The 130,169-nt window shown below is 40.8% G+C and overlaps 6 protein-coding genes across 13 annotated transcripts; 3 read left to right on the top strand and 3 right to left on the bottom strand.

Annotated features, from left to right (window-relative positions):
* Positions 1–25,883: 25,883 nt before the first annotated feature.
* Positions 25,884–47,744, top strand: LOC140133073 (leukocyte elastase inhibitor-like). The gene is made up of 7 exons (XM_072152672.1): positions 25,884–26,038; positions 32,688–32,863; positions 35,040–35,177; positions 43,938–44,055; positions 44,873–45,015; positions 45,470–45,637; positions 47,206–47,744. Exons 2-7 carry the CDS (start codon positions 32,696–32,698, stop codon positions 47,605–47,607), a joined length of 1,137 nt encoding a protein of 378 aa, XP_072008773.1. The 5' UTR covers positions 25,884–26,038; positions 32,688–32,695; the 3' UTR covers positions 47,608–47,744.
* Positions 47,745–51,386: 3,642 nt separating this feature from the next.
* KDM1B (lysine demethylase 1B) lies at positions 51,387–90,663 on the bottom strand. Of its 3 annotated transcripts, none has more exons than XM_072152662.1 (21): positions 90,518–90,663; positions 89,743–89,856; positions 88,615–88,739; positions 86,995–87,084; positions 86,435–86,546; positions 85,255–85,371; positions 84,609–84,647; positions 83,474–83,669; positions 83,195–83,373; positions 82,059–82,235; positions 81,901–81,975; positions 81,158–81,295; positions 80,140–80,311; positions 79,217–79,344; positions 75,677–75,808; positions 74,726–74,800; positions 72,272–72,388; positions 70,510–70,635; positions 69,606–69,728; positions 67,948–68,100; positions 51,387–52,902 (listed from the first exon to the last, which is right to left on the bottom strand). In XM_072152662.1, the coding sequence occupies exons 2-21, from the start codon at positions 89,833–89,835 to the stop codon at positions 52,819–52,821; spliced, it is 2,451 nt and encodes an 816-aa protein (XP_072008763.1). In that variant the 5' UTR covers positions 89,836–89,856; positions 90,518–90,663; the 3' UTR covers positions 51,387–52,818. The 3 variants fall into 3 exon arrangements, with proteins under 3 accessions (XP_072008763.1, XP_072008765.1, XP_072008764.1); XM_072152664.1 differs by lacking the exon at positions 90,518–90,663 and adding an exon at positions 90,321–90,462; XM_072152663.1 differs by lacking the exon at positions 90,518–90,663 and adding an exon at positions 90,249–90,408.
* On the bottom strand, positions 54,562–56,716 carry LOC140133902 (uncharacterized). The gene is made up of 2 exons (XM_072154590.1): positions 54,745–56,716; positions 54,562–54,618 (listed from the first exon to the last, which is right to left on the bottom strand). The coding sequence occupies exons 1-2, from the start codon at positions 56,617–56,619 to the stop codon at positions 54,562–54,564; spliced, it is 1,932 nt and encodes a 643-aa protein (XP_072010691.1). The 5' UTR covers positions 56,620–56,716.
* LOC140133069 (uncharacterized) lies at positions 56,929–58,168 on the bottom strand. The gene is made up of 2 exons (XM_072152661.1): positions 58,073–58,168; positions 56,929–57,966 (listed from the first exon to the last, which is right to left on the bottom strand). The coding sequence occupies exons 1-2, from the start codon at positions 58,166–58,168 to the stop codon at positions 56,929–56,931; spliced, it is 1,134 nt and encodes a 377-aa protein (XP_072008762.1).
* On the top strand, positions 90,495–114,993 carry TPMT (thiopurine S-methyltransferase). Of its 6 annotated transcripts, XM_072152667.1 has the most exons (11): positions 90,519–90,640; positions 101,546–101,636; positions 101,737–101,845; positions 107,250–107,374; positions 107,669–107,761; positions 107,839–107,971; positions 109,238–109,290; positions 109,420–109,494; positions 112,094–112,179; positions 114,133–114,177; positions 114,642–114,993. In XM_072152667.1, exons 4-11 carry the CDS (start codon positions 107,259–107,261, stop codon positions 114,761–114,763), a joined length of 723 nt encoding a protein of 240 aa, XP_072008768.1. In that variant the 5' UTR covers positions 90,519–90,640; positions 101,546–101,636; positions 101,737–101,845; positions 107,250–107,258; the 3' UTR covers positions 114,764–114,993. The 6 variants fall into 6 exon arrangements, with proteins under 6 accessions (XP_072008770.1, XP_072008769.1, XP_072008766.1 ...); XM_072152668.1 differs by lacking the exon at positions 101,546–101,636 and having other exon boundaries at positions 90,497–90,640; positions 101,675–101,787; positions 107,248–107,374; XM_072152665.1 differs by lacking the exon at positions 101,546–101,636 and having other exon boundaries at positions 90,498–90,640; positions 101,675–101,845.
* A 7,520-nt stretch (positions 114,994–122,513) lies between these two features.
* NHLRC1 (NHL repeat containing E3 ubiquitin protein ligase 1) lies at positions 122,514–125,120 on the top strand. The gene has a single exon (XM_072152660.1). The coding sequence runs from the start codon at positions 123,712–123,714 to the stop codon at positions 124,909–124,911; it is 1,200 nt and encodes a 399-aa protein (XP_072008761.1). The 5' UTR covers positions 122,514–123,711; the 3' UTR covers positions 124,912–125,120.
* Positions 125,121–130,169: the final 5,049 nt, after the last annotated feature.

The raw sequence follows: 130,169 nt of genomic DNA, 5'->3' as shown, positions 1-130,169 counted from the left end.
TTATTTTCTATTGTTCTGCCTATGGAATGATGGCTTCACCGCGTCTCATCCTGCGCGCTGGCAAGAAGAGGAGAAGCAGGAAGGAAGGCAGGTTTTTTTCTTCGCTATGGGGGATTCAATTGCTGGGGAGCTAATGGGAATATTAACTTCTGGTGGGGTGGGGGGGGGGGGAGTATGGACGAGATCAATTGCTCGGAAGGAGGGGCTGGGGGCGAATGAATTGCTGGGGAGCTGATTAATTTCTGGAGGGGGCTGTGGGGGACATCAATTGCTACATTGTTTTTTTAAAATTTGTACTTATGCTTTTTACCATGTTTAATAACAATACAATAAAGAAAAACTTTATTAAAAAAAGCAGGAGTCATGGTTACATGTTATGCAGAGGTACCATAGTCAGCCCACACTGAACAATACAAAACCCACATAGACACAAGACAGGCAGGTACTTTCACATTCATATTTTCTGCAACACTTTCCATTGGGGAAAAACAGAAATCCTGTGCTATTATAAGACGGTATAGAAATTTGCACACCACCTTGACCAGATAATCTTGGGGGCATCTCCAGTTGGTGTACACCAATCTGTAGTGAATAATAACACTATTAATAAGCAGGATCCAATGTTTGAGGGGAGGTGGCTCTTGATCCTTCCAGAACATTATCACCACTTTTTGGACATTAATATAGGGAGAACCAAAAGAAAATTTGGTCATAACGGTCGTAAATCACTTCATTTATAACACCAAGGAGACAGACCTGATGGGAGAAATATAAGTTTCTATTAAGGAACACTAACCTCTGACCATAAAACACAAATTTTGGAACACGCTCATACGGAATGGAAAAAGGATCCACTAGCTGCCTGACAGGGAAAACCGGAATCATTGAGCATCACACCCATACAATGGTTTCACAGGGGAAAAATTAACATGGTGCACAAATTTGGACTGTATTAGTCCCTAGAACTCATGACAGATTCAAAAAGCTCATATGAAAGCCCTGTCAAAGAGTCTACAACCTTGCAATTGCAGAAGGAAGTAAAACTGGGTGAAAGACTTGGAGAGGTCTGGAGTGCCTAATTAGATTTCCAGTTTAGAGAATTTGACTCTCAGGCTGGTAGAGCCAAACTGAGCCCTAAAAGCATGACACATCTGGGATTAAAGGAAGGAGGCTATGGCAGGCAAAGTATACTGTTGCAGCATCCCACATTGTCCATTCAGAGAGCGAAAAGAAATTAGAAAGTCATGGGTTAAGCCATATGGGGGTCATAGGGGAGAGCTAGCATTACTAATAGTTGAGCCCTGTGCCAACATATGACAACTGTGTACAAAGGTAGTGGGACGACCGAAGGGGACTTGTAGAGGAGATTAGTGGGGAATCCCAGTATGGCTCCTGCAAGTGTTGCCTCTATCAACTTCCACCCACCATTGGGCATGAACCAACTGGAAAGCCAAGTAGCAGAGATATAAATCAGGAGCTGCCAGCCTACCCTGAGACTTAGGTGTAAAAAGCAGAGCTAGACTAAGGTCGGTGACACACTTGAGGTTTTTGGAGTTTTTTTTTTCATTGCATTTTTGCATCCTTGTAAAACGCATCAGTTTGCATATTGGCTTTTCAAATTGGTGTTTGTATAAAGTGTCTCAACTTGGCATTTTCTCCCCTGTGTTCTTTGTGTCTGCGTTTTTTGAGCTGCATTTTCATTGTGCTTTTCAAAGCGGTTGAGTTTTTGAATATACGTTTGTGGTCTGCATTTAAAAACTCACGCAATAACTAGCACAAACAGCAGGGAGAACAAGATCACTGCCTTTTTACAAATTCCAAGAGACAGCTGCATGCAGTTACCGCACATGAAGCATTGTGTTTTTAAAAAGGCAAACACAATCAAACATTTGAAAAACGCATGCGTTTTTAATGTATTCAAAATCGCAACAGAAACGCGATAAAAACACGTGTGTCACCAGGAGAGTAAAGTGGAAATGACTGTGCAGGAGACAAACACCAGAGAGGTGATGGACATCCATTGTTGATGATGCTGCAGAGGACATGAATTGCTTGGGGTATTTAGGTGGACATCAATTTAGGTGGTTCTTGAAGGTTGTAACGTGTTCAAATTTTATTCGATAATAATATCAAAAACATCCACAGTGTAGATTATATCCACCAACGCGTTTCCGACGGCTTAACCGTCCTTTTATAGACTGGTGGCTGTGGGGGCATCACTTACTACTACTTACTATTTGAAACTTAAGAGTTGCACACCACAAAAGGTCGCAAAAGTGAGACTAAACAGGCAACTCATCACATGTATCACAAAGGGGAAAAACTTAAGATACATTGCAGTGAATAAGTAGGCCAAATTCAGGAAACTTGAAAAAGTGGCAGCCGGAAAAATATGATACATGTGCCCCATAGAGCAGTGAATCAAAAATAGTAGTAGGGTCAGGGAAGCGGATAAGTTCACACCTCACAAACAGTATGCATAGGTTTTAACACTGGCAAGGATAAAGACACTCTCTCCCTCTGCTCCCCTCTGTGCTTCTGCCCATGAATAGCACATTTTATTGATGCAGACTTGCTGGCATCTTCCCATATGTGTGTGTCATGTTCCTTAAACTGGCTGCTTACGATTATGTCAAAACTATACTTCAAAGCCAATCATAATTTAGCTCCTTGTCATTGTAACGTCCGTGTCTAAATGTCCCTCTATCCACAGTTGACAGAATAGTAGGCGTTAATTTGGTTGTGTTTCTCTTGTGTTTGAACTGTGGCTTAGGTTTCTCCTGTGTTTTGATTTATTAAACCACACCCTGCTCTCTGCAGTGCAGCCCTGTCCTCCAAGGGTTACTTGCCTGATGGACAGCTGCTGCTGGAGGCGTGTCCTGGAACTGCCTTATATATCTGCCTACTCCCATCAGACCTTGTTGGTTATTCAGTCTCCAGTGTTCTCTAGTGTTTGCTATTCTGTGTATTTCACTATTGCTTTGCCTACCAACCATTCTATTTGCTATACGATTCTGTACCTTTGCTGCTGTCTTGGTTTTGGACCGATTTGTCAGACTCCGCTAGCCTGTCTGTATCTGTTGTTTGTCCCTCAGTGTTGTGTATCTCCATGTGTGACCCCGCTTTCCCTGTCTCAGACTTGTGTTGGTTTTCTGTGTATTAGTGTGAACACTGGTCTATATCTGAATTCCTGTTACCTGTCCGCCCCACCATCCAGCAGCGGCCAGACGAAGTGAGTCTTCCCTATCTCTCAGGGACTGTAGGGTCTCAAGGGTCTCTCAGGGACTGTTAGGTTCCTTATAGTGGTTTTGTCCTGGTCAGGGCAGGTTGTCTGCTGTAGGGACACTGCAGGGTGAGTTTGCCACCACTTACCCAGTCTGACAGCTAGCACTAAGCCTGCTTGTGTTTGTGCTGTTGCTTGACAGGTTCATTACAGTCATTTCAACTTCTTGTCAATGAATCTATGATCAGGGTCCTTAGATTCTTTTGGGGTATCTAGCGGCAAAGATTATGTAGTCAGGAAGCCACCAAAATAGGCATTAGACACTAAGCCCAACATTTCATAACTGTGTTTGGTATTGCTGGATTTGTAAACTGGGGAATGTATACTGGGGAATGTGCCGGGAATAACTTCTCCTTAGGAGAGCACTGAAAGAAGATATGGCATAACTAGGAAATATGCCAAACTCAGAGAAGGCTCAACAAATTTGGTCTATTAACAATAGGACCCACACCATGAACAATCCACATACTTTCAAAACAACAGGGTGGTGTGTAAAGAAATGGCCCATGTCATAAATGCATGTCAAAATAATCAAAAGTTTATTAACCCCTTAAGGACGCAGCCATTTTGCAGGTTAAGGCTCAGCCCGATTTTTTGGATTCTGACCTGCGTCGCTTTATATGGTTATAACTTTTGAACACTGTTACTTATCAAAACGATTCTGAGATTGTTTTTTCCCCACATGTTGTACTTCATTTTAGTGGTAAATTTTGGCTGATAAGTTTTGCGTTTATTTACAAAAAAAAAGAAAATATGATAAATTTTTTGAAAAATTTGCCATTTTCGAAATTCAAAATCATTGCGTTTCCAGGCAGATAGATTTACCACCTAAATAAGTTGCTGAATAACATTTCCCATTTGTCTACTTTACATTTTCATAATTTTTGATATGTCTGGATAATTTATTTTGATGTCACGCGGCTTACAAAAAGAATATCGCTTTTCCGGATTTTCAGAATTGACTATTTTGGGGATAAATACAGTTTGGAATGAAATTTTACATATTTAGCATCAAAACCCCCTATATAACCAACCCATTTTCAAATCTGCACCCCTCAAGCTATCAGAAACCGCTTTTACGAAGATTGTTAACCCCTTGAGATCTTCATAGTAATTGAATCAAAATGGAGGTGAAATTTAGAATGGTCAAATTGTTCCCTTATACGTTCATTTAGCACTAAAATTTACACATTTCCAAAATATAAAAAGAGAAAACCCACCATACAATTTGTTCTGCAATTTCTCCTGAGTACAAAGACCCCCCACATGTGGCCGTTACTTGTTTTATGGGCGCACAGCGAGACGCAGAAGGGAAGGAGCGCCCTGCAGCTGCCAGGATTTTAGTTTCCTCATTGGCCCCTTTTGAAGGCTATAAAATTTTCGCTTTTGCGTTATTTGGGCCATGTGATGCCATTTTTTTTGCGGGATGAGATGCTTTTTCCATTGTTACCATTTTGGGGTTGGTATCACCTATTGTTGAAAATTTAGGAACTTTTTTTGAGGGCAGGAGTAGAAAAGCATCAATTCTGTACTGGATTTTTTACTTTTTTTTTTTTTTTGGTGTTCACCGTATAGACTAACAATCATGTTATCTTTATTCTATGGGACGATACGATTACGGGGATACCAGACTTGAATATATTTTCTTACGTTTTACTAAATTTGTCAAACAAAACCCTAATGTGGGGAAAAATCTATCATTTATGTATTGCCGTCTTCCAAGTGGCATAACATTGTTACTTTTTTGGCTACGGAGCTGGTTGATGGCTTGTTTTTTGCGGGACATGTTGTACTTTGCACCAGTATCATGTCGGAGTACACATGGTTTTTTGATCGCATTTTATAGCATTTTTTGTGGGATTGAATAGCTAAAAATCATAATTTTTGGAAGGTTTAGAGCAGTTTTTTTTTACGGCGTTTATCGTGGGGGTTCAATAATGATTTACTTTTATTCTACGGGTTGTTACGGACGCGGTGATACTATATATGTGGGGTTTGTGTTATGATTTAGACTTTTTTTTTTAGTTATATGTCTCTTTATATGTTTTGGGGGTTTTGGGCATTTTTAGTGATTTATTACTTTATTTTTTTATTGAATAACATTTTTTTTTTTTACTTTTTCACTTTTATACCATGGGACATGAAGAAGCAATCTTCTGATTGCTTCTTCATGATAATATTCTGCAATACTCATGTATTGCAGAGTATTATCAGTGTCAGCCTATACACTTGCATAGGCTGGCACTGTGCCAGTAAGATGACGTCACAGACGCCATCTTACTGGCAATTCTTGCAGGTAACTCTGGGGTCCAGATCGGACCCCAGAGTTACTATAGCAACGATCGGCGCACCCCGAAAACGGTTCGGGGGGGCCGATCGTGGGGGAAAGACCCCCCAGATACATGTTAGATGCTGCGGTCGCGCTGACCGCGGCATTTAACGGGTTAAGCACCCGCGATCGGAGACAACTCCGATCGCGGGTGTTACACTGGGGTGCCGGCTATCAGTCACAGCCGGCACCCCGTCTTTCCCGATGCCGGTTCGGCTCAGATCTTGAGCCAAACCGGCATCAGCTCAGCGTCCGATATATCGGACGCTGAGCGCTAAGTCACTGAGCTCAGCGTCCGATATATCGGACGCTGAGCGGGAAGAGGTTAAGTAAACACCAATAAAAACATTTAAAAATTGCACGTGTCAGAATACGTGCCACAACAGGGAAATTGGTTATGATGCAACCAGCGATTTTCCCCTCCACACTATCCCCTATATAAATATGTGCAAGTGCATCATAGATACATACAATCTTAGAGGTACAAACTGGCTCAGAATCAGGATAACACAATCAACAATGCATAAGAGCTAAAATAGCCTCTATATATCCATATAACAGTTGCCAGAAATGTCCAATATTACCTAATTCAGACTTGCATAGGGGAGTAGTGTGGGCTAGTGCCCCACGCGTATCGCCACCTCCGTGGCTTCCTCAGGGGTAACCAGGTGTTAATAGATCAGTAGTATATATACAAGTTTTTTTAGCCCATTGACCAATGGGATGTCCCATGCAATGTCTGCACCTGTAATTGATGATGCCTCAGCCGCGAACCTCCCACAACGCCAGGCGCCGCCCGCGCATGCGCAGCCACCTCGGACCTCCACCTCCATACCGAGGGGCCGCGCACGCATCGCGAGAGTTGTGCCGCGGCTACTGCATAACAAGTTAAAGTGGTGCGGATACGTATCCAGGTGATGAAGAAGATGCTGGACTACTTGAATAAATGTGGGAGGAGATTTGAAACATTGAAATACGGTAAGTATCTATCTCAGTCTGTGAAGGAGGGGATTTATGATTAAACATTATACAACATACAGTACAATATAGTATAAGTTTGGCCCCACATAATGAGCCTGGTGCAGTACACAATTCAATTTACAATTTGATAATACAAAATATATCTTAGTTGGTGGTATGACTTGGCAAGCAAGAATGTGTCTGAAGTGACTAGTGCTAATAAATAATAAAGTGCATTAAAATTTCTTCTTTAGTTTCTTGTGTTGATAGTCGAACTGTGGATGTATAAAGTGCCATTGTGCAAGATCCCCACGAGTGTTTAAGATGCCTGTAAAATAAACCAAAATAGCAATACACATTAAGAGGCAAAGAAAAAAAGAAAAAGACATTGATACCCATTAAACAGGACTACCAATTGATGTGTGTCATTTTTAATAGTGCTGTCTGTGTGTTTTATAAGTATTCATACCATCATGCAGGTGCAGTACCCAACAGCCACATTGCATGGTAAGCATCATACTTACAAGTTGTATATGCAATTATTTTATTTACTTTTTATAAAATCCCGTAAAGAGGAACTCCTCATTAAGTCCTCTTGGTGTCATAGACTGGGTTTGGAATATCCATTTGGTTTCCTTCTGTAGTAATTGAGAAGTTGTACTCCCCCCTCTGATGTTCAGTAGAACTTTCTCCAGTCCCACTATCTGGATCTCCCGGCACTTACCTCCATGGTAGTGATGAAAGTGTGAGGCCACGGACGTGAGGCTTTTGTCCCTGTTGAAATCTCGTCTTGCCGTGGAGATTGTTGACAGATGCTTCTGAATTCTCTTCCTTAGTTCCTGTGATGTTTGACCTATATAGATCTTGGGACAAGAACATGTAATTGCATATATCACGTCTTTTGAACGACAGTTTATATAGTTCTTGAGTGGATATTCCTTACCATCAACCGGATCTTTGAAATGATCAGTTGGAGTCATGAATTGGCAAATGTTGCAGTTTCCACAGGCGTATGAGCCCTTTAGTCTATTTCCTCCCGTCGTGCTCACCGATCGTTTAAAATGGCTCTTAACCAAGATGTCCTTCAAATTTCGTGCCCTTTTTGATGTGACTTTGGGACGAGGGTCAATGTATGTTTCCAATTTAGGTTCACTCAACAGGATATTCCAGTTTTTCCCCAAAATTTTGTATAAATCTTGCCATTGATTATTATATGTTGTGACAAATCTGACTTTGTCATCCATTGTCTTGGGCCTGGGTTTTAGAATATTCTCTCTGTTTGAATTTTTCGCTCTCATGTATGCTCTAGAGATTATTTTTTTAGGGTATCCCCTTGCTCGTAGCCTTGCGGTCAGTTCAAGGGAGTTCTTTCTGAATTCAGTATCGTCGCTGCAGTTCCGACGTATCCTCATGAATTGGCCTGTCGGGATGCCGTCTTTTTGGTGTTTGGGGTGAAAACTCGTATAATGTAGCAGGTTGTTGGTAGCTGTCTTTTTCCTAAAAAGTGTTGTCCTGATGTTGCCATCCTGGATTATTAACTTTAGATCCAGGAACTCAACCATGTGATCAGAATACTGTGGGACCAAGTAGATATTAAACAGGTTAGTATTAAGTTCTGCCACGAATTCGGAGCATTCCTGCTGTGTTCCCTGCCAGAAAAAGACTATGTCGTCTATAAAACGATACCAGTGCAATACCTTGGTCTGAAAGGCCTGCGATGGGCGCACCCTGGTCTCCTCCCACCAACCTAAAAATAGGTTGGCGTAGGAAGGAGCACAGCGCGCGCCCATCGCAGTCCCCGACACCTGGCGGTAGAATGCCCTGTCAAAGGTAAAATAGTTATGTTTGAGTACAAAGTCTAGTAATTCTAGCAGGAAGGAGTCATGTCCCCTGTCTGAGTTTGTCTGTTTATCGAGGAAGTAGGCTACTGCCCCCACACCAACATCATGAGCGATGTTGGTGTAGAGGGATTCCACGTCCATTGTAACAATTAATGTACCTGATGGTATCTGTATGGTGTTTAGGCGCTCAATGAGATGCATCGAGTCACGTAGATACGAGTCCAATGTCAGTACGAAGGGCTGCAAGAAATGATCCAGGTAAGTACAGGCTTTTTCACTCAGACTACCTATTCCCGCCACTATAGGTCTTCCGGGTGGGGTAACAAGGGACTTGTGTACCTTGGGGACAAGATAGAACGTTGGTGTTATTGGGTGATCCACCGTCAGGTACTTAGCTTCCTGTTTAGTGATTATGTTTTGCATACGTGTTTGTTCAATCAAGCGGTCCAATTTCCTTTTGAAGATGTCGGTCGGATCTGTAGGTAAAATAGAATAATAGCTTTGATTACCTAGTTGTCGCTTTGCTTCTGTTAGGTACATGTCCATAGGCCAAAGGACGATATTCCCCCCTTTGTCTGCCTCCTTCACTAGGAAGGTCTGATTTTCTTGTAATGAGCGAATCGCTCTTTGTTCTTGTTTATTTAGATTATTACCCTGACATCTGTCAATGGGCAATGTTTGGATGTCCTTGTAGGTGTTCTGAAAGAAAATATTAATGGCTGGACATAGACTAAAAGGAGGTGTGTACTGGGAGGGTGCACGAATGGGGAACCTATTCGTCTTACCCGTGTTGTCTTCATTTTCTTGTAGCAGGTCCAGTAGATCTCTGAAGACTCTGCGTTCATCTTCTGGGAAAGTATCCGCTAATGAAGGCTGATGAAAAATTGTTTTAAAAGTTAGTTTTCTGCAAAACAAATATAAATCCTTCACCAGTTCAAATTTGTCTAGTTTGTTTGTGGGTGTAAAGGTCAGCCCCCTCTGTAACACTGATATCTCAGTTTCAGATAGTGTATAGTTAGAGAGATTGATAACCTGCAATTGATGTTCGGTCTCAGTAGGTTTCCTAACTTCTTGTGCCTTTAGTGGCGTTTGTAGCTCCTTTTGTACTTCCGATTGATCGGGGAGTGCTCTCCTTGTTTGAAACCCCTTTTTCGTGTATTGGCCCTTTCTTGTCCAGTGTCCTGGTCGCTTGTGTCCGTGGACAAAAAATCACTGGTGGCTGATTCCGAGAAATTGGGGTTATTCTGATTTTGTCTCTGTTGCTGAATTTGTTTGTCCCCTCCATTGTATGGGAGTCGTTTATTGCCATGATGTGTCCATTTATAGGCTCTGTTTAGACGATAGTCTTCCCTGTCTCTTGCAAATTTTCGTTTCTTGCCATCGATAATTTCTTTTTCATACTTTTCAATCATGGTGTTGAGTTTGGCCTGGAATGTGTTAACCATACCTACTTCAAACTTGTTGAGTGAATCCTCCAGTGTTCTAATTCTGTTTTTTATTTCAGTCAAAATAGTGCGGTCCTGTTCCAACAACATGTTGGTCAGAATGACTGAACATTGCCCTAATCCCTTTTCCCATTTATTTTTCAAAGTTTCATCCAGCTCCCATGACGGGAATATTTTTACTCGTAGTCCACGTGGAAAGATTCCCAGTCGAAGATATTCTTCTAGGGATTTTATATTCCACCAGGTTCTTGTAAATGTTTTGTGGCCATCTATCAATTCGTCTGTGGTTCGTTTAAAGTCACTATTGCCACTTTCCCCAGCTGTATCAGAGAAAACAGTTGCTAACTGACTGCTCCATAGAGCCTCTTTTGCATTGATGTCCATCGCCATTGGGACAAGGGGCTAACAAAGTAAAAGAAAAATAAATATATTGAATATACCTGTCTCGCCTAGAAAAGGGACCTTACAGGTAAAGCCAAAGGCCCCCAAAATATAATAGAACATGCCAAACTCAGAGAAGGCTCAACAAATTTGGTCTATTAACAATAGGACCCACACCATGAACAATCCACATACTTTCAAAACAACAGGGTGGTGTGTAAAGAAATGGTCCATGTCATAAATGCATGTCAAAATAATCAAAAGTTTATTAAGTAAACACCAATAAAAACATTTAAAAATTGCACGTGTCAGAATACGTGCCACAACAGGGAAATTGGTTATGATGCAACCAGCGATTTTCCCCTCCACACTATCCCCTATATAAATATGTGCAAGTGCATCATAGATACATACAATCTTAGAGGTACAAACTGGCTCAGAATCAGGATAACACAATCAACAATGCATAAGAGCTAAAATAGCCTCTATATATCCATATAACAGTTGCCAGAAATGTCCAATATTACCTAATTCAGACTTGCATAGGGGAGTAGTGTGGGCTAGTGCCCCACGCGTATCACCACCTCCGTGGCTTCCTCAGGGGTAACCAGGTGTTAATAGATCAGTAGTATATATACAAGTTTTTTTAGCCCATTGACCAATGGGATGTCCCATGCAATGTCTGCACCTGTAATTGATGATGCCTCAGCCGCGAACCTCCCACAACGCCAGGCGCCGCCCGCACAATTTTTCATCAGCCTTCATTAGCGGATACTTTCCCAGAAGATGAACGCAGAGTCTTCAGAGATCTACTGGACCTGCTACAAGAAAATGAAGACAACACGGGTAAGACGAATAGGTTCCCCATTCGTGCACCCTCCCAGTACACACCTCCTTTTAGTCTATGTCCAGCCATTAATATTTTCTTTCAGAACACCTACAAGGACATCCAAACATTGCCCATTGACAGATGTCAGGGTAATAATCTAAATAAACAAGAACAAAGAGCGATTCGCTCATTACAAGAAAATCAGACCTTCCTAGTGAAGGAGGCAGACAAAGGGGGGAATATCGTCCTTTGGCCTATGGACATGTACCTAACAGAAGCAAAGCGACAACTAGGTAATCAAAGCTATTATTCTATTTTACCTACAGATCCGACCGACATCTTCAAAAGGAAATTGGACCGCTTGATTGAACAAACACGTATGCAAAACATAATCACTAAACAGGAAGCTAAGTACCTGACGGTGGATCACCCAATAACACCAACGTTCTATCTTGTCCCCAAGGTACACAAGTCCCTCGTTACCCCACCCGGAAGACCTATAGTGGCGGGAATAGGTAGTCTGAGTGAAAAAGCCTGTACTTACCTGGATCATTTCTTGCAGCCCTTCGTACTGACATTGGACTCGTATCTACGTGACTCGATGCATCTCATTGAGCGCCTAAACACCATACAGATACCATCAGGTACGTTAATTGTTACAATGGACGTGGAATCCCTCTACACCAACATCGCTCATGATGTTGGTGTGGGGGCAGTAGCCTACTTCCTCGATAAACAGACAAACTCAGACAGGGGACATGACTCCTTCCTGCTAGAATTACTAGACTTTGTACTCAAACATAACTATTTTACCTTTGACAGGGCATTCTACCGCCAGGTGTCGGGGACTGCGATGGGCGCGCGCTGTGCTCCTTCCTACGCCAACCTATTTTTAGGTTGGTGGGAGGAGACCAGGGTGCGCCCATCGCAGGCCTTTCAGACCAAGGTATTGCACTGGTATCGTTTTATAGACGACATAGTCTTTTTCTGGCAGGGAACACAGCAGGAATGCGCCGAATTCGTGGCAGAACTTAATACTAACCTGTTTAATATCTACTAGGTCCCACAGTATTCTGATCACATGGTTGAGTTCCTGGATCTAAAGTTAATAATCCAGGATGGCAACATCAGGACAACACTTTTTAGGAAAAAGACAGCTACCAACAACCTGCTACATTATACGAGTTTTCACCCCAAACACCAAAAAGACGGCATCCCGACAGGCCAATTCATGAGGATACGTCGGAACTGCAGCGACGATACTGAATTCAGAAAGAACTCCCTTGAACTGAACGCAAGGCTACGAGCAAGGGGATACCCTAAAAAAATAATCTCTAGAGCATACATGAGAGCGAAAAATTCAAACAGAGAGAATATTCTAAAACCCAGGCCCAAGACAATGGATGACAAAGTCAGATTTGTCACAACATATAATAATCAATGGCAAGATTTATACAAAATTTTGGGGAAAAACTGGAATATCCTGTTGAGTGAACCTAAATTGGAAACATACATTGACCCTCGTCCCAAAGTCACATCAAAAAGGGCACGAAATTTGAAGGACATCTTGGTTAAGAGCCATTTTAAACGATCGGTGAGCACGACGGGAGGAAATAGACTAAAGGGCTCATACGCCTGTGGAAACTGCAACATTTGCCAATTCATGACTCCAACTGATCATTTCAAAGATCCGGTTGATGGTAAGGAATATCCACTCAAGAACTATATAAACTGTCGTTCAAAAGACGTGATATATGCAATTACATGTTCTTGTCCCAAGATCTATATAGGTCAAACATCACAGGAACTAAGGAAGAGAATTCAGAAGCATCTGTCAACAATCTCCACGGCAAGACGAGATTTCAACAGGGACAAAAGCCTCACGTCCGTGGCCTCACACTTTCATCACTACCATGGAGGTAAGTGCCGGGAGATCCAGATAGTGGGACTGGAGAAAGTTCTACTGAACATCAGAGGGGGGAGTACAACTTCTCAATTACTACAGAAGGAAACCAAATGGATATTCCAAACCCAGTCTATGACACCAAGAGGACTTAATGAGGAGTTCCTCTTTACGGGATTTTATAAAAAGTAAATAAAATAATTGCATATACAACTTGTAAGTATGATGCTTACCATGCAATGTGGCTGTTGGGTACTGCACCTGCATGATGGTATGAATACTTATAAAACACACAGACAGCACTATTAAAAATGACACACATCAATTGGTAGTCCTGTTTAATGGGTATCAATGTCTTTTTCTTTTTTTCTTTGCCTCTTAATGTGTATTGCTATTTTGGTTTATTTTACAGGCATCTTAAACACTCGTGGGGATCTTGCACAATGGCACTTTATACATCCACAGTTCGACTATCAACACAAGAAACTAAAGAAGAAATTTTAATGCACTTTATTATTTATTAGCACTAGTCACTTCAGACACATTCTTGCTTGCCAAGTCATACCACCAACTAAGATATATTTTGTATTATCAAATTGTAAATTGAATTGTGTACTGCACCAGGCTCATTATGTGGGGCCAAACTTATACTATATTGTACTGTATGTTGTATAATGTTTAATCATAAATCCCCTCCTTCACAGACTGAGATAGATACTTACCGTATTTCAATGTTTCAAATCTCCTCCCACATTTATTCAAGTAGTCCAGCATCTTCTTCATCACCTGGATACGTATCCGCACCACTTTAACTTGTTATGCAGTAGCCGCGGCACAACTCTCGCGATGCCGGCGCGGCTCGCGTGTGCGCGGCCCCTCGGTATGGAGGTGGAGGTCCGAGGTGGCTGCGCATGCGCGGGCGGCGCCTGGCGTTGTGGGAGGTTCGCGGCTGAGGCATCATCAATTACAGGTGCAGACATTGCATGGGACATCCCATTGGTCAATGGGCTAAAAAAACTTGTATATATACTACTGATCTATTAACACCTGGTTACCCCTGAGGAAGCCACGGAGGTGGCGATACGCGTGGGGCACTAGCCCACACTACTCCCCTATGCAAGTCTGAATTAGGTAATATTGGACATTTCTGGCAACTGTTATATGGATATATAGAGGCTATTTTAGCTCTTATGCATTGTTGATTGTGTTATCCTGATTCTGAGCCAGTTTGTACCTCTAAGATTGTATGTATCTATGATGCACTTGCACATATTTATATAGGGGATAGTGTGGAGGGGAAAATCGCTGGTTGCATCATAACCAATTTCCCTGTTGTGGCACGTATTCTGACACGTGCAATTTTTAAATGTTTTTATTGGTGTTTACTTAATAAACTTTTGATTATTTTGACATGCATTTATGACATGGACCATTTCTTTACACACCACCCTGTTGTTTTGAAAGTATATAACTAGGAAATATGTCCCCAAGCCCACATCTTGCTACAGGTGTAGCCACGCCCTCTCACATGACAAAGGGGGCAGGTTTTGGTAGAGATTTCAAAAAGAACCTCAGCATTTTTGGAGGGCCCCTAGAGCGAGATTTGCAGAGTGCAAAGCAGAGCAAGAGCATGAGCTGCAGATGGCCTAGATACAGCTCCAAAAACAACAAACGACCTTCAACATCACCGCAGGGTGTGTCAATGGACAGTGTTTGCTTTAGGCTCAGTCTGAATCGTTTTCCTGTCCCAGAGAATGATAGAGACCTGTATGTCTTTCTACAAGGATTTAAAAGGGCAATTTCAACTGCCACCTGCAGAATGGGCCGGACTTAAACAAAGTTGTGTTTGTAGTCCACCCGCCTCTGTGGAGCATGATTATAAGGCTATTAAAAAGGCTCTGATACAGCATTTTAATCTCACCCCAGAATTATACAAGGTGCGTTTCCAGACTGTCAGGAAGGTGGGTACTGATAGTCATGCAGAATTTTCCAGGAAATTGCTGAACCTAGTGAAACAGTGGTCCAGAGGATGGGGTGTGACTACCCTAGAAGATATGTATTACCTGATTGCAATGGACAAATTCATTCACCTGTTCTGTGGCCGTGCAAAAGGAGAACAAAAGCCCAATGCCCTGGAAAAGGCTGCCCAGCTGGCAGATGTGTTTCTTGTAAGTAGAGTGCCCAAGGCATGGAAGCGTGCAGCTTTAGGATGGAGAGGGGGAATCCCCCTATCAATTCTTCTACTCTTCTCTTGTCCATAAAGTTTACAGGGTGACACCTGCCCCATCACCCCAGCATATCAGCCCTAAATGCCCAGAAAAGAAGAAGACCGCACCTTTGCCAACAGTATCTTCACCTTCTGTTTTGTTTGTGGGTGGGAATAAGAGTTTGGCTGGTAAAAACCCAAAGGAGGTTACTGTGGGTCACAATGTCACAATGGGTTTGAGGGATACAGTTGCAGAGATGACCCTTGTGCACTCATCACTTGTCATCACAGCCAGAAGATTTCATCCCAGGAAACAATCTGTAGCTAGAATTGGAGGCCTCACTGCAGCCTTGCCCATGGCACTTGTATGGAAGTAACAGATACAATTCCCACTAATGTGTTGCTAGGGACTGATCTGGGACACATATGTTCCCACGGATGCCAACAAAGACACTGGCACACTCATAGTTAAATGCTGTGGAACTTGATATTGAGACTTTGCCTGCAATGGACTGTTTTAGACCCTATATGTCTGATAATATAATAGAACTGTCTACTACTTTTGTCCCTAACTCTAACTTAAAGGTGTATTCTTATTTCAGCAAATTACTGTTATTTTCTGCATGATAAAAAGTTATGCAGTTTTCCAATATACTATCTGTATCAATTCCTCATGGTTTTCTGGATCTCTACTTGCTGCTGTTCTATAGAAAGCTTCTATGCTTATAGTGGACAGAAATCTGACCATGGTAACATAGGTGCACTGCTCGTTCTATCACAGAGAGTAATAAGAGCTGTGTGTTGTAATGAGCTGTGCACCTGTGTGATCATGATCAGATTTTTGTCAACTGGAAGTAAACAATGAAGCTTTCTAAAGAATGACAGCAAGCAGAGATCTTGAGGAATTGATACACAAAGTATATTGTAAAATTGTATAACTTTCCATTTTACAAACAATAGCATGTATTTGCTGAAATAGCAATACCCCTTTAAGTGTATTGCTACAGATGACTCGGCATAGATAATGTTTGTATGCCTAGAGGTAGTGTTGAAACTAGTGACTGTCTAGTGTGAGACAATGTTTTGAATATGCATGAAAATTGTGGTAGGCATATACGCAAGGCTCTGTCCCAACATGGAGAGCATGGAGTGTCAGTTTCCTGTGTAACCAGCAGCCAGACCTTCCCAGAAACTCACTTTGAGGCTGGGGCTTTCTGCTGTTTTGGTTACAGATAAAAAAGGGAGAAGAATGACAGCACCCGGTTGTGCATGTGGACATGATCAAGGCTCATCATAGCCCTGTCTAATTTAGTGGTGTCAGCAAAGGAAGGAGGTGCCACAGTGGATGCCATAGTTAGCGTTTAGCTGTCTGGATTCCAGAAATCCTAACTGACGGAGGTCCTGGACCCCCCTTGCCACTGCTATAGGGAGATCAGGAGGGACTCCACCAGTCAGGCCGATGCCCATGTCTGCTGAGGTCCGGTACAAATTAGTCATCACTCCCGTTGGAATCTACAAGTCCAAAGTCAAGCCCTGTGGGGTAGAGTAAACACCTGTCACATTCCCTTGCTGGATAAACAAACTGCTAAGCAAGTCTGATGGGTTTGCTGTTGCCTTCCCGGATGAGGACAAGCAGTGGTAGATATATCAATAACACATAACTTTTACTTAATACATTGAAATTGGACACCAATGAACAATGAGAGTTGCTGGGACCGGCTGCAGAGTAAAAGGAGGGGGGGCAGTTACCCCTGCCCTCATTATGTACTGCGCAGAACTTGGTATTCAAAGGAGCAGCCATAGTAAGAGACAACAAGAACAAGATACAGATATATAAGACACAGATAAAAATAAAGTATACACTGGAAATCTAGAGCACCAAAATTAAAGGGGCATTGTTAGATTATATTAGAACAGAAGTGGTATAGATGCAACTAAACATCAGAATGATATGTATTAGTCAATAAAGCAAGCAAAGCTCAGCATCTCATTAAAGCTTACCTTGATGACGGTGCCATGTTCAGTCAGACATAGGTGGGGCACTTGATACACCTGTGACAAGTGCATTCAAGAAGCCATTCTGTCAATAAAACTAGGAAAGTGTCAGAAAAGCATTACTGAGGTGCAATACCTGGGATACCCAGCAGGTAGGGGGGCACTGAAGCCAGAGATAGTGCACCTGAGTAGGAAGCTTGTACCAAAGGAGGTGGCCTATTCCACTATAGGAAAGCAATGTCTGGTCATTATGTGACCCATACATAAATTACAGCTGCTGAGATGGTGGGGCCCAACAGCATTAGGACTTCAACGTCCAGCGCAAGGTTGGAAGTAAACACAACAACAAGGATAGGTTGCCGTACTAGGAAGAAATGGCTGAAGATGGCTTGGGTTATTAATTAGCCATATCTAATCAGAGAGGTGTTTTAAAAGTATGAAATATGACCATGATTTATTGAGTGAAGCCCCATCTAGTCATAATTCATAGATTTCAACTCCTTGTCAATTAATATATGATCAGGATCTTTGGATATCTTTTGAGTGTTAAGTGCCAAGGATTTCAGAGTCAGGAAGCCAACAAAATATGTATTAGACAATTGGCCCAATATATCATAATGATGTCTGGTATTGTTGGATTTGTAAATTCATGCTGGGGAATGTGCTGGGAATATGTTCTCTTTAAGAGACCCCTGGAAGAAGATATGGCCATAACTAGGAAATATGTTCCCAAGCCTACACCTTCTTACAGGATAAGTTAGAGATTTCAAAAAGAGCATGCAAGTTGTCAGTCTTTTGGGGAATTCATTCATCACATGGATAGGCAGCAGCAGAAACAACACTCAAATAACTGGTGCTCTTCATTTTAATTCCCTTTTATTTTTATAACTGTTTGTTGTTTATATCATTTGTATCGTGTTTTATAAATTTTTATTATTTTTTGACGATTGTATATTTTTGTATATAATTGTATATGTTCGCACTGCACTTTATGTATAAAATTTTAACACTTAAGTACATTTTTAGTTACCATATAGATAATTGGTTTCTGTAGACAGGTGCTTATTTGCCTTTTCATTTATAATATTAATGGGGAAATAAGGCGGTGGTAGCAAGGAAAGTGGGGGATGGATTGAGTGCCAGGGAAGAGAGTAAAAACTTAGAGTAAAGTCTCATAGACTGTAAGATCTTGCGAGCAGGGCCCTTAGTTTTATTGTTCCATATGACTATGTTTGTGCTCTAAAATGTATTAATTTAATGTAAAGCATTATACAATATGATAGTGATGTATAAAAAATGGTTATTAATTTGTAAAGGGGCCATCTTGTGTGGGTGGGTGGGGCTTTTGTGCTAACTTTTGTACTTGTGTAGGTGTACCCTGTGATGTAACTCAAAGTGGAGCTTTGTGTATTTAATTACAGAATATTTTAGGTGAAGCTTTTTTAGTCTGAGGAACTTATCTTTAGATGTGCACTTAGACTTCCTTGTCCTCAAAGGTGTGTTTGTTGGGCACTATTAATGACCTAGTCCCAGGTTTTTACAGCAAAGCCTTTTGCCTTCATCATAAATGCCCATATAAATTTGAGAAGATCTGGTCTAGGTGGGTCAACACTGCATCGATTGCCCTTGAAGGTTATGTGTTCATCGATTAGGAACAGGCAGTTAGTTGTGTTGAGGACTGTTGGGTGGTATGTGTATGTGTGGCGACTCTATAACCCTAGATGTTGGGCTATTTCCTGTTATGAATGCTGATACTTTTGTACAGTTTGATTAAACATTGTACTAATACTTTTGTACAGTTTGATTGAACATTGTACTACTTGCCACTATTTGAAATTTTTTATAAAACCTTTTTTAAAAAAAAAAATACAGGAGAGAATAAGGGACAGCTTACACCAGTTGAGCTTTTGAGTTTTAAGATCAGGTTTAAATTGTCCGGTGTATGTGATGGGAACTAGGAGGGTTCCTATGGGGCAGATGGGGTTGTGGAGATTGTTCCCATGGGGAATCCTCCACCTCTCAGTTACCTCATGCCAGCACATCTCCACTGTATCTGTAAAAGGAGGAAGGAAAGGTGATGGCAAGGAGTGACTCACAGATGAGCATTTTCCAAAGGAAGGAGGGGGGATCAGATAAGCTTTATTGTCTGTGGGAATATGGAGGAGGCTCAAAAGGGTGCCTGATGACAGGTTTCCTTTGAGGTCCCCCTAATTTCTATAAACTGCTAATAACAGTAAAGCAGCAACAGACTGAGATTACTGGGGTGTGAGAGCCCACTCTTTTTGAGCATGTACACCTCAATAATACCAGACTGTAATTGTAATCGCCTTAGTACATGATGGTTGGGGACTGGGATATACCTGACTCTTCCTGGCAACCATGACTAAGGCCTACTTTTCACAAAGGAGTTTTAGGCGTGCAACTCGCTTGCAGGAATGCCCAGCCCGAGTGCTCTTAAACCGGAAATAAAGTCTTGTCAGTTTTAGCAGTGTTGCAAGTTGGTGCAAGTTGGACACAAACTTGCTTGTAGGTAATAAGCCTAAGGCTATATATGCACTCTGCTTATACTAATCTGCTGTCTGTATTTGTGATCTGCATGTTCCAATTTATTTAAACGTTTTTCATGCCTATGAACGTATTTGTGTCCATATGTCATCCATAAAAATACAAACAGGGAGGCCACTGCCAGAATATTTGAGGCCGTGCATCTATTCAATGTCATAACAAAAGGGAGAAAATTGATGCACACAAAGACCATGTCGACGGCTCAATATAAATCTTTATTAGATGACACAATACCATTAGAAACACACACCAAGAATAAAAACACTTAAAAGGATGCAAAATGATGCACATCCAGAAGGGGCAAGGAATGCCCCAGCAAAAAACCTCACTAATTCCTATAAATGTAAAGCTCATCTAAAATAACAGAGAGGTACCAATGAGCGTCCACCTGTCCTCTAGAAAACAAAAGTACTAAAGTGACAAGTGTGGCTAGAAGTATCATACAATATCGATATCAAGCTGAGGAGCCAAGATGGCAGGTGAACAGTGAGTGGAAGAACACAGGAGTGCGAGAGGATCCCACGTGTTTCATCACAAACTGTGACTTCCTCAGCAGTAAGTGACAGTCAGACTGAATGTGTATAGTTATATAGTATTACAGCCGCCCTCTGCAATTACATTCAAAGAATTACGTTTGACATGGGGGAATTGGCCTGTTGGTAGGCCCTTATGTAGATGTTAAAATGTAACAAGCTATTGGTAGCCGTTTCCTTCCTAAATAGTGTGGTGAAGACCTTTTCATCTTGAATACAAATCCTCAGGTCCATAAATTCCACAGAATCATGTGAAATATGGGAAGTAAGAAAAATGTTCAAAGGGTTATTGTTAAGTTGTTGAATGAATTTGTGGCATAGAGTAATAGGTCCAATTCTACAAAGCAATATATTGTTGATATATTGAAACCAACCAGCCACAAAGTGGTGAGGGCTAGACGCGCGTCTTTTCCCACCAACCTAAAAATAAGTTGGCGTAGCCAAAATTTTGGCCTCATTCAATTGGTGATTGGATAGGTTGGCTATCTGTAGATTGCCTACGTTGTTCAAACTTAATGTTTCCTGCCGCGTGAGGTATTCCTCTCGTATGGCTGGGACCAATCCCTGTGGCGAGAACCACATTTTTTGGTGATTCCTTTGTGGATCGATACCTCCCCCGTCTGATTTTTTCCTCCACATTGCTGAATTCGGTAGATAAAAAATCACCAGAGTTGGTCTCATTGTGGTTGGTGGCTCTAATGTGTACCCTAGTGTGTCTCCTATTTCCTTTATGTATCGAACTGTAGGTGTATAGTCTATTTTGTATAGTCTATTTTCTCTCAGTATTTTTTCTTTTTTACCATGCATACAATCTATCGATTGTATGGTTCAACCGCACCTGTAGGTTGAACTAGGGTAAATCATAGCTTAACAATTTAGTCTTGATTTGACCCTTAAGGCCAACAATAAAGGCCAAATACACGTAAGTGCTTTATGCAAATCTAAATGCTCATCCGTAACACAACAAAAGTCAGTATAATTCGAATGGGATCCAGTGATTCCCTCAAAGACTAAACTGGACTGGCTTAACCAGGCCGACTCCCGAGTCTGTAAATCCACGTTGCAAAAAATCACAGTAATTAAAGAGAAACACATATAAAAAAAGAAATAAGCATACATGCTGAAGAGAAAGAATACATTAAAGGCCTATAGCCGATGCAATGATTTTTCACAGAAAGGCGCCGTAAGTATTATAAAAAAACATACAATACCCATCATCTATTTTAACGCAATATGTGAGTGACATCAATTCATACAAAAAAAACAACAAATTGCAATTTCGAATAAGCAATGGTGCATTTTTCATCCCTATGAAAGTATCTGTGTCTATATGTCACCCATATGTATATATACCCATATATTTTTTGCAATCTGTATAAAATAAAGAAGGCTTGGACTGTAAATCAGAAATTTCAGGCCTGAGGTCATGTGATTGCATTTTCGTTTAGTTGTCAAGAAACAGACAGTATGGGGGTCATTTACTAAGGGTCCGTCGGACGCATTTTCGTCGGGTTTCCCCTGATTTTGCCGCACATGATCGGATTGTGGCGCACAGGTGCCGGCTTGCACGCAACAGAAATCGGGGGGCGTGGCTGTCGGACAACCCGACGGATTCGGACAACAGCGGGATTTAAAAAAGGATTAGTGTCACAAGATCAAGCACTCACATGCACCAGGAAGAAGCAGGTGAACTCCGACAGACCTTGGGGCAGAAGCGACAGATGCAGGAACTCGGGCGCACGAGCTACGTGAATCGCGCCAGACCCGAATCCTCGTCGGACAACGCACTGCGGGATCGCGACAGGACCGGGTAAGTAAATCTGCCCCAATATGTTGGAAATGCATTGCTATCTGTTTGCAATATGCATTTTTTACAGGCCCATAGTCTATGGAAAACAGAGCTGCAAAAAAACTCAGATACTGACAGGAAAAGGACATGCCTAAATAAAAAAAAAATGTTTCAGACATAAAACAGAGATATTGACCTGTGAGCACACAGCGAGAGTGACAACAATAAATAACAGTGAAACGTGAGACTGCTGTATAAAACACAGTTGGGAGGCCCGACCATCCTCTGCAGAAATAGTGTGAGAACGCCTTCTACCTCTGCACTCTTCATTGACCCGGATTCTATGCCACCCCGATTTTTTTCCAGGATGTCAGTACATTGGGGCACATTTACTAATTGTCCGCACGGCACAATTTCATCGGGTTTCCGAACTATTTCTGGGAAATTGGGAGGGGCTGCTGACGGACACCGGACTGTTTCGGACTAAGTGCAGGATTTACAATTCTAATTGTGTCGCAAGACATGCACTCACAAATACCGGGAAAAGAAGGTGAACTCCGGCGGACCTGAGCGGGGAAGCGACACATGCAGGAAAATGGACGCACGATCTTGAAGAATCGTGCTGGACTTCATCCTTGTCGGAGAACGCACCTTCGGGGATCGCGACAGGACCGGGCAAGTAAATCTGCCCCATTGTCTTCAAACAGTGGAGAGGAGCTGGAAAACTCAGAGCGGAACATCTCATTAGAGACTCTGCTTGGTCATCAGCTCAATTCCTTATTGAGCTTACAGACCCCTGCCCATTGGGCAAGTGGAAGGCTCAACAACTACCACATTACTTAACCTCCTTACCTTCTTGTTCTCAATTCTTTTGAAGTAAGACTTTAAGCCTTTAAGACTTGAATGCCTTTGCTCCAGTAAGGGGACCCTTCGCTACACATTCTCCTTTGCATATTTGTGCCCTATGTTCACCCCTGATGACCCTAGGCCCCAATACTTAACACAGTGGAAAACTGACTTGAACATTTCTCTAACAGATGAACAAAAGACTCAGATCTTTGAGTTAGGTCACAGTGCTGCACTTAGTTCTTGTTACCAGGAAGCGGGATATAAACCCATGGCTAGATGGTGTAGAAGCGTAACCGGGCAGCGTACCATCTTCCCAAAAGTCCCCACTAAATGTTGGAGATGAGGAGAGGATGAGTCGATCTACCTTCACATGTTCTGGTCCTTCCGAGTTCTCACCCCATTTTGGCAGGAGCTACAATGTCTAATCTCCTTTATTTGTAGAGACTCAATAAGGCTGGATCCTCCCTTGCTCATTCTCCACCACTGTGAAATATCAGCACCGACATACAAACGTATGCAAAAGTATATAAAATGTTCTAGAAAACCTGGCAACTGTTGCTTCTTTTTCAGCAGTCTGCTTAGTATAAGATATTGAGATATTGAAAGTGCCTTTCCAATGTTACACTGGGGATCTGTGATCCCCAAAAGCGTGAAGAAAGGGGTAAAATTGTAAAGCAAGTGATTAAAAGTATCTTTATCATGTTAGGGTTACTAGGGTATTAAGATTTGAGGACTTTCTTTCATGGGCAATTTAGTTTAATAATGGAACTAATTACTACTATTATACAATGGATATACACATATATGCACACTTTGCTGACTTATTGGGGCAGATTTATCAAGCTGTCTGAAAGTCAGACATAAAATATTCATGAGCACAGGTAAAATGAAATCTGAGCTGTGATTGGTTGTCATGGGAAACTAGGAATATTCTGACTTTCAGACAGCTTGATAAATCTGCCCCATATTGTTGTATAATGCTGTATACTGGATATTAATATATATTATATTTATTGTAGTATTATGTGCGGTATTATATACATGTGTGGCATTGGATTTGTGCAGTATTTATACTGTCATGTACCAGGGCTTATGTGCGTTGTGCCATGTACCAGGACCTATATGTGTTATGTCATGTACCAGGGCCTATATGTGTTATGTCATGTACCAGGGCCTATATGTGTTGTGTCATGTACCAGGGCCTATATGAGTTATGTCATGTACCAGGGCCTATATGTGTTGTGTCATGTACTAGGGCCTATATGTCTTGTGTCATGTAACAGGGCATATATGTGTTGTGTCATGTACCAGGGCCTATATGTGTTGTGTCATGTACCAGGGCCTATATGTGTTGTGTCATGTACCAGGGCCTATATGTGTTGTGTCATGTACCAGGTCCTATATGTGTTGTGTCATGTACCAGGGCCTATATGCGTTGTGCCATGTACCAGGGCCTATATGTGTTGTGTCATGTACCAGGGCCTATATGCGTTGTGCCATGTACCAGGGCCTATATGTGTTGTGTCATGTACCAGGGCCTATATGCGTTGTGTCGTGTACCAGGGCCTATATGTGTTGTGTCATGTACCAGGGCCTATATGCGTTTTGTCGTGTACCAGGGCATATATGCGTTGTGCCGTGTACCAGGGCCTATATGCGTTGTGCCGTGTACCAGGGCCTATATGCGTTGTGTCGTGTACCAGGGCCTATATGTGTTGTGTCATGTACCAGGGCCTGTATGTGTTGTGTCGTGTACCAGGGCCTATGTGTGTTGTGTCGTGTACCAGGGCCTATATGTGTTGTGTGGCCACTACCACAAGTGTCGTTTATTCCTGGTTTTAAGTCCAAGTGACAATCATTTTATGTGCATAGTGGATAAAATTTGGATGAATTGGTTAAGATTTACTTTTGTACAGTACTTATATTGGTATAATACTTACGGTATTTGAGTTAGTCTACCTGTAAGTTAATTTAATGTATAAAATGACCCAGATTCATACAAATTATGTACATACAAAAAAATAGTTTCATTTGAAAGAGAGAATTAATCGAACTATTCACCTGCATTTAACAGCAGATTTGCAGTTTAAGAAAAAAACAAGGTGGGGTCACAACGCAATATTTTATCAGGAGAAATCACCTGATGACCTTTTCATATTAGTTTATGACAAGGGTAAATCCTTTTTACAACACTTTGACTCATCACAGAAGCTTTTATCACCCAACAGACTTTAGCCTTTACTTATTGTTGTGCTGAAGTTTCATAACGTAGAACACTGTTTATTCTCCTAATTTCTTCCATTTCAAATGTCTAGTTACTTGAATTGTTTTACTTAAGAAAAGATTAAACGGTTTGCTTAGACTGGTCATAAATTCCTTCCCAGTTAATCATTTTCCAAAAATTGAAACCTGTCTCACAAATACATTGATTTGTCTTAACAATCTGTTTCATATATGAGGATTTTTAAAGTACCCATATGAGACCGGAATGCAAATATATCACAAACATCATTGCATTTCACAGCTATGAAAAAAGTGACTCAACCAAAAAAGTGTGTGCGAATATATATATATATATATGTGTGTTCATATGTGTTTTCATGGGATATGTGTTTTCATGGACTCTGAGCGCTAGGTGGAGGGAAGTGGCAAGATATTTTACCTTATATGATATGATACAGGGCTTGTCCCGTGAACTGATATATATCATATCATATAAGGTAAAATATCTTGCCACTTCCCTCCACCTAGCTCTCCACACCCTTGTAACCCATTCTGCCCTGCCCTCCTCTACCATGCAATTTGAGTTTGCCATATCCCTGTAGATGAGGTATATATAAAACGTTTGTTCCTCGTTGCTGTGTACATATCATATAACTGAAATGCATTTACTGATAGTAATGGACCCTTTTTATTACAGTCATTAATTTATTACATTGATCCTCACAGATAAAAGCTATTACATCAGATCCGTTTGGCTTTTACAACATCCCTCCCTTTTTTTTTCTTTTCCTGCGTCTTGTTCTGCTTTCACATACAGCAGGAAAAAGTCTGCAGTATCTGGCCAGCAGCCACCTCTGGGAAATATACAGCTGTCACTGTGCTACCACAGCCCCAGGAAACTACCAGGGTAAGGCTCATTACAGTTTACTTTGAGAAAAATGCTAAGTTAATGTAAGAAAATACTGTTCACAACTTGTTAGATCTGAGTAACTAAGCAGCTTCCTCTTAGTCTCATGTTTGTGTATAGCTCTGCCTTTGCAAAATTATATTTAGTCTGCCAGAGAAGCGTAAAATGCGAGGCAGAATACAAGATGTGTTTTATATATACTGTAGAACAAGTACTGTACACACCTGATTAAAACCTACAAGGTATAGTCCATTTTTGACAGCTTCTCCTACATTTGTGTCATATATTACCTTTTACCTAATACTCAAATCTATGAGTAACCTCTCTATAAATTGTGATCAAGATAATTAGAGATGGACGAATCGATTCGAATGAAGTGGAATTTCACTGAAAATTCCATTTGTCACGAATCCGAAGTTTACGCTGAGTGGTGGGAACGAAGTTTTTTTTCCCCCTTTTTTGTAGCTAAATAGGCGCAAGCACAATGTGTTACATGGGGCAGAGAACTCTGGGAAGGATAAAGGAACACCCCCGATGACATCTGCAGACCTGTAAGCCAATCGGCGACCGGCAAGTTTATGTGATGTCACACAGCCCTATAAAAACAGCCATTTGCATTCTTGGCATTTCACAATGCATGTGCTGTCTGTAGCGTGTAGCTGCTTTTACTGTACTGTACTGTAGTGATTTCTGCCAGGGTGTGCATTGAGGGGGATCTGTACACCCCAAATAGCAGTTCTTCTTTGTTACTGAAGCGAATAGGAAGAAATCTGTTTCATATCCACACAGCTGCTATAGTGATTTCTGGACCTCTCCCAGGGTGTGTGTTTAGGGGCATCTGTATACCCCAAATAGCAGTTCTTTTTTGTTACTGAAGCGAATAGGAAGAAATCTGTTTCATATCCACACAGCTGCTATAGTGATTTCTGTACCTCTACCAGGGTGTGCGTCTTGGAGGATCTGTATACCCCAATTAGCAGTTCTTTTTTGTTACTGAAGCTAATAGGAAGAAATCTGTGTCATATTCACACAGCTGCTGTAGTGATTTCTGCACCTCTCCCACGGTGTCCGTTTTAGGGGCATCTGTATTACACAAATTTCAATAGTTTTTTGTTGCTAAAGTTGAGAGCAAGAAATATGTGTCACATCCACGTAGTTTATACAGTGATTTTTGCTCCAATTACAGGGAGTCCATTTTGAGGTATCTGTATAACGCAAATTTCAATAGTTTTTGTTGCTAAAGTTGAGAGCAAGAAATATGTGTCACATCCACTTAGTTTATATAGTGATTTTTGCTCCAATTACAGGGAGTCCATTTTGAGCTATCTGTATAACGCAAATTTCAATAGTTTTTTGTTGCTAAAGTTGAGAGCAAGAAATATGTGTCACATCCACGTATTTTATACAGTGATTTTTGCTCCAATTACAGGGAGTCCATTTTGAGGTATCTGTATAACGCAAATTTCAATAGTTTTTTGTTGCTAAAGTTGAGAGCAAGAAATATGTGTCAAATCCACTTAGTTGATTGACCACTATGTCAGACAGAAAGGTGGGAGGTGGAGCAGGCAGAGGTTGCAGCACAGTAAGTAGGGGTGACTCTATGAGTGGCAGTGTGTTGATCAACAACCCAAAGGTTCTTGATTGGTTTACTAGGTCATCCAATACCTCAAATATACCATCTGACAACCCCAGCCAAGAGTCCGTGGGTTTGTCAGATACAACAATTAGTTGGCATGGCCCAGGAGCAGGTCAGCGGCCCTCACCTGATCTCAACCAGCCTCTGTCCTGTTCATTTCCCTCAGCCAGAGATCTACTAGGATCCACTATACAGCGAGAACAAAGACTTTGAGGACAGTCAGCAGCTGCTTGGCAGTGAAGAGGTGGGGCAGACATCTGCTGCTTTGTGCAGTAGGCAGGCTGTACATACTGACACCATTGAGAAGAATAGCAGTGACAGGGAGCTGGGTGTAGCAAGGGATTCATCACCGTCAGGCGAAGAGAGTGTCAGATTGCATGTCAGGCAGTGGGGCAGGCAGTAAGTCGCTACCGTGGCCGTGAGTCAGCAGAGTGGCAGCAATGCGAGGACGGGAGCAAAATGGCCACGGGGTACAAATCCCGATTCGCAGGTCCAAGTAAGCAGTGGCACAGGGGCTCAGCAAGGCAGCGGTGGTAGTAGTCATTCAGTGCAGAGTGTTGGTGGTAAAATCACCATCTCGGCGGTGTGGCATTTATTTGTTAAGACACCAGAGGAGCCGAGCATGTGTATACATGTAGAATCTGCAGGCAGAAAGTAAAGCGTGGCCAGGGAGCTAACGTTGGCACCACAGCCCTGAGTCAACACATGCAGCATCACCATCCAATGGCCTGGGAGAAACTGGTCTCATATGTGGTCCTGCCAGTGTAGCAACAGCAGCAGCACCTAGTGGCACACATGATGTTTCAGCCAGTTAAGGCTGTTTGTCTTTGACATCATTTCCTGGTCCAGATGCTCCTGCTACTCGCTACGCATGGCGCCAGTCATTGAGTAAGGCGATTACCAAGAGACAACCAGCTATCCTAAGGTGCAGAAGCTGGCTGTGCTCCTGTCCAAGTTGTTGGTACTGCAGTCCCTCCCTTTCCAAGTCGTGGACTCTGCACCCTTCAGAGAACTAATGGCTTGTGCCGAACCAAGGTTCCAACCCTAAATTTCTTTTCCAAAAAGGCAGTACTAGCCCTTCACAAATATGTAGAACAGAAGGTGGGCTAATCCTTGAGCTTATCGGTTTCTTCCAAGGTGCACGGCATTGCGGACGTGTGGAGCTGTAACTACAGTCAGGGCCAATACACATCCTTTACGGACACCTGGGTGAATGTGCTTAACGCCCAGCCACAACTTGAACATGAGACGCCACTTTCTCCTCCACGTTGTCAAACTGCTGCTCCTGAGCCAATGTCCACCTTCTCCTTCTCCACCACCACCTCAGCCTCCACAAGTCTCCTCAAGTGCTGCTCCATAATACCACTCGATTATCAACAGGTTCCTGAAGTCTTCTACCCATCTGCAAGACATTCTAAAAATGGCCAGGAAACTGTGCATGCACTTCAGCCATTCTTACAAAGCCAAGCACACCCTCCTCAAGTTGCAGCGGCAAAACAGCCTCCCCCAGCATAGGCTGATATGCGATGTTTTCACCCGTTGGAATTCCAGCCTCCCTATTTTAGACCGTATGTATGAACAGAGAAAAGCCATTAATGATTTTTTGATGATGCAAGCGGACCGTAGTGCTGTCCTGTGTAACCTTGATGTCAGCCACTGGCAGCTCATGCGTGACACCTGCTGTTTGCTCAGGCCCTTTGAAGAGTCCACATTATTTGTCAGTCGCCAGGACTGTGGGATGAATAACGTCATTCCACTGTTTCATGTCCTGGAACAGATGCTGCAAAATCTGTCTGGTCAGGGCACTGGAGAAGCGGCGACTACACCTCATGGCCACATGAGTCCGGTGGGGGCTGAACTGGAGGAGGAGGAGTAGGACATTGGAGCACAAGCAGAGTCTGGTGAAATGAGTGGTTTTTGTACTCAGGTGACAGGAGAGGAGGAGCAGGAGCATCCAGAGGAGGTAGAAGACTAGGCAGATGACCCAGAAGCACTGTGGCAGTATACAGTGGAGATGGAGGCCGGGAGTCCCTCGGAGTCACTTGCGCAAATGGTCCACTGCATGCTGCTTTGCCTAACTAGTGACAGCCGAATAGTCAACATCCGGCATAGGGATGACTTTTGGTTCTCCACCCTCTTGGACCCTCCCTACAAGTCAAAAATGGGTGCCTATTTTCCAGCTGCCGAGAGGGAGGAACAACTGGCATACTATAGAGATATGCTATGCAGACCTGGCCGCTGCTTATGTGTGCCATTGTCCATCCTCTGTCAGGTCTGACCAGGGGATTCCTGGCAGTCATCACTCACGTACTACTGCTACAGCTTAAGTCTGGAGTCCTTAATGAGCAGCTTCCTTTACCCATTTAGTGAGGAGGGTAGCCTCCACCAGCAGCAGGACATGGAGCCACCTAAAGAATTTGACATCGTTCCACTCTCTAACCTCATGCTGGTGCTGCCACTGCCACCTTTGAAGTTCTTTTTTGGCAAAGACATAATATTTTCAGGGAAATTGTAATGGATGATGGATGTGGCGTCTCTAATCTTCAAATTTAAATTAAAAATTTCAACTTCAAATTCATTTCAAACTTCAAATTTATTTCTCCTTGTTCTTTGACAACTTTCAATTGTTCAGCCTCCTAAAGACACCAACACAGTTGAAAGGAGGAGGGCAAAATCGCCTATCATTGTAGGAAGATTCTGTAGGAAGATTCTTTGAGTCCTGTCTGGTGAACTTCATGCTGGGGTGATGGCCTGGGTGCCCACAGAGAGGGCCTCCAGTGCCGCCTCTGGCACCAGTGCCATAGGTTCGCCACCACTGCCCTACAGGCTCTCTGCAGCCAGGAAATACCTGTTTTTTTAACATAATACGTCATGGTTCGATTTGGGTCGAATCGAATATTTTTGAAAAAAAAATTGCCCCCTGGCAATTTTGCGTATTGCCCCCAGGGATTTTGGTGCACGCGATCTGATTTTGGCGCATCGGCACCGGTTTGCAGGCAACAGAAATGGGGGGGCGTGGCCGCCAGACAACCCGACGGATTCAGACAATGCGCGGGATTTAACATTTAGAATTGTGTCGCAAGAAGAAGAAGAAGGTGAACTCTGCCGGACCTCAGCGCAGAAGTGACGGATGCAGGAACTCGGGCGCACGATCTTATTGAATCGTGGCAGACCAGAATCCTCGTCGGACAACGCACCGCGGGATCGCGACAGGACTGGGTAAGTAAATCTGCCGCAATATATTGTTTTGCATTCGGCTGCTTGTTAATTAGTGATCTGTTTCCCATGTAATAGCGAATAAAGTATTCCATGTGCACACATTATTATGCTCAAAACTTTGAAATAGACATTGTTAAAGGGAACCTGTCATCAAGAACCATTTTTCTGGCTACCCCTTGTCCCCATAGAGACTAGTATGCACATTGCCAAAGAGTTTTATGTCCCCCTAATCCCATGGGAGTGGCCAGTGAGGAGCAGTTTCCACCCCCCCCCCCCAAAACCGATCATGCGTCAATTTCAAATATTATAAAAAAACTCCCATGTCCCTCATGTCTCCTTCCCCATCAATTCCCCCCCTCAGGATGTCATACATGTCTGCCCACCCCTGGCTCCTGTTCTCGCTAACCGCGCCAGGCAATTCTCACGCCTGAACTGTCAACTCTCCGGGTATCTGCAGGTGGATATGCACAGATGAAGCAGAGCCATCCTCACTACGCTTGGTGTTGCTAAGCAGTGCGGCGACAGGAGGTATGCAAACTCCGTAGCGAGATGTGTACCTGCCTCACAGCCTAGCAACACCAAGCATAGTGAGGCACATGCGCAGATGGATGCAGAGACCAGGTGGCCTAGCCAGCGAGAAGAGGAGCCAAGGACCAGCAGAGATGTATGATGTCCTGAGGAGGGAAGCGATGAGGGGAGATATGGGGGACATGGGAGGTTTTTGTTTACTTGAAATTCGGGGTAGTGGGAAACCGATGTTTCGGCCTTTAGCAGCCTTTGTCATACACTGTGACACATGATTTAAAAGTATATATTGTATGAGAGCAAACACACATCTCCGTTTTGTAGATTAGATTTTTCAGCAAGGAAATCCCAGATCATGAGCCTCATGATGAGGCAAAACATATGGAGGTAAATAGTATATACATAGCTCTTCAAAGTGATAAATTACAGCAGTAATACTTGTTTGACGTTTCGGCCATAAGGGCCTTTTTCAAACACAAAGCTGTATACAATAGTATGTCTGGACGCTGGTGCTAGGTGTTGTGCTTTCTGCACGCAGGAGAATGTGCTCTCTCCTGCATGCAGCATGCACAATACCTAGGAATTTGGGGGTGCGGACCAAATATATTGTCTACAGTATATACATACCTGTATACATACTGAGGACTAAAACTCCAAGCAAGATTGGAGAATCAATTATATACATTTCAGTTTGTAAATATCGAATCAACAAGGAAATCACTGATCATGTACCGTGTGATGAGGCAAAACATATAAGTGTAAGTAGTATATACAGTACATACAGCCGTCCTACAACTGAACTGAATACCAAGTATAACTTACAAGAAACTTAAAGACATGATTAATTCGAACCAGTATATCTATTCCAGAAGGAACAGATTCCCAACTGTAGACATCAATGTTTCGGCATGGTTGGGTCACTTCAGTACATCTGAATTTATTCATTTTTAAAAAATATTATATGTTTATTTTTTATGTTATCTTATTATTTTAAGTACTTTCCATAGCCCATTTTGAGCAGAAATGACAACTGGTTAATTCAGCCTGCTAATTTGCCAATCAATTCATTGCCTATCCCATTTCTTATCTCATTCTGGTCAATGTTTCTGCAATTACAGGTAGAATTGCATAAAGTGACTCACTAGATGGTGCCACATAAGGGAAATATTTTCCATAAAGATAGAGGGGTGGGGGTTCTATTATCTCTGTCATATGATTCTAGTATTAAGACAGCACAGCACATTGAATTCTCTCTGAATTCTTTTTCAGGTCCTAAGATGGAAGCATTGAGTTCTGCGTGCACAAATTTTTCACTTGATTTATTTAAGACATTATGTAAAAAAAACCCAAATGAAAATATTTTCTACTCTCCACTAAGTATCTCAGCGGCATTGGCCATGGTTTTCTTAGGTGCTAAAGGTAAAACAGCTGAACAAGTATCTAGGGTAGGTAATGTATAGTCAACTTTATATTCTGAAAATCTCAAATATAATCACAAAGGGCACATTAAATGTAAGATCATTCTATGCAGTACACAGAATATTGTAAGGTTCTGAGCTAAGTACATGTATTGGACTGGATGCTTCTAAGCTGTTGCTCTGTTATGCAATATCATAGGTCATTGTCACATAAAACTGTAGCAATATCTTATCTAGTAATCATTGTCTCAGCATAATAACCTGTAGATAGAACAACACTCGCTGTACATATAATTAGATTGTAAATATGACTCATTGAACTGGTGAACTTTATTCAGGGGAGAAGAATCCTTTTTGTATGCTCACATAAAAAGACGAAACACATATATTAGACATGGAGAGGCCTGCTTTGTGTAGTCTAAATGGATCACCTTCATAAAACCAATCAATACACTAATATATGATTACAAAGGAAGCCACAATCCCTAGCAAGCGATAAGTAAAGAGAAACCCTCAAAAACTCCTATTGTTCTTTATGACTGTATGTACTCTGTAACATAGTGTTTTATTTGTATATGTCCCTTATGATTTGTAAATTGCTGCGCTATATAAATAAAGATGATGATTATTATTATTATTATTATTATTAAGCAATGTTAAATGTATAAGATAATGGAATAGGGAAAACAAATTGGGAGACAAAAAGCTCCCAATATAATATACCTTATGGTATATTATGACCCGGTTAAGAAGTAGGAGATAAGGAGAGTTGGAGCAAACAGCTTGCACAGTTTTTCTCACCGAAATATAAGCTGTTGGTTGCTGGATCTTTCCCTGTACTGGCAGTGAGATAATGACCAGGATAATTCACAGAGGGAGTAGTTCAGTAGTGAGTGATGGTGAGAGTTCAAAAGGCAGGGATGTGAAAGAACGTTAATAGACATAGGTCAGATATTAAACGCATAAATGTTTATCAGCAACATCTTCATTTCGGGTATTTAGAGCAATGTGCTGCTAATCCGGCATCAAAACGCATTGCCCCTAAGAAATAAATTGCTCCTAAATATTCACATATTTTGTGTCTGACCTTTCTCTGGTACCGCTCCTTGCACATCCCTGCCTTTTGAACTCCTACTCCCACAATGTTATGACTAAGAGGGACTAAGTAAATTACATAATGAAGTATAGCTTTAGATAGAGCTAAGTCAATAAAGTTCTGAGATACATAATTAACTGCAACTGTCTGAATGTGTTCACAGATAAAACTGTCTGTGTGGAGTGAATCAAAGTAGAGAGGCAGAAAGCATAGAGAACTCAGTGTTATGAGAAGTGGTGGGCAAAGAGGGAAGTTTGGAAGGTGCAGCATCAGCCACATGCTACAAATATTAGGAGTAAGAAGTGATGCCAGCAAAGAGGGCAAAATGTCCCCAACATGTAATTTATTAATTATGAACATTTCTATCTAGAAAGTTTTACATACAAAACAAAGACAAAAACAATTATGAAACATTCATACATACATGCTGCTGTATTCTAGTAATATTTTAGGCAAATTTTTAATCCAAACTGCAGTAAACAAATCCCAAAAACCTGAAGCAACTACTCTGTCACATATGTAAGAAAGACAACTGGACCGGGAAACAGGGAAAGTAAAGACATAAAAATATGAAAAGAGTAGACGGGATGAAAACCAACGAAGTAGAACCTCCATTTGCCAACAACAGAAAAGCCCCAGATTTTATTGAAGCATCCAAAAAAAATCCTTTAATAAAGTCCATTTAGGAAACAGAGAAGATTGTGCTGTTGGTAATCAGAAATCTACATCCCCTGTACTTTTAAGGCTAACAGGATTGATAGGGTCCATTTTAATTTAATGACCCAGTTTCAGCTAAGCTTTAGCTGTTGTATAGATGACGGTGGGTTGCAGCATGATTCCTATAGAAGCAATAAGGATGGGCTTAATTGTTTTTATTGTGGTCAAGCGTGTTAAAAATATTAATGACAGGATGTAATTTGTCTGTTCAGATTATGTTATATAAGCAAGTGAAAAAAATGTAAATGGAAAAACATTTACTAAAAATTTTAATAATTCTTAAAACTAAAGCAAAAATGAGCCTTTCAGGTTTTATTTCAGAAGTAAAATAATACAATGTTAAACATGTACTTATGGTTGTAAATGTACATGGTATGTATTTTTTTTTAGGTGCTGCATTTTGATAGTGTTAAAGATGTTCATTCAAATTTCCAAGCCCTGAATGCTCAGATTAATAAAAGATCAAACTTCTTTACCCTGAATCTGGCTAACCGCTTATATGGCGAGCAGACCTTCAACTTTCTTCCTGTAAGTCTATAAGTCCATTATTAATATGTTCATATTTTTTGTAATAACTAATATACTGTTTTATGACTTTGTTGGCCTTCAATTCATGACAAATATTTTCTTATTAATTGTCTTGATCTGCAGCATACATTAAATCTTGACAGATCTGAAGATAGATCATAAATAAGTCTTTCTGTAGCAAACCACCTGTTGTATACACTTGTCACCATGGCCTAGTCAGCTGATAGGTGGAGCAGATCATGGGTACTTGAGCTTCAGCTGTTGTGAACGAAAGCTACAACTGTTCCCTCAAAAATAACCCTTTACACGGCTCCATATCCAAATTAGTCATATTAGTAATATGGGATGTAAAAATGTATATATATATTTTTTATAAATTATTCAGTTTTAGTTCAACAAAAGCAAAAGTAGAAAAATTCTTTATCCTTGTGATAGTGCTGATCCAAAGCATTAAGGGGTATGTTATTTGGACAGCATAGTGAGAGCCATAAAAAAACATGTAAGAAAATGATGCAACTGTGTTTTTGTCACTTCCAGCAGAGTTTTTACTATGTTTCTTAGTATACTGCATGGAATATTAAATGGTGACACTAGGAAGTAAACTTTACACTCTGTTGATCGATTTTATTTTATTTGTTCCCCGTTTTGTCTGTCCTACATCAAACCTATTCTGGGACATGTCTTGTCCATTCATCTGTGATAGTTTTGGTTTATCCCTAGACTTTTTTTTATCTGCCTTGTCACCTGTTTTGTCTATCCTCGCTTTCAACTATATGTTAATCTTTATCTGTATAACCAACCCAGACCTTTGTCTGCTATCTTGCAATGTACTTTTATCATGTACTTAGTGCAAGGCATCATTGTTCCCTATCCCACTCAGGTTAGGTGATAGGTTAGTTTGAAAATACTGAGGAACTCCCAGAAACTCCCCACACTTTCCCCAAATAATGTTGTTAAACACTGAATCATGAGATGGATGACAGGTAACAAGATGGCGTCTGGAGAGAAATATGATATCCATTACATTTCCCCCCTTTTGAGTCTTGCATGACCTGTAACCTCCTCAAACGCCAGGTACTTCAGGTGGGCTAAACCCTCACCTGCTGGACTTTTGAAGGTTTCACCTGATTCCCAGGAGGCCAGTTACTCAAGGGTTACAGGTCTGCATACTCACATCACATAACTGATTTCCATAGTTCACTGGTTTACTATCTGGTAAGCTGGTTCTTCAACAAGGCAGTTGTTGAAGACAATCCTCCACTTCGGGAACCTCCATTTATGACGGAGCATAACAAAAATACACATACAGGTCATGACCTGCACTTAATCACAATTTATTCACAAACAAAAATGCTTTGCATAGAGCGTGGAAAGGTGAAAGGATACTGATTGCTATAGGTTTGTTTGAATATACTTTGAGCAACTTCCAGAAACTCCCCTTAGGCTACATTCCCAAAATAATGTTCTTGAACTCTGAGTATCATTTCTTTTAAAAAGCAATGTTCTCAAGGGGACAGGATGTTATCACTAAATGTACTGTGAAGACTCCCCACTAGTCAAAACAAGACCTTCAGGCAGGAGCTGCAGATTAAAGTAGAAAACAGCAGCAAGGACAAAACTATCTCTAGACAGATTACACAAAATGGTGTCTGAATCATGAGTTGAACGACAGGGAACAAGGTGGCGTCTGAAGAGAAATATGATATCCATCACAGGTTTCATAAGATTGTATTTGCAACTGCGTATATAGTACTCTGAACGCCAAAAAATAAATCATAAAGAACATGTGATCTTGAGATTAAAATCTAGAATTTTCACTTTCAATGATACCAGACTCAATATTTCAATATACAGGCAGTCCCCGATTACGTACAAGTTAAGTTCTTTAAGTTTGTACTTAAGTTGAAATTGTATGTCGGAACAGATATATTATATAATTTTAACTGCAGACAAATTTTCTTTGTCTCAGTTACATTTGGAGTTTCAACATTTTTTGCTTTCATGGGAACAAGGATTATCAATAAAACTTCATTACAGACACTTTACAGCTGATCATTGCAGCCTGGGGCTAAAGTAAATTGTCTAAAAGCACTTCACCAGAGGTCATAGTGGTCAGACAGGTCTGTCTGTAACTAGGGGTCAGGTAGGTCAGGTGTTCTTAAGATGGGGACTGTCTGTACTTGGGTCAGTATATCAGAAATCTGCTTTATCTGAAACATTGCATGAAGGCATCCATGGGTGGCATTTTCACATTAATAAAATATGTGGGAATGGGAAAAGTGTAAATATTCTGGCAAAGAAACTATGAAAGACTAACAATGGCTTATTTATTTAAGAACAGGAAATGGCTTGGAATACAAGTTCATGTGAGGCAACTCGCACACAAATAATTTCAATCGCATCAATGGATTAAGATCAGTTACTACTGCAAATAATGTGTAATCTACTAAGTGTTTGAATTGTGCAACTGGATGCATAATGTAATGTATGACTTGGAGATGGTTGGCTGTAAATCATTACTGCATCAAATTCATCAATTTCACAAATACTTTATTTAGTAATGCAACAAATACGATTGTGGGCTTTAAAGAGAACCCGTCATGCAAAATAACCCCCTAATCTAAATAGATTTTCATAAACTGCCATTAGAAAGCATTGCCTCTATACCTTTATTGTCCCTCTACATGCCTGTAAACCTAAGCAATGAGGTCCTAAAGCTGTATGCAAATGTACTGTGAGATGTCCAATGAGTCATTAGCATATTCAAGCTGTCCAGCTTATTCATGAGTGGGAGGTACAGCCACTTTCCCAGTGCTTGACTGACAGTCTGTATAATGGTGTGAGGCTGTATAATGATGTGCTTCCTGGTGCTGGTGCCTCCTGCAGCCAGTGTGTGTATAGGAGAGATACAACAGCTCCTGGATGCAGCCATGTTATAGCAGAACATGTCAGGTACTTGTGTAGCTGATGTCTGTGTCTCTGTGTATTAGGAGAATGCAGCATGTCAGCAGATGCACCAACTATGCTTTACTATATATTACACACAGACATGAGCAGGGGGAGGAGAGGGGAGGGGTGACATCACTGCCTCTACCATGTGACCAGCCTCATTTACATAATAATGAAAAGATGATTTTATAATGATTAATGTATGAAATAACTAGATAAATGCTGGGATGGGATCCTTGTGAGCTGCTCCAACAGGTAGAGGTGATAGAAATAGTGATACAGACCTGATGACAGGTGTCCTTTAATAGCAAGATCATGTGATGACTGGTTATAACTGGTGCAGGGCAAATTGTGGACACTTTTCTTGATTTCGGCACTGATTACTACAAAAATGTGGCCCGATTCTTATCTGAGTCAATCTAATTGACAAACACAAACATACTTGCCTTATCACACAAACATTTGTACAGGATTGTGTATTATTGAGCCCACAGGTGTGGACCCACTTTCTCACCAAACTAGTTATACTTTAAAGTGTAACCATCATTCTAAACAAAAAAAACTAAAATACATAATTCTGCTCCAGGTGTCCCTGGGAATCATTCCTCAAAGTATTTTGCCCCTCGGTCCTCATTTAGTACCTTTTTTGGCCCATAGCATCCAGGGTTTCCAGCTCTCAAAAAAAGCTACAAGCAAGATGGAGGGGCGGAACCTGCCTCCTGCACCTCATCACAAGCACCTGCTGCTGACCAGTGACACCAGAGCTATCTATGTAATATCTATCTAGTATTTATCTGTCTGTCTATCTATCTCCTATCTAAGTATCTATCTAATATCTCTCATCTATCTCTCATCTATCTCTCATATATCTATCTATATATCTAACACTCCAGTACAGCACATGAGGACACAGCATGAAGACTTGTAGAGTGTCTCCTGCCACTTCCTTGTGTGAGGTGAAGGGGGGGCTGCAGTTTCTGTCAGTGTGGATTATAAGCTTATACACAAGTGAAGGGGAAGCTGAGGGAGAGAGTTTAGGTTTAGGTGTTTGGTTACTACATTAGTGAGGGCTTCTTCCTGCACATGACTGCTGCAGCACTGAGCCATGAGGTAATCAGCTGTGGGCAGTGAGACATGAGGTAATCAGCTGTGTGCAGTGAGACATGAGGTAATCAGCTGTGAGCAGGGAGGACATGAGGTAATCGTCTGTGAGCAGGGAGAGAGATGGGGGCGTGTCTCCTGTTCCGTAGTCTCAAGCTTCTTTATGAAGACGGAATGTCCATAGTAACGGCCATATGAGAGATCACTGCCATCTAGGGGAAGTCTACATTCAGTTAATGGGAGGCAAAGAAGGATTTTCTCTGGCCCAGAAGCGTAATGATCGCCGGGTGCCAGATACTAGACTAGAGGGTCAATGAGCGACGCAGGTAAAGACACATATGCTTGGTCTCAGGGCCGAATTAAAGGAGGGGCTCCTGGGGCTCGAGCCCCGGGGCCCCCACCAATTTCCGACGACTGTCTCCCGGTGCAATGCACAGCGGTCCGGGGCCACCCGCGACGCACATAGGGGTCTAAGATGTTAGCTGCCTTCACTGGGGGAGATCGCTGAGATCAACATTTTCTACAGGGGACTGGCAGCTAAATTCTACAGGAGGCTGGTGGCTGTATACTACAGGGGTCTGGCAGGCTATATACTACAGGGGTCTGGCAGGCTACATACTACAGGGGGCTGGCAGGCTATATACCTCCAAAAACATTGTTGAAGGGGCCCCCCTAGTTTGCGCCCAGGGGCCCCCACCACCCTTAATCCGGCCCTGCTTGGTCTGCCTATGCACACTCCATGATGTCATCAGGCGGCACCTCTGCCACATGATACAATGTGTGTGGACAGTAGCACACGGACATATGTCTGCATGCGCTGCTGGAGCACGGAAGGTAAGTACTGTGTTTAATTTTTTTAGAACATGACAAGGGGGCCTGTGGGTATATTTCATTACTGAGGAGAGACCGCTGTTAGACATTTCATTACTGAAGGTAGGCCGCTGCTGGACATGTCATTACTGAGGGCAGGCTGCTCCTGGGTATGTCATTATTGAGGGAAGGCTGCTCATGGACATGGTATTACTGAGTGGAGGCTGCTGCTGAACATCTCATTATTGAGCAGAGGCTGCTGGTGGACATGTCATTACTGAGGGGAGGCTGCTGGTGGACATGTCATTACAGATGGGGAGGCTGCTCCTTGACACAAAGTAGATTTGCACAAAATATATGGAGAACTAGATGTGAAAGACAAAGCCAGCCCTGTTTCTCCAAAGACAAACAAAATTTATTGTTGATCATCAGGGCAGTTATTGGGAACAAGCAATATGTATATATGCATTTATTACAAGTTCTTCTTGGTCACACAAAAACTTGGAAGCACGACTGTTTATGTTGATGGGTGTATACAGATTGGCAATAATCTGATCGATATGTAGAGAAGAGGAGAAAATAATGGGGGAGGGCAACAGAGACAAAAAAGCGCTACCAAGAGCAAGGTTATCTTTGGTTGGTTTAGGGGTGCTTCCTGGTGAGAAATGTACTCACCCTTTCTGGTTGTGCTATACACAGGCACAACACTGGTTTAGGCATTTATGGTGAGCAACTGCTGCCGTATCTCCACCCTCTACCTGGGGTAGAAAGGCTGTGTGACGGATGGACAGAAGGGGAGATTGCTGGTTGTAACTCCCTATGTAGGAAAAAGAGACTTTGTTTTTGTTTGTTTTTAATTGTTTTTTTAAGTAATATTTTCAATTATTTATCAGCTACGTGTACACCCAACAGTAGAATAGTGTATGTATCCATAAACCTCATATCTTACTAAACCCCTGTCACCTTTCCTCTTCATGTATGTACCCCACTCCCCTTTGCACTGACACATTAATCCCCCTGGCACCTAGAGCGCATGTAGCAGCTCATAGGGACACAAGAATTTTTATACATATCATGTGGTATTATTCTAATGAAGTTTACTTTTTAGAATATTGATTTGTGTATTCATTTATTTTATTGTCATTTGTTCTGCATTTTATCTAATTTTTAAACTTATTACAAACATAATTGTGTATTGTATTAGACCTGATGAAGCACTTTGCATAGTGCGAAACCCGTTGTCTCCCAAAAATTCCCTTCCGAATTAAAGAAAACCTTTATCTTCGAGCATCAGTGCCATCCAGATGTCTCTTTTTCCTACATAGGGAGTTACAACCAGCAATCTCCCCTTCTATCCAATAATCTGATTGATATACAGACCAAAGGTTTGGACACACCGTCTCATTCAAAGAGTTTTTTGTATTTTCATGACTTTCATGAAAATTGTAGATTAACACTGAAGGCATCAAAACATGTGGAATTATATACTTCACAGAAAAGTGTGAAGCAACTGAAAATATGTCTTATATTCTAGATTCTTCAAAGTAGACTACTTTTGATTACTGCTATGCACACTCTTGGCATTCTCTTAATGAGCTACAAGGGGTAGTCACCAGAAATGGTCTTGATGGAGTTCCCAAAGATGTTCAGCACTTGTTGGCCCTTTTGCCTTCACTCTGCAGTACAGCTCACCCCAAATCATTTCGCCTGGGTTCAGGTCTGGTGACTGTGCAGGCCAGGTCATCTTGTGTATCACCCCATCACTATCCTTATTGGTCAAATAGCCCTTACACAGCCTGGAGGTGTTTATGGGGTGATTATCCTGTTGAAAAATAAATGATGGTCCAACTAAACACAAACTGGATGGAATAGCATGCCGCTGCAAGATGCTGTGGTAACCACGCTGGTTCAGTATACCTTCAATTTTTAATAAATCCCCAACAGTGTCACCAGCAAAGCACCCCCACACCATCACACCTCCTCCTCCATGTTTCATGGTGGGAACCAGGCATGTAGAGTCCATTTGTTCACCTTTTCTGAGTCGCATAAAAGATGCGGTGGTTGGAACCAAAGATCTCAAATTTTGCTCATCAGACCAAAGAACAGAATTCCACTGGTTTAATGTCCATTCCATGTGTTCTTTAGCTCAAACAAGTTTCTTCTGCTTGTTGCCTGTCCTTAGCAGTGGTTTCCTAGCAGCTATTTTACCATGAAGGCTGCTGTACACAGTCTCCTCTTTACTGTTGTTGTAGACATGTGTCTGCTGCTAGAACTCTGTGTGGCATTGACCTGGTCTCTAATGTGAGTTGCTGTCCTGCGATATCTGAGGCTGGTGACTCGGATGAACTTATCCTCCACAGCAGAGGTGACTCTTGGTCTTCTTTTCATAGGACGCTCCTCATGTGAGCCAGTTTTTTTGTAGCGCTTGATGGTTTTTGAAACTGCACTTGGGGACATTTTCAAAGTTTACCCAATTTGTCGGACTGACTGACCTTCATTTCTTAAAGTAATGATGGCCACTCATTTTTCTTTACTTAGAATTTGTATTGTGGCTAGAAAAAAACAGCTAACAGTCTATTCAGAGGACTATCAACTGTGTATCTACCTGACTTCTACACAACACAACTACAAGAAATCCAATTTATTAAACCATTCAGGGCACCTGTGATGTGAAAACCTTTTCTGGTGACTACCTCTTGAAGCTCATCAAGAGAAGTCATAGTTTTTATGCCTTATGTGTGAATCTACAATTTTTATAGTCATGAAAATACAGATCTTTGAATGAGAAGGTGTGTCCAAACTTTTGGTCTGTACTGTATATGCATAAATTATTAACTTTTGTATAGGGACATCATAGGATGAACTTGATTGTTTTACAACTAAAGTACTCTTTACTGTGAAGAAGCAGTGGCACGGTAAAAGGACTAATTGGGGCACATTTCCTTACCCGTCCCATCGCGATCCCAGCTGTGCGTTGTTCAACGAGGATTTGGGTCTGCCGCAATTCATTAAGATTGTGCGTACAATTTCCTGCATGTGGCGCTTCCCCCACTGAGGTCCGCTAGAGTTCACCTTCTTCTTCCCGGTGCATGTGAGTGCTGATCTTGCGACACAATTTTGTTTATAAATTCAGCGGTGCATCCGAATCAGTAGGGTTGTCCGACATCCACGCCCCCCAATTTGTGTCGCATGCAAGTCGGTGCCAATGCGCCACAATCCGATCGTGTGCACCAAAAACTCGGGGCAATTCAGGGCAAAACTGAAAATGCGCTGTTCGGATCCTTAGTAAATGTGCCCCATTGTCTTCTTCACTTCTGTATGGTAAATGGAAGGGACCACAAAAAGGAAACCAAGAAATGAGATGGCATATTTATTAGAATACATGAAACCTGAGACTTGTACCTATAATTTACAACCTACTACCCTACCATTTACCAATGTAATGCATATAGCATGAAGTGACAGCTCAGTCTTTTGCTGAAGTGGCTTACACCTCCAGCTATTGACTGAGCAGCCATTTTCTGTGTGTCAACAGAGAGACCATGGAAGATCCAGTGGAAGGGGAAACCGGAGGTATTTTTTACGTTTTGACAATACAAGCTGTAAACTCAAACGTAATGGTGCATACATACTATATAAGAGCAGCCTACTATCTACCTCAAGCATAGTAAAACAGCTCCCTTAGCATGACAAAGCACATGCCAGTGATGAAGAATATCCCTGTTTTATGTTTGTGTGCATCATACTACATAACTACTTTGATGCTGTATGTGCTGTACTGTACAGAAGCAGATTTGTACTTGTAGGATGTACCTCTCTCACTCCCAGAGACTTTTCCTCTGTCCTGTAAATAAAATGGTCAGACTTTATATGACATATCAAATATTGTGTTTTTGGCAGGAATTTTTAGCATCTATCCAGACTTTATACCAAGCTACACTGGGCTCAGTTGACTTTATATCTGCACATGAAGCTGCGAGGAAAGAAATCAATAAATGGGTTTCAGAACAGACAAAAGGTCAGTACTTATTTGATTTGATTTGGCAGACAGTAAACTGCTACTACACACAGGAAAGTATCAATTGAGCACTTTACTCAGTATAGCTTTCATGTACTGGCCTCAAATGCCCTCATAGGCTGATAGGCATGGACTCAACAATATGCTACAACATTCCTTAAAGTGAACCTGCCTCAATTAAAATAATGTTTTTGTATTTTGCAAGAAAGCAGCAGCTAAAGCCCAGTTCACACAGAAACTAAAAACATAAGGTGAACAGAAGGTATTCCTATCACCTTCCATTCCCTATAGACTGCAATGTATATTCTGTAGTAACAGAACCTGCTTGACCATAGGTGTGAAGTGCCTCAGCAGATTGCTAAAAAAAAATATTAAGGTCACTATTGAGTTAGGTAGAATGGGGTAAAACAAGGTCAAATAGTTTGCACTACAGATTTTGACTCAATTAATTCTGTGGATTCAAGTATGAACTTCAACCTTTGCAACATGGGCTTGCTGCGAGCAGCAGATATATCACTCAATTACATTATGTGTGTCCCTGACCTAAGAAGACCATCTCATCACATTTATGACATATTGATAGTATATGCCATAAATATCCGATGGATGCAACACTGATAGTGGTATCTTAATGGCTTTGATGTTTGGCCAACTCTCCATTCTCAGCAGCCATAAGGTCAGAGAAACTGTGTTCATGAGATTGGTCCCCAATTTAGGACCTCCATCTATCAGCCATTTATACTGTAGCAACAGATTTGGAATAAAAAGTAAAATAACCTCCAATTGATCATCTGCTTAAGTTCACCGTGTTTTATAGGAAAAATTCCAGAAGTGTTATCTGAGGGTTCAGTGGACGGAACAACCCAATTGGTGCTGGTGAATGCCATATATTTTAAAGGTGACTGGGCTGAAAAATTTAACCCTGAACACACAACAGAGGTTCCTTTTAGATTAAACAAGGTAATATTTTACTGTAATTGGACATCATCGGTAACTGGTTTGTCACTAAAATTGCATGTGTATATTTTTGCGCATCTTCAGCATACTTCACAACTCCACAAAAGAACTCCATATTAATTATAAAATAATATATATCTTAATTCTTACTAAGCAACCATTTTGTATGTAGCTGTACTTGCTGCTGTTGAGATAAATAGAAATATGTGGATCAGAAACTAAACTACTGTGGTAGGGCCATTGCACATGGTCAAGTTGGGTTCATCTAGATTCTGGCTAACACTTGGACTGAGTTTGTTAGACCAAGTCTAAAATATTAAGGCGTAAGCCACACAGAGCCTGGAGAACACTGTGAGCCCCAGTCTTAGATATCTAAGTTCTTAGAAAAAAACACCTAGTCAAAGTAGGTACACTTTAATGACATAATAGCTAAAAACTTAAATGTTTGTTTTTTTAGAATGAGCAAAAGCCTGTTAAAATGATGTATCAAATGAAAAACCTCCCATTCAACTACATCCAAGAACTTGGTTGTCGGATCCTGGAGCTCCCATATAAAGGCAATGAACTCAGTATGATAATTCTATTACCGGACAATATTGAAGATGAAACAACTGGTTTAGAAAAGGTACATTAAATGTTATTACAATGAAAGAGAATATTGGGGAAAATTTACCACGGTGACTGATGCTAGATGATAAATCTGGCATATTTTTAGGCCTCACCGTTCAATTTTTTCAATCCTACTTATTTCTGGACATGTGTTGCCATGGTTGATCCTCTATTTTACATCAGTGAAAAAATAATTAACTATTTTCATGGGATATTTTTTATGCAATGTGTTGTGGGGACCAACAGACTTTAATGGAAGTCCCTCTTGTATAAAACATTCGTTTTATACAAGAGAGATTTTATACAAAATTTTTATGCAGGGCCCCAACAGCCCTCTTGACTTTTGTAAGGCGAGTCCTAATTAACCCTTTCATGATTGAACATAAAGACCAAGACATACGTCAATCTCTTAGTCAAGATCTTCTACCCTTTAATAATCAAAATGCATAATATATAACAGACTGAAGAATCATCAAAGGGGCGTGAATAGTATACTCCAAAACTATTGGTCATCAGCACATTCTGGGAAAAAAGTTAATTACTTGTGCTCAGTTCTCAGAGACCTTGTACACAGATATTGTTTATACGAATGCTGAGAAGAATAAGATAAGTGGCTCCAGAATCCTAATATAATCAAGGACAGACTGGATTCTCATTAAATGTCAAAGGGTATTAGCTGACAGGCAAGCAAACAGGTTACATAAAATGAAGTTTGAATCATGACATTAACTTGACAATGGTCAGGGAACATGGCCGCTGTATCTAAGATGGCGGACAGTAGTCAAGATGGCGTCCGAAACCAGTGTGACCTCCTTAACAGTCACTATGTATTTTCAGGGACCCATGGTCATGAAAATACATGGACATTCATTTAAATCAATGGACTTGTGTGCTATCCTTGGTGTCCACAAATAGCATACATCTGTGAGATACTGAACCCTTAGTCTAAAAACACATGGCTGCAGTCAGCCTGTGAATCTAGTACCATGTGGATTTCAAGGACTGAACAAAGTGCAGAGGCTCTGGGCATCTAAGTGATGACTTTTCAGCGTTGTTTTCTGCAGGGAATAAGGGGCTCCTTGCATCATATATCACTATGGTGCTAAGAATTCTGTCCTCCACGCAGAGATTGGTGCTTGAAATCGACCAAACACAAGGGTTCAAGGACAGAGCATGGCTCTGTCTTTTTAGCTTTAACCTTAGATGCAGGTGGTGTAAGGTTAAACTGTTGGATTAGTTTACACCTACAAAATGCACCAAATGTTAGCGTATAAATGTCTAGTTGTTGTGAAATGCACAATAAGTTTTTGTTTTAGATACTTCTGTCAATTTTCTGTCATTAATTATGGCAATACCAAAAAGAAGCCCCACCGGCCCCTCATATATTGGGCTCCATAGGTGACCATTACACATCAGAGGTATCCATTCTTATATCAACACAGCATAATATGCAAAAAAAACAAAAAAAAAACAGAAACAATGAAACGTGTATGAATGTAAATTCCTCTTATTTGGAATTGCAATAAGCTGGTGTTATAAAAATGAAACTTTATGACAAACTACATCCAAATTATTTTGTTTCAGCTTGAAAACGAGATTTCCTTAGAAAAGCTTCAGGAATGGACGCGACCTGACCACATGTTTCCAGTTGATGTACGCGTACACCTGCCAAAATTCAAACTAGAAGAAAGTTACAAGATGAAATCCATACTATCTGCTCTGGGAATGGTTGATATTTTTGACTCGGCTCGCGCAGATCTGTCAGGGATATCAGGATCACAGAATCTTTACTTATCAGAAGTAATTCACAAGTCTTTTGTGGAGGTGAATGAAGAAGGCACAGAGGCAGCAGCTGCCACAGCAGGCATTGCAATGATGTGTTTGTCCCGTGAAGAGGAATTCAACGCAGATCATCCATTTCTATTCTACATTCGGCACAATGAAACTAAGAACATCCTCTTTTTTGGCAAATATAGCTCGCCATAAAAAACCTAACAGCCTGATATTATACAAAACGGGTCTGACTCAACTAGGTTAAGAGTCTATCTTGCTTCATTTTGTTTTATACATGAAACTATACAGCAGGATATTAAACAATAAAAGAACCACTGTTCCAACATTAAGATCTTCTTTTCCTTTTTGTGCATTATTAGTGTATTTTTATCTATTACCTTAGATGGATATATGCTGGATTATAATTTCAGGAAACAACCAGGAAATGCAGATCAGCTATTGTTCATGAAAATAAGAGCTGCAACTACACAGAGAATATTGTACTTTTGCTCCATTCTCTGCATGTTGTTATTAGCATTATTGGTCAAGTATAGGACCTCCACTTATCTGGCTTGTCACCTATGTTGTGAATAGGTCTTTAATATCTGAGTGATGGAAGACCCTTTTTAAGGCTAATAAAGACGGCGCAATGCTGGTAAAATAAAGGTGGTGTTTTGGAGTGATGGTTTTAGGGGACTTTCTATAAAAAAAGAAGAACCCCCTGTATGTGGCACTTCAAATATATTTTTATATAAATATATTAAAGGCAGGTATTCTATGAGTAGGCTTCAGAAAGCGCCATATCGATGCAAAACGGCCCGTCGCTTGCCGCGGTCTGACTTGTCTGTCCATGTCACTACTTTGCTGGTCTAAATAAACTTCTGCACACGTATTCGGTGAGTGCCGCTTCATATTTTATCTTTGTGAAGTATTATATCATCTACGTTGCATCTGGAAGCTGAGCACCACCGATGTGCAGCCCAGGTTCCATACAGGAGAAGCACGCATGAAGAAGACAATCCTCAAGGGGTAGTGCAGGGTGCTTATTCTATATACTGAATTATATGAGTAGCCCAATTCATACAAATGTGAAAAACCACTGAAATAATAAATATTTGTATACCCGCGCTGACTATTGGAGAAAACGTGTGGAAATCAGTAGACACACGGATGTATACGGGATGTATGAGTAGATCAGAACTAACCTGACTTATCTCGTTGGATGATTAAGTGTTCTGGTCCTGCATACGGCAAAGTAGATTTCCTTTGTATGTATAAAATCCTCTCGATTTATCCCATATTATGCAACTGATATCCAATGGAAAGGAGCAGTTCGTGTGGGAGCCCCGGACGGTGGCTGCAACACACGCTGAGTATGACGTTGATAGTGACGTCACTATGGAGTACGAATGGAGCAAAAGGGACAAGGTGAACTTGCATCAAACGGCTCTCTTCCTCTTGCCTACTGCCGTATCCAGTTCCAAAGATCGGTAAGTAAAGTGTTGCAACTAAATTAGTTGTTAATGTGTTTCTTAGTTCCCTACTAGCTGTCTTGATCTAGCAGTGTATATAATCTATCCTAATTTTTTGTGTTTCTCATAAGGCTAAAAAAGACCTATAGTAATACTCGTGCTTCTTATACTTCAAGATCCGTCTAATCTATTTAATATCATTTTCTGCTAAAAAATATGTCCTTTATTCACATGAAATAAAATGGAATAAAACATTTTTTTAAAATATAAAATATGAAGTTATAAATGTCTCAATAAATAAATAAACAATGATTTCATAGTTTGTATCAATTAAAACCGAATATTTCGATTTGATTATTCAGTCCCCAAGGGGCCATTCCACCGGCTTTCCGCTCTGGACATTTGTTTGATAAAATCACGCCCCCTCCAATTGCATTTTACTTTTTCTATCCCTGTAGTGTTTTGATAAGGGGCGCCCATCATAGTTCCTTTCTATGTTTGCCAGATGTTCTTCCTTTTTAAGGCTAGCATTACATTGGAACCAATCTCAGCTAACCTCTGCACTCCTATTCTCAGCCTATTTTCACATGACACGAGTCACAGTTAGTGGCTGCAGGGGTAGTGTCATGTCCAAAGCCCCTATCATCTATATTACCATCTTTAAGCAAACCTCAACCAAATTCTGCAACCGAGGCCTCATACACACAACCATATATTTGGGACTATTTTATGCAAAGACCATTGTTCAGTTTGCAACTAGATAAAATATTAAAAAGTCATGGCTGAATCCAAACTACACTTCTAACCACTATCCACTCTGCATTGTTTGGCATGATAACTAAGCTTCAGTTTAGACATGATATAGTCAGATATATTTTGAGCTGTCATTATAGACAATGGCTTCTTTCATACACATCAGATGTCAGCAGTTTGTCAGGGCTTACAGAGATCACAATACCAGACAAATAAACGGCTGAGCATTAGACACTACTGTCTTTATTCTATTAGGTGCCTCATCAGCTTTCATTAACTGTGTTTATTTGTTTTTTTAATCTGTAGGAGAGAATGAAGTTTGGCCACATTTCTTCCCTTAGGTACTGGCTATTTTCTCTTCAACAAAGGGACTACTCACAATGCTATATCGGGGCTTTATTTTATGGCAAATTGCTAATGTTATCAAAACCTCTTAACATGTCTGGAATTTTTACATAGTGAACAAGTAATGTATAATTTAATTACACGGTCAGGGAAATCATGGGAACCTAGAGATATTGCTGTATGATTTATTTATTTTTTTATATCTGAACCATTACTTAGAGCAAGTAAATGTTTATAGTAATTGAAACCACCCTATAGCCAATGTGAAACCACCCTAAGTTGCAATTGACATTACTGACAAATATTGGATAGCCAGGTAAGATACATCTAATCACCTTGATCCTCCATACTGTTTTCTTGTTTTATCTCCAATTCATAAAGATTTAACAAAGGGAAATTACACATTATGATGGGATTATGAAAGGATGTTTGTCATCATCATAATGCTTTTTCAACTACTTACAGCAACCTACAGGTCACAGAACCTTTAATTTAAATCAAAACTATAGTATTAACTTGACCCTAGATTTTGTGGAAATTCAATTTTATACATTATGCTAATGAGTTTCACTGTGCAGCCAAGGCATGGCCATTTGCCCCTGAGTCCAACTTGGTCAAACCTCTCCCATCCCCTGCTGGCTTAGCCTTGACCCATGTCCCCACGTCAGTGGCTCTATGAATCAAATCCAACTCAAGCGCAGATCTCTGCTGATCTACACTTGTGCCATTAGCTTCCACTCCCATCTCCGGCTCCATCCAGGAGGACTGTATTCAATGAAGCCCATCTGGAGAGATGTCAGCCACTGATGGCAAACACGGAGTTGTAGTCGGGTCACTCTTCTACACTACGGACATGGAATGGCCACTTAAGAGACGCTGATGTTGAGGAAGGTGGTGGGAGGGAAAATTGTGCAAGCCTGAAAGGTGATGGGAGAGACATTACACAGCCCTTGTCAGCTGGTGTAAGTAGTAGCAAATGCATTATGGGGAGGACCCAAAATCGCATCCTCACACATTAGGGAAAAGAGGCTCCCACGGGTTATAGAAAGCTTAACATATTTATAGCAGCCCTGTATCCTTGGCATTAAAATATTAGCGCAATTCAAAAATCCCTCCCTATAAGGTGTCCAGGTCCCAGCATAATTGCATTTCACTTACAAACTCACTTGCCAATGGAAACCTGAATGACTTTCATGCGGGGAGCAGTCAAAAGCTGCATTGTAAAGTTTAAAACTGCTGTGAAAAGTAGACTATCAATGGGTAGTATTTAAAAAAAAAAAAAAAAATTATAACAGGATGAACAATATATAGTCAGTGAAAATATCAAGTGTCAAAAGATTAGTGGTCTGGAAGCTTGACTTTAACATTTTTTTCCCCCAACCACACAAATTGAAAACAGAACTCAATCATAAATTCACCAAGTTTTACATGATAATAAGGTGTTGCTTTTATTTAGCAAAATGTTCAAATTAGCATAACATTTTACATGCATGACTTTAATTGGTCAAAAGTAAAATTTTCAAAAACATGAACACAGGAGTCAACAAACCTCTTTTCATCACACTAAAAAAACAAATATAAAACTCAAACCCAGTATCAAAAATTGTATTTACAAAAAATATACACGTGTATTCAATGAAATCTTAAGATACACTTATGAAATCAATCAAATCATACAGATACTGCAAAAAATACATTACAAACCATTAAAGGGGTATGGAACATTGGGTCACCTGCAAGAGTATTTATCTCTACGGTATTCATTACATATCCATAGGATATCCCAGATGTAGGACCTCCAACCCTTGTTGGAGTAGGAGCGTTTTGACTTTCCTTTCACTTAGTTTCCTAAATGGATTGGTGTTTGTGCATTGTCCACTCTAGTCAGCTGGATCGCCAAGTCCAGTTATTCCAACCAAAGATCCATGCTGGAAACTGAGTGAAACAAAGGTCTAGGGCTATGTCATAAATACCAGAGATGAGAATATGCCTTTAAGGTCTTCATTGGCTAGGTTGTTTAGTAGGATTTTGAAACAGTATGCCGCCTCAAAATCCCTTCACTTCTCTAAATAGTTTGCCATGGGTGGCAGAAAGGACACTTATTTCAGCAGTATCGTGCACTTTGTTAAATCCTTTTTCTTAACCACTGCAGGATACCTCAGGTAGGTATACCCCATTACCGGTTTACAAACTAACCGCAGAACCTCAAAGGCTCATATTTAGCCACAGGTACAGTTTTTCTGAAGCAGACATGAGGTGGAAGACCACAGGGATAACATACCCTTATATTACTCTATATAGTGAGTATATACAATGCAAACTTACAATCTTCAGATGTATAGTAAAGTTAAAGGCATGTAACCTCTTTCATTACATAGATTATAACATGTTACATAAACACTAATGTTGTCTTTTCTTTACATATCTTATAGCAACTTTAGTACATGCATTAAGTGCACAATACAGAGCCTTTAGGCCTATTCACCAGGTCACGTGCATGTGTTTTTGGTCAGCATACTTGGCTTCCAGATTTATCAAACCCTTTGCAAAAAAAATCATCACTCTAGTTTTCTGGCCCAAATGAAAAATAAAATCTATTTTTTGACATGGGCCGATGTAGTTTAAATTCTAGATGCGCAACAAGCTCCTCATCATAAATTAAGCATTTCCTATTCAACTACCACAAATCAAAGCCATCATAGAAAATGGCAGACTTTATAAATTGTCTAAAGAAAACCATACAAAAACAACATAATTCTAGGAAAACAACTGTTAAAAAATATACCTGGACAAGATCAAATCTGTTCCCTGAAAATCCTTTTAAAAGGAAATAAAGGAAATATTAAAGCTCGACTTAAAAGGCTGTAATTTTGCTTGCTTCCCGCACTCCACTTAAATAGGCTCCGGTGACAGTCTGAGGGAAATGACGATTTGTGGCCTGTTAATATGACAAAAACAGAATAACATCACTTATTTATAAGCAAGCACTTTATACAAAATACAAAATAGTACCTCAGTTCCAAACAGCCAATATAGTGTTGCTTTAAAATAACGCCGAGAGCAGCATCTCATAAGTTGCCTGCATCTGCAGGAAGATTTGGTCCTGTTTGGTGAACTCTGTCCTGCAGTGATGGTCTGAGTGCCCACAGAAAGGGCTCTGAGTGCCACCTCTGGCACCTGTGCCATAGGTTTGCCACCACTGCTCTACAGTATGCATTAAAATCAAATATTAAACAGACAGTCCACCATTTTTACATTGAAACAGAGATATAAATGGATATTGTGGCTCTATAATTCTCACGTGCCACTCACAGTAATCAGCATTGTGGTATCCAAAAAGTCCAATATATAACATGCGTAGGTCACTCACCCCAGTCTCCCGGAGGAGTAAAATACAAAATATGCTTATTGCCGGTAGGATATAAAAAGGAGAATTATTCTCACCGTTAATTCGGTTTCCATTAGTCCACCATGACGGCCCCAACTGGAGGATGACCCTTGACCTCTGTAGGGACAGGAAGCAGAGAGGTTAAATACCCCACCCCGGCATCCGTACACCAGTGGCTACCAAATAACTACACCGGCCTTGGATGCAACCCATTTATTGTATGTTATTAATGCACACAGAACAAATAGGCAATTTTAACTTTTTCAAATTACAGGGTGGGAAATATATATGGGCCGTCATGGTGGACTAATGGAAACCGAATTAACGGTGAGAATAATTCTCCTTTTCCATAGCGTCCCCCATGACGGCCCCAACTGGAGATGTACCAGATAAATAATTAGGGTGGGACAACAGCTTGTAAGACCTTCCTTCCGAAGGACTGGTCTCTAGCACTTTGAACATCTAGCCTATAGTGTTTGGCAAAATTAGGTGAGTAGACCAGGAAGCTGCTCTACATATGTCCTCTAATGAGGCGCCCCGTTTTTCCGCCCAGGAGGCTGCCACTCCTCGGGTCGAGTGGGCCCTAATAGTCCCTGAAATGTCCAGGTTGTTGGCATCATAAGCTTCTTTGATGACTGTTCTTATCCACCTGGCGATGGATGCCTTTGAAGCTTTCCTGCCCTTGCACTTTCCTTTAAATTGTAGGAGAATGTTGTTGTCTTTTCTCCAGGATTTGGTAACTTCGAGATAATGTAGCAGGTATCTTCTGACATCTAGCGTATGCCACTCCTGTTCTTTGGCATGTTTTGGATTCTGACAGAAGGAAGGCAGAATAATCTTTTGGTTACGATGAAAAGATGAAGCTACTTTGGGAGTAAAGGCTTTATCTAACATTAGTACAATCTTATCTTCACATATTTTAAGATATGGTTCTTTAATAGACAAACTTTGGATCTCACCCAAACGCCTAGCTGTTGTTATGGCTATGAGAAAGGTAAGTTTTAGCGTTAATTCTCTAAGTTTAACCGTCTCTAGAGGTTCAAACGGTATTTTTGTGAGATAATCCAGTACTAATGAAAGATCCCAATTGGGGATATTCTGTTTTATATGAGGTCTTAGTCTAGCCGTAGCTCTGACAAACCTTTGGATCCATCTATTTTCGGCTAATGGAGTGTCGAATAAAGGCACTGAGGGCTGAAATTTGGACTTTTAAGGAATTCGTCTTTTAAGGCCCTTGTCAAACCCTGCTTGCAGGAAGTCTAGCACCTGTGAGACATTAGGGGACATTTGGTTAGGAGGAGTCCTGCCACAAAAAGACACAAATCTTCCCCATATCCTGGCATAGATTTTGTGGGTAACTGGTTTGCGGCTTGCTTTGAGTGTGGAAATTACCTTGTTTGATAGTCCCCTGGATATCAGCAATCTCCTTTCAGGATCCATGCCGAGAGCCGGAGAGCCTGTGGATCTGGATGGTAAACTGGACCCTGGAACAGAAGATTGTTTAGAGGTTCCAGCATGACAGGTTCTTCCAATGCCATCTTTCCTAGCCACGGAAACCAGTTCCTCTTTGGCCATAAGGGAACAATGAGTATAACCTTTGCTTGGTCTTCTCTGATCTTCTGAATTACTCTCGCTATGAGAGGTATAGGAGGAAAGGCATACATTAGAGGTCCGCTCCAGGACTGGCTGAAGGCATCCCTTTGGCAAACCGGAGTATTTGGATGCAGAGAGAAGAAATGAGGAACTTTTGTATTTTTGCTGGTGGCAAAAAGGTCTGTTACTGGTTGTCCCCATTTTTGTGTGAGACTTGAAAAGATGTTCTCGTTTAGACACCACTCGTTGTGGTCTATCGTCTGACGACTGAGATAGTCCGCTATTTGATTCATTTCTCCCTTTAGATGGGTGGCTGAGAGGGAGCGGATGTTGGTTTCTGCCCAGATGAATATCTTGTCTGAAAGACTGAGGAGATCGGGGTTCCTGGTACCCCCCTGATGACGGAGATAAGCCACCGTGGTGGTGTTGTCTGAATAAATTCTTACATGCTTTCCCCTCAGGCTTTGAGCACTTGCTCTTAAAGTCTCTAGAACAGCTCTCAGTTCTCGGAAGTTCGAGGAACGGGATCTGATTGAGGACGGCCATAGACCTTGAACGGGAAGGCCTGCTATGTCCGCTCCCCATCCTGACTGACTTGCGTCCGTCCGGATATTTATCACTGGCCAGGGATGCCATGATATTCCTCTTCCCAGGTTGGAAGTATCTATCCACCACTCCAGGGATTGCTTGATCGCTTCCGGAATCTGGATCTTTTGATTTAGATGTTGGGGATCTTTGTCCCAGGCGGCCAATATCCAACTTTGAAGGACTCTGGTGTGACTTTGGCTCCACTGTACACTTTGTATGGAAGATGTCATAAGGCCCAGTATCCTCATGGCTTCCCTTATCGTGCAATGACTTCTTTTTTGAAACATTATAACATGTTGCATTAGTCTTGTTGCTTTCTCTGGTGGTAAGAAGGACATCTGCTGGATCGAATCCAATAATGTTCCTAGAAACACAACTTCTGTACTTGGGTTTAGTTTGGACTTTTCCAGGTTTATTATCCATCCTAACTGCTGTAGGATCCTCATTGTGAAATCTCGGTGGTGTATAAGCTCTTGTTTCGAACCGGCCACCAGTAACAGATCGTCCAGGTAGGGGATGACTAGAATCCCTTTCCGCCTCAGGAAAGCTATCACCTCGATCATGATTTTTGTGAATGTCCTTGGGGCCGAAGAAATCCCAAAAGGCAGCGCCTTGTACTGATAGTGGACCTCTTCTCCCCAAGGTGATCGTACTGCGAATCTGAGGAATTTTTGAGATTTTTGATGTATTGGCACATGGTAATACGCATCTCTCAAATCTATCGTACACATAGATGCTCCTGGTTGGATCAGAACGGCTGCCGAGCTCACCGTTTCCATCTTGAACTTCCGATATCGTATGTACCTGTTCAGATTCTTCAGGTTGCAAATCATCCTGAAAGAGCCATTCGGTTTTTTTATCAAGAAGAGGGGAGAGTAGTGTCCCTCTTTTAATTGTGTCTGAGCTACCGGGATGATGACATCCAACTGAATGAGTTTTTGTATCACTGCCCACAGTGAGTTTGAGAGGCTTTCTGAGGGCTGCTCTGTCAAAACAAATTTTCTGGGGGGAAGAGAGGTTAGTTCTAGGTGGTAACCTTCCCGAAGAATACTTAGTATCCAGGGATTTGATGTTATTTGAGTCCATTGGAAGTGGAACTTCAATAGTCTTCCCCCCAACCTGGCGTCATTGTTTTCGGAACACTGGGGCCGAGTTGCTGGCACTGAGAAGGAAGCCCCTTCCTCTCCCTCCTTTAGGGTAGCTCCATCTGCCCTGTTTGCCTTTCCCTCTAAAGGACTGTTTTCTGTCCTTAGAGTCTCGAAAGGGTTGCTTTCTTTGGTTACTTCTGGATTCCGGAAACCCTTTCTTCCTGTCCGCTGCTTTTTCCAAAAGCGTGTCAAGTTCAGAACCGAATAGGTATTCCCCTTCAAATGGAATACCACATAACTTTGACTTCTATCTGAAATCACCAGTCCACTGGCGAAGCCAAAGTGATCTTCTAACTGAATTAGATAGTGCCCCTTCCTTGGCACTTATTCTAACTCCTTCCGCTGAGGCATCTGCGATGAAGGCTGTGGCTGCTCTCAACGTTGAAAATGTACTCAATAGCATCTCCCTAGGAGTACCGTCTCTAACATGACCTTCCAATTCGGTAATCCAATGAAAGAGATTTCGCGCCATGGATGTTGTGGCAATATTTGATTTTAGATTCAACATGGCACACTCCCATGTCTTCTTTAGAAGGCTGTCCGCCTTTCTATCCAGGGGATCTCTTAACTGGATTGCATCCTCAAACGGGAGGTCCGTCTTCTTGGTCATTTTTGTGACCTGGATGTCTACTTTAGGGGTAGCGTTCCAAATTTTGGCTTCTGTTTCATCAAAAGAGAGACGATTTTTAAATTCTCCAGATATGGAGATTTTGTTCTCCGGTTCTCTCCATTCTTCTAGTATTAGTTCTTTAAGAGTGTCATTTATGGGAAACACTCGCCTTTTCTTAACCTTAAGAAGTCCGAATAATTCATCCTGAATAGATTTGGTCTCTTCTATTTCCTCAATTTTGAGGGTATCCCTCATAGCTTTTAGTAAGGGTTCCAGATCTTCGGATGCTAACAAATATCTCGACTCCATTTTACTTGCTGAATTTGAGGGACCTGGCTCCATATCCATAGATTCCTTGGTCCCTTCTGAGTCTGATGTATAATCCGACATGGATTCTATAACTCTTTGTTTTTTATGTGGAGGCTCCTGAGGTATGAAGGCTGTTATGGACGATGCTATAGATGTTTTAACTTCTTCCCTGATAAAACTATGCATTTCATCCACAAATGAGGTTCTCTCTTCTCTGAGTAGATTATCCACGCAGGTTTTACAGACCGGCTTTTTATAGTCTGTAGGGAGTTTCTCTAAGCACATATTACACTTTTTTGAAGTGGTTTTCTTTGTGCCGGACTGATCTTTAGCTCTCCCTTTATCCTTCTCCTTTTCCCTGGGCTCCTACCAAGGAGAAGGAGAAGTAATTAGTCCTTAACCGGACACCTCATGTGATAATATAGGGACATGTGGGTGACCCACCACCCTATCCCCAATTGACCCTACTTACAGGGTTCAAGGATATGAGGTCCAGACTTGAAGCCTCCATGCCATGTGTCTCCATATTCCCAATTGTGGGACCACTGATATCAGCAAGCCTAAACATTTATAGAAACGTGAGATAGACTGTGACATTTAACCAAGTGGAATATAGCAAGGGAGTACCTGAGGTATCTTGAAATGAGGGTTACACAGCCCAAGCGCCTAAGAGAGATATACACATGTCTATATAGACCTGAATTGTATATAACACATATGACACAAATGAGGCAACCATACAGCATGTTAACCGACCTTGTTGGCTGGAAAATGCTCAGAATAGCGTCCGATCTTAGCGACTACTCTCGTCAGGACCAGAGTGTGACTATTAGACCTCAGATCAACGTGAATACCTGCTTTTTCAAGCTTACCGCTCCACGCTCCTGCTTCCGGGTCGCGCCATCGTGACGTCACATCCGGTCCCGTCATTTCCGGCGGAAGTCGTCACCAGAGTCTGACGGTGGCCGGTCCACGTGACTTCCGCGATGGACAAGCTCCGGGTGTCCTTAGCTGCGCAGAGCCGCGGGCAGAGCCGGAGAGGAAGGCATCTCTGTCTTGTGGCAGAGGAAAGGACCGAAGTCCGATCGAGGCCGAGACTGCCTTAAGGTAAGGGACGATTCCCTGCGCCACTCTGGTCCCCCCTCACCGTCCCAACTACTGGGGATGAGGAGAGACTTCTCTCTACTCCCTGCCCTGTGTAGGGACAGGAAGCCACTGGTGTACGGATGCCGGGGTGGGGTATTTAACCTCTCTGCTTCCTGTCCCTACAGAGGTCAAGGGTCATCCTCCAGTTGGGGCCATCATGGGGGACGCTATGGAAATCAATGTATTCCGTATATTCAATCCAGCACATGCGTATAATACGCCACAAGTCCAATGGAGCAAGAGATGGTCACACAGCCGATATGGCAAGTCTCAGACTCTCAAGGGGTTAACCTTGCTTTTAAACATACTTCTGATAATCCAAACAGCTGGTGATCTTATATTGTGCTTTTGTGGCACATTTGGCGGCATACACGCCTCATTCTTCCACCACGTGCTGCAGATTAGTTTAGAAAGATTTGAGCAGTATATAAGGCATGAATGTTCAACTGCTTTATGGAGAATTGTCTCCTTATTTTTTGCTTTGGATCGGTCGATAACAAGGTTAGCTAGACGTGTTTCAAAGGCACCGGCTCCTTCCTTAGTAGCACAGGGTTGTCATCTGTGAATTCCTCTTTTTATGTGTGTTTGATTGGAAAACATGGATAACTTTTCCAAAGATGTAAAACATGGAGTGGAATCTCTCAATTTCTTTAACCCCTTAACGCTCTGCGCCGTAGCTCTACGGCGCAGAGATATAAGGGATGTATGAAGAGGGCTCACGGGCTGAGTCCTCTTCATACAGAGGTGGGGGTTTTTGCATTTTGCACAAAACCCCCACCGCTAATAACCGCGGTCGGTGCTTGCACCGATCGCGGCTATTAACCCTCTAAACGCGGGCGCCGCCATCTTTTTTTCGATCGCCACGCCCCCGAACGTCATCGGGGGGCGGCGATCGGTTACCATGGTAGCCTCGGGTCTTCTCTTGACACGAGGCTACATGGTTTATGCAGGTTCGTTACAATGAGCCAGTGGCTCATTGTAATGTAAGACCTGCAAAAACGCCATATATTGCAATACTGTAGTATTGCAGTATATGGTAGGAGCGATCTGATCATCTAGGGTTATTGTACCCTAGATGGTCTAAAAAATAGTGAAAAAAAAAAGAAAAAAAAAGTTTAAAAAATAAAAAAAATTAATAAAATATTAAAAGTTCAAATCACCCCCCTTTCCCTAGAACGGATATAAAACATAACAAACAGTAAAAATCACAGACATATTAGGTATCGCCGCGTCCCAAAATGCCCGATCTATCAAAATATAAAAACGGTTACGGCCGGCGGTGACCTCCGAGGCGGGAAATGGCGCCCAAATGTCCGAAATGCGACTTTTACACCTTTTTACATAACATAAAAAATGAAATAAAAAATGATCAAAATGTCGCACAGACCTCAAAATGGTAGCAATGAAAACGTCGCCTCATTTCGCAAAAAATGACCCCTCACACATTTCCGTGCGCCAAAGTATGAAAAAGTTATTAGCGTCAGAAGATGGCAAAAATTTTTTTTTCTTTTTTGTACACATTCGTTTAATTTTTGAAAATGTATTAAAACACAATAAAACCTATATAAATTTGGTATCACCGCGATCGCACCGAACCAAAGAATAAAGTAGGCGTGTTATTTGGAGCGAAGAGTGAAAGTCGTAAAAACTGAGCCCACAAGAACGTGACGCACGTGCGTTTTTTTTTCAATTTTTCCACATTTGGAATTTTTTTTCAGCTTCGCAGTACACGGCATGTTAAAATAAATAACATTATGGGAAAGTAAAATTTGTTACGCACAAAATAAGCCCTCACACAGGTCTGTACACGTAAAAATGAAAAAGTTATGGATTTTTGAAGTTGGAGAGCGAGAAATGAGCCGGAAAACCCTCCGTCCTTAAGGGGTTAAAATACTGTTGGAAGCTTTAAATGAAATGAATACTGATAAATAATATACAAGTTTATAAATACAGAAAAAGATATTATGTGTAACAATATCTCAAATAGTAACATAAAAATAATTATAAAATAAACTGTATACTGACTGAATGTGAGTGCTGACTAATCGTTCTACTCACATGCTGCAAATGACATGTATACTCCACCTATACAATATAGAAGAGTTTCTTACATGCTCCACTGAAGGAGTAATATATCTAGTGGAGTGTACATGTCATTTGCAGCATGTGGGTAGAACGATCAGGAGCCTCAAAGAAAGGATTGATATACAGGCGGTCCCCGACTTGACACCAGACTTACATACGACCCCTAGTTACAAATGGACCTCTGGATATTGGTAATTTATTGTACTTTAGTCCTAGGCTGCAATGATCAGCTGTAACAGTTATCACAGATGTCTGTAATGAAGCTTTATTGTTAATCCTGGTTCTTATGACAATCCAACATTTTTATAATCCAATTGTCACAGAAACCAAAAAACTTATGGCTGCGGTTACAATTATAAAATATACAGTTCCGACTTACAAATTCATCTTAAGAATCTTGTACATAACCCAGGGACCACCTGTACTCAATAACTCGCATCTGAAGTTTGGCTGATTACCAGCACTAGGACAAGTACTACTATAGGAGACATTCAGTTAATATGCAGTTTATTTTATTATTATAATTATATTTATGTAACTATTTTTATTTATGTAACTATTTGAGATATTGTTATATACAATAGGTTCTTTCTATATTTATAACTTGTATATCATTTAGCAGTTATATTTAATATCTAAAGTTTCCACCAGTGTTTTATAGAAATTGGGAGATTCCACTCCATGTTTTACATCTTTGGAAAAGTTATCCATGTTTTTCAAAAAAACACACATAATTCAGTCTTGTGCTACTGAGGAAGGGGGCGGAGCCTTTGAAACATGTCTAGCTAGCATTATGATCGGCCAATCCAAAGCAACAGCTTTACGGAGAATCATCTCCTTATTTTATGAACATTCAAGTCTGTTATACTGCTCATATCTTTATCAATGAATCTGCAGTTCGTGGTGGAAGATTGAGCAGTGTATGCCGTCTAACATGCCATCAAAAGCACAATATAAGATCACCAGCTCCTTGGATTATCAGGACTTTTAAAATCAAGGTTAAACCCTTATGAGAGTCCGAGGCTTACAATATCGCCATCAGTCTGCACCTATCGACTGTGTTTCCTTCTCTTGCGGCTTGCCAACTCTTGCTTCATCGGACTTGTGCTCTGCCGGCAGTATATTATACGCATATGCTGGATTGAATACCTGTAATCCAATGATTATATATACTGCGGGTGATAAGCATATTTTGTATTTTACTGCCCGGAACACTGGGGTGAGTAATCTATGCGTGTTATACACTCACCGGCCACTTTATTAGGTACACCTGTCCAACTGCTCGTTAACACTTAATTTCTAATCAGCCAATCACATGGCGGCAACTCAGTGCATTTAGGCATGTAGACATGGTCAAGACAATCTCCTGCAGTTCAAACCGAGCATCAGTATGGGGAAGAAAGGTGATTTGAGTGCCTTTGAACGTGGCATGGTTGTTGGTGCCAGAAGGGCTGGTCTGAGTATTTCAGAAACTGCTGATCTACTGGGATTTTCACGCACAACCATCTCTAGTGTTTACAGAGAATGGTCCGAAAAACAAAAAACATCCAGTGAGCGGCAGTTCTGTGGGCGGAAATGCCTTGTTTATGCCAGAGGTCAGAGGAGAATGGGCAGACTGGTTCGAGCTGATAGAAAGGCAACAGTGACTCAAATCGCCACCCGTTACAACCAAGGTTGGCAGAAGAGCATCTCTGAACACACAGTACGTCGAACTTTGAGGCAGATGGGCTACAGCAGCAGAAGACCACACCGGGTGCCACTGCTTTCAGCTAAGAACAGGAAACTGAGTCTACAATTTGCACAAGCTCATCGAAATTGGACAGTAGAAGATTGGAAAAACGTTGTCTGTTCTGATGAGTCTCGATTTCTGCTGCGACATTCGGATGGTAGGGTCAGAATTTGGCGTCAACAACATGAAAGCATGGATCCATCCTGCCTTGTATCAACGGTTCAGGCTGGTGGTGGTGTCATGGTGTGGGGAATATTTTCTTGGCACTCTTTGGGCCCCTTAGTACCAATTGAGCATCGTTGCAACGCCACAGCCTACCTGAGTATTGTTGCTGACCATGTCCATCCCTTTATGACCACAATGTACCCAACATCTGATGGCTACTTTCAGCAGGATAATGCGCCATGTCATAAAGCTGGAATAATCTCAGACTGGTTTCTTGAACATGACAAGGAGTTCACTGCACTCAAATGGCCTCCACAGTCACCAGATCTCAATCCAATAGAGCATCTTTGGGATGTGGTGGAACGGGAGATTCGCATTATGGATGTGCAGCCGACAAATCTGCGGCAACTGTGTGATGCCATCATGTCAATATGGACCAAAATCTCTGAGGAATGCTTCCAGCACCTTGTTGAATCTATGCCACGAAGAATTGAGGCAGTTCTGAAGGCAAAAGGGGGTCCAACCCGTTACTAGCATGGTGTACCTAATAAAGTGGCCGGTGAGTGTATATATTGGACATTTTGAATACCATTATACTGGTTACTGTGAGTGGCAGTTGAGAATTAAAGAGACACACTATCCATCTATATCTCTGTTTCAATATAACATTTTGGACTGTTTAATATTTGATTTTAATGCATACTGTAGAGCAGTGGTGGCGAACCTATGGCACAGGTGCCAGAGGTGGCACTCTGAGCCCTTTCTGTGGGCACCCAGGCCTTCACCCTAACACAGAGTTTGCCAGATAGGACTCAAGGCTTTCTCCTGTGATCCAAGACAGCCCAGGATGTGCCATGCTCAGCTATTTTAAAGTGACATCTTTGCCTGCCAGGACTACAGGAGGAGCGGGAAGGTGTGGATAGAGATGGATTGTCATTGGAGCTCCTGCCCTGGGTCCCGTGATTCTTCCTCTTCAAGGGACCCTGGAGGGAAATTTCTCCATATTTCTATTGTATTGGTGAACTAAGGACACCAATACGATTAAAACCTGTGATATAGCAGGGATCAAAAAGTTACTGCTTAAATTGTCATGTTGGCACTTTGCAACATACAAGTGGGTTTTGGTTGTAGCTTGGGCACTCGGTCTCCATAAGGTTGGCCATCACTGCTGTAGAGTATAATTGATATCTATAGACGCCTATTATATTTTATTGGAATATAGTTTACATTTAGGATATAGATATAAAATTCTGTGCATGGGTCCAGCACTAATGTTGTAATTGTATTTATATACAGGTGGTCCCCTACTGAAGGACACCCGACTTACAGACAACCCATAGTTACAGACAGACCCCTCTGACCTTTGGTGAAGCTATAAGGTGTCTGTAATGAAGCTTCATTGATAATCCGTGGTCCCATTACAGCAAAAAAATGTTTAAACTCCAATTGTCACTGGAGCCAAATTTTTTTTGTCTGAATCTACAATTATAAAATATACAGTTTCGACTTACATACAAATTCAACTTAAGAACAAACCTCTGGACCCTATCTTGTACGTAACCCGGAGACTGCCTGTATTGTAAGATATCTGAGTATTGGTAGACACCAATTGGTGCATGTACACTCTACTTTTTCTATATTAGATTTTGTCTATCCTAAAATACCCAGGAGTTTGTTTTACAAGAATAATTTAGCTGTAGTTGATCATGGCAGCCAGCCAGTTTTTAGCATTCATTTTATAAACTGCTGTGGGAAAATGTGGTGTTGCAGGTGCACATTGGCTCCAATGACTCCAGGCGCCTGCCAGCACCTCCCTTCTTTTAGCTCCGGCGTTAACACTGAACAGCTGTAGCATATAGCTACTGGAGTCAAATACTTGATCTACCAATACTTGATCTTTATGTATTGCCTTTATTCTGTTAGTGCCGATTGTCCACCCAACATAATATTGGCACCTTGGTAAGCTATATACCTTATGTACCTTTTACGTCACCTTTTATGAACCATACACTATACTGAACTACACCTACCCCACTAATGCCTGCACCTTATGTACTGCTTTTATTCCAGAAGTGCCGATTAAGCCTAGTGAGCTCCATACCTCTTAGCTATTGTACTTCAGGTGCTACAAAACATGAACTATAATGTATTTTACTTGTTACAATACATGCGTTATAATTTATACTAAAACTACAGACCTCCACTGCCATCTACTGTCTGTCCCCATCAACTGCATTCATCTTGTGTCTTACATCTTTTTATTTTTATATGTTCATACAAGTTCAATTAGAAATCACTATACAGTTCCTGTATAAATTACCATTTATTTTACAAATTGGTAACCAGTGTGCCTTTACATATTATGTAATATTTATTAATAGGGGTCATTTACTAAGGACCTGAATCAGGTTTTTCCGGTGGTTTACCCAAATTTTTCCGTTTTTGCACAGATTTTCCCTGAATTGCACTTTGAATTGGGTTTTGGCGCAAGCGATCGGATTGTGACGTATCGGCGCCAGTATGCACGCGACGGAAATCGGGCGTGGCCGTACAAAAACCCGACGGATTCGGAATAACTGCCACATTTTTTTAAAAAAAAGTGTCGCTTGACACGCTCTTACCTGCACCCACGATAGGACGGTGAACTCCACTGCGTTCCGATGAACTTCAGCGCAGCAGCGACACCTGATGGACGTCGGAGGAACTACCTTAGTGAATCCCGGCCGGACCCGAATCCTCCGCAGAGAACGCGCCGCTGGATCGCGAATGGACTGGGTAAGTAAATTTGCCCCATTGTGTTTTCATGTATAAAATATTTATCACTATTTACCTCCACTCACACTACTGCGACTGATCCTACTTGTTACTAATATGTACACGAGTTTTATGTTAATCCGTACTCCTATTTTTTCTGTTACATGTACATTTGTATGGTTACATTTTATATTTTTACCATTTACTATTTGTCATGTGCAAAATAGTTTCCCTAAATTTTATTCATTTTATGGACAGGGAATGTTCTGTTCCTGAAACATGTACGTGTACAAAATTTGTGCTCAAAAACCCTAACTCGGCTTATACTCGAGTCAACTAAAAACATAAAGACAAAACTCACCTTTCTGACGTCACCCATAGGTCCTCTTCTGTCTGAGACAGTCTGAGACAGAAGAGGACCTATGGGGGACGTCGGAAAGATGAGTACAGTGTTATTTTTTTTCCTACTACAGGGGCTGGGCAGGCTGTATCCTACAGGGGTTGGGCAGGCTGTATGCTACAGGGGCTGGCAGACTATATACTGGGAGGCTGTAACCAAAGCATTTCCCACCCTCGGCTTATACTCGAGTCAATAGGTTTTCCCAGTTTTTTGTGCTGAAATTAGGGGTCTCGGCTTATACTCGGGTCGGCTTATACTGGAGTATATACGGTATTTCCTTTCCGTTTTATCAATAAAAGCTTTATTGTTACATCTGAACTTTGATCTCAGCAACGTGTCAATGTACACATGAATTTTTGTTCTAATTTCTGTCTGTGATAATTGTCAGCACCCACTACTCTCTGAAGTCTCAATATCACTTGTTCAGATGATGCCTGCACCTGCAGGGAGTGAGAAAACCCAACAGAGAGAAAGAAAGGAAATAATAGAAGTGTTTATATATGAAGTACAGAATGCAAGGTTATATCAATGCTTTGGAGTTTCAGCTAAGAATCACTGCTATTCACTGAATGTGTGGAAAATTATGATCAATCACTTCTGGAAATGATGAGCAATACTTATTATAGCATAAAAATAATGCAATACAATTTTAGTATGAAGAATGGATGAACTGATGCAGTTCTCTGATCAAAAAATAAAGTGGACCTGTCACCCTAAAGTAAGCAGCGCTACCTAGTGCTACCCCATTTTTAGCAGCGATAAACTGCTAGCTCTATCGGAAACCTCCGATACGCCATAGCCGCTGTAAGCTTGGTCCGGCGTATTCATGAGGGGGAAGTCCGAGGTGCTTCTTCCCTGGACTGCACCTCCCATGCCATAGGCCGGCGGTGACTGACGGGCTTCATGTGGCAGTCACCCCCTTATGAATACATGGGACCGCTGTAAGCTTGGTCCGGTGTTCTGAGGCTATGGCTAGCAGTTTAACAGTGCCAAGAATGAAGTAGCACTAGGAGATGCTTACTTAGTGTGTTTTTTTGGGGTGGTTTAGATCAACTAGTTAAAAGTTGCCCAAAACTTTAACAGGCTAAATACTGTATATACTCATGTATAAGCCGAGTTTTTCAGCAAGAAAAAAATTTGCTGAAAAACCTCACCTCGGCTTATACACGAGTCAATTAAAAAAACCCGTAATACTCACCCTCTGGTGTCCCCGATGTTCGTTGCGGCCCCCGATCCCCATCACGGCTCCCGTGTCTTCTCTTCTCTCTTCTATCAATTATGCAAATGAGGCTGAGGGGCTTTGGGTTCCATAGGAGTTACATGAGCCTGAAACCCTTCCAGCTCATTTGCATAATTTGATTTTTTTTTTTTTATTATAAAAACAAGGGCATAAGAAAAGCGTATCCTGCCAAAAGATGGGAACACCAGAATGTAAGCGTTCGAGATCTACAACCATTCATCCCGGTGGTAGATTTCCTTTAACAGGGCAAGTCTGATATGGGTGACCCTGTGAGTGTCTAATGCTTACCCTGTTGAGGTTTAATACATGTGTTAGGGTATAACCAACACACTGGTTTTCCTGAAAATGTTGTTTGCTTAAAAAAAAAAAAAGGATGGGCAAGGTATTTTTCTATTTTTTTTCTAATCTCTTAAAGTTTTTAAAAGAATAGAAAATGACTGACAAAGTGTCTAGTATAGTTAGGACGCAACCTTTGTTTTTACCTAAACTGTAGTCCTATAAGATTTGCAGTGTTAAGCCGCTTGCATGTTCATTCAGAGATGCTACAGTCGGTAGACAAGAATGCATATGGATGTGTGGATCTAGAGGCGTACTAATAAACCATCTGCCTGTAAGTAATAGATATTAATATTTCCTATATTAAGTATATCACAGGAAAAGAAGCAATGGGTGGAAAGGGGAATGCACTTCATGAAGTTGGTAGAGGGAATAAAGTAGTGAGTACCAGTATTCTAAAAGGTCAGAGACTTGTTCCTGACCTTCTGTACTTTGAACTGCAGGGGGAAGGACACAGTAAAATAGCACAATTTCTAAAATTAGTTTTCTTACCTCGCCTGCAAAAAATACTTTTCCTTGAATATCTTCTGCTAGTATATCATAGGCTTCACCACTGCCTCCAGTTTTCACATAACTGTAAGCCATCTGTGCCCAAGGGTCTTTGGACCAGCGGGTGACAAAGTATTTCACTGGGGATGGCACATCCTGCATCAGTAAAGAGGTTAACACAGTAAGGTCCAATTCACACTTACGTGAGGGGGGACGTATGGAGTGTGGCTGTACTTACAACCCCCCCCCCCCCCCCTCCCCAATAGACGGCATAGGGGCACTGAGCAATTTGCTCAAACGCCGCTCACAAAACAATTTAGAATTTTTACATTTTTCCGTTTACAGAGCTGTGCTAGTATTTATTATTATATGCCGTGTACTGGGAAGCTGGAAAAATTTGAAATGTGGTGAAATTATCGAAAAAAGCATTTGCATCACATTCTTGTGGGCTCAGTTTTTACAACTTTCATTGTGCGCTCCAAGTAATACATCTACTTTATTCTTTGCTTTGGTACGATCATGGTGATACCAAATTTATAAAGGTTTTATTGTGTTTTACTACAATTAAACAAATGAAGACAATAGGGCACATTTTCTAAAAGCAGTGCAAATTGCACTAAAAGTGTGTTTGCCTGTGTATAATACAGGGTGCGCCAGAGGTATGTCTCGGGCACTTTAAATACCTGTGCAAGCAGTTTGCACTGAAAAGAACAGGCAAAGTCTGACAGAAAACTGGTGCACGGCCCTTAGTATATATGGGCCAATGTGTACAAAAAAATTAAAAAAACTGTGTAAGATGTAAAATTTGCGTGATAAGCTGTTGTTTTCATTTCTAACATTTTGAGTGCCATGGTGTAAAATGCAGTAAAATCTGAGTTTTGGGAGCTATTTTCCATTATAGGGCTCACCGCTGGGAGTAACCGGTTTTATATTTTGATACACCGGGTATTCTGGGACACGGCGATACCTAGCATGTTTGTTATTTTTACTGTTTATTCTTAGATTAGTTCTAGGTAAAGAGGGGTGATTTGAATTTTTATATTTTTTTTTTACTATTTTTTAGACCCTCTACAGTACTTGAACCCTAGACATTCTGATGGTTCCTACCATATACTGCAATATTACAGTATATGGCGTTTTTTCCACTGGCACATTGTAACGAATCTGCAGAAACCATACAGCCTTGGGTCTAACAAAGACCCAGTCACGATAACATCACAGGGATCTACGTTCACAAAGATGGTGGCACCCGTGCAGTGCCAGACTGACTGCTGCTGGCAAGCGGTGGGTGTCTGCAGCAATATACTGGGCTTAACCAGTGAGTCCTCTTCATACATCATCAGCAGCTCTGTGCCATGATAGTGCAGAGGTAGTGCATAGGTTAAAAAGACCTAACCACAAGCATTGTTTATCTTACAAGTCCTCCCTATATCACCTAAAATTAGCTGCCAGTGAGGCTCTGTACCTTAATTGCAGCCATTTTTCTAATTTGCTCTGCCCGTGAGCCCTCTTCATACTTCCTTAATGCATTATGGCATACATGTACGTCACAATACGTTAAGGATTTAATAAGATTTTCACACAAAATTGACAATACATTAGATACTAATTTTTAGGTAGATCTGAGCACATATTACACGATAGAGAGGTACTGTACTTACCAGTTCTTTAAACAGCTCCTTGAGAACCACCATGCAATGCTTTACCACTTGTTTGTCATCTATGCCTTCAATAAAAGTGACAGCATCTCCAGTAATGACAGACATTAGTACTGCATGTTTACCCTACAACAATCACGTTTGAATGTAATTAGAAAAAGTACAACACAAAAAAGTCATACTGTAGCATTCCCTCTATTACATATCTATTACATATGAACAAATTACAACAGCATATGGTTATTTATCAAAATAAAGCTAAAATTCAGAAGACACACTCCCTTCTGCTTCTATAACAATTAGAAAAGCAAGTAGCAGCCAATGCTGAATGCCCCAACTTAACTGATCATTAACAAATGTGACCACCTCTGTAGTGGAGAAGTTTTTGCAGGAGGCGGATGTAGAGGATTCAGTGGTATGTAATACAATGTTAGAGTAAAGACCGCATCAATGATCTTAAAGAAGCAATTGTTGCTTCCCAAAAACTGTGAAGTTCATTGTTCTACAGTGAGAAACATTTCCACTTACAAGTGGAAAACATTAAAACTGTTGACAATCTTCCCAGGAGTCAATGCATTACCAATAAAAGAATCAAAAAGTGTCACAATCCAGACCTCAACCCAATTAAATGCTTTGGCTTGACGCTGTACATATTCTTAACATATTTTTGTATAGTGCACTTGCCAGTATCAAACATGACTAAGAAAGTAGTGTGACAATGGTTCTTTCTTTGTGAACCTGGTTTACTTATTTTGGACAAATATGTCTCAAAAAATATTTGCCCAAGGCCAAAACATACACATGCATGCCACAAAAAGTCTCAAGCAATTTGGGGAGGTGATGTTTTATTTTTCGTATATATCTATAGCAACAAGCTAAATCATCACTGCAGATAAAGTGTAGATACCTGTGGATCCATGTCATAAAATACACCAAAAAGACCACGTTTACTGGGGTCTGGAGGAATGTGACCAAAAAAATCGGCACCGTGAATCTTACTGTCCCAAAATCTATAAGCAAACTGCAAGCCAATCTGAAAAAACAACACAAATACATGTTACATTAGTTTTAATTTTTTTTTTTTGTTCAAATAAGGTTTATAATCTCCAGTAAAACGGTAAGAAAATCAGTAGCAAAACACACATATAGAAAAAAGCATAAAGAAAGGAAGCTCAGACAGCTACATCAGAATCTCCTACAGTCCCCCATCAGTAACCCAATGTCTAACAATAACAAAGTATCTCTAAGGCTACATTCACATCACGTTTTTTGGATATGTTCAGTGTGTACATCATAAAATCTCTCAGCGTATGTGCTGAACGTAACCATAGACATATACAGGCAGACAGAGGTATCATTTTTGGCTCTGTCTGTACAGTATACGTCGCATCCAGCAGGAAACACTGGATGGAAACACATACTGTAGCATCTCTCTTTACATGAGGACATTTTCTGCTGACTAACAGTTATTTTTTGTGGTGCATATAACATGTAAACCCTTAATACATGTTGTATGCTTGATAACACTTTTACATGGGCCAACTATTAGGTATGGTTGTTCCTAAAAGCTGGTCTATGTAGAGGGCCTTTCTAAAACACTTTTTCAAGACATACTTGTTTGTCCAGCCTAAAACAGACAATTTTAACCTTTAACAAACTGTGCAGAAATCAGGAGTAAAGTGTTTGCACATGAAGGATAACAAGGTTTCTGGTCATTATGGGAAGTGCAATAAGAATTTCTAGCAGCCACCACATTTGCAGATACTCAATTTCCCCTTTGGCTAATGGACGGAGAAAGTCGCTCTTCCTTCCCTTCTGCATAGAGTTTCTATGTAATATGGCAACTCATTGAGTTTCTGTCTTGTTGCTTGGAAGGTTGAGTTCAGCAGTAATTTCAGAGAGTGACGAGAAAATAATAAAGGAGGGGAATGATAAAAGCCAAAAGGTATGGATGAAGACATATTAGTTACTTGTACTATTAGTAACATATTAGTTACTTGTACTATTGAGTTTTGCAAAGTTAGCTGTAAGTCAGATGTCATCTGCTCCATTCTCCTATACAAGCTTGGCCAAGTAAAACAAACTGGTCCTCACTGGTAGATTTTTTTCCCACACTTAAAGGGGTTGGCCACTTTACCTTATGTAATGTGTGGTGGCAGGATATTAGATAATTTACCGTTACACATCTATTAAAAGTTCTACTCTGCTCTCTGCATATGTGAAGTGAAGCCTCCTGTCGTTTACCTCATCAGCCAGACATTCCTGACCATAAAATGGCTGCAAATGGAGGGTCATGTGATCTCTATCTGTCCATGAACAATCGCCAGATCACATGACCCACCATCAGCAGCCATTTAATGGACAGGAATGTCTGGCCAATGAGGTAAAAGACAGGAGGCTTCACTTTACATATCAAGAATGCAGAGCAGAACGATTAATAGATGTATATTGGAAATCTACCTAATATTCTGCCCCCCACACTTATACAGACATTAGAAAAAACATGAGGTAAAAGTGGCCAACCCCTTTAAAAACTGTCCAATTAACCAGTTCTTTGAGGGTCAACCCATTTAATATAACGGCTTTTTCAAACTTTTGAACTTAGAAATAGTAAACAAACAAGATGGTGCTCAGGTAAGGGCATTCACTTTGAATGACATCCAACCCACCTTTTCAATTGTTCCAGCGCCAAGACTATTGATAGCTTTAACCTTTTTCTCTGGGAGAGGAGGACTAAATTGAATAATATTTTGCTGAAGTAGTGCGAGGGGCACTGTAACCAGAACCTGCAGAAAAGGGGCATTAGGTAAAAATACAATTTTAGAATATTTGCGATACATTTTTGCAGGGATGTTAAGAAGGTAGTACCTAGCAACAGTATTTTATATTCCATGACATGTAATGAGAAGCTGCAATACAGGGAAATTGAAAAAAAATAAAAATAAATGAACATTTGCAACATTTTCTACTGGGCTCTCTTTTTTATGGCTATGTTCTCCAAATGACACCTCCACTTAATTCTATTGGTCGGTAAAATCCCATGGATACCAAATGTGTATACAAATGTGTATATGTTTTAATAGATTATTTAAAATGAAAACTACAAAATATATATATATATATCTTATATACTCAAGTATAAGCCTAGTTTTTCAACACAAAATTTGTGCTCAAAAACCCTAACTCGGGTTATACTCGAGTCAACTAAAAAAATCAAGTCAAAACTCACCCTTCTGACATCATAGGTCCTCTTCTGTCTGAGACAGTCTGAGACAGAAGAGGACCTATGAGGGACGTCAGAAAGATGAGTACAGTGTTATTTTTTTTTCCTACTACAGGGGCTGGGCAGGCTGTATGCTACAGGGGCTGGGCAGGCTGTATGCTACAGGGGCTGGGCAGGCTGTATGCTACAGGGGCTGGGCAGGCTGTATGCTACAGGGGCTGGGCAGGCTGTATGCTACAGGGGCTGGGCAGGCTGTATGCTACAGGGGCTGGGCAGGCTGTATGCTACAGGGGCTGGGCAGGCTGTATGCTACAGGGGCTGGGCAGGCTGTATGCTACAGGGGCTGGGCAGGCTGTATGCTACAGGGGCTGGGCAGGCTGTATGCTACAGGGGCTGGGCAGGCTGTATGCTACAGGGGCTGGGCAGGCTGTATGCTACAGGGGCTGGGCAGGCTGTATGCTACAGGGGCTGGGCAGGCTGTATGCTACAGGGGCTGGGCAGGCTGTATGCTACAGGGGCTGGGCAGGCTGTATGCTACAGGGGCTGGGCAGGCTGTATGCTACAGGGGCTGGGCAGGCTGTATGCTACAGGGGTTGGGCAGGCTGTATGCTACAGGGGTTGGGCAGTCTGTATGCTACAGGGGCTGGGCAGGCTGTATGCTACAGGGGCTGGGCAGGCTGTATGCTACAGGGGCTGGGCAGGCTGTATGCTACAGGGGTTGGGCAGGCTGTATGCTACAGGGGCTGGGCAGGCTGTATGCTACAGGGGCTGGGCAGGCTGTATGCTACAGGGGCTGGGCAGGCTGTATGCTACAGGGGTTGGGCAGGCTGTATGCTACAGGGGTTGGGCAGGCTGTATGCTACAGGGGTTGGGCAGGCTGTATGCTACAGGGGCTGGGCAGGCTGTATGCTACAGGGGTTGGACAGGCTGTATGCTACAGGGGCTGGGCAGGCTGTATGCTACAGGGGCTGGGCAGGCTGTATGCTACAGGGGCTGGGCAGGCTGTATGCTACAGGGGCTGGGCAGGCTGTATGCTACAGGGGCTGGGCAGGCTGTATGCTACAGGGGTTGGGCAGGCTGTATGCTACAGGGGTTGGGCAGGCTGTATGCTACAGGGGTTGGGCAGGCTGTATGCTACAGGGGTTGGGCAGGCTGTATGCTACAGGGGTTGGGCAGGCTATATGCTACAGGGGTTGGACAGGCTGTATGCTACAGGGGTTGGACAGGCTGTATGCTACAGGGGTTGGGCAGGCTGTATGCTACAGGGGCTGGGCAGGCTGTATGCTACAGGGGCTGGCAGACTATATACTGGGAGGCTGTAACCAATGCATTTCCCACCCTCGGCTTATACTGGAGTCAATAGGTTTTCCCAGTTTTTATGTTGAAATTAGGCGTTTTGGCTTATACTCGGGTCGGCTTATACTTGAGTATATACAGTATATATATATATATATATATATATATATATATATATATATATATATATATATATTTCCTTGTTTACCATCTTCAGCCGTTAATAACTTTTTCATAATTTGGTTTACGGACATGTGTAAGATGTCATTTTTTCTTGTGTCATGTTTTCATTGCTGGGAACTGTATGACCAAAATGGCCAAATCACCATAAAATGTGGTGTTTCGAGATTCGCCGCTATGAATAACAGTTTTTATATTTTCTATGGCACGCAGGGATACCAGCCATGTTTATGATTTTATTTCAATTCTAGGAAAAAAGGGGGATAATTTGAACTTTTTTTCTATTTCAATATGCAGCAAACACCCAGTTCAGCCCATGAGCCCTCTCCATACTCCCCTTATCGCATGCCAACATAATAGTACATTGATTTGGTCGGAAGTATTTGAACCAAACAAACAGTAATCCTAGGAAACAAAACTGTACCTTTTGTGCTCTGTACAACTTTCCATCTGATGTTGTTAAAGAAATATCATGTCCACTGTAATCAATCCTGTTAACCTGTATCAAAAAAGAAAAAATTAATCTGCCAGTTTTAAAATATTAACAAGATTCTTATATTGAGGACCGTTCCTTATGTTAGGTAATGAAATATTGCATAGTTTGGAGGTGCAACTTCCAAAATCCTCTTTGTTGAAATAGGTATGGTAGTTGGGCAAGCGCTGACATGTACGCTGTATAGTGGCTGTGCCTGGTATCACAGACACCGACTGATGACCTAGGACAGTGATGGCGAACCTTTTAGAAACAGAGTGCCCAAAATCCATTTATTTACCGCAAAGTGCCAACATTGCATTTTAAGCAGTAAGTTATTGCTACCTGTTCTGCAACATCTTTCAATCGTATTGTCCCCCTGAGGCCACCAATACAGTTAAAAGAAGGAGGGCACATTCAGACTATCATTGTAGCTTCTCTCCAGGGTCTCTCTATACAGTAAGAATGACCTACAGTAGGATGACCTAGAAAGATAATGCAGTTCTATCAATCCCTTCTCACTTCCACAGTTCCATACAGCCGATGAAGTATCGCTTTAAAATAACACTGAAAGCAGCATCTCTTAAGTTGCCTGGGACTGCAGGAAGATTTGGAGAATTTGTTCCTGTTTGGTGAACTCTGTGAAGGGGTCCATGCCTACAGAAAGGGCTCTGAGTGCCACCTCTGGCGCCCGTGCCATAGGTTTGCCACCACTGACCTAGGACATCAACATAAAAATTTCAGACAGCCCCTTCAATTTTTTTTTTTTTTTTTTAAAGCTCAGGCTTTTGCCTCTCTGAACTGGATTACAGCGCTCCCTGTAAAAGCAACAAATGATTGTCCTGCTTTTCTGGGCAGCCACCTTTCTAAATACTGTAGCAAAAAATATACTGTCACACTTACTGGTGATTTGAATCGGATATCAAGTCCTTCTGCCATTTTGTCAGTGATTGCTGAATAACCGGCACTCAACATTGTGTGATCTCCCGCAAACTGAGCAAAGAATTCATTGTGATCCCAAGAACGAGCAGATACCTGTAGACGGTTAACATAAATCAGGAGGCCATAATGCAAATGTGAACAGGGTTTTATTCCATTATTCCATTCTCCCCACTGTTCATATGCAAAGCAGAAGAAATAGCTGCTGACAGAACAGCAGCCGTACATGTACTGGTCTACAAATACATGCTGCAACAGGAATAAAGTAAACCACGATGGTGCCGCATAAAAGAAAATATAAGGGTTTATTACAAATACACAAACGGGACTGGTATAGATCTCTGGGCCAAATATACTGGTAATATGGTATTTGGTCCGCATGCCTTATATCTCTAAAAGCAAGGGTGACAGGCAGCAATGACACAAGTGAAGGATTACAAGTAGTTACTTCTCTACCATGTGCCTTAACTCTTCAAGACTGGTTCACGTTATTATACGGCAGCTTTCAGTGTAACAGTTTGCAGAGCCACTGTATACTGACTCCCTTTCTTGCTCCTGTGATCTTAAAGGGGTATTCTCGTCTGAGCATTCACATTCAGTTTCATTAATTTGCCATTCATAAACATTTCTTCAATTAGATGTTTTTAAAAAAAATTTTCCTGTGTGAAGATAATTTCTCATAAATGTAGTCATATGGTCCCTTAGAAACGAGATAGCTTCCTCGGATACGGCCACCTCTGCTGGAGTGAGTGCACAAAGAAACAAAAGGTTATTGTATATAAAATGTCCTGGAGTTACTACATGTCGCACAGTCACCCTGTGGTAATGATCGCTGAATCCTGGTGGTCCAGCAGGACTCTATAGCACATGTCTGGCCACCGCTGCCAGAGTGTGACGGGGTCGTATCCGAGGAAGCTATGTCGTTTCTAAGGGACAACATGGCTACATTTATGAGAAATTATCTTCACACAGGAACATTTTTTTAATTAACATGCAATTGAAAAAATGTTTATATATGGCAAATGAATTTTATTAAATGTAAATGCCCAGATGGGAATACCCCTTTAAGGTCACTGCTAGGCAAAGGTGGAAGTTCAGGCTGTAATAAACAGCCTCTGGTCTAAGGGTCTAAATTATTTTAGATCTTGATAAGGGAATCCATAACAGAAGGTGTTATCTGGACAATGTAATATTTTCTCCTGTGCTGCAGAAACAGTAACACATGGGATCCCTGATCTCCTTATCGAGTGTCCAAACTTCAAGACAAAACGCACTTAGCTATCGCAAAGTGCCGACATTGTAATTTAGCCCTATATTATACACAATAACACTATTTAAAGGACACCTGTCATCAGGTCTCTGCCACTAGTCCTGTCACTACTACCTGTTAGAGCAGCTCACAAGGATCCCATCCCAGCCTTTATCTAGTTATTTCATACATTATTCATTGTAAAATCATCTATTCTTTATCATGTAAATGAGGCTGGTCACATGGTCAGAGGCAGTGATGTCACCTGTTACCCCTCCCCTTTCCTCCCCCTGCTCATGTCTGTGTGTAATGTATAGTAAAGCATTGCTAGTGTGTGCTGCATCTGCTGACATGCTGCATCCTCCTAATATACAGGTGAGAGACACAGACATGAGCTACACATGAATCTGACATGTTCTGCTGTAACATGGCTGCCTGGAGCTGCTGTATCTCTCCTATACACACACAGGCTGCAGGGGGCGTGGCCACCAGCACCAGGAAGCACATCATTATACAGCCTCACTCCATTACACAGGCTGTCAGTCATGCACTGGGGGTGTGGCTGTGCCTCCCACTCATGAATAGAGTGGACAGCTTGAATATGCTAATGCTTTATTGGACATTTCACAGGTCATTTGCATACAGCTTTAGGACCTCATTGCTTAGGTTTACAGGCATGTAGAGGGACAATGAAGGGATAGAGGCAATGCTCTCTAATGGCAGTTTATGAAAATATATTTAGTTTAGGGGGGTTATTTTGCATGACGGGTTCTCTTTAAAGGCCAAATAATACTCCACTATTACAACAACATAAATAGCAGCATGCTTATTACCACCATATTTGATTATTGCTTTTAATGCCAGTGATGAACTTTACCATCATATACGGTAGTGATGAATATTACTGCCATAAAGTGATTAAATCATCATGTAAAGGACACCAATGTTACTGCTAAATCATCCTTGTCTCTTATTAAATTAAGTACCGCCCTTCCATGCTCTCTAAAGTTAAGTTCCCCACTTCTTGCTTTTAGACAGACCCCCTTTTCCCCATGACCATTCTACCACATTACTCAGATAACATTCAGGTGATGGGATCTTCTGACTGATACATTTTTGGAGCTTCTTTTTTCATAAAACCCTATCATGTGGGCAGCAAATAATGTGATCTCAACGCATCCTAAAGCTAGAATAATAAAAATAATAATAAATATTCCTTTATTTATACAGCGCACACAGATTCTACAGCGCTTGACAGATTAGTCCTTTTCCCCAATGGGGATCACGATCAAATCAACCTAATAGTATGTTTTTGGAGTGTGAGAGGAAACCGTAGGACCCGGAGGAAACCCACGCAAAAACGGAGAGAACATACAAACTCTTTGCATATGTTGACCAGGATGGAACTCGAACCCAGCCCCCCAGTGCTGCAAGGCTGTAGTGCTAACCACTGAGTCACCGTGCTGCCCATATGCCATGTTCACATGATGCTTTTGCCTTTTATTTTGATATTCATTGTAAATGCACTGGGCAAAATACAATACCAAACGCAGTGAATCCTATTTGGCAAGAGGTCCATGGGGCAAAATGGGTGTTGTGGGGTGGAAAGCACAAAACACTAAAGTCAACTATTTAACACTTTGGCTGCTGCATGCCTACAGAGACAGAAGTCACAGCAGTTCTGACTTCCACTCTTGGTAGTGAAGGGCTACATTCCCCGATCTTCATTAAAGGGGTTTTCCCTCGAACATAAATTGCACCCTATCCGCAGGATAAGGCCTAAGTTGCTGATCGGTGGAGGTCTCAGCGATGAGACACCCACAGATCACGAAAAGGAGTGGTCTGATAAGGTCCAGGTACGTCCATCGGACCTATGGTCTCTCCGTCAGAGTAATGGAGCAGAACGTTCATGCGCGGCCCTCTGCTCCATTACTCTGACGGGATCCGACATAGGTACGTGGGGTCCATTGGACCCCTCGATTTCGTCTCATCATGGAGACCTCCACCCCGGCTGTCTGCCGAAACTCCTCCGTCTTCCCGGTTTGAAGTTCAGTGAGGAGAAGAGGGAGCAAAGAGGCAGGAAGCAACCTGTGCATACTACATACTGCCAGCTGGATTAGATTGTGAGCCCCATTGGGGAGAGGGACCGATTTGGCAAGCTCTGTGCAGCGCTGTGTAATCTGTAGGCGCTATATAAATAAAGGAATTATTATTGTAAAAACTTCTGTGGTGCTGCAGTGGTTAAAAATACTTGCATTGTGTAAATTGCTTCCACAGGCAAACTCCAGGTTGCTAAGGTGGAACTGTAAAACTTTTTCCTCCACATCTGTAAACTGGATACCAGATTCTTGAATAAAAGTCTTGTAAATCTCTTGTATTTTATCTGCAAAAAAAAAAAAAAAATGCAGCTACATACAAGACATCATTCCAGATGCCACAATGCCAAGTATAGATACATCCTTAGGGCAGCTTCACACTAAGGCCGGCGCCACACAGGGCGCTTTGTCTGCGCTTGCAAACGCAAACAAAGTCGCGCCCACCGGGGCGGGCCTCGGCCCGATCGCATCGGCGTTTCTATGGAAACGCCTGCGATCGGGAACGAGCCGCCGGTGTTTCGCGTTAAATTCCATAGAAATGCCGATGCGATCGAGCCGGTGGGCGCGACTTTGTCTGCGTTTGCAAGCGCAGACAAAGCGCCCTGTGTGGCGCCGGCCTTAGCGTGATCAGTCCATGATCATGGACTGTGCAGAGAGCTTTCCCTGCAGTGTGGTCAGCCCAAACTATATGAACAAGGAGGGGGGGACCGCGAGTGTGAAGTTGCCTTTACGGACATCTAACATCTCAGTTATTTCTTCAGTTACTGTGAGCCAAAAGCAGTGATGGAGAGAACACACTGATAACGTATAACAGAAAGTTTTGTGAAGTCTCTATACCTGGTTTTGGTTCACAATAACAGATGCAGAACACTGATAAATTAACACAGATGCGAACTGGTCCTTACATACACAGAAATGTTCATTTTCTAGAAGTACATGAAAAGCACTGACATGCAACAAGAGTATATAAATGCAGACACTAAACCCCAATCATCCATTTCCAATTAGAATGAACACCCACTTCAGCCAACTACAGATAATAACAAGATTGTATGTACAGAGACCCCCAGGACATAGGATACCTCCAAGTGGGACATCTTGCTGCTGACTTTTATCTTTCCTCCATTCTGCAACAACATCCAGTATAGCGTTAAAATGAAATTCCATGCGTTTATCTATAGATGGATCAGTGAATCGTCCTCCTTCCTGAATCAAATCACATTTTTCTCGAAGTTTCCGCATTTTTATGTCTATCTGTTATCATACAAATAAACAGGTGAATGGGGTGAAAAACAGGACTCAAGCAGATGGCTGTAAAAGTGGAAGCATGCAAGTAACGCACATTGCTGTTCGGCTTATATGGAAATGCAGTCTAGTGTTTTTACAATAAAATTTTAGGATCTTTCACCTTTTCAACCTACACATATGAATCCCTTCAGCATGCAATAACTTGGCTTAATCAATGTTGCAATCTAACAACTGTACAATATTTTTGACCAAATAAAAAACATTTGTGTATTTGTACGGCACAGTGTCGTTAAGCTGTAGGGAGCTGGTCGCTCTACATAAAGCATTTGTCTGCTTTATTATACAGGCGTATTATACAGGCACTGATCGCAAGTGTAGCAATCGTTGACCTGACTGGATTGTCGATGGGGAATTGTAATCAGCTGCACTTGGAGGCACCCAAGTGTCATTCAGCCATCTCTATTACACCCAGCTGGAGGCAGAGCGTAACAGAGAAGCACTATTTTTGGAATAAAGTGAACTACAGTTGTTTTAAAGTATAATGTTTAAACGATCAGGCTGAAAACACTTGAGCCTCTGTAATCATGACAGCCAGAACATAACCTGGCTGTGGAATTGGGGAGCTAAAGGAGGACATCTTTGTTTTTTTGCTTTGATCTAGTCCTGGCCTCAGATTTTCTAAAAACTGCCTTTACTGAGTATTCAGGTCCACACAAAAGAAATATTCCTTCTGGCTTTTCATTCTTCTGTATGACATCTATTATATTCTTTGAGTTCAGTTTTTTCAGAGCTTCATATTTAACTACTTTTCTTTACACTAACAATTAAATAGCAAATACCAAAGAAACCCACTTGCTCACACATTATTGCAATTGGATTGTTGATGCAACCATTTACAATCTGTGCTCCTTTTCCAACAGTGACTCCTTTAAATGATTTGTCATCCCAGACTCTACCACCAATTCGATCTCTTGCTTCAAGTATCATGACCTAAAATATGTGAAAGAATTGAATTATTACAATAATGCATATAAATATACATGCATCCCCAAGTAAATAGCTATGCTTTCTAAATGGGATAAAATATAACAAGTAAATACTTGTACATATTATATTTGAAAACTGTAAAACTTGTTTACGGTGTATTCCAGTAATTTTCTCCCTATTCACCCAAAATATGCAATTTTTTTTTTTACACCGACAGGCTGCCTCTTAGTCACTCCCCCAGACTGGGACCAACAAGCCTCCATAGAGTTCTCATATACCAATGCCAAGTGACATTGCAAGTATAAAGTCTATTAAAGAGAAATGAAATGTATAATTATCAACGCTCCATTTTACTGTAAACTCAGCATTACACAAAATGTTTACTTGAGTAGTGCAGGAAAAAGGTATGAGCAATGTGAGCGACGCTCACCCGCCCTTGCCAAAGAGGCCACAAACAAACAATCACATTCCCTTGTTTGCGCCCGCAAAGTGTATGTGGCACAAGACCGAAATATTTTCCTTGGTGCTGAATGTTTTTTGCCCATTTTGATTCATCTCACTGCATGAAATAAACTGTAATTTCAAAACTTTATAAATCTGTCCCTTACCTGGAGGCCAAAATTATGAAGCTGTCGTGCGGCAGCTAATCCTGCTGGGCCGGCTCCAACAACAATCACAGATTTCTAGAATGTAAATTTGTTACATTTTTATTCCCAACAGTGTACAGAGAAATGAAGAAAGCAGAAAATTTGAGTATGTCACTTACACTGTGGTATTCCTTTGGAAGGAGACACTGTCCAGGTGAAACAGACAAAACCCCAGTGTTAACTAGTCCTTTCCGTGTGATGAAATAGAGAATCCTTTCCACCTCCTGCACACAACGGATGCGCACTAGTCCCCTCACCATTATATGATGAGCACAGGTCTGTGGTGTAAGCACTTCCTACAAATCCCAAGAACGATTACAGATAAATACACCATATTGGACAATTTACTATTAGATTATGTTCATATTTCTGCCACAAAGTTCACTGTTCTGATCCACAAGAATCCGAATTGGATTTCTCTGGGACTACATTGACACCACCAGGAGTGAATCTCCGATTATAACCTTGCACAGCTGGAAACCGTTGCATAACTCAAGCTTCAAAGTTGTTGTACAAAGTTTGTATTTGACCTCAACACAACAAAAACAATATGATTAGTAGGATTAGCTGGAGAATGGAGCCTCGGTGATCCAGAGAACAGGGGTTTCATCCTTACAAATGGGTAGAGCTGCGTCCTTTTCATTCCATTAAATAGTATGGGAGTGTTGGAGTTTGGTAGAGTACAATACTTAGCCATTCACAACAGTCCCAACAGTCCTGAATGAAGTGCCAGGACGCATGCCCAACCTGCTGCTCCACCCATTAGTGAGAATGGGGTCACAGTTTTTCCAAATTGCAAGGTTCCCATCCTCTGGATTGCACTTAGATCCTCACAGATTATATTGACATCACCTATCCCATGGATTAACAATGGAAAATAAAGTCACAAGCCTCATCCTTACTGAAGCTTATCAAGGCATTCTAATGCTGGATGATTTCTTAGTATTTACACATTTGGAGGAGTAAATGGATGGAAATTTGTGAGATATTCAATGCCTGGCAATGGTTTAACAGTATCAAAAAACATATAAAATAAACTTTTGCTAAGGCAATGCAGGGGAAATGCAGTATATTCACATCCAAGTCAGAAAGTGAAGTTAATACACATGCAGCAGAAATAACCCTATTAAGATACTGCATATAAACAGTTTTGGAAGTCTGCAACATGTGTGTCACACACTGACAATATTAACTGTAACATACATATGAAAAAAATCCTAATTTCAAACTAAATGGCACTATACTAGACACTTACCTTACAATTTATGTGCCATAAGGCCAAAATAAGATTTCTCATGCCCAAATACATTGTGGGGTCTCTAGAGTACTCTGGAAACTCATAAAGCTCATCTAGTTCCATTACATCTGGCCTCACACAGAGAGCTTTCCCACATTCATTGGGTTGGTAGAATGGTTGAAAATATGGATTGATCCCTACAGCAAACAAAAGAAAATAAATAAAGTTCACATTGGCTGAACAAACGTTACAGAACTAAGAAGAAAGAGGGACAGTGGTGGCTGTATTGAGCCATACCAGAATTAGAAGACGCTCCTCTGCTCTGCTCTTGTTTGTTTTCTCCATGTAGACGGTTTGTGTTAGTACATGATGGGCTCATGCCTACACAGTCTGGGTAATAAGCTGCTAGCAATGGAGCAGCTGGACTGTCTTTCAGAAGTGGAGGTAGAATAAGCATCGCATACCACGGCTGAGTAGATACCTCCGAAACTCTCTGACAGACAAAAACAGAACATAAAGAAACAAAGAACTTAATTATTTCCATATATCTTCTCTTTAAAAATGCAAATCAACACAAACAAACAAAATCATTAAAAACTATGTTTAAAAATCATTGCCCTTATTGCTAAATGATTCTTTTCCATTTACAAAAAAAATGTAAAGATGAATATTATTTAATTACATTTTTTTTTTATTTGTTTTCTAATTCTGTAAAGAAGAAACATTTAAGAAGAAACAATTAACAGAATTATCCTAAAACTATCAGGCTAGAGTTTCACAAATAATTATGTAAAATTTGTTATGATATGTGAAAGATGTTCCAAAGATATTGTAATTTAAATAGCAGACGAGCATTTGACCCTCGGACACAAAAGGGCTAAATAAAATAGCATAGCTTGGACCTATATGAATTTGACAGCGTCTGAACAGGTGGAGCAGACGAAACTGAGAACAGTGTTTAAATCATTGTTGCATGACTCAACCAGTATGAAGCCCTCACCATAAAAAAAACAAATCTAAATATGAACTGGATTTCTATAGTGCAAGAACCCATCTGGTTTTGGTCTACTTGGTTGGGAGCCTTTTTTTAAGCTTTTATGCAGAATGAAGGAGTTTGGTTGATAACAGGGTCCCGTTGATCAAAGAAGCCAAAACACCTTAGTCTTTGAAACAACCTACAGCAATGAGCTTCATTTTAAAAACAGCATTATAATTATATAATTTTATATATAATTCTTTTTAAGTCATTCTAGGCCTCAAAATGGCTTTGCAATACTTCAAGGGGAGAGTAAGTTCAAAAAGTTGCCTGGCTCCATGATTACTACTTTATATTATAGATTTATAGTCCTTTTAGAAACACATATATGTATAAATGATATTAGTATCTTTGATTTATGCTATGCAATCTCTATTACTTAGCACTTGCACTTACCAGATCTTCTGGCATAGAGCAATGATCTGATCCTTCAGCCTAAAACAGAAAACAAAAATAAAACTGCAGCCATAAACTATATTTAAAAATAAAATACACAGATTTGAGTTGTATGTTCAATATATCAAGTTTTAAAGACAAAGGGGGGGGGGGCTGTTTATCAGTGCTTCTATGCCAGTTTCTGATGTAGATGCACTGAAATAGTCACAATTTCTTGCAGCTACGCCACCTTCGCGCCATGGTTATTTAACACCGACAGAGAGAGCTGCACGGGGTGTTCCTGCCCACTTTCTAAAAAAACAACAAAACTATGGACCTGGGGTAGTTTTGTCTGGGGGTGTGGCCACCTTACAGATACATCAAGAGACTTATGTCGTTTGTAATAAGTACATGAGATGTCTGTATGTGTTTTTCCTCATTGGAGTGAGATTTTTTGTTTTATTTTGTTTGTTTTTGAGTCTTAAGAGTTTGCCCTCTATATTCTTACTGCGTATGGTTGTGCTGACATTTTACACACGTACACTATAGATATTAGGTGCCCGTTTTATTTCAAAACGACACCTTCACAATTGTAGCTTTAATTTTATTGACTGTGCCCTGAAGCTTGCCACACATTTTTACAAACCAAGGCCAGTAAGATCCTCACCTTTAGAGCATTATTCAGCTTCATACCACATCTGTACGTCTTTGCCATTTGCATAGTTAACTGTATCTCCTTTGTTAACTGGCGCCATTTTCCACATTCAGGTTTTGTGCATTGTACCTTAAAATAATTAGAAAATATAAAACAACGAGAATAAAACATGAAATTCACATTAAAAACACATGTTAACATCAGTACACACATATCAGTACACACATCAGTACACACGAGCCATTTATGGTTCATAAAACATTTGGAAGCTTGGCTTACTGACTAGCATTCTAAATGTAATATTTGCCCTGTGGGGAGAGGAGCTCTATGTGAGAGAATGTGCATGTGTGTACAATTGTCTGTATTATCACGGTGCCTGAGTGGGTAGCACTTCTGCCTTGCAGCGCTGGGGTCCTGGGCTCGAATCCCACCCAGGTCAACATCTGCAAAGAGTTTGTATGTTCTCTACGTGTTTGCGTGGGTTTCCTCCAGTTTCCTCCCACACTCCAAAAAACATACTGTTAAGTTGTTTAAATTATGAGCCCCATGGGGACAGGGACCAATTTGACATGGTTTGTGCAGCGCTGCCTAATTTGTGTGTGCTATATAAATAAAGAATTATTATTATCTGCTACTTGAAAAGTCACACTGTGCATTCTTGTGCTAAATAGGGCAGTGACTTACATTCACAAGGTGCAGTGTTGTCTGTGTGGTGGTGGGCTACTATTACCGGTGTGACGATCTCTAGGACTGGCATTTTGGGAATGTAGGGCACTGTGTAGGTCCTTCATCACTGCATGGTTTCATGGTACTTTTAGTTAGCCTATACCACTTAACCTGATCCAAGAAGACATAACAAAGTTATGAGTCGACTAGTAAGGCAGTGTAAGAGTCTTTTTGTACCATGTTGTCAGACTATGTTAGCTGAATGTAGTGTAAAAAAAAACCTTTACATCTATGTTATGCTCGTAGTTATTGATACATGTCATGGTCAGTCCTATAGTCCACTAATGTAGTACATCACATTGCCATGTAATTATTTAGGGCGGAAATACTGCGATAGTATTTACAAATGTTAGTAATGTTGGCAATAATGGTAAGACAGCATTTCTGTTATCAATATGAGTGAAGGCCTATTCATCTTAAGCAAGGACCTAAGGATACGAAAATATTAGTTGTACAAGTTTCTCACCCAGTAGGGAAGCTGCTGGTCAGCCATATATGCCTTAGGACTTGGTTCACTTTTTCCATTACTAGTCCATATGCGCTTCCAGGAACAATATATTTCATAACCATCTTTGTGGCTGAAGAAAACAGGTAAAAATTTAAATCAACGGTTATACAAAATGAAAGGGACTCTTCACATTCTATCAAAAATCCCAGATGAAAAAGTTCTGAATGCAGCTCTTTTTCACATAACAAAATGATGAGCACATAACAAAAACCCAAATGATGCAGACGTTGGAGTCCAATGGCATCCATTTGTGTCCATCATACCATATGGCCGTGTAAGGGCACGTCCACATTTTATGTGATCAGTCCATAATCATGGAACTTGAAAAGTGTTGTATCACAGACTGATCACTTCCACACCAATATTCAGCAAAGCAGTCATTGTAATCAGTACAGTGTCGGCTCTTCTACATATCGGGAAGCAGGAACTCTGGGTATCATATATCAGTTCAGTCTACGACAAAGTGACTTTTCAAGTTTTATGATCACAGAAAATCACTGTAAAATGAATAGAACTACCTCCTATAATAGTGATCAAAGCATTCATTGCAGAAATGTTCCCCACAAGAGAGATGATACCATCTTGATGTGTAACCGTTCTTTGCACATCTGAAATACATAAACATTAAAAAAAAATTATATATATGTATATGATAATTAATAATTTATAGTATTATAATGATAATCATCATATATATTTTGAAAAAAATCACATCTTCATATTTGTTTCAGAGGATTTCTACCACCAGTTTACTGGTGGTAGCTTGTCCTAATTAGACTGCTTGTTCAGTCTAGGGGATGGTGGGGGGGACGTTTTGAACAGTCACACAGCTTTTAAAGGAAACCTACCACCACGGATCTACCAATAAAGGTACATCAGGTGCATCTATTGTTCGTGAGCATAGCCCTTTTAAGGGCTAATCCTCACGTCCTCGCAATCTTTTGATAACTTTTATTTCCCTAATATGCAGATTTTCTAAAGAGGCTACTGGGGCATGGAGTAGCCGGAGCTAAGGCTACATGGCGCTGCTACTCCACGCCCCAGTAACCTCTTTGATCCTTCTACCAGATATCTTTGACGTGCAACTATGAGAAGCCACGCCCCCTTGTCCGCGAAGCCTGACGTCCGCGCATCCGCAGTAGCTCCAGCTTCGGAGCAGTGACCGAAGATTTCTGGTAGGAAGATCAAAGAGTTTACTGGGGCGTGGGGCCTGCTCTCTCCACGCCCCTTCTCTGACGTCAGCGGCCGGATCACAACTCCCCAGCCGGCACCAGGAGAAGGCTTGCAGCAGGGGTGTGCATAAGCCAGGGCCTCTGGCACTTTTACAAAGTTGATATTTCTTTAATAAAAATGCCCGAAAATGTGCTCAAAATGGTTCCCCCATCCCCTAGACTGAATGAGCAGTCTAATTAGAACACTCTACCACCAGTAAAGGGGTTAATTCTATGGGAAACTTCATTGTTTACTTCCAGTGGATAGAAATCAATCCATGGTCCGTTGTTATCACAGAAAGTTATAAGAGCTGTGTAATATAAGGAGACATGCACCTATGTGACATCATGACCATGGACAGATTTTTATCCAAGAATGAAGATATGAAGAGAAAAAAACCCACAAGGAATTGATACTTTTACATATTTTATTTGATGAAAGTAAACAATTAAAGGACCAATACATGGATCCTTATACTTTATGAAAACTTGATTCACTGGAAAGATCAGTTACTAAACCAAGGATTCCAGACAGACTTTACAGTATACATATGCCTCTTCTGCCCCGTTACATACAATTATACAGAATCGCTCTGCTGTCTATCGATATAATGAAGTCTATAGGTCCATTAAGCTCACACTATAAACACACCAGATTTTCTCTTCACAAGGTTGTGGTCCACAATTAGAGATGCTGCAGAAATTACATAGAAAAAAAATCTTTCTGCTGCTCCAAAATATGCTCAGAATATTATTTTTTCCTGTAGTTTTTTTCAGGCAGTCCATAGTCTCTTAGTAGTTTTAGCCCCCTTTGAGATGCTGAAGTTTTATACACATTTTATAAATCGCAGTGGGTCACCATGTATTGATTCCATCCTAATCCAAGGTACAAAACAGTCAGAATTTCATTGTATAAGCAAAGCATACCTTTCAGCAGCACTGGCAAAGCAAACCGGACATGCTGCTGTACACCCTGCCTTTTCACATTTCCGGTATTTCTTCTCTAAGAAATCTTCTTCATCTTCTATCGCCTCACTCGCCTTTTTCCTCACCTAATCAAAGCCATAAGTAATTATAGAACTGTACATGTTACACTTTTGAAAAAAGGATTTGTGGGAAACAGTCTGTGTGTGGTGTGCCAGAATTCTCACTCTTCTTAGGCTACATTCACAGGAACGTATGCCCGCCAGGCCGCATCCCGGCGGGCATACGTTCAACACGCATGGTGCACAGCACATATACAGCCAGTGACAGGTTCCTATAGCCCTATTCACTTACTGACACCCTTCTTTTAGCTAAAAATAGTTTCGCTTAAATCCACATAAATAGCCTTTTATCTTATATTACCTGGCATCAGAGGGGGTGTGTCCTGCTCAGCAGCCCTTCCCATCTACTCCTCCCCATGCCTTGTGCTTCCTTACTGGTCACAGTTCATGTCATGTGACCAGAGCGACATCATCTGTCCTTTAGCCTCTCAACAATAGCAAACTGCATCCCATACATGTATCTGACCACATGAAGTCACAGCAGCTTCCATGGACTTCTACTCCTCTCCATCCTCCATGGAGGCTGCTGTGATTTCGTGTAATCACATGCATGGTGTACAGTTTGCTATTATTAGAAGGCTGAAGGACCTGCGATGATGTCACTCTGGTACATGTTATGATTGTAGCACAAGGCACAGTGTAAAAAAAATGGACACAATATTTCCCATCTGTACATAGAGCTTTATAGGTCTGTAGTTGAATATTAGTAGACAGTCCCGAAGTACAAGGAGGCAGAGCAGTGATATGAAGAGACAGAGCTGTCAGTCAGAATGTTGCGGCGTGGCTCACTGCCAGTCTGAGAGAGAGAAGAGTCACAAACACCAGACACGAGTCGGAAAAGCTAATTTGCATATCAGAAAACCGTTTGTAATTAAAGTACAGTGCCTCACAGGCAGCTATTTGTAGGTGATATGGGGAGGACTTGTAACCCTTTATCAGCTGGCATTGTTAGTCGGGGGGGGGGCAAAATTTGGTGAAAGGTCCTCTTTAAAGATGATAAACAAATTACCTGTCGTCCAGAAGATCGTAATGGAAGGTTGTCAGGAGAGGCGTCAGAAGGGGTGCTGGCCTTTTTCTTTGACCTGCCTTTAGAGCCAGACATGGTTGTACGTTACCAGATCACCTACAGACATGTAGATAAAGCAGAACAAGTTCCAGATCAGTGCAGACAACACATAGTTAGAATTTGCCTTAGAGATGCCTGCAATGGATAATGCACAGCACGGCTGGGCTGCTAGATCCATTAATGGATTAATATCTAGGAAAAAGAACACTAAGTGTGTAGCCACAATGACTTATTATACAGCTTTCTGAGGTGCTTATATAGCGAAGAATTTAGTGTGATATATAACAAGGGAAACAGCAGAGTGGACGTGGCCTAAACCTCTCCAGAAATCTGAGGGACGCATTTTTCTAGCACGTCTATATTACTGTATGAACATGCCCCAACAATCATACAGGTATAGAATACCTTCCAGATGAGCCTCTGTGATGTACATGTGAACAGGGCCTTACCTGACATCTCATGTCTCCCTATAACAGCTAGCACCTATGAGCCCAGCATTAGGGGCTGCTCCCCCTCTGTACCTGGGACCTTCGGGTGATGGTGATGCTCTGTAAACACTGGACACGTGACACATAACGCTACTGACAGGGGGCGGTTCCACCGCTTAACCCCTGCAGTGCAGATGTAGGGCCATGACGGCTTCTGCTATCTTTTCTCCTCTTTTCCGCAGCGCCTCATATCCGCTGAAGAAGAACCCATAGGAGCAGCGAGGTCTTACCCAGCACAGCACGGCCGGCCTGCCCCAGATCTCTGAACTTGACGTCTGACGTCATTACGTAGAGCTGTTCGTCTGACGTTCAAGCTGCTGAAGTCCCGGATCGTGGCGCTGGTTCAGTGGAAGGTAAGCGGCAGGGATGTGTATGTACAGCAGGAGGAATAGGACGCCGCACTGTACACGTGCACTCACACATACTGAAGCGTGATATTGATTTCGCTGTGTGAATGATGGTGTAATGATGGCAGCGCTTCTCAATGTCCTGGTGCTTCGCACTTCCCCATGCATGTGCAGAATACGCTGCCCCTTTCACATGATTGTGTTTCTGACGTGTGAGACTTTCATTAGACTCTGAGCCATTGTATTCAGTGGGAATTTATCAGACATGCAGGTGAAAAATGCCCATTACAAATATGTGGGCACTTCCTTAGGAAGCCAGGCGGCCCTACTGTAAATTTATCCAAAGATTGGACGTTTCCCATCTCTTACAGTGCAGCTGACCGGCACACAGACACACATTTGCATTGGCATGAATGTGGCAGTATTGTGGTGCCCAGAGGGGACTTGCTGGAGCCTGTAGTACATGTGTCACAGGCGGCGTTGTTGGGTGCTAGCCCTGTGTCCCTCACAATGAGCCCATACAAACCTCTTGGGGTGATGCATGTCTGTAATGACCAAGTCAGCCACAGTTTATAACTGGAATCTTTGTAGTCAGAAAAAAGACCTTTGAGGGTACAGACCAGAGAGGGGTTAAGAGTGTTGGTCACAATTCCCTTATTACATCATCTTTACCAGCTTTAATATTGGCTATGGAGACATAACTGTTGGGTTTTTATAGCAGGTTGCCACAGGCAGCGGCTACAGTCCGATCCTATATTACGCTGCCATGGATGGGTCTTCACAGTTTGGCTCACTGTGGGAAATAATAGTGATAGATGTTCCTTAGGCATAGGGCTCTCTCGCTGGCTGAACAATTAAAGGCATTGAATGGAGCAGAAGAGCCTTGTACAACGCTCTCTCTTCTGGATATATGAGGTTAGAGATGAGGACGCCCTCCTTGCATGGACTGTAGGCAGCTTGGTGTCCTGAGGTAAATCTTTCACAGTGCTGTGATCACTGTGACGCTCCAATGCTGGGAATGGATGTTGGTGTTCAAAGGAAACCTACCATCACGGATCTACCTATTAAGGTACCAGCGTGCTGCTGTATGCGGGCAGGCATACATATGTGTGAATGTACCCTAACTCTCAAAACTTTGGATTCTATTGTAAATTTCTCATGCCTCTGTTGTCTTTAGAATCATTGGTCCCAGTTTCTCATGTTTAGCAACAGCACTCTACTTATATGAGCTCCTCATATCTGCTTGTAGTGCATTGCATCCTTCAACTTCCTGCAGTTCCCTCCTCCTTCATGTTGCCTTTAACTGACAGGCCAGAGAAGGGCACCTTTAACCCCTTCCCGACATTTGACGTACTATTACTGCATGGCGGGAGGTGCGTTCCCTCAAAATGCAGTAATAGTACGTCAAGCTTCTGGCGCCGGCTCCTGAACGCCGGTGGCGGCGTGTCAGGGGCATTTAGCTGGAATCGGACCCCCCCGCGGCGCTTTCCGCTGCTCCGATCGCAGCCCCGGGGCTGCGCAATCCTCCTGCCGGGAGCCGGGTCCCTGCCTTCTGGCAGGACCCAGCTGTGACACACTGAGCATGTGCAGCATGCTCAGTGTGTCACATAATACAGTGTAATACATCTGTATTACACTGTATTAGGTGAAGAATAGCTTGAACAAGTGATCAATGGATCACTTGTTCAAGCTAACCTGTAAAAGTAAAGAAAAAAGGTAAAAAAAAACACTAATAACACACTTTTGAATAAAAATAATTAATTAAATAAAGTTAACCCCTCAGCCTGTTTGCAGGTTAAGGCTCAGTCCCATTTTTTAGATTCTGACTTGCGTCTCTTTATATGGTTATAACTTTTGAACACTGTTACTTATCAAAGCAATTCTGAGATTGTTTTTTCCCCACATGTTGTACTTCATTTTAGTGGTAAATTTTGGCTGATAAGTTTTGCGTTTATTTACAAAAAAAAAAGAAAAAAATGATGAATTTTTAGAAAAATTTGCCATTTTCAAAATTCAAAATCACCGCGTTTTCAGGCAGATCAATTTACCACCTAAATAACTTGCAGAATAACATTTCCCATTTGTCTACTTTACATTTTCATAATTTTTGAAATGTTTGGATAATTTATTTTGACGTCACGCGGACTACAAATCGAATAGCGATTTTCCGTATTTTCGGAATTGACTATTTTGGGGATAAATACTGTTTGAAATAAAATTTTACATATTTAGCAACAAAACCCCCTATATAACCAACCCATTTTCAAATCTGCACCCCTCAAACTATCAGAAACAGCATTTACAAAGATTGTTAACCCCTTGAGATCTTCATAGTAATTGAATGAAAATGGCGGTGAAATTTAGAATGGTCAAATTTTGTCGGTTATACGTCCATTTAGCCCTAAAATTTACACATTTCCAAAGGATAAAAAGAGAAAACTCACCATAAAATTTGTTCTACAATTTCTCCTGAGTGCAGTGACCCCCCACATGTGGCCGTTACTTGTGTTATGGGGGCATTGCGAGGCGCAGAAGGGAAGGAGCACCCTGCAGCTGCCAGGAGTTTAGTTTTCTCATTGCCCCCTTTTGAAGGCTATAAAATTTTCGCTTTTCCGTTATTTGGGCCATGTGACAGCATTTTTTTGCGGGACGAGATGCTTTTTCCAGTGTTACCATTTTGGGGTTGGTATCACCTATTGTTGAAAATTTAGGAACTTTTTTTGAGGTCATGAGTAGAAAAGCATCAATTCTGTACTGGATTTTTTCCTTTTTTTTTTTTTTTTTGTGTTCACCGTATAGCCTAATAATCCTGTTATCTTTATTCTATGGGTCGATACGATTACGGGGATACCAGACATGAATATTTTTTCTTATGTTTTACTAAATTTGCCAAATAAAACCCTAATGTGGGGAAAAATCTATCATTTTTGCATCGCCGTCTTCCAAGTGGCATAACATTGTTACGTTTTTGGCTACAGAGCTGGTTGATGGCTTGTTTTTTGCGGGACATGTTGTTCTTTGCAACAAAATCATTCTGGAGTACATATGTTTTGTTGATCACTTTTTATTGCATTTTTAGTGGGATATAATAGGTAAAAATCATAATTTTTGGCGGGTTTTTAGCGTTTTTTTTTTTTACGGCGTTCATCATATGGGTTCAATAGTTATTTAGTTTTATTCTATGGATTGTTACGGACGCGGTGATACTATATATATGTGGGGTTTGTGTTATGATTTAGACTTTTTTGAGCGTTATATGTCTCTTTATATGTTTTGGGGCTTATGGGCATTTTTAGTGATTTATAAAGTAATTTTTTATTGAAAAACATTATCTTGTACATTTTTTTACATGATACACCATGGGATATGAACAAGCAATCATCTGATTGCTTGTTCTTGATAATACTCTGCAATACTAATGTATTACAGGGTATTAGCAGTGCCAGCCTATGCAAATGCATAGGCTGACACTTTGCCTTTAAGATGACGTCACAGACGCCATCTTAAAGGCAATGCCCAAAACCCAAAACAGCGATTACACCCCCCCCCCCCCCAACGAAAACGGTGTGGGGGGGGGGGGGCGATCGTGGGGTAAAGACCCCCAGAAGGCATGTTAAATGCTGCGGTCGCGTTGACCGCGACATTTAACGGGTTAAACACCCGCGATCGGAGCCCACTCCGACCGCGGGTGTTAGCCGGGGATGTCAGCGGTAGATTACCGCTGAAATCCCGCGGCTAACGATGCCGGTTCGGCTGCTGTACAGCGCTGAACCGGCATCGTCTCTGCGCAGTAGCTGTATTGCGCTGAGCGCTAATCGCGGGACTCAGCGCAGTACAGCTACGGCGCAGAGCGGCAAGGGGTTAAAGTCCCCCTAAACACAAACATTCCCTATACACAGCTAATAAAGTGAAAAAACCTGAAAATTTCCAAAATACCCCACATATTTGGTATCGCCGCGTCAGAAACATTATTGGACCCGTACGGTGAACACCGTAATAACAAAACGCGAAAAAATCGCCAAAAATGTAAATTTTCATAAAATCCCTTCACAAAATTGTTCCTAAAAGTGATCAAAAAAAAGTTATGTGCACCAAAATGGTACCACTGAAAAGGACAACTCAACACGTAAAAAATAAGCCCTAAACTAGCACGGTCAACAAAAAAATATTCAAGTTATATCCTGGAAAGATGGCAATGCAAAAACAAATGAGATTTTCTTTATATTTGTTTTTTTCCTGTAAAATATATAAAAAAACTATATAAATGAGGTATCACCGTAATCGTAGTGATCTAGAGAATAAAAATATTATAGTATTTTTAGTGTATGGTGTACGACCCCCAAAATATACAAAAAAAAGAACCCAAAATTGACAATTTTCTTTTCCTCCATACATTAAAGAGTTAATAAAATCTCATCAAAAAGCTACAGACCCACTAAAATGAAGCAAAAAATAACCCCTTATATGTCCAAATTGCCAAAAAAAATAAAGATTGTATAGCCATTATAAAATGACAATGCATAATCTTCTCTGAATGGCGCAGCTCCCCCCTCAATGCCCTGGCGTGTGCCCATACAGCAGGTTACCACCACATATGGGGTATTACTATACATGGGAGAGATTGGGTATCAAATTTTGTGGAGCGTTTTGGTATTTTATCCACTGAGAATTTGTACATTTTATGAAAAACACATTAATTTAGTAAAAAAAAAAATTTCAAAATTGCATCCGATTTTGTTTTAACCCCTGTAAACCAATTAAAGGGCTAACAAACTTCATAAAAGTTGTTTTACGTACGTCGAGGGGTGTAGTTTCTATAATGGGAAAATTTATGGGGTTTTACTTTTATTTAGGCCTCTCAAAGTGACTTCAAACCTGAGCAGGTCCCTCAATAGCAGGATTTTGCTTTTTTTATGAAAATGTGAAAAATCGCACCTAACGTTCAAAGCCCCATAACATCCTACAAAAATTATAGTATGTATAAAAAAGACATAAAGGTATAAAGTAGACATTTGGTGAATGTTAGTTATTATGTTTTCTGGTGTTATGACTCATGTGTGGAAAAAGTAGAACATTTTGAAATTTGAAAATTGAGAATTTTTCCAAATTTTCACCAAATATCTGATTTTGTCATAAATAAATGCAAAACCTACAACCAAAATTTTGTAACTAACATGAAGTACAATGTGTCACAAGAAAACAATTTCAAAATCACTTGGATATGTTAAAGCGTTTCGAAGTTTTAACCACTTATAGTGACACAGAGCAGATTTGAAAAAATGGGCCGTGTCAGGAAGGTGAAAAGTGGCTTCAGCGTTAAGGGGTTAAAGGATATCTACCATTTGATTTGATGCATTATGAAGCAAACATACCTTGAGAATGCTGTAGCTACACTGATGCAGGATCATACTCTGGTTAATCCCTGTGCTGAGTGATTTTGCTGATTAAACAGAGATAACATAATGATAATGAAGCTTTCTTGCTTCTGTGGCTCCTTCACCACTTGTCTAGCACATGACTGCAGGAGATATCTGGCTTGTGCCTGGAGGCAGAATAATCAATTGCTGCACCACCCCCCAGTTGCTGTGTATGAGTGATCCAGCTCAGGTTGATTAGTTCTTGACTAGTCACGCTTAGTCATTCTTCACATAGCAGCCATTTTAGCTCCAAGCTTCCATGTCTGTCCCAGCTTTCCCAGTGTCCTGAATGGTTTTTCAGCAAAACCACTCAGCATAGGGATTAATCAAGATATGATCCTGCATCAGTGTATCTACAGCAGTCTCAAGGTATGTTTGCTTCATACTGCATCAAATCAAAAAGGTTTCCTTTAAGTTTAGAGTTGGGAAAGGGAGCTGTATATGAAAATCTGTGCACCATTATTGACGGAATAAAAAAGAAATATTTTAGAAACAGATATTTTTGCAAATTTTTTTTTTTATAATTATTAAGCAAGAAAAACTGAAATATCACATGGCCATAAGTATTCAGAGCTTTTGCTGTGGCACTCATATTTAACTCTCATGCTGTCCACATCCTTGAGGGTGGTGGCACACATGGGGTTTTGAACCCGTTTTTAAGCAGTCCGTTAAAAAACTCCTGTGTTTTTGAAAACGCATCTGTTTTTGACTAGTTTGAATTAAAATATTTGGTCAAACCTGTCAAAAACGCATGCGTTTTTGAACGGACTGCTTAAAAATGGGTTCAAAACGCCACATATGCCGTCACCCTTAGATGGTTCTAATCCTTGATTGGAGTCCAGCTGTCTTTAATTAAACTGATTGGACTTGATTATGAAAGGCACACCCCTGTCTTTATAAGACCTCATACCTCACAGTGCATGTCAGAGCACATGAGAATCATGAGGTCTAAGGAACTGTCAGACTGCTCAGAGACAGAATTGTGGCAAGGCACAGATCTTGCCAAGGTTACAAAAGAATTTTTGCAGCACTCAAGGTTCCTAAGAGCACAGTGGCTTCCATAATCCTAAAATGGAAGATGTTTTGGACGACCAGAACTCTTCTTAAAGCTGCCTGCCCCCAGCCAAAGTAAGCAATTATGGGAGAAGAACCTTGCTAATAGAGGTAAAGAAGAACCCTAAGATCACTGTGGCTGAGCCCCAGAGATGCAGTAGGGAGATGGGAGAAAGTTGACTTTGTGGAACTATCGCTACAGTCTCCACCAGTTGGGGCTTTATGGCAGGGTGTGCCGACATATTAAGGACATATTAAGGACTCCCAGACTATTAGAAATAAGATTATCTGGTCGGATACGATGAAGAGTGAACTTTTTGGTGTTAATTGTAAGTGGTATGTGTGGAGAAAACCAGACACTGCCAAATACAATCTCAACAGCCAAGTACAGAGATATCATGGGTGAAAACCAGATCTGGACCTCATACTGGGCCAAAGATTAACTTTCCAACAAGACACTGAATCTAAAAGCGTGATTATAGGTGCCAGGGAAATGGAGATATTTATATTTCACCCCTTCACGACTGCCATACAGCTATATATGTCCTATTTGCGCATGCCCATGGCAGAAAGTATATTTATAAACGTCATGACAGTCGCCAACTTCAAAATCTCCTACTAGAAACACAATTCTGGTGTCATATTAAACAGGTAAATCTCCCCTTTAAAGAGAACCAATCATGCAAAATAACCCCCCTAAACTAAATATATTTTCATAAACTGCCATTAGAGAGCATTGCCTCTATCCCATTGTCCCTCTTCATGCCTGTAAACCTAAGCAATGAGGTCCTAAAGCTGTATGCAAATGATCTGTGAAATGTCCAATGAAGCATTAGCATATTCAAGCTGTCCACCTTATTCATGAGTGGGAGGCACAGCCACACCCCCAGTGCATGACTGACAGCCTGTATAATGATGTGAGGCTGTATAATGATGTGCTTCCTGGTGCTGGTGGCCACGCCCCCTGCAGCCTGTGTGTGCATGTGTGTGTGTATAGGAGAGATACAGCAGCTCCAGGCAGCCATGTTACAGCAGAACATGTCAGATTCATGTGTAGCTGATGTCTGTGTCTCTCACCTGTATATTAGGAGGATGCAGCATGTCAGCAGATACAGACACTAACTGTGCTTTACTATACATTACACACAGACATGAGCAGGGGGAGGAGTGGGGAGGGGTGACATCACTGCCTCTGACCATGTGACCAGCCTCATTATAGATGATTTTACAATGATTAATGTATGAAATAACTAGATAAAGGCTGGGATGGATCCTTGTGAGCTGCTCCAACAGGTAGTAGTGACAGGACAAGTGACACAGACCTGATGACAGGTGTCCTTTAAATTTATATTGTGTATGGATGCGTCACTGAACCAGAGATATCCACTCCTAAATAGTAAAAACTTTAGATTTTTGTATACAGCTTTCAATTTCCGATTGTAACGATGAGTAGATATCTCCGGGTCTTTGAAGCATCCATACACAATCTAAATATAATATTAACTCCTTTTCATAATTTTTTGAAATGTCTGGATAATTTATTTTGATGTCACGCGGCTTATAAATCGTTTTCCATATTTTCAAGGAGATTTCAGAATTGATTAATGTGGGGATCATTATTGTTTTTAATGAAATTTGAAATATATAGTATTAGAAACTTGCTTTCTGATTCTCATATATTAAGCAATGTTTTTTTTTTTTTTTTATGTAAATTTTGTGAAAGCGTGAACATTTGATATCCTCTTTGCCTAATGTGGCGGCATATTAACACAGCGACCCAGAACATGTTCAAAAAGTTATATGTAGCACGAAAATCCCACACACATTCCTGAATAAAGTTTTTATTTCACACCCTCCTTCATTGTTTACATCTATGTTATGAAGTTCTTACAAACCGTGGAAGGTTCTGTTATTGTGTGGCTAATACAATGGTGAACGTCTAAAAGTGACTTTTGTTATTTTATCAGCTTGGTTCATGGATATATAGTTTCTATTTTGATTGCCTTTGGATATACAGTGGGAAAACAAAAGTATTTAGCCAGCCCTCAACTGTCCAAGTTCTCCCACTTAAAAAGATGAGAGGCCTGCAATTGACATCATAGGTAGACCTCAACTATGAAAAACAATCCAGAGAATCTCATTGTCTGATTTTTAAAGAATTTATTAGCAAATTATGATGGAACATAAGTATTTGGTCATTAACAAAAGTTCATCTCTATACTTTATGGGAGTCCCAAACTATCCATCTTAGTGAGCCAGCTGGATGTGAATCTGGTCCTCTGGTGTTGTTTTTTAGATGACATATTTATTTGATCAGGGGGTGAAGAATCTTTCCAATCATTTCAGGATAATATCAACAAAAATTAATATCTATATTTTATACCAACATACAGTAAAGAAACTAACTTCCTGGACCTAACCATCTACATTGAAAATAATACTATAAAGATGAAGTCTTTTAGTAAACCCACGGATAGCAATCGTTTCATTATGCATACAAGCTGCCATCTACTGATATGGCTTGATGCTATTCCAAAGAGCCAATTCCTGAGAGATCAGAGAAATTGTACGGAAAAAGTGGCTGAAAAAGTACAAAAACAAAAAGTACAAAAGAGTGGCTGAATTTTTACAGCAAAAGTTTATGGAAAAGGGTTATACAGAAGGGCCATTTTCTAATATTAAGCAAATGATTCCAATGGAACCTATAAGTGAGCTTCTTAAAGATAAAGTAGGGGTACAGCAAGTACAAGATAACATCTTAGAGATTCCAGTAGTCACCCAATATATAGAAGACAAGGAAATCTTTTAGCGCATAGTACATAGACACTGGAAAAAACTTATGTAAGACAAGACAATTGGACATTTGTTGTCCAAAAAAAACTAAATTCTTTTTACAAAAGTAAAAAATGTAGGAAATTTTATTGCACCTACACTACAGAAGAAGCCCACTCATAAAATTAAAAACACATATTTTTCACAAAAAGTTGGTTTCTTACCATGCTGCCATTGCAGTACATCTAATAAAAACTCCCATAACATCACACTTAGAGGAGTCATTTATTGTTTTATATGTCAATGTCATAAGCTATATATTTGCCACACAAAAAGAAGTTTTAAAATCCGTTTAAGCGAACATGTTTGGAATATAAAAAAAAAAAAAAAGCTTTGACAGGCATCCCTTATCGCGACATTATAAAGTGGTAAACCAAGAAAAATTTAATGGATTGAAAAAAAACCAACGCAATTGGTCAAATATCACGCACAGAAAGTAGATGGATTTTTCTACTTGACACTTTAGCACCGAAAGGGTTAAATCATGGAATTGAACTCTTTGTCTTCTTATGATAGTAGAAAAGAGAGGAGAGATTGGGGGCACTATTGAGAAAATTCCTATGTCTTCATGGCAGTAGGGGCTCTGATCCAGAGTCAGTGAGGAGTTCAAACCGTGAGACTTGAGGTTTTTTTGGCGTGGTGCTCTAACAATGATAGACAGTCATATACAAGAACTTCATGAGAGAGAAGAAAAAGTTGGCACTCATCGCCTTTTGTAAAACTTCTGTTTCTTTATTTATCCATATTAAAACATGGCGTACACATCAGGGGTACGCCATGTTTTAATATGGATAAATAAAGAAACAGAAGTTTTACAAAAGGCGGTGAGTGCCAACTTTTTCTTCTCTCTCATGAAGTTCTTCTTATGATAGGATATTCCATTGCGTAGAATTTTTAAATATATTTATTCACTAATAGATTGCACTTGTTACATATCCATACATTGTAGTACTATTTTTAATTTATGAATTAAAATGTTTTTGCAAAACTTTTATTACATTGCTCTTTACATTACCAATCTGGTGATTTAATAGACGTACACACGCAAGGTCTACACAAATCTTCTCCTCCAGATAAAGCGTCCACACTGCCATTTAAAAACTTAAAGGAAATCTACCATTTGATTTCGTATATTATGAAGCAAACATACCTTGAGAATGCTGTAGCTACACTGATGCATGATCATATCTTGGTTAATCCCTGAGCTGAGTGGTTTTGCTGAAAAAACTATTATAACAATTGTAACATTACACATTACACACTGAGCTTTTCATTAGACATGGAGGTTAGTCAAGCATGACTAATCAACCTGACTTGGATCACTCATGCACAGCAGCTGGGGGATGGTTCAGCAATTGATTATTCTACATTATTACATCATCCTCTCCTGAAGTGAATAACTCACATGCTAGGAGAAGCGCTGAACCAAATGCTTGAAGGAGCCATAGAAGCGGCAGAGCTTCATTATCATAATGTTATATCTGTTTTATCAGCAAAACCACTCAGCACATGGATTAACAAAGATATGATCATGCATTAGTGTAGCTACAGCACTCTAAAGGTATGTTTGCTTCATATTCATCAAATCAAATGTTTGATTTCCTTTAAGATCCAAATGATCGGTTTTCCCTGACGAAGAAGGCAGAAAAGCCTTTGAAACATGTAGAAGTCTTTTACCCAGTGCGGCTTTCCGTAGACAGGTAACTTCACTGGATTTTTTGTTCATTTGGATTTTCAGTTGTTGCTGCTGGCCGGGACAAACTCTGATTGTATTAACATTGTGGAGGATTTCTGTACCAGTTTTCTCTAGTCTCCCTGAAACCAAAGGGATACGGTGGAAGAATTGAGAACGAACACTAAACCATCAGTCCCTTTCAATCATCATTGAGGAGACGGACGCATCTCACAGGTACTCATTACACAAGCATTGCTTCACCTGTTATTTAGAGCATTTATATACAGGTGCCAATACAGTGTTCATCCACTTCTTGAACATTTTATTAGATACTTTTCCTGTGTATGGTAACAAGTGCAACATTGTTTTGTTTGGCTGGTTCAGAGCCCTTTAGATTTATATCTTGGGATAGCACAGGTGCAATATTTATTTTCGCTATCACAGTGATTCACTCAAGGACATGCTCTCACCTCGTCACAATTTCTGGCTGACTAGAGTTTTGGGCAGACCTTTTTGATTCTGTCGGATTGTGCCACAGGCAACTGTATTTTTTTTCAAATAGGTCAGGAAGAGAGGAAGGCTCATATAATAATCAACATAAAGATGATAACCTTTATCTAACAAAGGATGTAACAGATCCCACACGATTTTCCTGTTACTGTTCAGATCATTGGGACATTCTGGTGGGGGGTAGATAGGGAGTCTTTTCCCGCATAAATACAGAATTTGTGAGTTCATACACTTTCACAGAGCTTTTTTATACTCTGTTTTTGCCAAAATCTTAGCCTCCTTTTGAACAACACTAGGGGTTCCTCTACTGTGATGTTTTTCTGTGGGATGTAAGCATCAGAAAATGTTTAATTTAGGTGTAGAACAGTGGTTCTCAACCTGTGGGTCGGGACCCCAGCGGGGGTCGAACGACCAAAACCGGGGGTCGCCTAAAGCCATTGGAGCCGCAATTTTACTGTGTTTTTACTGCGAGTTGCATGGTTTGGGGTCACCACAGCATGAGGAACTGTATTGTGGGGTCACAGCATTAGAAAGGTTGAGAACCACTGGTGTAGAATAAGTGTTCTGATTTTAAATGATCTGTCATAGTTGGGGTCATCAGGTGGTGGGCACTGTCTGTTATCATTGTAATGAAGGAACTATAGTATCATCTCAAAGTGAGTTCTCTTTACTACAGCCCTGATTACTTCAGTGTCATATAAAACATTGACCGACCAGTACGACCGGAGGGGAGGTTTCCACATCTGGTTTCTAGTATAAGAGCTATTGGGATTACTGGGTTAACATTGATTTGCATACAAATTAGTTTGTTCACTATTAGGTTCACTAACAAATCAGTAAAGAAAATTTTAAAAAAATCTAATTCGCTTTACCTAGTAGTATACATTTTTATTAGGAATATGTGGCAAAAACAAATTTGTTCCCAGTTGGGGGTCACTTGGTGGATCGGCATCTCTCCTGCTCCTCCTTTGTGGGGGTTCCTCACTATCGCTAGATGATGATGACGTTAGGAATTGTTCCTCTGTCTCACTAGCACTATCTGTGTCTGCGGACAGTACAGAATTGCTTTGCCAATTTATATATACCGTAAATTATTAAAATTGGCTGGGAGTTAACAGTAGTTTTACTGAAAACTCACTACATTTTAACTAACATTTAATTTCTTTAATTTTTTTCTTATTTATATATTTTTTAAAACAAAATGTTCAACTTCGTGAAAATGTGAGCACAGAATGGGTTAATAAATGATTATTATATCAATCTAACTTTTCTTAATACTTAATTTTTTTTTTAATGAAAGGGAAAAAACCAATACTTCTCAAAAAATTGGAAACAAGCATCAGAAGGGGTTAACGTGGAAACGGAAGGGGTTGACAGTACTAGGGAGCTGTGTGTGCAGCTAAGTTTTATCTGTGAGGGTCACTTATCACTTCAGACAGCTCCTTTCTTCGCTCTTCTGACAGGAATGAGGAGGGCAGAGCTTCTGAGGCAAGATACTTTCTTTTAAAATTTTAGCTGTGATTGGTCAATCAAATCTGACCCGCCAATCACTGTGCAGGGACAGCTGTGAGAGGTCTTGGAACATGACATGATGGCGTTGACGATCAGCCAGCTGTGACAGCTTTCGCTACTGTTCCCTGAGTTTACACAGGGTGACACTTTAACTGCTGTATGACGATATAGATCGTCATATTCTGAAATAGCTGGCTAATCATGACAGGTTATCTTGTCCTCTGTCTTCAACCAGTTAATGCAATTTTGAAAAATGGGGCAAGTGTCTGCTTTTAGAAAATATATGGTTTATTGGGGTTTAATATAATTCTTTATGGAATAATTTAATCAAAAATGTAAAAATTGCTCTGGCCAGTAACATGACAAAATTTCCACAAATGGCAGGGAAAGAGTTAAAGGAAATCTGCCATCAAAATCAAGCATGATAAACCTTATCCAGTTACCATGATTGTGGTAATCTTGCATTTGTTATCCATTGCCTCCATTCTTTTAAAATCAACTTATCAAATTATGTCAATGGGCAACAAGGGCACGTGGGGGTGGGGGTGGAATACCTGCTTCACAGGCTGTTACTCTGTGAAGAGCACTTCCCCCCCCCCCTTCCCCTGTGTGATATTTCCAAGAGGAATGGGAAATTAGTTGTCATTAGGAGGGTGAGACAGTGTAAAAGCTTGTGAAGCTACAACATGGATCGGCTGTGGTAACTCCCCCCCCCCCCCCCCCCCCCGAGCCGCTCAGTCTCATTAGCTTAATTTTAAAATGTTTCAACAGAAGAAGGCAATGGATAACAAATATAGAAGATTACCACAGTCACGGTGGCTGGATTTATGAGTCACTGTCCCTGGTTTATCATGCTTAAATATGTATTGCGGCCTTTAGCCACTTCAGGTAAGTGGAAAGGCTTAAAAATAAAAACTGATTATTCATGGTGACAAGATGACATGCATAAATTCCAAAGAAAGAAGGAGGGGTCAAGTGTTGCTCTTAAATAGACCTGTCATTGTAACCTATAGTCAGCAAACGAGTGTACTGCTGGGAACGCAGCTCATCCTTATACTATACTTCACAGGTAAGTGTTAGATACAGAACTCTGCAGGATTTAGATGCAGCCCATTTGTAAAAGACTAATAATTTTTGACAGAAGCGGATTATGCTTACATTTTGGCAAAGATGAATTAGGTTTCTTCTTCTTTTTTTTTTTTTTTTTAAAGACCTAAAGAGTGGTTGTCCGAACTTTAAAAAAAAAAAAAGCTTGGGAGGTGCTATACAAACAAAAGAAAGTTTATACTCGCCTTATCTGCCGCTATTTCCTTCTTGCAGCTTGGGAATCTGAACAAATTGTCCTTTAACATGGTTTGACTATAATGTTTGCCTCGACTTTTTATGAAGGTCCGTGGCCGCCATTTATTACTTTCATTTTTACTGTACAATGAGGAGGAGTAATTGGGAGCAGTGAAAAAGTGAATGCATGTAATCACCCTCCTCTCCTATACTTGCCATTTAATGTACAACTTTTCTTATCTTGCTGTCGCTTTCTATAATGCCTACGTGATGTTGTCCCTGGTTGTATTTTAACCCCAGCCATTCAACACTTTTATTAGATTGTCGTCTGGCTGACTGGTGTCATTGTGATGTAGCTGACAAGGGGTTAAGCTAACTGGTATAGCTACTTTACTGACAAACCAGGCCAAAGTGCAAGGTTTGCAGTAGAAGCTATGTCTGCTGATGTCTTTAATAGAGCTAAAAAAAAACCTCCTGAAAGTAAATTTAGTGTACTTTATGTAGCACTGTGCTATATTTACTCCATTGTGTATGAAATTTTAACATCTTCTTATCTTCTTGCTGTAACTAAAATCTTACCAGTTAATGTTGCAGGTTCTTCTATGGACCATCCCCTGCAATGTCAGTGTACCTAACCACATTGCATAATGGCTATCCACCTTTCTCCTTTAGCCCACTTCTTCAAATCTGCCATCAACAGTTCATCCCTACCAAGTTGATTTCTAGGGCATCCCCGCGTATTTCAATTCTTTCTCCAGAATTTTAGCTTTCGCACTTTCACCATTCCCGGGTTCTAGTTCAGGTCCCTAGTTCGTTGGTCCTGTTGGACCTAGACTTGAACTTGCGCCGACAGACCTAGCATACCCTAAAATTTTACTATGGTATTATGAGGATAATTTAAAAGATGTGCAATAAATAGTCTTCTGATTTTTATATAATTACATACAGAATACCGATGCGGCTTTCTGCTTACGAATGGCTGCAATATCAGGAATCTTGTGTCATCTGTTTGTGAGGTCTGGAAAAAAACGCTGCCTGAGCTCCAATTTTGACAGGAATATGACCGGCTCTGACATTTGTGGATCATGCATTGGAAACCATGGCCATGTGTGAAAGCCCCTCAAATAAATGGGCATGTGTGGTAGTCAGTGAAACAGCTGGCACACATCTAAAAACAATGTTTGTGTTAATGATCCCTTACACTAGTTTTTGTCCTATAAACACACACTGACAAAATTGTTGGTGCCCCTCAGTTAATGGAAGAAAAAATCCACAACGGTCACCGAAATAACTTGAATCTGACAAAAGTAAAAAATTATTTCTATGGAAATGAACAAATGGAAGGCAGAAGTTGCTTTTCAACAATGCTAAAACAGAACTTAAAAAAGCCCTCAAGCCTGGACAGAAACAATGCTTCCGTTAATTTAGTATTTTGTTGCACAACATTTTGAGGCAATTGCTGAAATCAAATGATTTCTGTAACTGCCAATGAGACTTCTGCACTTCTCAACAGGTACCGTACATACTTGAGTATAAGTAGAGTATAAGCCGAGGTCCCTAATTTTGCCACAAATAACTGGGAAAACTGGAGGGAGGGGAGTTCTGCTCTGCTCATTGTAACAGCCTGTGAAGCTACAGCATTGAGGGGCACTGGAAATCTCACACCAGAGTCCTTCTGGCTCTTTAGTATAATGTTAATAGTTGATTTTAGAAGGAAGGAGGCCATGGATAACAAATATTTATTAATAAGTCTCACATCTCAAAAAAAAAAACTCAGTAAAATATTATTATTTTTAAAGTGGTATTAAAGATATTGTCATTTAAAGAAGAGCAGAACAGAACTGCAAAAAATCGTCGGTCACAAAGGGGTTAAACAGTATTGGTAAAACCTGTGGTGTATCACTAGTGCCACGGAAATAGAGAAAATACATTGACACTGATATAGTGTACATGAGATAATTAACTTTTTATGTTTGAGCTTAGTTACAAAAAACTGCATTAGTTGCTAATAAAAACCCAAAAGACGGGCACATTCCTGGCCCTTATAGAAATGCTACATAGGCAACTCTGCTACTACAAAAGGATTTGCAGACATAAAGGCAAAGGCAATTGAAGTGACTGATGTGCAACTAATTCCACATTAAATGATAAATTCTTTCACGTCATAGGGAGAAACCTCATTTCACTAGAAGATTCCTCTGTTTTGGGGTATTTTAGCATTGCTTACAGCAAACAAGCCGAGATAATGTGTTTCATAGATTTACACTGGTAAACAATGTCCTTATATCTGTATTTTACAGTGTAACTTTCCTGATCTTTTTTTTTTTTCTTCCAGATTCATACTATGTCCAATCCTTCTGAATCCCCTGAAACCAAACAGAACAGGATTGTTTCACAAGAAGACTGGAAGCAGAAATGGGAAACAAGAAATATTGGGTTTCATGAGAATAATATACACCCGTAAGTATGTAATCAAGAGGATGTAGAGATGGTCTTCTGTTAGGCCCCCAGAACATGAACATGCTTGGTTCGTGGAAACAGACCTGTGTTATGGTCACATCCCATGGACCGGAGTCCTTGCATCAAAGTGAATTATTATACAAGGACTCCCAGTATGCCGGAAGCACGGCAGCATCAACACTAATAGTGTGCACCAGGCCTAAGGCTTTTTACAAATCAAACCGCATGGTGACTGACTCATAATGCACTTATTGTGTTGTATGACCTTTTTTTTGCTTTCTTTTTAAAAACTAGGTTTTTAGCAGAATTCTTGAATGAAATGCTAGGTGGAAGGACGAAACTGAATATCTTTTTTCCTCTCTGTGGAAAGGCAGTGGATATGAAGTGGTACGTGCAGCTGTCGTAATAGTGAGGAATTATTCTACAATATTCTAAATCACCTTTTTAATTCTGTTTTATTTTAGGTTGGCTGATATGGGTCATAGCATTGTTGGAGTTGATGTCTCTGAATTAGGACTCAAGGAGTTTTTTTCTGAACATAACATTCCTTACACAGAAGAAGCTGTAGCTGGGATCCCTGGAGCTACAGTATACAAGGTGGGTAAACTTTTATTTATATAGCGCCATCAAATTCCATAGCACTTTACAAATCATAGGGGACATATATAAATATAATATTCCATTACAGAGTACCAACAGTCATATGGAACAATAGGAGTGAGGGCCCTGCTCGCAAGAGCTTACAGTCTGAGATTTATGCAGGTGTTACAGTGCCTGCTGTGTGCACATGTCCTATATTTTTGTCTGCTCAGATTCCAATCAGAATATAGGGCTGTTTTTTGTAAACTTCATTGTGAGTAAAAATGATCTTATGGATTTTCCAAAAGAAATGGCAGTGGAGCAGTTTACTGAAACAAATCTTAGATAGGATCGCACCAAGTCCAGCTACAGTCCTGGAATATAAATGCATATTCACTGTATTGCTTCTACTAATCCCAAAGTTTTAGTTACACAGGTCTATAGGACAATTGCCTTACACTGTCTGTATTTGTATGTTAAAAACTGCTATTTTCCACAAACATTGAAGTGCAGTCCTTCATTCCTATATGAAGGCCCTGAAAAAGGGAGCATCTTGAAATAGTGACTTTGGTCTCTGACCCTCTGCTTTTTTGGACAAAACAAAAAACCAAAGGTTGTTCCTCCTGTAATGTGGTTTTTTTTTGGCACTACGCTTCAGCTTTGCTTTGAGTTCCCAGGTTCAGATTCTGCAGATCTTGTCGCAGGAGACCCACATCCACCTTCACTTCATCTATTTTGCCTGGATATGGTAGAAAAATGTATAGCAGACAAGGAGTTTCTCCAACACTTGTTTCAGTGTTTATACAGGCTCCTCGTCAGGCGCAGATGACTTTCGGCCTCTGGTTTGGGCAAATTCTTTCAAGTGAGCTGTAGCAGAATGTTGTGCGGGGCTCCATGGTTGGATATATGGTGTGTTCACAGTCTAAATGCAGGGTTTGCTTCAGGTGAAGGTAATAAGTTGTGGTCTGCAAGGGTATGTCCCTGGTGTAATGTGCAGTAAGGACTTGTCCCCCCCCCCCCTCATATTAACAAGAGCTGTGAACAAGTAGGTGTATTTCCCTTAAGGGGGAGAGAGGTGTGCACGGAGCAGGCTGTGGCAGACAGTACTAGTCCTGGAGGGGGGATGTGGTAATTTTTAGTGGTGTAGTGCAAAATCACCGGTTTTAGGGACCTGAAGCGCCCATTGTGAATATTGTGGTCGTGAAAAGGGAAAAGCGGAATTGCAAACACAGAAGAGGCCTAGGATATTCAGGGGTTAATACCTATATGTATTTTTCTCTTTAGAGTTCATCTGGTAACATTTCTCTGTATTGCTGCAGTATCTATGACATCTCTCCGTAAGTATTTAATCCAGAAGATTATTTACCTGACAAATATAGTAAATGAAGTAACTAAGTTAACTGGGTGTGAAGTGTGACATACTTATAAATTCTTAGCATTGTAAGGATTCTGTCTGTCATTTGTAGCTCAGTCATTGGAAAGTTTGATGGAATCTGGGACAGAGGAGCGATGGTAGCTGTGAACCCCGGAGACAGAGAACGGTAAGATAATATTCCCAAGCATATAAAATTAAAGGGACCTCTGTCCACTGTCAGTTCTTGATACTATTGACCTATGTTATCCCAAACTACTTAATAAAGGGAGTTAGATAGAGAACACTGTAACACTTGTTAAATGTCTATCTTGCTTATGTCACTGGAGGACAATGGGATCTTGGGTATAGCTGCTGCCACAAAAAGTTGTAAGGTCCTCCCCTTCTGCAGACAGGGAGCTCCATGTCTGTAGGATCCAGAACACCGTCTTTTTTTTATTTGTCATTTTCCAATTAGCCAGAAAGCAGACATCTGGGTTTGCGGTTATCCATTAGTGGGAAGGTGAGTGCAGGCAATATTCCCAGAAGACAGGTTGGAACCGAGCAACCAAGCTCCTCTGTTGCCTGTAGCCAGAGAGGGGTGTCCCCTGCTGTTTGGGCCACTCCCCCCCCCCCCCCCCCCCGCTTTTCCCTATTTACCCTCCTAACACATTGTGGCTGAGCCTTAAATGAAATCTACCATTTGATTTCATGCATTATGAACCAAACATACCTTGAGAATGCTGCAAAGCTACACTGATGCAGGATCATATCTTGTTTAATTCCTGAGTTGAGTGGTTTTGCTGAAAAACAATTATATCATTCCAGACCCTGGGAAAGCCGGGTGCTGCTGGGTGCCTTACATAAGCACATTACATGTGGAGCTTCCTGAACTGTCCAGACAGGACTAATCAACCTGATCTAGGATCACTCATACAGCAGAAGTGGGATGGTGCAGCGATTGATTACTTCTGCCTGTCTTGCACAGTGATTACATCTCTGGTGCATTGCATAACTAATGTAGGATGAAAAGCGCTGAGACAGGCAAAGGAGCCCAGAGCCTTATTATCCTGAATGTTATAATTGTGTTTAAAGAAAAACCCTCAGCTCGGGGATTAACCGGTTAAGGACCGGGCCCTTTCCTGTTTTTTCATGTCCATTTTTCACTCCCCACCTTCAAAAATCTATAACTTTTTTTATTTTTACACATAAAGAGCTGTATGATGGCTTGTTTTCTGCATAACAATTGCACTTCATAGTGATGGTATTGAATATTCCATGCCATGTACTCAGAAGCGGGAAAAAAATTGTAAATGCAGTGAAAATGGTGAAAAAACGCATTTGCGCCATTTTCTTGTGGGCTTGGATATTACGTCTTTCACTGAGCGCCCCAAATGAAATGTCTACTTTATTCTTTGGGTCGGTACGATTAAGGGGATACCAAATTTGTATAGGTTTTATGTTTTCATACATTTACAAAAATTAAAACCACCTGTTTTTTTTATTTTGCCAACTTCTGGTGCTAATAACTTTTTTATACTTTGTTGTACGGAGCTGTGGTGGTGTCATTTTTTGCGAAATTTTATAATATTTTCAATTATATCATTTTTAGGACTGTACAACCTTTTGATCACTTTTTAAAGATTTTTTTTTTTATATTTTTCAAAATGGCAAAAAAGTGCCATTTTCGACTTTGGGCGCTATTTTCCGTTACGGGGTTAAACGCATTGAAAAAACATTATCATATTTTGATATATCCGGCATTTTCGGACGCGTAGATACCTAATGTGTTTATGATGTTTACTGTTTATTTATATTTATGTCAGTTCTAGGGAAAGGGGGGTGATTTGAAATTTTAGGTTTATTATAATTTTTTTTTTAACTTTTTTTTAATTTTTTTTTTACTATTTTTCAGACTCCCTAGGGTACTTTAACCCTAGGTTGTCTGATCGATCCTATCATATACTGCCATACTACAGTATGGCAGTATATGGGGATTTTCCTCCTCATTCATTACAATGTGCTATCAGCAAAACGAAATGGCCTCGGGTCATCGGAAGACCCGAGGCTACCATGGAGACAGATCGCCGCTCCCCGATGACGTCACGTTAAGATGGTGGCACCCATGCGCCGCTATCTTTTTGAGGCTGCAGGCAGCCATCGCTGTGATAACACTCGCGATCTGTGCTAGAACCGATCGCAGGTGTTACCGGTGAGCCTTTGCTGCAATATGCAGCAAAGACTTACCGGCTATGGAGAGGGCTCAGCCCGTGAGCCCTCTCCATTAAGCGTGACCCGACCGCCGCCGTGAATACACGGCGGGTGGTCGCGAACCGGTTAAACAAGATGTGTTTTTTTTGTCTGCAAGTAGTCTGTTGCCCCAGGGTACTTTGTGTTTATTGGAAGCCAACCTTCAATTGAATAGGCAAATTATAAAATTAATCGCCAAGACATGCCATAAATCGTCCAAAGCCCTAATGTTGTACAAGTCTTAAATAAACCAAACTAAAATGCCTAAGTACTTTTGATAAATGTGGCATGTTATTTTTAATGGCGCTAGTTATGACAGATATTTGAGTTTTTGATGCTTCCACATAGACAAAATTCATTGAATAGAATGTGGCAAGTCTCACAAGACAGGAACATGTACAGAACAAGCATGTGAAAAATGCTCATATCAAATATGCTTTATCTATGTAAATAAGGATATTTCATGTGTTTTGTTGCTTTATGCATACTTTCTTTTATTCTGATTAATATTGTTTGTTGACATACCTTTTTATTTCTAGTTATGCTAATGTTATATTGTCAATAATGGCTAAGGACTGCCATTACCTACTTGTAACAGTTGAATACGATCCTAAGTTGCATGGAGGTGAGAACACTTGGAATATTTGTCTTTCATGTTCCATTGTATTACATTTTATTGGTATATGACCTGGCCAAAATGTGTATTCTTTAAGTGAAAGGAGGCCATATAGGTGTTTTGACTTTATCATCATATTATCTAGTGCCCCAACATTGTGTACTGATGAGTCTTTCAGAGTTTATAAATTATATGGAAAAAAGAAAAATGTGTGATCACCAAAGAAGTTATTTTTATTATTCCAGTTATCCTGTTTTGTGTATGAAAAATATTACCTATGAAAATTAGATACCTTTAAAGGAAACCTACCACTGCTGATGGTAGGTATTAGATGTAAACACCGGGCACCAGCTCAGGGTGAGCTGGTGCCGGAGCTTACCTTTGCTAGTGTTTTAAACCGCTATATCGCGGTTTAAACACATTTTGATGAACAGCCCCGAGGTAGCTTCGGTGCTGCGCGTGGCCGTCCGCGCGTGATGCCTCCGGCACTTCCTATGGAGGCGCGCACAGCACCGCAGCTACCTCGGGGCTGTTCATCAAAATGTGTTTAAACCGCGATATAGCGGTTTAAAACACTAGCAAAGGTAAGCTCCGGCACCAGCTCACGCTGAGCTGGTGCCCAGTGTTTACATCTAATACCTACCATCAGCAGTGGTAGGTTTCCTTTAAGTTAGATGGCAGAATGTAAATATGTGTTTGCTAAACCAACTTATAGCAAATGTGCCAATAGCAAACATTCAGTGGCCTTGTCTGCTAACACATCTATTTTATGCAGCTTTTGGTGCAGAATCTTCTCTAAAAATGGGCAGCTGACTAGTTGTAGAATCCTAAAGCTTTCAGCTCAAAATCCGTGTAGGACAAAAATTTATTTCCTTAAAGAGGACATTTCATCACCTCATACATGTGCTGATTAACAGATCTTAATATAGGAGCTGCAACACAGATTCTGGAGCACTTTTGATTTTTCTTTCTAGCTTCCACGGTTCCTGAGATATCGGTCCCAGTATCTGACCATTATAATCCTCTCCACTGTCAGAGAGAAAGGGGGCGGTTTTTATGATAAACTCCTCTAGCACCTCCTCTATGACAGTGGAGAGGATTAAAATGGTCAGATACTGGGGCTGGTATCTCGGCAACCGTGGGCGCTAGCAAGAAAATGTAACGTATTCCTGAATCTGTGAAGCAGCCCCTACAGTATGGTATGTTCATCTCTACATGTGTGAGGTTGTCACAGTAGACATGTATAGAAGATATAGTCCTCAGAACAAGTCAAGGTATTTGCTTATGAACAAGTATTGCACATTAACCAGATAACTAAAAGAGGTCAATGGACAAATACACAATACAAACAAAGGTATATACAGATCAAGGCTGGGTAACACCCGACACTTGTTTCGCCTGATTTTCCTCTGACGTAGCAAGGGAAAAGACATGTTGGGTGGTAACCACCCTTGGTCTGTATATACCGGTGTTTGTATTGTGCATGTGTCCATTTTCCCCTGTTATTCCTCTGGGTAATGTGCAATACTTGTTTGTAAGCAAATACCTTGACTTGAGGACTATACCTCTACTGTGATCTAATTATTATGTATATAAACCATAGGTGGGCCATATTTTGTCTTTTTAACTGGGTTTGTTTTAATTTATCTAATAAAGTGTTATTTTATGCTTTATACATTTTGGTTATTGTTTCCTTTTTTGTGGAGGTGTTAGATTTTGGGAAAAATCTATTTAATCTAGTGGTGGTACATTGTGTTCGAGCCTCCTGTTATTTGTATCGATGTTCATGTGTGAGGTGGTGAAAGGTCCTCTTCAAGTGTATCCTATTAGTAGCATATATCCAAACTACCAGTTGCTATGTTTGTAGTGTGTACCAATGTCACGAAGCATACTAATACAGACATGACTGTGTTTTGTCTTTTTTTTTTGTTTGTTTGTTTGTTTGTTTTTTTCCATATATAGGCCCACCATTTTTTGTGCCAGATTCTGAGTTAGAAAACTTACTAGGTGAGTGTGGCTGACATTCATGATGATGTTATGGTGCGTTGCCTTAATTCAACCACAGCATTTAGAAGGCAAATACCCATGATAAGTGCCAGCAGCGGGTGTCTTTTGTAAAATACAACAGTCACATGATGTGTATGGAGAGGGCTTAGCGTTATTACCGCTTCTATAAAAAAAGGAAAAAGAAAATGTCCCCCAGGGGTATTGACCTGTGTCCTGATTGGGTGGTTTCTTGTGCTGGTGCTTGTGAGGAGAGCTCAGCAGCATGGGAAGTCTGGGTAGAAGCCAGCAGCATGGTATAAGTATTCTTGGAATTGTTGCCAAAGGCTCTCTACAGGTGTGCTAAAACTATTTTTAGCCAGGTAACTTCGGAGTTACGTTTTAAGGCTTAAGTAGACTCTATTCTTAACGGGTTACCTTGAATTTTAGACTAGTTCTTCAATTCATGTTGGTATTTTCTTCTTAAGGTGCTTCATGCAGTATGAAACTATTGAAGAAGATTGATGGACTAACAGACAAGCAGAAGCAATGGGGACTCGATTTATACTTTGAAAAGATCCACCTCATCACACAACAATTGCAGTCTTAATTGGTCATACCCTTATTTTGTTTTTTGTTTTTTTCCCCTTAATCTGTATTTTGGTAAACAACCCATCTACAGTAAATTGGTGCCCAAGTCATCATTTTAGTTGTCATCTACCTCTTGTTTTTAAATGTTCCTTTTGTTTGTACCACTATGTCATTGTAAATTGTCATTGAGAGGATAAAAAAAAAACATTAATTTTATTCTTTTAATATCAATAAATTATATTTCCTCAATATTGCTTATTATTCAGACTATATTATGACATTTTTGTAGCATGTAGGTTTTGCGTAGAGCTCTATACTTTTTTCCTTTTGAAGCTTTTAGAACTAAGATTGGTGGCATTTTTGTAACCGAACAGACCTGCACAGAAGAACCTGTACCTAACATGGCCTTGCAGACAGTCATGCATATATTATACATTTTAAAGGTTATCATGTCCTTTTTTCAGAAACATAAAAGCCCTAAGGCAGTGATGCCCAACCTTTTGGAGATAGTGCCCAAAGTACAACAAGAACCCACTTATATGTTGCAAAGTCCAACATGACAATTTAAGCAGTAACTTATTGATCCCTGCTGCGCCACAGGTTTCAATCATATTGGCGTCCTGAGTTCACCAATACAATAGAAAGATGATGGAAAATTTGGATTTTAGCTTCCCTCCAGGGTCGCCTGAAGAGGAAGAATCAGGGTTCCCAGAACAGGAGGTCCAACAATAATCTTTCTCCATCCACACCTTCTCATTCCTCCTGTAGCCCTGGCAGCCAAAATTTGTTGCTTTAAAATGGCGCTGAGCATGGAAAATCCTGGGCTGTATTGGGCCACAGGAGGAAGCCTTGAGTCCTGTCTGGCAAACTCTCTGTTTTGGTGAAAGCCTGGGTACCCAGAGAAAGGGCTCTAAGTGCCACCTCTGGCATAGCTGAATCCGCCGGGTTGTCTGACAGCCACGCCCCCACTATGCCCCCCCCCCCCCCCCCCCCCCGATTTCTGTCACGTGAAAGCCGACACGATTGCGCCAAATCCCGGTGGAAATCCAAACGGAAAAATTTGGGAAACCCTATGAAAGTGCGGCCGCAGAGCCCTTAGTAAATGAGCCCCAATGCGTTTATGATTGACGATAAGTGGTTCGTGCAAAAAAACGATAGGCCATGGGTACGCACTTTTGCTAATCTCTTCTTAGCTGTTTTTGAAAGTAAATATGTTTTTTCGATTCAGAACCCTTTTGCGAGCATATAAAATCCTTTTATCGATATGTCAACGTATTAATGGTATGGGAGGGTACAGAACAGGTGGTTTTTGTACGTGAGAGTGAGGGAAGTTGAAGGCTTCCTTACCACCACTGCGCTCAGAAAACCTACAGCTACCAACTCCCTCCTCCACTTCCAGAGCTTCCATCCTAGTTATACTAAAGAAAGTTTAACCAATATGTAACCGTATACCTTAGGGGACTTGATAGCAAGGACAATATACAGTTTGAAAAAAAAGCTGACGATTTAAAACACAGATTGTTAGGCCGTGTTTATCCCTTTTCATTAAAAAAAAGCAAGAAAAAAAGGAGGGAATATAACCGAAGGAAGGACAGGAAGACACTTTAAGAGTGCGGTGACGATACTAACAATATGGAGAGTGGACATGTCACTTTCTCCTTTGGATTTGGTCCTTGTGAGAGGGCGAAACGTACAGCTATCCATGGTGACTGGAAAATCTTGGAACTGGATGACGTTTAATATCCTTTAGACATAGCTCTACAAGAACATTACAGAACATACAATTACGGGAAAAAGATGCCCATGACTTATCGAATATATGAGAGTTCCATGCAGAGGTCCTGCGGTTTGCAGGAATGGAGAACATTGAGCCTAATCCCTTGGATGGAGATCGCCCAAAAACACTATTGCGGCAAGAAGCCAGATTCATTATAAAATGTAATGCTATGGTACCTTTAGGCTTAAATGACAAAAATGTGGCTTATTTTTCCGGACTTTTCTTATATGATGTATATTGTAGGGAGATGTCCCTCAAAAAGCTACGCAGAAGACACCTTCTAAGTTACCTTCTAATTATGAAAAGTTTACATGTGCGGCCTGTCTGGAAAAGTCAGCATTAGAACAGTCTGTATCTGCTACTATTATGGAGGAGTCCGCTTCGGATATAGAGGAAGAGGTGGTTAGTGATAGTGAATCTCCTATTTCCTCGGACATCTCTGATTTCAACCAAAAGATTGTGCTGCCGTGAATATAGCGAAGTCGAGGCACCTAAAACAGTTCAAGATTTAATGTTTCAGGGGTTAGAGAATAAATCCATAAGAGTTTTGCCAGTTCACAGGAATAATTTGGCCCTAATTGAAAAAGAGTGGAAAAGGCCAGATAGGTAGTTATTTGTTCCAAAGGTGGTCAAACGTAAATATACCTTTAGTATGGAAGATTCAGCTTCATGGGGGCTCTGCTCTGAAAATTGATGTTTCTATTTTAAAAGTAAAAATTTTAAAAAAGAAAAACATGGGAGGCCTCTACAGGGGTATGCAAGTCTAATGTGGTGGCCACTCGTGTGGCACATTCTCTACTACTTTGGTTATCCAAAATAGACTTCCTAAAGTAGGGTTGTTAGAAATTATTCATAACCAAAAGGGAGCAGCTTTTTTGGCAGATGCCTTTATTGACCCTTTAATGCAAATCTACCATTTGATTTCATGCATTATGAACCAAATATACCCTGAGAATGCTGTAGCTACACTGATGCAGAAGCATATATTGTTTTATCTCTGAGCTGAGTGGTTTTGTTGAAAAATACAATTATAAAAATCAGGACCTTGGGAAAGCTGGATACCTACATGAACTCATTACACATGGAGCTTCCTGAACTGTGCAGACAGAACTAATCAACCTGAGCTGGATCCCTCATAGATAGCAGCTGGGGGATGGTGCAGGGATTAATTACTTCTGTCTCTCAGGGATAACACCCTGATTACATCACTCTCTGTTGCAGTTACATCACTCTCTGTAACTAATGTAAGAGGAAAAATGCCGAGCCAGGCAAACGAGCGATAGAGCTTCATTATCATAATTTAATAATTGTTTTTTTCAGCAAAACCCCTGAGCACAGGGATTAAACTAAAGCTACAGAATTCTTAAAGGGGTTTTCCCACGAAGACAAGTTGCTGATCAGTGGCACTCGGCGATCTCCATCAGCTCCATAGAGATTAATGGAGCAGAACTGTCTTGCGCTTCTGTTTCCTCAATTAGTCTGAGGAGCAGCAAGCGGTCAGTCGTACCCTTTGGTTTCGTGATCTGCGGGGGTCTCAGCACTGAGACCCCCACTGATCAACAAGTTAGGCCCTATCCCGTGGATAGGTCCTAACTTGTCTTCATGGGGAAACCCTTTTAAGCTATGTTTGGTTCATAATGCATCAAATCAAATGGTATGTTTCCTTTAAAGAGGACCTGTCACCCCAAATTAGGCCCCCTACCAAATGTGCCACCCCCATAACCCTCTCCCTAGCCCCTTTCTTCCCAGCATTTTTTTTTTTTTAATCTATGGTCAGAAACGTTGTTATAACGAATGTTATATATATTCGTCCGGCACTGTCAATAAGCCTGCCGCGCCCGCAGCCGCTGACAGCAGCGGCGGGGCCGTATCACGGTGACAGGGGGTGTGCTGGGGGAGTGTCGGCCGGCCCCCTTATGAATAAAGCCGACTGTTGCTCACCAGATATGAGGATCCGACCTCTTATTTTGTAAGAGGTCGGATCTGTTTAAACCACGTTTCTGATCATAGATTTAACCCCTACGGGACTCAGCCTCTTTTGGCCTTAAGGACGCGGCCCCATTCTTCAAATCTGACCTGTGTCACTATAAGTGGTTACAGCTTTGGAACGCTATGATATATCCAGGGGATTTTGAGATTGTTTCTCGTGACACATTGTACTTCAAATTAGTTTAAAAATTTGGATGAAATCTTTTGCGTTTAGTTATGAAAAAAAACAAAATTTGGCAAAAATTTGGAAAAATTCTTTATTTTCAAAGTTCTAAATTCTCTACTTTTGATGCAGATAGTCATAGCTCCCAAATAAATTCATAACTTACATTTCCCAAATGTCTGCTTTATGTTGCCATGGTTTTTTAAGATTTCACATATTTTACTAGAATGTTATGAGGCTCAGAATTTAGGTATCATTTTTCCCATTTTTTGTAAAATCACCAAAACCCGTATTTAGATGGACCTGCTCAACTTCTAATTGACACTGAGAAGCCTAAATAATAGTGAGACTCGTAAATTACCCCATTATGGAAACTACATACCTCAACGTATGAAAAACCACTTTTAAGAAGTTTGTTAACCCTTTACGTGTTTTATAGGGGTTAAAACAAAATGGAGGTGCAGTCTGCAAATTGTAATATTTTTTCACAATACACCCATTTTGGGTGGAAAATTAAACATTTACAATGGATTAAATGAATAAAGGCTCCACAAAGTTTGCTACCCATTCTCTCCCGAGTACACCGATACCCCATATGTGGTGGTAACCTGCTGTATGGGCGCACGGCCGGGCATAGAAGGGAAGGAGGCGCCATCCAGATCAGATTTGCTATGTCACATTGTACAGGCTATAATCTTTTTCTTTTTTTTAATGTGGACCTATAGGGGCTTATTTTTTTTGCCACATGAGATGCACTTTTCTGGTACGTAATTTGGGGGAATCTATTGGCTAATTGGTGAGATTTTATTAACTCTTTGTTGGTGGAGGAAATGAAAATCATCACTTTTCAGGAAGATTTTTATGGGGTTTTTTTTGGCCGTTTACCATACCATAAAAATAGTATATTATTTTTATTATATGGGTCGCCACGATTACAAAAAGACCTCATTTATATAGATTTTTTTTTTCCCATTTTTACTGAATAAAAAGTAATTTGGCAAAAATGTTGTTAATTTTAGCATCACCGTCTTTCATATGCATAACTTTTTTATTTTTCGCCTCACAAATCTGTTTAATGGTTTATTTTTTGCGAGAAAGATTGTTCTTTTTAGTGGTCTTATTTTAGAGTGCATAACATTTTTTAAATCACTTTTTAGAGCATTTTTATAGGTTATTAATTTAAAATGATCTTTTTTCTGGAGCTTTTTTTTTGTTTTTGTTTTTTTACGGGGTTCACTTTGCGGATCTAATAACGATTCTGTTTTATTATGCAGATTGTTACGGACGCAGGGATACCAAAAATGTGGGGGTTTTGTGTATTTTATTCAATTGTACTGAATAAAAAACAATTTGGAGAAAATCTTGTTCATTTTAGCATCACCATCTTTTCATATGCATAACTTTTTTATTTTTCGGCTGACAAATCTGGTTAGGGGCTTATTTTTTGAGAGAAGAGTTGTTATTTTTAGTGGCCTTATTTTGGAGTGCATAACATTTTTTAAATTACTTTTTAGAGCATTTTTTTATAGGGTATTAATTAAAAATGATCTTTTTTCGGAACGTTTTTGCGTTTTTTTTCTACGGCGTGTACCGTGTGGGTCCAGTAATGATTCTGTTTTATTATACAGATTGTTACGGACGCGGCAATACCAATATGCAGGGTTTTTTTGTGTTTTTGTGTTTTTTATACTTTATTAAGTGTTTTTATAGGAAAGTGACATTTTAGGGGCTTATATTTTAATGCATTTATTTTTTATTTATTCTAATGTATTAACTTTAGTGTTTTTGACTTTTTTTAATTATACATACTTGAACTTGAACCAGTGATACTCTGATCACTGGTTCGAGTTCAATACACTGCTCTACAATACTATTTTATTGTAGAGCAGTGTAAACTGTCTCTGCCCTAGGATCTAACTAAATGTGAGTCTAAGTTCAATTTTTTTCAATATGAATGTATCCGGAAGGATGAAATGGTGTATAATATATTAGAACGTCAATAGACTCCTATGATCCCAGTCATCACCATCTATACAAGCTGAACTTGGATAAGTTTAATTCACTATGGTATCACCAACTGTGGGACAGACTAACACTTTGAATTAAGAGTGTATATGGTGGTGTGGTGGAAGCACAATCAAAGCTGCGTTAGGTCTAGGATGAAGTTTCCGTAATCACTGATGGTTTTGGGGGCCATGTCATCTGCTGATGCAGGTCCACTGTGATGTATCAAGCCCAGAGCCAGCACAGCTGTCTGCAGCGAGCGGGACCACTGCCCATGGGCGACAGATAGCAGGCTGGATACATGAAATCCCTCGCTTGTGTGACGATGGCTGCAGCGGGTTAACGTGGACACTGTAGTTGCTCGGGAAGAGACTCTATAATGGCGGGTTCCTTGAGTGGCAGTCTCCTTGTTCAGGAGACATGCCAGTTCAAGGGTCACAGTGGCAAGTGAGTTAATCCCACCAATCTCTGTAGTCTGTTGGCTGATAGGGGGGTCATGGATTGGTGTAACCCCTTGGGCAAACACAGGGCTTGAAATGTCCTGGCCCACAGGTGATGAATCGGGGTGCACTTGTAAATAAGAACCAGAAGACAGGAGCGATGATCCAACAGGTCAACTCATTGCTCAGTTTACTTCGAGTTTACAAACGTCCATAAAATGGAGGCACATACACTTGTTCAAATACTTGTAGCTTTAAGATCCAAGCCTAAAACTGTCTCTTGCTGCACTCCCCTCTTCCTATCTGGTCTATATTTGGGACTAAGCCCTTCTGGCTTCTCTATAGTCTCCTTAGGGTGATGTCAGACGTGGCGCTTTGTCTGCGCTTGCAAACGCAGACAAAGCCGCACCCACCGGGGCGGGCCGCGGCGCGATCGCATCAGCGTTTCTATGGTAACGCCTGCGATCGGGAACTAGCCGCCGGTGTTTTGCATTAAATTAACGCAAAACACTGGCGGCTCATTCCCGATCGCAGGCGTTACCATAGAAACGCTGATACGATCGGCCCGCAGGCTGCCCCGGTGGGTGCGGCTTTGTCTGCGTTTGCAAGCGCAGACAAAGCGCCACATCTGACATCACCCTTAGTGTAGGCCTTGGCCTCTAACTGGCACATTCACCCACCTGCTCCTAGAGACGGTGTGACTTGGGGGACCCTTGGTCTCTCACCTTGGTGATGTGGTTGTCTCTGTGAGCTGCACATGATGGGATTTTGCCTGTGGGCAAGCCCCTTCTGCTGTGTCAGGCTGACACTCTACTGTCTCAGTATACTCACACTGACTGAGCCATACTCACTGAACACATGTATGCAGGGTGGTGCCTTCTTTATACACTCTGCTCTGTCAGTCTTAATATTAGGTAACTCCTACATGTACAGGTTCTACCTATCAACCCAGCAGAGCTTGAAACTTGTATCACCAATTTACATAACATAAATGGATAATGACATTGGAACAGTGTTAACATATTGTAAACAGTGAAATTCAGTACAAAACATCACGCGGAGAGGTCCAAAGGTGTACTTTTGGACACTCCATGTCTACCAGGAAATTTTAGAGCACTTTCTGCTTCTCTCTGCCTCCAAACTTTTTGGAGATGGATTTTTTTCTCCATTTTCCTGCAGGAATTGGTACCTGTCCACACTGCCAATACAAAAACCTGGTTTAATAACCACACTATGACTGTGCTTGATTGGCCAACAAAGTCGCCTGACCATAACCCCAGAGAACCTATGGGGTATTGTCAAGAGGAATATGAGAGACACCAGACCCAACAATGTAGATGAGCTGAAGGCTACCATCAAAGCAATCTGGGCTTCCATAACACCTCTGCAGTGCCATCAGCTGATCTCCTCCATGGCACCCTGCATTGATGCAGTCATTCATGCAAAAGGAGCCTAGACCAAGTATTCAGTGCATGTACTATACATACTTTTCATTTGGCCTACATTTCTTTGATCAAAGCATTTTTTACTCTTGTTCGTATGTAATATCCTAATTTTCTGAGATAATGACTTTTTGGGATTCCCTTGGCTGTAAACCATAATCATCAACATTAACATAAAAAAACACTTGAAAAAGTTCAGAGAGTAATGGCTCTATATAATATATGAGTTTCACTTTTTCAATTGAATTACAGTACTGAAAAAAAACATAACTCTCATTTATTGAGAAGCACTTGCATGTCTACCCCCTTGACCTATACAATGGCTCTCGCAGACATGCATCTAAAAGCCGCTGAATGCATTTTGTATACTTGTCTTCTGTCCCATCCCATCCCATGATTCTGGTATTTTGTATCTGGTGTCTGTGATCCTGGTTCTGGCATTAGGGAGCCTCATTCTCTATTTATTATTGCATTTGACTTTATATTGATAGGGGTTCCCCGTGCTATGACTGTGTGTTTACCCTTGTTTTGTATTTAGTACTTTATATAATTTTCCAGGAGGGAGAATTCTATTGCATACAGCACTTTGTAACTTACCAGTTGGGACAGTATTTTACTTGACGTCACTTGTAACTGTACGTGGACCTTAGTTATTAGGGGGGGCTCACATGTGTATTTTTGATTTGTCTATTGTACACTTTTAATTGGTTTTACTCCATCTGATGCTTGTCATCTATGTGCATGTATTGTGCTCAATTTTTTTCTGAACCTATACGCACCGGCTTTTGCTCTCTTTCTCTATAATGTATTGTTTATGGCGTGTTGGTTCTACATGATATTTAGTACCCTAGTGGGATATCTAGCAAATCTCCAATTCTTTTCATATATTTATTGTGTAATTAATTCATTTTTTGTCATGCACCACCCCCCCCTTATCAATAGGAATGGAAAGTGTCAAAAAGGATTTTACATGAATTTCCAAAAATATCCTATGCATTTTACTTTTTGTCCAATAGATGGCACAATACAACAAGATACTGCAATTTGGACACTATGCTTTAAATAGCAGTGCTGATGCTTTCAGACTGCCTGGTGGTCATGTGATATATTCCAGTACTTTGACATTATTGGTGAGGATTACAGCTGCCTGCAATGTCATCGCCAGCACAGAGAGAAATCAGGACTATGAAGGATTTCTTGGAGGAAACTGAAATTAACTTGCTTGAGTGCAAGGTTTGTTTTGAAAAATACAGACAGCAACAAAGACATAGGCCCAAGAACCTCCCCTGTGGTCATGTTATGTGTCAAGACTGCGTTTCATCTCTTTGCCTTCCTGGAAATCAAAGGTTAGAGTGCCCATTCTGTCGCAAATGTTGTAGAAAACAGGAAATCACTGTATGTCTTCCTATTCTACACCTCCTGGAAATCACAACCCGTGTAGTCCATGATCAACCTGGAGCAGCTCCTGCAGACTGTGCAAGGGATCAAGTAGCAAAACTTAAATCTGCGAGTTTTAACCTAAGCATGTCATTTGGTGGTTGGGGTGTACTTTTTAACCCAAGTGGAATTGCATTCTGTACCAAAACCAAATGCCTGGTTGTGTCACATGATGGAAAGAAAAGGATCGCCAGATTTACAATGAATGGAAAATGCTTGCAGCAAACTGGAGCAAAAGCTGATTCTGACAATGCAGTCCTTTATCCAGCTGATGTAGCAATAACATTGGATGGTTTCATTATTGTGACAGACACGGGGGATCATTCCCTTAAGGTGTTCACTCAGTGCGGGATGTGCAAATTGGTAGTAAAACAGCCATTTAGCTTGCCCTGGGGCCTTGGCATCACCTCTAAGAATGACATCATAGTTTCTGATTCAGATTCTGGAAATCTTGTTCTCTTAAATATAGACTTTGACAATAGAAACATCCAAAAGTGTTTAGAAATTTGTTCTGATTTGTGCCATCCAAGAGAGATTGCTGTGTGCCAGACAAATGGAGAAGTTATTGTAGTAGAACATCTCACAAAGAACAGCAGAAATGCTTCCAGTACCTGCATGAAACTTTTTAGTAGTGAGATGAAACTTATCAGGCAGATTGATAGTTTCAGCCTGAGCTTGCTGCTCCCATTAGCAGTGCATACTTCTGGGGTAGCATTCGATAATTCGGGTAATATTTTACTAGCAGACATAAATAACAGATGTGTCATTTGCCTTCACAGAATGGAAGGTTTTAATACCATTAAGCATGTTGTTGCCTGTGGCCTCTCTTACCCAGTGGCACTAGCTGTGTTAGAAGATGGCTCAGTATGTGTGTTAGATAGTGGGAATCACTCTGTTCTTATTTATTCTCCATAATCAGTGCATGTTTGTAATGAATGCAGGTACACATAGCTTTGGCCTATATCAGAGACATTGTTATCTCATTAATATAGTACATGCCCATTAAAGCAATGACACAGAAGAGCTTGACATCGGTGACATATTGCTGTCCACAAAAAAAAACTGCTGAGAATGTATAGCTATGTATTGAAAAAGCTGTAAGTGTAATAAAAGCATTTGCATTTAGAGTGGATTTACACTGTTGTTTTTTCACATCAGTGATTTTTTTCACTGAAAACATTTTGGTTTCTCATCTGATCTTGTGTTCCAGTCCAGCGCTGTGCCCCCCATCAATCCCCGGTCTGTATGAATACAGAGGGGCAGCAGTGACATCACAACCAGAGCGGGGGCGCTGTAGGTCCTGGCTGTGGTCAGTGTAACACTTACACAGGCTGCAGGGAGAGGCTGCACAGGGGGCGCTGTGGTGGTGACTGCTGCATCTCTGTATACCTACAGAAAAGGGGTGATGAGGGCACAGCGCTGGACCAGAGTAAAACTGCTTTCTTGTTTTTACTGCCTCCAATAGAAAAAAATAGAAGCCTGGACAACGCCTTTAATCATGAAGGCTAGGTATGTGTATATATTATATTTAGGGGGACATGTATCTTTATTTTGATCTGCTTGTTTCTCTTTTTTTTTTTTTTAACCCCTTAACACCGAAGCCTCTTTTCACCTTCCTGACACGGCCCATTTTTCCAATTCTGCCCTGTGTCACTATAAGTGGTTATAACTTTGGAACGCTATAACATATCCAAGTGATTTTGAAATTGTTTTCTCATGACACATTGTACTTCATGTTAGTTAAAAAATTTTGGTGGTATGTTTTGCATTTATTTGTGAGAAAATCAGATATTTGGTGAAAATTTGTAAAAATTTAGCAATTTTCGAAATTCAAAATGTTCTACTTTTTCCACACATGAGTCATAACACCAAAAAACTTAATAACTAACATTCACCGAATGTCTACTTTATGTGGACATGGTTTTTTATGCATACCCTTATTTTTGTAAGCTGTTATGGGGCTTTGAACGTCAGGTGCAATTTTTCACATTTTCATTAAAAAAAGCAAAATCCTGCTATTGAGGGACCTGCTCAGGTTTCAAGTCACTTTGAAAGGCCTAAATAAAAGTAAAACCCCATAAATTACCCCATTATAGAAACTACACCCCTCAACGTACGTAAAACAACTTTTATAAAGTTTGTTAACCCTTTAATTGGTCTACAGGGGTCAGAACAAAATCGGATGCAATTTCGAAATTAAATTTTTTTTGGCTAAATGAATGTGTTTTTCATAAAATGTACACATTCTCGGTGGATAAAATACCAAAACGCTCCACAAAATTTGATACCCAATCCCTCTCGCATATAAAAATAACCCATATGTGGTGGTAACCTGCTGTATGGGCACACGCCAGGGCATTGAGGGGGGAGCTGCGCCATTCAGAGCAGATTATGCATTGTCACTTTATAATGGCTATACAATCTTTATTTTTTTGGCAATTTGGACATATAAAGGCTTATTGTTTGCGACATGAGATACACTTTACAAATACTTCATTTTAGTGGGTCTGTAGCTTTTTGATGAGATTTTATTAACTCTTTAATGTATGGAGGAAAAGAAAATTGTCAATTTGGGGTTTCTTTTTTTTGTATATTTTGGGGGTCGTACACCATACACTAAAAATACTATAATATTTTTATTCTATAGATCACTATGATTACGGTAATACCTCATTTATATAGTTTTTTATTTATTTTTACAATTTTACTGGAAAAAAACTAATATAGAGGAAATCTCATTTGTTTTTGCATCGCCATCTTTTCGTAACTTTAATATTTTTTTGTTGACAGAGCTAGTTTACGGTTTATTTTTTACATGTCGAGTTGTCCTTTCAATTGGTACCATTTTGGCGCACATAACTTTTTTGTGATCACTTTTTGGAACATTTTTGTGAAGGGATTTTATGAAAATGTACATTTTTGGCGAGTTTTTCGGGGGTTTTTTTTACGGCGTTCACCGTACGGGTCCAATAATGTTTCTGACTTATTATACAGATTGTCACGGACGCGGCGATACCAAATATGTGGGGGTTTTGGTGATTTTCATTTTTTTTTTACTTTATTAGATGTGTATAGGGGACTTTAACTTTATTTAATTAAATCTTTTTATTAAAAAGTGTGTTTAATTAGTGTTTTTAACTTTTTCTCTTTACTTTTACAGGTTAGCTTGAACAAGCGATCCACTGATCGCTTGTTCAAGCTATTCTTCACCTAATACAGTGTAATACAGATGTATTACACTGTATTATGTGACACACTGAGCATGCTGCCAGAGGGCAGGAACCCGGCACCCGGAAGGAGATCGCGCAGCCCCGGGCACTGCAAGTCCCGGGCTGCAATCGGAACAGCGGCACTTACCGGGGGGGGGTCCAAATCGAGTTAAATGCCCCATGCACGCAGCGGTCAGCGCGACCGCGGCGTGTTAGGGGTTAACACCCGCGATCGGAGAAATCTCCGACCGCTGGTGTTAGAGGCGGGTGTCGGTTATAATATATAGCCGACACCCGCAGCTTCTGGCCCCGGCTCCGTTCAGGAGCCGGGGCCAGAAGTTTGACGTACTATTACTGCATATTGCGGGAACGCACCTCCCGCCATGCAGTAATAGTACGTCAAATGTCGGGAAGGGGTTACATTTTGGGACTTTTTAGGTGTATTTTTGTGACTATGCCGAGGTTTTAAGTTAGTGGGAGTGTCTGTTGCAGGGTTACTAAATGTATCTTTTCTAGACAGATTTTCTCTTTGTTTTTCGACTTTTTAGGTGCAAATTAGAGACATTTTCTGTGCAGAATGAAGTACAGCTGACCCATACATGCACCTAAAAAGTCGCAAAAAATAAAAACCTGAAGAGACAAAGAAAAAAAAGCAGACATGTATTACAACAGCACAGTTAGAAAGATACATAGCGCTGCTAAACTATCCAACTGCAGCCAACTTTAAAAAGTTGCATAGGAAAACAAATGAAACTTGTGCCCCATAGATATATATACACAGAGACTTATGAGTGGATAATGCAGGGGTCTCAAACTCAATTTACCTGGGGGCCGCTGGAGGTAGATTCTGGGTAAGGCTGGGCCGCATCAAGTTTTCCACACAAAATGCGCTTACAAAATATCATTATTCAGATTCAAATGTCATGGCGTCTCCCAGCGCAAGGAAAGCCCCATGCTGGGAGACGTGTTCTCTCTATGAACGCGTCCTGTGCACCAAGGAGTCCCAAGCTCCTACCGCACTGAGCCCAGGACACTCCATCCCCCCCTCCCCCCCGGTACTTGCCTCCCATCGAAGAAGATGAAGTCGCCGCTCTGACCTGCACCAAGTGCATTCAGAGCGGCGACTTCATCTTCTTCAAGTACCGGAGGGAAGGGGATTAACCGGTTACGGGCCCTTTCCTGTTTTTTCATGTCCATTTTTCACTCCCCACCTTCAAAAATCTATAACTTTTTTATTTTTACACGTAAAGAGCTGTGTGACGGCTTGTTTTCTGCGTAACAAATTGCACTTCATAGTGATGGTATTTAATATTCCATGCCATGTACTTGGAAGCGGGAAAAAAATTCCAAATGCAATGAAAATGATGAAAAAAACGCATTTGCGCCATTTTCTTGTGGGCTTGGATATTACGTCTTTCACTGAGCGCCCCAAATGACATGTCTACTTTATTCTTTGGGTCGGTACGATTAAGGGGATACCAAATTTGTTATAGGTTTATAATGTTTTTTACAAAAATTAAAACCTCCTGTACAAAAATTATTTTTTTGATTTTGCCAACTTCTGGCGCTAATAACTTTTTCATACTTTGGTGTACGGAGCTGTGGGTGGTGTAATTTTTTGCGAAATTTGATAATATTTTCAATGATATCATTTTTAGGACTGTACGACCTTTTGATCACTTTTTATAGATTTTTTATATTTTTCAAAATGGCAAAAAAGTGCCATTTTCGACTTTGGGCGCTATTTTCCGTTACGGGGTTAAACGCATTGAAAAAACGTTATCATATTTTGATAGATCGGGCATTTTCGGACGCGTCGATACCTGATGTGTTTATGATTTTTACTGTTTATTTATATTTATGTCAGTTCTAGGGAAAGGGGGGTGATTTGAAATTTTAGGTTTTTTTATTATCATTTTTTTTTTTTTAACTTTTTTGTATTTTTATTTATACTATTTTTCAGACTCCCTAGGGTACTTAAACCCTAGGTTGTCTGATCGATCCTATCATATACTGCCATACTACAGTATGGCAATATATGGGGATTTTCCTCCTCATTCATTACAATGTGCTATCAGCACATTGTAATGAAGGGGTTAAAACGAAATAGCCTCGGGTCTTCGGAAGACCCGAGGCTACCATGGAGACGGATCGCCGCCCCCCGATGACGTCACGGGGAGCGGCGATCCCAGGTAAGATGGCGGCTCCCATGCGCCGCTATCTGTTTGAGGCTGCCGGCAGCTTTGCCGGCAGCCATCGCTGTGAAAACACCCGTGATCGGTACTAGCACCGATCGCGGGTGTTACCGGTAAGCCTTTGCTGCAATATGCAGCAAAGACTTACCGGCTATGGAGAGGGCTCGGCCCGTGAGCCCTCTCCATGCAGCGCGACCTGCCCTCTCCATGCAGGTGGGGGCCGCAAAATATTGTCCCGCGGGCCGCAGTTGGCCCGCGGGCCGCGAGTTTGAGACCCCTGCCTTACAGTAAAGGACATAGATAAAGTTAGAGAGACCTTTTGGATTTTCTACCATCGTGCCCAATGATCTGAACAAACGTCAAGATGTAATTTTGCAATATTAATTGGATCTTTGCATATTATTTATGCCTATATATATTTTATAATGTTTTCCGGTTTTCATACTCGGCCTTTTGGTCAATAGATTTTTAATCATTTGAGATCTCTAAAGGGTTAACACCGTTGGAGGTTACAAACCATGTAACAACCTTGTTAAGTAACTTGTAGCTTGTTTTCACTCTGTATAGCTTATCCATGAATAAGGAAGTTTTCCGGAATATATAGGCTGATACCTGCTTGATTTTTTATTTTTTTTGTCTGGAGTTGTGTATTATGGGATTTCATTTATTTTATAATGCTGGAATAAACTTCTATTAAGCTGGACATTTTTTCCTGTCGATAATTACTTAAATTCCCCCACATTTAGTATTGATGCATTCGTACCACCCT

Source organism: Engystomops pustulosus, chromosome 5 (assembly GCF_040894005.1).
Source record: "Engystomops pustulosus chromosome 5, aEngPut4.maternal, whole genome shotgun sequence".
NCBI classification, from domain to species: Eukaryota; Metazoa; Chordata; class Amphibia; order Anura; family Leptodactylidae; genus Engystomops; species Engystomops pustulosus.
Note: the sequence above shows the minus strand (reverse complement) of the source record. Positions and strands in the feature narration are given on the sequence as shown.

Coding starts and splice junctions, on each gene's coding strand:
- KDM1B (XM_072152662.1), bottom strand. CDS start 89,835: ATGTCTGGCTCTAAAGGCAGGTCAAAGAAAAAGGCCAGCACCCCTTCT. Junction 82,236..83,194: donor TATGGCACATAAATTGTAAG/GTAAGTGTCTAG, acceptor TGGGATTTGTAG/GAAGTGCTTACACCACAGAC. Junction 52,903..67,947: donor AAGTATTTTTTGCAGGCGAG/GTAAGAAAACTA, acceptor TCATATTAACAG/GCCACAAATCGTCATTTCCC.
- NHLRC1 (XM_072152660.1), top strand. CDS start 123,712: ATGTCATCGCCAGCACAGAGAGAAATCAGGACTATGAAGGATTTCTTG.
- LOC140133069 (XM_072152661.1), bottom strand. CDS start 58,168: ATGTTTAGGCTTGCTGATATCAGTGGTCCCACAATTGGGAATATGGAG. Junction 57,967..58,072: donor ACCTCATATCCTTGAACCCT/GTAAGTAGGGTC, acceptor TCTCCTTGGTAG/GAGCCCAGGGAAAAGGAGAA.
- LOC140133073 (XM_072152672.1), top strand. CDS start 32,696: ATGGAAGCATTGAGTTCTGCGTGCACAAATTTTTCACTTGATTTATTT. Junction 32,864..35,039: donor CAGCTGAACAAGTATCTAGG/GTAGGTAATGTA, acceptor ATTTTTTTTTAG/GTGCTGCATTTTGATAGTGT. Junction 44,056..44,872: donor GGTTTCAGAACAGACAAAAG/GTCAGTACTTAT, acceptor CGTGTTTTATAG/GAAAAATTCCAGAAGTGTTA.
- TPMT (XM_072152669.1), top strand. CDS start 107,259: ATGTCCAATCCTTCTGAATCCCCTGAAACCAAACAGAACAGGATTGTT. Junction 107,972..109,237: donor CTGGAGCTACAGTATACAAG/GTGGGTAAACTT, acceptor TTTTCTCTTTAG/AGTTCATCTGGTAACATTTC. Junction 112,180..114,132: donor CGATCCTAAGTTGCATGGAG/GTGAGAACACTT, acceptor TTCCATATATAG/GCCCACCATTTTTTGTGCCA.
- LOC140133902 (XM_072154590.1), bottom strand. CDS start 56,619: ATGGACTCAAATAACATCAAATCCCTGGATACTAAGTATTCTTCGGGA. Junction 54,619..54,744: donor CCAGGGGACTATCAAACAAG/GTAATTTCCACA, acceptor AATGTCTCACAG/GTGCTAGACTTCCTGCAAGC.